Genomic DNA, 144179 nt, shown 5'->3' with positions numbered 1-144179 from the left:
GGTTTCAAACAAGGCTCTGGTGGTTGTTATACTCACTGGTGGTTGCTCATGTTGAGGTCTTGTTGCTGCAAATAGACGTCCACACTAAATGACCCCAAGTGTGAAATGTGATTTCACCACTGCAGAGACCTGGCTCATACCACACCTATAGAAAATATAAAAGAACAGTGTGATTACTACGAACAAAGGAAATTATGAAGCAAATTATGGGCAATCTCCAACCGCTGAGCAAGATTGTGAGATACGATTGGAAGCTTCAGAGCAACTGCTGTTTCCAAGGTCAAGGATGAACATTTAATCTCAGAATCATGAAATATCTATACAGTTATGCAGTACAACACAAATGCATGCAAAATGATCAATGAAGTATCTATGATTATGCTGTTCCTGAAGGCGCCCTGTCCTAACTTCAGCTTTAGCTATGTTCAACTATTTTCCTGGGGAGCACTAAACTGTAAAGGATTTTAAATCTCCTCCAAAATACGCTCAGCTCCGTGAATCAGGGACTGAGGAACATCACACCTCTTGCATAGCAAGTATAGCAGGATGCTAGCTCTTTGTGCCACGGGATAGAGAGCCATTGATGTCAAAGTCCGTTCAGTGAAAGCCCACTCCAACTGCTTTGCAGGGAACAGACATGACACGAGCTGACAGGAAAATCCCAAATGCATAGTTACTGCTCAACACGTAATGTCCATTATTACAAACAAGCCCAGTTCTCAGTGTTGCAATGTAAAAGGAACACTGAAACCAGCTGTCAACAAGAGATGAAGTTATGACTGCAATGCTTATATATTTGCATCATTGTTCACACCTTCGTGACTTACACCATATTTCATGGATTCAGAGAAGCGTGTGACACACAGAGGCACAGTGAAAGCCTTCAGACATGGAGAGGTGAGGAGTCAGCATTCACAGCCGCAGCAGACCACAGCAGAGTAATGTAGTGAAGCACAGCAGATTAAATGCTACTCAGGATAAATCAGCACAGGTCATTCAAGGGCTGAGAGTGACACTGTTTCACTGCAGCACCCAACACATGTGGTCTCTTGCATTATACTCAGGAAAAAATATATTGATCTGGCGATCAGATGAGCTGAAAGTCACACAGCCAAAACACTTAACAAGGTGCTTGCCTTTCTATAAGGAGAAGCTAAAGGCAAGCGGCATCAAAGATTGTTTCTGGATGTAATTTACTGCAGAGCAAAGTATTTCTGGAGACGAGTAAATCACAGTACCAGAGAGATTGAACTTCACAATCATCATCTTGAGCTGCCACTTATTACAGTAAGTGATTCATCAGCGGAGGTGGCTATCCACAAAGACAATTTTTACTATTATATTTCACAGAAACAAGCACGGTGGGCCATTTCTGCAATTCACCTAATCAAAGTGTATTTGCAATAATTTCCCACCAAGTCGTAGCTCCATTAACAGTTATGGTGCTGTAACATTTTCCCACTGTGCTTAAAGGCCACACGGTCTCATTCTTGTTCAAAATCAACACAAATGCATCAACCAGCCTGCGCGCTTTTAAATCAACACCGACTCGAAAAGAAACACAGAAAAGACGCACTAACCTCGCATGTGTTCTACATTGTGTTAAGTGCGGTCGTGACTCCTTCGCCCTCGCAGTGATGTTGGTAATATCTCCCTTCTCGCCGATAATGATGATCGGTGTGAGAGAAGCTCCGATCTTGCTGTGTGTAGGCTGCGATTCCCCTGAAATGTGCGTTGGCCAAGCACCCGTATCGCCTCTCAGAAGACAGCGCACGACGAAAACACCTACTCCGGACTGAAAGCAGCATCCTTCAGCGGAGACGACGACGGCTGTTACTGAATCGGGGAGATAACGACATCTTCGGAGGGAGGCATGATGTGCTTGCGGGGCTTCCCCCACAATCACACCAGGGACTCCATGTGCCCGATAATAAGAAGAAGAGGTTCACTATCGGGAGCTGTCCAGGTGCTGAAAACGGGATTCCAGGGGGCTACAGATGTGTGACGAGCAGCGAACGTCAACGCGAAGGATCTGCACACACAGTAATATCTAATGTATCATATAAGTAGTTAAGATTCCTGTTAAGAGCCTGCAGACATTCCTCTTTCTATGCCACCCTAGAAGCGTCGATGTTGAAAAACACTCTCGCTTCACTTCACCTCTTGAGATTCAGAGTTCCTCGCGATAACAACCCATCCGCACGAAAAGAAGAAAAAAAAGAATCACTAATACTCAGTGACCTCGAGTGTTTCTGTGGTGTGTTTACGACCAAGTCTGTTGTATTGTCATTTATCGGGCTGCAGCGTCACTGCGATATTGACAGTTAGCCTTGCTGAGATATTTTAGTTCTTAAAAAAATGTAGCGCAGGCATTAGGCCCTGGAAACGCATGAAATAAAGGATAAGCGGATAAAAGAATGGCAACAACATATCTGCCTTGTCATTGTTTTCAATGAATGTGCTATCACTTTCAGATAATTTACCCTTTTATGAACCATCATGAAAAGGTAAAGCCTTTTGGATATACAGTATATATATATATATACACACACACAGGAGGAAGGGTTGGTTGTACTGTTGTCCTCAATTCCTCAATTCCCACCGACTCGTATATTCTCCTGCTGTGACAATAGGAGCCTTTTTGTATTCCTGTTTTATTATGTGTTCTTATGGGCAAGCCTGGTTTACACTGTATTATTTACGAGTAAAATTAAATTACTATAAAGATAAGATTTTACATACTAAACATGATCAGTTAAAATATGATCCATTGGTACTGACTAAAGTGGTAGTTAAAAAGTAGTTACAATTAGCTCCATCTTGACCAAAGACAAGATCAAAGTAAGACTTAGATACAGTATTAATATATAAATGATAATGATTAAATAGTAATATAACACAGTGTAGCCACTCTGCATTATGAATCTTTTAATTTTTCCTTTAAGTAGATTCAGTTGCCAATACTTCTATACTTTTACTTGTAATTGAGTATTCTCATATGTGGTATTACTTTTACTTAAGTTAATAACTTGAATAGTTCATCCACCACTGGAAGGCAGTGAACAATTAAAAATGACAGTTGATGAGTCACCTAACGGTTCCGGACAGTAATTATCTGTCTGACGGAAGTGTTCATAGACTACTAAAACGTTGCATGATTCCATTCATGCCTTCTTTGCATACCAGTCATTCAGTTGTTTCTTACCAAACCCAAACACGCTGAGCTCACATGCACAACAGGTGATTTGCTCAGTCATCCTCGCATGATGCAACTAAAAGAACAAAAACAAAATATAATGTAGTCAGTCTTAATCTGATGTCAGCTCTATTGCTCTCACGACATTAAATGACACCACTTATCACACACACACACACACACACACACACACACACACACACACACACTAACAAATGACCTAATCAAGTAGTATCCTGACATTTAGCTTGCCATTCACAATGTGGACAAACTGCAATCCCAACATTTTTTTGGGGCGAAGGGAGGAACACGCCCACATGACAGCATCTTCAGGTAAAACAAGAAGCAGTTCGGTGGTATCATGAAGCGTCACTATGACTCACCTCTGCAACCTGCTCTAACTACCAAAAGCCGGGATTTCACGAGCTGGTAAGGACAGACTTTTGATCGATTTCAGTCATGGTGATGATATATTCCTCTCACAACGCAACATTAGTTCATGACACCTTTCAGACTTAAGAAACTGTTCGTATATGCAACAGCTTTGCTTTCACTATTGGCATCTGAAACTTCTGGTTTCCTCAGTGGTGAGAAATTACTTCCTTTTCTCAAACACAAATGTTTCTTGTGTTTGCAGGAAACAGCTCGAAAACAACATTCCAAATGATGGCAGGTAAAAACAAAATCATTTTAAGAAGCGATTATTCAGCCACGTTAAAACTATCATTCCTGAAATATTGTTATTATGTCTGTAGATCATGGAGAACTTTGTAATGGGCAGGAAGCCACCTATTGCATGAACGGAGGGACATGCTATAAAATAATTTCTATGAATACACTGTCCTGTGTGTAAGTAAAAAAAAATTCAATTGTCCTTAACTTTTACGTTGGAATATCTGTTGATGTCACCAGATGGCGGTATTGCTGACAAATGTCCTTGTATCTTAAACCAGGTGCAATGCAAATTACAAAGGCAGCCGATGTGAGCAGTTCCAGCTCTTCAGCTCTAACCCCGATGTAACAGCAGCAGGGTTAATTGCAGCTGTGGTCATTGTTGCTCTCCTAGTCTTAGTGGTGCTGGCAGTTGTTATCTACTACATACGCAGGTAAGTACATTATGGATTAAGGATTACCAAACGTTCTCAAGGCGTCTAAAAATAACATCAGGATGTGGAAGTGTTTTATGTGCGATACAGTCTTGGTATTATTGTACATCAGGCGGAATGTATTCTTTCAAAGCCAATAACCATTACTTTCGTCCACACGTAGGGTGTTGAAAGCCAAGCAACAGAGCCAACAGAACAATCAGCCACAGTATTGGAGAGTAAAACCCAGAGTATGATCTTTCTTCTGATGTACATTTGTTTCTCTGTGAGTGTTGGGCGGGATGATGAAAGAATTCTCAGAGATGAGTGTCACTTGCCTGTTGGACTTGGTACCGTTTTGAGTGTGACTAAAGACCAATAGGCCAGAGGAAAACTGTTGCATTTGACTGGAAAGGGTAAGCTCAGTATCTTTCAACTTATTCTCCCCATGTTTTGTGTCTAAGTGACTAATGGGGACAACAGTTTAAAAAGGGTCCAGTCTTGAGGACCCTACAGAGAAAAAAAACAAGCTTTTTCTTTATCCTTCGCTAAATCCTCTCTCTTTGTTATTGTGTGTCTTGCTCCAGAGAGTCTCGTTCTGTAATTTTGCGTGGTATTATCATAGTCAAAATCAGCATTAACATTCAGCTATGAGATCAAAAATCTTTGAGATAACACTAAGCTACGCTTTATATACTCCAACTGACTCCAACACAACAGTGTCTGCAGCGTTATCCCTCAATACTGGACCAGGTCTAAACAATGTTGTCCCCATTAGTCACTGAGACACAAAAACATGGGAAAATAGAGTCAAGGTTGAAAAACACCGAAGTTGTCCTTTAACTTAAGTCAAGAGCTGACAAACACATCGTGAGATTTCTTGAGTCCATGCTGTTTGCTACAGAAAGGTGTAATTCATTTACACACAAACAACAACTGAGAGTGGGTGGGAATTGAATCACGCCTTGCACAGCAGCCTTTTTAACAAAGCTATTAAGTTGGCGCTGGTGTTACTCATTTTAAATCACATTTCAATCTATGTGCTTTGCCTGAAATGTCCAAAGCATAGTTGGGCTTTGTAATATTATGTGAACTATTATTCTAAATATTGAACTTGAAATATTGAATTATGAAATACCCCTCTGTATCAATCAATATGTTCAATATGCTATTAAATAAATATTAGTTTGTGTTAATATATGCAATGAACCCTCATACTGAAAGATTTGACTGTGTGATTTCTGGTGGGATACTGCGCGCGCACACACACACACACACACACACGATGGACTAGTCATTTTCCATCCTCTAACCATCAGCACTTCATTCCTAACCTCAAACGTTAGCCTATTCTTAACCTAATCCTACATTTGATCTTAACCCCAAACCATAATTGCCCCTTGAAGCAGCCAGGACTGGTCAAGATGACCTCACTTTTCAAAATTGTCTTTACTCTGCAGTTTTAACACTCAAACTGGCTCTCACAAAGCTGGACATGCACGACTACACACAGGCAGCAAACGTAGCGACACACTGTGTGCGTGGGAGTCTGTATAATTAGCGTATCCCAAGCCATTCATCAGTCCTATAAATCTAAAAACAGGGGCAGAGGAGATCCCAGGAGTCTTATAATGAAAATGGTGGCATCAAATCCGCGAGGTTAAGAGACAATTCAAACTTGTTGGACTGGATAGACAAAAGTCTGTTCGTCTTTCCATTTTGATGGACTTCCAAGTATTGTCAAACAGCTGCCAACAACAAACTGTAGGAGAAAAAAAGCTACATTTGGACTGCCAACAGCTTAGTTGTTCTCTGAATTACCATCAACAATCTATCTCTGCATCAAACTCATTCAGGCATCAACATCTGGAATGGTTCTTGTTCCTTTAAATACAAAGACAGGATTGTACTTGTGGTTGAAGTACATTTTAAGACTCAAAAGTTGGCTCAGCAGTGAATACACAAAAAAATGTGACCCTATTGATTATTGATAGAAGTGCAGTATTAGGTCAACACACAGCAGAGTTTTCCCCAAAGCACGTCATGTTGCTATGAGAAGATATACGTGTTCAGGGTGGGCCCTAAAAGTCACTACATGGGATGTAGAGACTTTGAAGGGGTACCATGCGTCTTTAAAAAGCAACCAACCTCTTTCCATTGTATATAAAATGTTTTTATTTCTCTCAAATGCAGAATTACAGTTATTACAACACTGTTGTATTAGCTTTTTAAAAAGGTGGAGATGCATGAACCTCTGTATTAACCCGACAAACCGATGCCATAAGTCAGTGGCTTCTTTTTGTGTGTCGAGTTGCTGTAAATTGCTTCCACCGAGTGGCAGTATGCAAGGGTTGTAATGGAAAGTAAGTGGAGTTAAATTCGCAAATAGATGTATCAAAATGTCACGGTTTTCAAGGTTGATCTGAAATACTTCTCAGTAAAATGTGAAACTCGCACTTCTGTAAACAACCGACTCTTACAGGCGTCTGGCTTTATCAAACTCGTGTGCAATTTTCAGTGCTGTGCTGTTGAGTCCAACCGACTGCATGTTAGTGATGATGGTGACCACCACTCCCTGAGGGAGGAGAGGGGTCCGTCCTTGGTTCTCATCTATCTCCTCACTGGGTAACACCAGGAGCACGCTGCTCGCCCCCACAGCGCTTCCTGTGTGTGACACATAGTGTCTTCGCTTCCTGCACTGCCCGTATTTCTGTAGTTTCTCCACTACCAGCCAGCCTTGGGCATACAGTCCGTCCTTGTCCCAGCTTGCCTCCGTCCTGTCAACTGGTGACCAAAGATCGATGGCAGTTTGGGGTTTGAGAAAGCCAGGGAGAAAGCCCTCGGTGTCCTTCAGGTGGGCCACCTGGTAGCTGTAGAGCAGCGCGTTACCGAACAGCAGCAGGTCACCCACCGTGGAGAGGAAGCCGCCTCCTGCCCACTTGTAGGAGTTGTCTACATATGGGCAGTTCATGACACGTCCTCTCTTGTTGAGGTGATAGAATCTGTGGAGGAGCATCAACAGTTGATATGTTGTGCAACCATGTCACTCGCTACCCAATCAGGACTGGCCATGTTAAACTCCCAACAGAGAAGAAAGAGAAGCGAGGCGTCTCGCTCGTCAGCTCCAGAAAAAAAAAACGATCACCGTGTCTGAAATCGATGATGACGTCGTAGCTCATGAGTGAACCAACGTCGCTTCTTTCTTGTCACTGTTGAGAATTGCACATGCGCAGTACAAATCGGGCAGGGGTTAGCAAAATGTTAGCATTATGTCTATATTTTACACTGTAAGATCTGTCAAACTAGATAATAAGAGAAAGGCATTCATAGTTACTGGAACCAGTATCGGAAAAGGAAAATAAATGGTACCTGAACATCTTTACACATCTCCCCTGTACTCATTTGTGACATTCTGCCACAGCGATTGGGCCACAGCTTGACATCAGTGTCCTCACACATTACCTGGAGCGGTGGTAAATAATAGGGTCGTTCTCATCGGGCACAGTATTCAGCATTCCCAGCTCGTGGAACATGTTCGTCATGACATCCAGGAAGCGCTGTCCAGCAGCTCGCTCCACAGCAGCACTTAGCAGGGTAAAGGCGTGGGTGGAGTACAGAAAAGTGGTGCCTGCACAAACAGAATCGTACTCATCAAGACATTGACATTGTATTATACATGAACGGTTTAGCGAGCAGATATGTGCTTTACCCGGTTTGAAAATGAGTAGGTCGTCCTTGAAGAGGTCCAAGGCCTCAGTGACACTTTCAAAGTTGTCCTTCAAGTAGTATTCCTCGTGCTCAAACTCTTTTTTCTTCTCCTGAGTGGCTTCTTTGTCTTTGGTGTTTGGTTCTGTTGCAGGTTTATCTTTGTTTTCAGGTGAGCTCTTTTCATCTTCCTTCTTCGCTGGCTTTAAGAGACGCTTAGGTTTCTCCTTGTGCTCCTTCACTTTCTTTGCATCCTTCTCGTAATGCCGTATACCACTCAGGTGGGACAGAATCATACGAGGGGTTATTGTGACCTGCAATGAGTGACGTGCATGTGAGCAGAACAGCGCGATACTACTCCTGATAACAAGAACACTCTGCCATTTCGTTCCAAGTGACTTACATCCTCTCCGCTAAATTGTTTCTGGGGAAATTCTGGGACGTATTTCTGGACAGGCACGTCAAGTTGTAGTTTCCCCTCCTCACACAGTCGTGCGGCAGCTGCAGATGTGAGGGGCTTACTGATGCTGGCGATCCGCATCACCGTTTCCGGGCTGCACGGCACGCGATTCTCCAAATCAGCATAACCGATCCCTGAATCACGTGTTAAATGCATCACATATACACATCAAAGTGTTTTGAGAGGAAGATTCCATGTATTGCAAATTTAAAACTATTTATTGTGAAATAAACAATAGCAAGTTATTTGTGTCTTGTGTTTTCACTTGTTCCTAGGTTTCTCCTAGGTAGTAAGCCAATGATGGGCGCATTTAAAGCCGACTCTGTAGGCACACACCTTCACTCCAGACTTCAGCACCATCCACGGAGACCCCAACCACCAGACCAGGAGCCCCGACCTCAGTCTGAGTGACAACAGACGAGACACAAACACTGAAGTGAAACAGGTGAAACCGAGGTCAGGCAGGGAATATAAGGAGAACCCCAGCAGTGCATAGGCCTACCTCAAGGCTTACCTTTACCCTCTCCACAAGCTCCCAGCTAACTTTTATGGCATCGCTGTATCGACCAGTCCTCTGTGCTTCTTCTGCTTCATCCTCACAGGAAGTGTTGGCTGTGTCATCGCGGTATTTCAGTCCGACAGCTAGAGCGACCCCCACAGCGACCCCGCATATCCAAATCCTGGACTTTGACCGGTATTTAAAAAACGCTGTGTTTGACCCTCCGACATACCGTATTTGCTGTTGAACAAATACACTCGGCTTACGCTTGACTCGCGCTCCGGCTCGCGATGTCAGCAAAGGAGGCCCGCGCGCTGTTAGTAGGGTACATTTGACACAAAAACCATTTGGTAAAAGCAGTCGTGACATTGTTGGATATGCTGCTTCTCTTCTCTTATTTTGGAGATAACTGACCGTTGTTGTTGTTCTTCTTCTTCTTCTTCTTCTGGTTTTACGGTGGTTGGCGTCCAGCTTATCGGTGCATTAGCGCCACTTTCCGTGGAGTGTGGATCAGACAAGATACTTACAATCTTTCCATCAAAACAAAACAAATCACACACACAAAATAAAATACCATACATACCACGTTAACCTATATATTTATCCTCCATGTTTTACACTCTAGACCTATAAAATCCTAGCATCTGACAAGCACCTTCAACTGACCCCTGTTCTCCACATCCCTCACACCAGTCTGTCTGGCATTTTCAGTGTTTTGGTTCGCGCACACTGGATCAATTGTCAACACTGTTTCCTCTCTCCTGTTCAAACTACTTTGGTAACTTGGACACGATATACATGTATCCTTTTATCTTCTCTGACCTTTTTTGCCACATTTGGTGGATTTTTCCCCAAATAATACACTTGACTGCTTTACTGATACTAATTTGCATATACTTCCTTTCTTTAAAGCCCTCTTTGCCAACTCATCTGCCCTTTCATTCCCACTCACCCCTGCATGCACTGGAACCCACGGGAACTTAACCTGACATCTCAATTAAACATCAACTTGTTTGCATGGTTGAGCCAGACTGAATTTGGCCCTATTGACACACCACCTCCCACCTCATGTACAATATGTATGCAACCAATCACCTCTAAGTTTCCATATAGTACACAACACACAATACATGACAGCTTCTTTACTTGCTCTGAGACCAACCATTACTCCTTGCACAAATAATACTGACACCAGGTTCTCAGGGACAACCAAAATAAAAACATATTATATGATAGGACTTTTCAACAAGACGGAGCCATGAGATCAATTTTACAGGACGCACCTGGCGATACCTTAGTGCTGATGTGGGCCTTTTGGGTACCCTGGGTGGCTGATGTTCCATTTTTTTATTTTTTTTTTGTTATATTAGGTATTTATGGTTTCATGTTTGTGTCATGTTCAGGGACATCTCACTGAGTAGTTGTCAGGATACAGGATCATTTAGCCCTTAATACATAAGCAGTGGCGTTTCAGGCGGACAGAATGGTGAGGAAACTACTATTTCTGATGGGTTCAGAACCAGAAAATTACACAATTTAACATAATGCACAATTTTGCCTTTACCACACAGTTTAACACCTGTTTCCCTCAATTTGCCGTTATACTGCTTAATACCCCGTTTGTATGCAAATCATTAAAGGAAGAAGATGTTCATGCCCAGTCACAGTTAGTCAAACGTAGAATAAAAAGAACAAAGACAAGAAATGAGATTGATTTAACAGCTGAAAGGTTACATGACACGCTAGCTCGCAACGATGGCTTTTCACAACTTAGTGATGTGGCTTTTCAAGTAACTGCTACATCTGAAAGCTCTCCCACACATTTTGCAAGTATAAGACTTCTCACCTGTGTGAATCCTCATGTGTCTTTTAAATACTGAAATGTCACTGAATCTTTTGCCTCAGGTCTTGCAAAGGTACGGCTTCTAATCCATGTGGGTTCTCATGTGGCCTCTCAAGTGATCACTAAGTCTAAAGGCCCTCCCACATGTTTCACAGATATATGGCTTCTCACCTGTGTGGATTAATTTATGCGTGTTCAATGTTGAAACTGCACTGAACCTTTTCCCGCAGGTCTTGCAAAGGTACGGCCTCTCACCTGTGTGCGTCCTCATGTGGACTATCAAGTGACTGCTAGATCGAAAATATGTCCCACATATTTCGCATGAATACGGCTTCTCATCTGTGTGTATCATCCTGTGTCTCTGCATATATGACCTATATCTAAAACCCTTCCCACATACTTCACATGAATACGGCCTGTCATCCGAGTGTATTAACCTGTGTCTCTGCATATATGCCTTATATTTAAAAGATTTCCTACATATGTCACATGGGAAAACCTTTCTACCTTTGTGAGTATTACAGTGAATAGTTGACGTACTCGGATTAAATACATTGTTACTGTCAATTTGGCCTTTGTGATGTTGAATCTGTTGTTTTGGCTCTGCACTGGTTGATCCAGAGTCTCCATGCTCGTCTCTTATCAGATCTTGGCTCTCAGCTTCATGAGCGCTGTTAGAGTTCAGAGTGTGATCATCGTCACTGTGGTCACTTTCCTCATTAATGGGGATCATAAAGTCATCAGTCTCCTGCTTCAGTACAAGCCGCTCTCCCTCCTCACTGGTGCAGAGTTGCTCCTGTTCCACTTTAATCTGCGGAGGTTCTGGGTCCTCTTGGTCCAGACTGGAGTTCCTCACCAGAACACAGAGCTGCTGCTGGTCAAAGAGAACCTCGTCCTCCTGAAAGACGTGTTGCTGTGGGGGCTCTGGAGGGTCGAAGGACAAAAGGAATAAGAAACATACGGACATCTGAGCAGAACAATATAACCCGTATGTCTTTAATGCATTAGGATCCTATATGAGTCATATTCATCCGTTAGCTTTTTAAACACAATGAGGTTTTACGCACCTATCCTGTGTAACTTCATTTCAGGTTTCCAAACGATATCCAACAGTCTGCGCTGACGTTGGATCTCTTCCTCGTACTCCACGATTGCGTTTTTAAACACTTCGAATATTTCATCAGCTGCAACAGTTAGTCGCTCGTTGACAAACTCTCTCAAATCCGGAAATACTGACATAGTTTAGTTGCAAACGAAATAAGTATCTATAAGTAGCTAATTCAACACCCTCATGCAAATGTTTCTTTTTTTCTTCTTCTTCTTCTTTTTTTCCGGTTGCGGTTGGCATCCACCTTGTTGGTGCATTACCGCCACCGTCTGCTCCGGAGTGTGGATCAAACAATAGACTTAAAAATGTATCCCTCCCAAAAAACACACACATTTACCACGTTAACCTATGTTGTATCCTGCTATAAGACCTACCTAGACCTGCTATAAAATCCTAGCCCCTGACAACCACCGTTGCACCCCATCCCTGCTTATCCATAATATCCCATAAAAACATACCCTGTGTCCCTTAAGGTTGGGGCATTGTGCACGAAACAAAACACTGAAACTAAAGTGGAAATACGTGGACGAGCTTGTATGAGGGATGTCAGGAAGAGGAGTCACTTGAGCATTTAGTTTTGAGTTGTGAGTATGGGAGGCAGAACGAGATGAATAAAAAATAGAGTACTACGCACGGGTGAGAGAGCACAGATTAGGTAATGTTGGCTCTCTTAACCATGTCCACACACAGTTTCCTTTCTCCTGTGCCCACTACCCACCCTACCAACGTTGACACTCTTTAGACTATGATGTAGACGTCTCCCTTTCCCTCATCTGTCCTACCTTTCTACTAATTTGCATAGATCTATATTACCTTTCTTTACAGGCCGCTTAACTAACTCATCCGCCCTCTCATTCTCTACATACGCTGGAACGCACAGGAATTTAACCTGACCTCCCTGATTAGTTATTCTTGTGGCTGACTGAAGGACTTCATACAGTATGTCTTGAAGCCTGTTTGAATGAAAATACTTTAAACTTACTGGGCTGTGGATAAGTCGGAGCATATCAACAACTATTCCTGTCTAGTTTTTTTCCTGCCATTGTAGTACAACCAGCACTGCCAGCCTCTCCACTGTGTAAACCCCTAGATTATTGGATGCTCTTCTTCCTATTCCTTTAGCTGGTATTGCCACCCCATATCCTGTCACTCCTGTCCCAGGTTTCTTAGCAACATCCATGTAAATCTGTAAATGTATGTAAATATAGTGTAAATCACTATACTCTTTCATTACATAAAACCAAATCAAACCTCTAACAAATACCAGTCTACAGTATATCACGCCACGCAAGCTCCATGGAGCCACCACCGGGTAAACTACTTTGCAATGTCAAACTCCCTTTGTGTCCTGTAAATTAGCCCAATAGTTTGCCATCAGTTGCATCCTCCTTTAATCCAGCAGCATACCTCGCATTTCTACCTGCAGGACAGGTGCTGGCGATGTTTTAAATGCTCCACTATACTCTGAATGCCTGAGCCTGAATCACATCAACTTTCCCAATAAGAGATTTGGCTGTATGGAGCCAATACGCTATACTGATTACATAGATCTTGTCAAACACACATTGTTTTCAACAATGAACAACTGGCTTCCCATTCCCTACCAGTCATCACATTTATTACTTTTTTCCTCAATTTTCCTGATATTGTCTGCTTAAGTTAACCGTGAGTCAAAAAGAACTCCCAGAAATGTTCCAACCCTTTCTAAGTCTTACCCATACATCCTTAGCTTCACCCCTTCTGTCCTTAATTCTTTTCCTGATGAAAAGTAGTTTTCTTTTCCTTGGCACTGCATCAGGTTTGATTCATTCACTCAAAAATCTATTACGGCCATTCATTTAGGTCACCTCTAGATGGACAAAAGGTGATGTATACATGACAAACAAAGTTAGAACATTTTCAAAACGTGCTTTTTATTTTTTATAATTTGTAAATTTCAGATATGATAAACACTTGAGACATCTACATTAATACAATGCTAAAACAATGCACAACCAGATGACTGAAATCTATACTTTATAAACATGATGAAACAATGTTGAACCATGGTTTTAAAGGATAAGACTACACTGTAATGCATTAGCATGTCCGGGCATTGCTTAACATTACATTAGCACCAGTATACATGATGACAGGCATAGCCAATTTATACTTACACTTGTTATGAAAGTTTCTGGGAGGAGGGCATGTATATCTTTTTAAACATAATTTGTCTTACAGAATTCATGTTAAACTAAGTGCAAAATGTCTCCACTTTGTCCTTCTGTATGTGCATAATCTAGGTGGAATGGAACGAACCAGGTCAGCTTCAATGCAGTAGAAACCAATCTTACAAATGTCACTTCACCAAATGACTTGTCAAAAAAAAAAAAAAAACTATCTCAAGGATTGCAAAAGGCAGACATCATTACAAGATTAAAAACTGGCTTGCGAACAAACAATATTGTTTCTCAGTTTAGGCTTCATCAAAGGGAATGCTTAAGCTTTACTTCCCCGTATCTTTGCTCCTTGGTCAACTTCCGCTGAAGGCAGGACGGTGTAATAGGAAATGTATTTGGCCATTTCATCTCCACCATGGGCAAGGTATGAGAAGAGGGGTTTATGGTAAGCAAGGTGCATGTACAAAAAGCCAAAACCACAGTGCGTGTGGGGTCAGACCGTGCTTTCACAAATTATTCAGTTCCATTAGAGTCTGGTCCAGCATCTGGTGCATATCGAGGTTCTCTTCCTTAGCTTGTGACAGTTTCTCTGTTAGAACATCAAATGAAGAAGTTATAATCTCACACAAGCAAGCAAAGTCGAGTGGTTAGCTTGCATTATTAATCAAGCTGGCTACATCGCTAAGGTCAGTCATGTAAATGATTTAAACCTACACTTAATGGACAGAAAACAAGAGCAACACATTGAGTCAACAAGCTCATATTATGATGTGCAAGCCACCATGCAAACAGGTTACAACAAAGTTCTCATTAATACACATAAACACAACAATCCATAAAAAAATATTATTGTATTATATCGTAATACTAGGCTGCAAGACTATACAATATAGATTTGAGTTAATCCCTGATTTTCACCATACTTCAATTATATTTCAACAAACAGCAACACAGATTTCAAGCAGTGCGGGCATCGTACATGGACAATGCAAACGGAAGAACTTTGGATCTTGCTCTGGATCAGATTGTCACACACACATTAAACACAAAACCGTAACAAACACGTAAAACATTCACGCAATTTAGTCCTCATTCAAGGCCACGCGCAGTTCGTTAGTGAGAAGGCGGTTTGTCTGAAGTTGATGGTGGAAGCGATCTTTGCAGTCAGAAAGCAAGTAGAAAAACAGAGAGAGGACAGGAAATCAGAGGAAAATAGGAAAAGAGAAAATGCCCGTTGACACCTACCTTCTCCAGGCCATCAGTTACTTTTTTTAGTCTTTATAAAACACACCAACAGCTATCTGAATAGCCATTAAATAACACAATCAAACAGTGTTTTGATGTTCTTGTTTTGAGAGGGGCGGTTGTGTGTAGAGTGAAAACAGAGAATGAGCAAATTTAAACTAAAAAGGTTAAAAGGTTAAATGGCAGCTTAAATATAAAACCTTTAAACCTGGATAGGGTGGGAACAAAATAGAAAATAAAATACTAAACTACATGTATATCTGACATTTTGGTCATACCATTCTCCATCAAGTGCATCTTATCATCCGCTTAAATATGGCGGATCAATATCCAAACTGAGAATCAACCAGTTTGTTGTGGTCTGACAATGTCAGAATGTGGCTCACCTATTATTCTGCCGTCCTATTTGAATTATGACATCTCAATACACACACCACCAGAACATTGCTTACTTCCGCTTATTGCTCTGGAGATATGGGGACAACTTTAATAAAAAACACTCAGAATATATGATTGTTTGTTTATTCAAATATATGACAGGATACTGTGTATCATACAAAGCCCAGGGTTTCATAATCACTGATCGCAGTTTACTCCAATTTTTCCAGCAACCAGATGAGGCTCAACAAATCTTACATACTGTTCTGTACTCCATCATGACACCCTTTACTCTTCTACTTCACCACAATCTTCCCGATAACAATCCAACACTAATTCCCTACAATTCTCAAATCTTTTCCAGTCAGCTGCTCCTGTCACAGTACTAAATGTTGAAAAGTGCTCGCATGCATCAGGCTCAAACGCTAAGAGAGAAGACAACTTGGCTCAGCTTTCAGTCCAGTACCTGCAGTTGTTTTACGTGATCATGGCACTACTGTGATATTCCTTATAGCTCAGCTTTACAGAAAAATATTTGAATAAAATAAAAATAACAAGAAGAAAGAAAAGCTGGGTGAAGCTCAACTAATGGGATGCAGGGAAAGAAAATGAAGATCATAACTTAAAATCAAGGCTACTTGGCTTTATTAGAGCCACTTGAAAATAAATAAATTAAAAAGAAGAAGAAAAAAAAAAAGGACAGAGTAAAGAGATACAGCTTACATAGAAGGAAGGACGTTTATTTTTTACACAATGCAGAAAGATTTTAGGTGTCTGTACAAGTGATGGGATGCAATTAACTTTGACATGAGGATGAAAACACGAGGAGGAGAGGAAAGCAAAGACAGAGAGGGATGGGAAAATTGAGAGATGGCTGGAGAGAGCAGACAGATGCCGCTTAGCCGACAGGAGGCATCTTTGATGAGGTGTGAAATATTTATCTGTGTGGGAGAGAAGAAGTACAGTGAACCAGGGGGGTCGGCGTGGGACCTACGGGAATTTGAGATGCACACCACAATACACCAGAACCACAGGACTCACGGCACGACACGACACAACCAGAATTCACAATGGCAGTGCATTGTGAGGTGGCACACACTGGCAAACACAACCAACTCCTTCCTCTGATTACATTGAGACCTTTCTGCTAATGCACGAGGAGCACCGTTTTACCAGATTGATGCTGTGCACTTTGTTAATCTCCCACAGAATGGCCAAATGTTGAGGGACAACACTAATTTAGCAAAACTGGAGACTCAACGACAGTGATGCTAAACTGTGACAGTTGTGGTGACCAACTGGTACAACGACAGAACAAAGGGGGATCTTGCAACACTCAGGGGGGCCTTTCTTCTGGACAGAAGTAGACCATGTTAGTAGAAGAGGAAACATTCATAACCTGGAGTTAGAATCGGATTCATTGAAATGCCCTCGTGATAAAGTTAACAGCAATTCAATAGACGATTTCCATGCATTGCAAGAATGTCAAACTATCATGTGAAAATATAGTGTTTAGAAATGACTATGAATCTGTAAAGAATGCATGGACTGACATAACCAGCAATGCATAACATTACTCAAGTCCAGTTTACAGTATTCTTCAAACATCAATGATACTGATACAAAGAGCATTCAGTATCATAACCACACAACAAAAAAAAAAAAAAAAGAAGTGTGATGAGTTGTAATTATTGCCTGTGGACTTCAATTACACAGACACGGAAGACCGCAATGTCTGTTTTAAGATGTCAAACTTTAAGACTATATAAAAACATAGCTGCATAACTACTTTTAAGTGTAGGAACAGATACAAGGGTTGGATGTACTAGTTATGATGGGTATGAAGGAAATATAAGGGAGGAGATGAAGGCGAGGTAGCTGGTGTACAGGTAAACAGAGGTGCAGGGAAGGGGGGGGGGGGGGGGGGGAACAAGCAGGCGCAGCAAGTTGAAAATTACATGGAGGTCATGTCGTTGAGGGCGTGGTCCAGCTCCTCGCTGATGGCCTTGTACTTCAGTTTCTGGGCATACAACTCATCTATTGGTGGGCCAGGGGTGCAGGGGGGAGGGAGGGGGTGAAGGTGAAGGAGCACATGGCAAGGAGGTGAAGGGTGAAGCATCCAGAAATATTGACGAGAGAGAGAGAAAAAGATAGGAAGAAAAAAATTGAAAACAGGGGAAAAAGAGGAAAAACAAGTTACACCAGAAAATGACAGAATGGAAGTGCAACAAAAGTCAGGGGAAATTCCTCAGCGCCATGAAGAAATGGAGCATATCTCTCACTCTCAGCCCTCAATCACGACTCCTTGAACACTAAGTCAACATTTAGGCCTGATAGCTCTGATAAACACCAAAGCCATTCTTTCCTACCTTGAAACTCAAAAAACAAATCAACTAAACATAATAGAAAAAAGGTAAGAGTCACCACAACAAAAGTATGTTGCTGTCTGGAAAAGAGCCGTGACGGCATTAAAAGGTAAGCAGAAGTAGAGTTCAAGAGCGAAGCAAATAATAGGCTGAAATACATTTTTTTTTTTTTTTAGCCCTGATACCTTCAATGACACAATAACCATTTCATAATAACCAGAATAGCATTCCGGGGTGAGGGGCAAAAAAAAGACATACCTTCCAAGTCATCAATGGTCTTCTCAAGCTTGGCTACTGATCTCTCAGCGAACTCAGCACGAGTCTCAGCCTGTGTAACAGAGACAGATGTATAAGTGAGTCCAACACTCAAAGTGACTTGTACAAATCATCCTGGAGTCAGCCTGCAACCCCAGATAAGGCCTTGTGAAACTTTACCTCCTTCAGCTTGTCAGTGAGGACCTTGATCTCCTCCTCGTATTTGTCCTCCTTCTGAGAGTACTGTGGGACAAAAACAACGACAGGTGTCAAACACATGGGCATGGAGTCAAACTCGGAATGTCCTAAGTGCGTAAAAACACATGTCTATAATTTTTTACAGCTGTGGATGGATTATCCCCAAGGCTCCTCTGCTCCCCATCCCCCCCAGTCTAACCGGGAGCTGAGGGGGTTTGACAGCATGCACTCGGTCAGAAGGCTGCACTTACCTTCTCAGCCTGGGCCTCCAGTGACTTCAGGTTGTTGGTCACAGTTTTCAACTCTTCCTCAAGCTCAGAGCATTTGCTGGTGTTTTAGATGAGGGGATGAAGTTGCGAAGGATAAGATGAGGGGGGGGGGGGGTAGTGGAAAGGGCAGGAAACGAGGATGGACAGAACCAGAGGTGGACACAAACCAGGAAGAAGGAAAGTAATAAAAGGGGAGAGAGGAAACAAGATAAATAAGAACTACAGGGATTAAACGACGAGGGAACCCCAAGTGCCTTAACAGAGCCGGATTGTGAGAATAGAAATGTGAATCTTGTGATCACACAAAGAGTAGTGGGTTGCAATGTAATCGTTAATTTGGTTAAAGCTATTTCCGCATCTAAATATCATGCTTTCTCTTAGATGTGAGGTGTTATTCTTGCACAGTCTCTGCCATGTTAGAGACGCGAAAGAGTCGAACTACCCCGAATATAAGAGCATAACAGAGGAAACAAGCGCAGCAAGCAAAGCAGAGGGGACACTTAACAGCATGAATGACAGTGAGAGGAGCCAGTCATCAAAGATATGTGTTAGTTTTTGTTTGTAGTACCTTTGTGACTGAGGAGTTTAGTGATTTCATGCTTTGCTCCAAAACCCTTAGCTCATCGTCCATTCTCCGAGCCCGTCTGTTTATGGGTGCGGCGTACATGTGCAAGCCAAAACCATTCAAACCATTGACAGCATGCAAATAATGAATACACACGTTATGAACACAGGGCACACTGTTCAAATGGATACGAGTCTTGTACTTTGTGTATTAGTGCTGAAAGCTCAACTGTTGAAATTGCCAGCGCACGTGCAAATGTGAGTGCAGCTTTGGTGCATGTAAAGGTGAACCATCTTACCCCTCGTTCAGCTCAGCGCGCTCCTCTGTACGCTCCAGTTCACCCTCAATGATGACCAGTTTACGGGCCACCTTTAGGTGCAGCACAACAGAGTGTTACAACGCAACACCTGACTAACACAACTAGGATGTGGGTTACGTTTTTTTTCCTTAAAGTGTGGCCAAATATCTAATATTTTAAAACTACACTTGGTAACACTTCACTTTAACCCCCATTAATAGGAATTTATAAGCATGACATAAACATTTAACGAATGGTTTATAACACACTATAATGTAGTTATAAGTATATTTAAGAATGTTTTTGTGTTTATTCAGTATTTTTAACAACTATTACTTCTTCTCGGAAGACACATTTGATATTATTACAACTACTTGTGTTAGAGTACCTTTTACTTGAAAGTGAAAGTACTAATACGTCTGTAAAATAGTGTATTGTAATTAGGAAAAATATACTTAAAAGTATCAAAAGAAAAGGTACTTAATAGTCTCTCAATAGTCTCGTTTAACCAACTACTTGTTTCAGCTCTAATAGTATATGTATGTCGTGAAGTAGAAAGTAATGTGAAATGAATATACTCAAGTAAAGTACAAGTACCTCAAATGTGTACTTAGGTACCGTACTTGAGTAAATGTAGTTAGTTAAACTCCCCCACTGATTACGATTGTGTTTTACTTTGTTATCATACACCAGAAAAATACAGGAACCATGTGAATGGTGATTTTGGATTAAAACTTCGAAAGGTTTGTCATAATTGTGTAAAAATGCTTCCTTATCGGATCGTAAAACATAAAAAAAGTTACATTCTATCAACAGATTAAGATATTATTAAACCAATATCTTGGAACTCAATACGGGTAACACGTCTGTCACACAGTTACTGGTTGCAGTAAATGAGCAACTGTGTGTTCGATGTTGCAGAGGTTTTTTGAGGTGGCTGCCAGTGGCTGAAAAACTCGCCTCCTCATATTTGCGGTCAGCCTCCTCAGCGATGTGCTTGGCCTCCTTCAGCTGGATCTCCTGCAGCTCCATCTTCTCCTCGTCCTTCATGGCCCTGTTCTCAATGACCTTCATGCCTCTGTGTGACGGAAGAAACAGATCATGATGTTAGGAATCAGGAGCTGAGACCTGACCAGCCTACAGTCTCCCCGAGGACACACAGGTCTAGTGCACAGTAGTGTCGGCTGGTAAATCTTTAATATGTCCTTCCAAAGTGAATAGCTAACTGTTTTCTGACATGAAAAATAGATAAAACACTGAATGTATGGATGTTAAGAAATGACTGCACTATTGGACACAGCTAGTGTGACAGTGAGCTGTGTGATATCCAGCTCTGCAGCACAGAGGCTCCGCTTGTACCCCATACGAAGAGACAGGAACACAGCCCCGCCACCTGGTCTCTGCAGCGAGAGAGCCAGATCAGAGGTCTGAGTCATAAGAAACCCACCTCTCGCTCTCATCAGCTGCCTTCTCAGCCTCCTCCAGCTTGGTCAGGGCAGTGGCCAGACGCTCCTGAGCACGATCCAACTCCTCCTCAACCAGCTGGATACGTCTGTTAAGGGAAGCGACATCGCTCTCAGCCTAGGGAGAGAAGAGGAGCAAGTGAGGAGAAAAATTAAGAGGTCGACGTCTTTAACAAAACAGCCTGGAAATTACGCCAGTGCATCCGTACAAGTCAGCCCAAAGAATGAACGAGAGGTGGTGGATTGTAATTTTTTGTTTTATGCCAGGTGGGTGACTGTAATCGCTGTTGTGCAAAAGTGTTTACGTATGCAACCTGTTGGGAAAAGCCCTCCTTGTACCAGTGCTCCTAATTGACTATTTATAATAACAATGTCCCAAGCTGACAGCAGGTTGAATACCCTGCCTCATTACTAGACCCCTGAGGAAACATTAACACGGCTCAAGTCAAAGCGAGACAATAAACTGTATATGACTGCTCTCATGGCGAAGAGGAGACTCCCTGGATAGTTCACAACTGTAGGAGACATTTAAGTGTAATTCAACTCGTCACATGTTGATCCAAATAGGGGAAATTATCTGGTATCTTGAGAGAAAAGTTACTCCGCTTTGATAGGGACTTGAAAAAGGGCAGACCTTTCCTGTGATTATTCAAACCTGTGGAGTGACTTCTGCTTCATGACGGCTGTTCAGCCGGTTTGAGGCTCTGAAAACAGGCTACAACCAGTGGTTTGACGGTTTCCCCTGCAGTTCACGCGTGAGTGAGCAGTGGCGGACCAAAGTGCATCGGCGGTTGTGAAGCAACAAGGAAGTACTAATAACCTATAAACTGAAGCAATATGCTTTCAACCCCATTTCAAACCCCTCACGGGTGATTAACATAAAGCCTGAGATAGGCCCAGACTGCTATAAGCCCCCTGCAGAAAGATTTATTTCCCGTCTAGATAACCGCCGCTATGTTCACACGAGGGTGAAATCACTCTTTGGTAGCTGTGCAAACCTATTGTCCTTATAAGGGCAACTCAAAGAGCATGCACACTCACAGAGCAGACTGGCACCCTAAATGTTACCACGGATTATTTGTAACTTCCTGGTTGCTGAAAATGATCTATTCGCATGTTTAACCTTCCGTTGGCGTGCGTGCACAACCGAATAAACAGGTTGAATAAGGACCGGTAACGGCATCAAAGTGCATCAAAGGAGACGCAAGTGAAACACAGTAGCGATATGACGCGACGCACTGATGCAGTGTTCCGCGTTCTTTCCACGTAATATGACTTGTGCACCGGTGGCCTAACGTTACCAATTATAAACGCTTAGCCGAGAGCAGCAGGCTATCAAACCCTCGGCGGAGCAGGCTACTTTGTGGTGGCTGGCACTGCATGGAGCCGTGTAAAGCTCAGCTTGCAGCACTGCGGTTGCGTCAAGAGAAATCCCGCTATATCACAGGGTCGCCTATAATTCAGCGGAACAAACACGCACACAGGAAAGGCTACAAGAGGAAGATGTGCGATATTGGGTTTAATAAACAGCTCCTCTCCGGCTGCACGCGCGGTAAAATAAAAAAAAAAATGCTTACTTGTTCCCTGGCATTCCTCTCCGCAAGTAACTCCCTCTGTAATTTCTCGGCTCTCTCTTCAGCACCGTCTGCCTGATCTTGTAAAGATTTGATCTTTCGTTTGACTGCCTCGAGCGATGTAGCCCCGGCCATTGTTTACTCTGCAACTATGTTAAAAGAAAAACTAAGAAAATACGCTCTGAGTGCAGCACAATTTCCGAGTAATTGTCAAGGGTCGAGATGACGTTCTTGATTGTGCTGAAAGCTGCGTGAAGACTGGACCGCGCGCAAAGCTTTCTGGAGACGCTCTCTGCGATGCCTGTCATTTGTCCAGGAAGTACTGCTGATTTCAAAAATAGACTTGCAAATTAACTATTCTGAATGATTGCGCACTGAAAGATTTACACTGTGGAATTATTGCGGATTGCCCCAGGAAATAACATCACGTGAAATTGAATTGATGCAAAGCAACAATGCATATTTAATGACAAGAACACACCCAGTCAATACACTGTAATTAGCCCGCTTGTAGCTATCTAACAGAGCCACCGCGCCATCTGCTGGTCAATTGTGAGTAGTGCACATGGCAGTAAAATACCTCTACCGACTACAGGCCATTCAGTAAGTCTGCACCGAATACAGTAATTACAGACTACGCTTTAAACTTTAAACTTAGCAAATATCACAGAAGACCCTTGAAGAATATGAAAGGGGGGAAAAACAAGGCTATAAAACACTAAGTATAGTTCAACTTGTTTGAGCACTACAGCCATACTTAAACCTCCCTACATAGAAATATTAAGAAAAAAAACCACAGCAATACATGGGCCTACAGGGAAAGAAATACAGCACCAAGTATGACAGATGTGGCTAAAACTCACCAGACTATAGTCACACTAATGCCTAACTCCCCGGAGGAATCCAATTAAAGGATTTTTGACACCGGGTTATCCCCGAGGCCACTTCTAAACCACACTACAAATTGATTCCCCTGATTGACTCTTGTGAACAAAGTGTCTGCTGCACCGGACAGTCACACTAACTCGGGCATTTACAGGATTCTTTTTTTTGTCGTGAAAAACTGTTTCCGAGGATTTTCTCCAAAAGCACGACCTTTAACATGCCTAAATTGAAATTATTTACACAGTTTAGTTGTCATGTATTCATCCGAAGGGAATTTATTTTAAAACACTAATTTATTTACAGCGTTTCCCCCTTGTGGTTAGCACAGAGCGCAGCCTGCAGTATGAGCTCCATCTTGACCATATAAAGCAGTGGGGCTATATTTATCCAGGCGCCTTGCTCCATGCGCTCTGAGAACGACTGCGCATCAGGACACTTCTCTGAAAGACACTTATTCAGCCTAAAACCTGTACGACTGAACACACCAAGACCTAAAACACAACAGAAATATAGGGTATCAATGATATGAGTTATCCTACGGATTAATTGGGTTTGAAATAAATAATGAGCTTTGCAGTTAAACAGCCAATCTGACTTTCTTTGGGCAGACTTGTGAGGGATTGTGCATGTGCCCATTTAACACAAAGCGACAGTTCAACAGTAATTGGACATTGACTCTGTAGTCAAGTTTGAATGACTACAGAGAGGGAATTCCCCTTCCCTGTGTTGTTGAACTGTCGCCCGTCGGAGAGTGAAGAGAGTAAAGGTGTGAAGAAGCGTGGTGTAGAAATGGTGCCATTGTGAACCCCTTCCTTACTCACATCGGCTGCTTTCTTCTCAGCCAGCTCAAGTTTCTCCTGGGCATCCTTAAGAGCCTCGGAGTACTTGTCCAACTCATCCTCAGTTCCCTTCAGCTTCTTCTGCAGAGCTAGCAAATCGTCCTCAAGCTGAGGCGAGTTTCAGTTTCAGAGGTGATCAGCGAGGAGTTGCGTGAACGCGCACAGGCGCGAGAGGCGTACAGAGAGACACACAGGAGAGGACAGGACAGGACAGGAGAGGACAGGACAGGAGAGGGGGAAGAGAGAAGAAAAGTTAGGGAAGCTCATGCACGTCAGGATCAGATACCTTGGTGGCGACCTCCTCAGCGGTCAGCAGCTTTTCCTCAGCAGTTTGGAACTCCTCAAACACTTTATCTCTTTCGTCTTCAGAAAGACGCAATTTCTTTTCCAACTCTCTTATATCGTCCTCTAACTATACATGCATATAAGAAAAACATCATACAATTAAACACATTATACAAATTAACATGCAATTATTTAATTAATAATCAAACATATTTCTCTCTAATTTACATTTTCTAAATTATCAACATGGTTTGGCTATATTTACATCATCAAAACGGTTGAGAGGAGGATATATAGAATCCAAGAAGGATGGATTATTCTTAATTTAATCCTTATTTGGGCTTCTCCATGAAAGTAATTAATCCGTATTTAGGAGGTGATCCATTTAAAGGACAGCTGCTTTAAACTTCTACTGATATTCCTGCTTTTAAATCTTTGTGATTTTCCACAGAAGAAAAAAAACACATCAGCCGACCTGTTTGCTTCTGTCCTCTGCTGCTTTCTTGTCTCCCTCAGCCTGCTCAGCTCTGTCCAAGGCATTCTCCTTGTCGAGCTTGAGCATCTGCATCTTCTTCTTGATGGCGTCCATGGCTGCTTATTGCTGTTCGGCTCCAACAAAACGTCCAAATGAAAACCAAGAAGGAAATGGGAGAGAGGCTTGGACGTCTGTGCCTAACTGAAGACTAAACTGGAGTACAGGCGCTGCCTGACTGTGCCCTGTCAAATATGTACTTCGAAGGGGGGGTGACTGGATTCCTTTGGACATCCAATACTTTTTCGGAGGGGGCGTGTGAGGGTGCCCGGGCGTTTTTTAACTTATGGCTCTGCTCCGCGATTCGTTGCTCCCAAACATTTGACTTTTGATACGCCTTTATATGGGATGTGATGGACAAGCACGCAGCTCCCACGGAGAGGCTTCCTAATGGTAGTGTTACAGAAGCCATTTAATGCATGGAGAACATGCAGATGAAGCTTACTGTATGATGACAGCATAAAATATCTGCATGACGGTTTGTTTTACCACTGTGGCAACACATTTAAAGGCAGCATGCGGTATTTGTCTCTCTATTGAGTGTCTCTTGAGTTTTTTTTCTATTTCCAGAAGAGTATTACTGAAATCTGGGATACTGTTTGCTGTTCATGTAAATTATCTTCACAGTATTCTCTTTTTCATTTGTGTTTTTTGTCCTGTTACAGGCCGAGTGGGACTACAGGCAGCTGCTATAACAGTTTTACCAGGTTTTTGTCAACTTGCAGCAGCTGGTGTGTGTGTGTGTGTGTGTGTGTGTGTTTGGGTGGGTGAGCGTGGTAGCTCAAGCCAAATGTACTGTTTGAGTGGAGATGCTTTCGATAAGCCCATCAAGCCCTAGTGGCATTGTTCACAGTCTGGGGAAGTGTTTACCTGATAATGTATCGGATATCCTCCCTGTAAACTGTTGATGTGTCATTTGACTGTGGGCAGAGTTTTATACCTCAATTACAGCAGCTGAGCCGCTAATTGACTTGGCATTTAAGAGATGTTTACTGCTATATAAAGTGCTAAAGAGGACTATTTCAGTTTATATGTAGCACATTTATTAGTAGCTTTATTTCTGAAATGGTATGAATGTGTAATATTATATTCTATGCAATTCTATGATATTCTGTTATTACAATGCATACATTATTAGTTTATTATTAGACAATCCAATAATCCCCATTTTTAAAGATATTATGAAAATGCACTGAGCTAATGAAACGTTAAAACACACAGCTGCAGCGACTGAGGGACCCACCAAGTGTCTTCTAGTCTTCACAAGGCTCCTCAGGGATATTTTTAGGACCTCCTTCTCTTTCTTGCACCTGCCTTCGTCTGTAATATGGATTCACGACTGTGCCAAGAGGGCAAAGTCCAGTGCTATAAGATATGTTCCCCAAAATAATTCTTGTCTTGTTCAGACTTTCGTCTGTTTTACAGATTGTTATTGCTGCCGGCTGACTTTCAGTTGTAAAACATGACCAATATTAGGAATAGTGTTTATAATTTTCTCAAGATATTGTCCAGTTAATTTAGGCATCAGCCTGGCCTTAGACTTTGATTGAAAGGCTCAGTAATATAAACAATATTTAGTTAATCCTGGGCCAGCCCATGTTCTAATAGACTGGCATTTGTATAATTGTGACTGGCATTGAAAAGTACTGGTCACAGATCAGGCCTTATTTTTGTCTGCTTTTCTCTTTCACTGGATCAAAATTGGTTCATACATGTGATTTTCTGGAGGTCTTTTTCTTTTTCTCAACTTGCTATGAGTAAAAAAAACAAAACACTAAATGTACAGAACTTGGAGGTTACTGCTGCACAGAAATGGCTCTGAATATGCCAAGATAATGCATTGCTTACCAAATAAAGTCATTTACTTTCTCTAATGTATAAAGAGGGGTGTTCAAACATGTGTTAACATGTGAGATATGCTGACTTGTTTCTATTTAATACTGTGTGCATATAGTATTTTACACTTTTGTCACATTGAATATCTTCAGAATTACTTGTCTTCATCAATGTCTTTACATCGTTGACAGAAAGCGTGATTTGCAATTTGATCTTAATTATCTTAAACAGCCTTTCCACGTAATGGACTCCGGGGAGGTTTGCAATGGTACACTGGATTTACTGTGGCATTCTGGGAATGAAAATGAGCTCCATTATGATGTTTCCTTTACTGCACTGGTAGTACAGTAAAAATAGCCCAGGGCCCAGTACGCTTGCTTTGATTAAAGTAGTCTCAAATCTCTCCCTCTGTCCGGACGTTATTGAAAAAACACTGCATTCTGAGTTACATTGGAAAATGAAAAGCTCTCACACCTTAAGATAGAGCAAAAGGACATAAAGCATAGTGTTCTTGCGTTGACTACCTATAATGAGAACAGCAATAACAAAGTATTTAATATTTAAAGCAATTTTTAGGCTGTGGTGCTGTTCGGAAGACAAGAGTTTCTTTTTCGTGGCTGCTTAAGTAAAAAAAAAAAAAATCTCCAGACATATAATTTTGTGCTCTCTGAAAAAAAATATCTGCCTCTCAAGGCCTCCAAAGCCTTCTGCCAGAGGAGCCAATGAAAGCATCTGAAAAACATTTAAGTCTATGTCCTATCATCTACATTTTATAGCTTTTGTATTGGTACTGAAACATGAAAACCCATTAGATGTCAACTAATATGGAACTTACTCGTAGGAACAACATGAGTTATGAACAAATAAATGTTTGTCATTTTACTCTTGCTATATTTTCTTCTGTCCCAAATATTTGCCAACAGTCACATTAATGAAGAGTTGATTGTCTTCAGAAGGCTGTGTCTGTGTTGAAAACAGTGATTGCATGAGCTCATTGAAAAAGCCAAGAATCTTCTCAATGTTCATCCTCAGAGGTGGCAAACAGCTGACTTTACTGAATGACGAATTAATTCCTCACAACATACTGTATGTAAAAACAGACCTGCCATCAGACAACAATTGCCCATTTTCTGGACAGATCTAAGATCATGTCTACATGAGGCAACAGCTGATTGAAACAGGTGCAGCAATGAGCAATGAATTCATATATTCACATTCACTAAGCTATCATTATATTCATTTTCCCACCATGTGAGTTATGGCAGCCATGGTCATATACAAGGTTGTCAAAATTACGAAATACAGAACGACATTAAAACACGAGACAAGTCTGAGGCCACGATAGTATTTATAGCTTTAAGTCTCAAGGGGACAGAAAAGTCAACTGAGACCTAAGAAACCCTCAACTCTCAGACTTTTAACTCTGTTACTTTGTGGTCTTTAGGTGGTAGTGCAGTTTGTCCTCCTGCCAATTGAAGTGAGACAACAGCTTTCCAAGAGCTTTAATGCTAATACTGTAACCCTGTATTAGTTAATCTGTTAGGCCTACAGTGACAACCCACTATGCATAAGGAATGTCCAGTTCTCCTCGGTCGCTGCTCAGGGAGGAGCTTGGCTGTTGTGCCTGAAATCATGTTTGCGTAAGACTACCCTTGGGAGATACAAGTAAGGCTGTCTCATGGCTAAAATGTTACTGCATTAGAGACAGTATGTCTCTGCCTCTGTTGAGTCTCAGTCACAATACCTGTCCGATAAAAAAAAACGGAAAATCTTAAACTGTTTGCTCTTTACTAAAATCACATAATTTATTGTAAAGCTATAGCATTCTGACATGTGTGTGGTTGTTTTCTAATGACTGCAACGGATACAGAATAGCAAGGGAGCACTCAGGGTAGCTGTCCCTCCATGTTGAGAGCAGCCACCGAGTGAAACTCTGAGAAGCACAGTGCTGGCAGGTTCCTTGTCAAATGCCATCTGAAGATTTCTGCAGACATCGCCCAGATATATATAGAGAGAACTCCTTGGCTCTTTCAGACTGTACTCCTGGAATTAGATAGCTCCATGCAGGGGCATAATCATTTAGCATAGCAAAAGCGAAGAGAGGGGGTGCAACCCAAGCTGTAACCCGAGCCCAGTCCATGGCCTACTGTCGCTTGGTTTATACACAGTAATGTTCCTCAGCCATATACTTCTTGTAAGACTCAAACTAGTATATTAGAGAGCACAGGTGGACATCTAATCACAACCACAGAAACCAGTACAGTATTCTACTTGATAGATAGTTGCATAGAGGCTGTGACACTTTGACTCACGCAGTTCTGTGTGGTGATAAATCTGTCATTAAGGGTGTAAATCAAACAACAAAGTGTCCCTCAGTCAGTTGTAATTCCATTTAAACTTTCTACCTAGTTAACAAAAACTGAGAGTGCAGTGTAAGCCGCTTGAAATTCCAATTCACAGTTTCTTACCACGGACGGGCATGCTTGATAATTTGAGTCAAATTCCAGAGGTATGAAGGTCAAATATTTTAGTTGCAGGTGCTCCATTGAGGATGGGTAGCATTCTTCTTGTGCCAAGTTTTTTCAACAGTACAAGTAGCTGCTGTTAAATGAAAGGATCAGTCATCTCTGAGACTGTAAAGACCTGTAATAAAACTCCTACAGGCCAGGAATGGGGCACAACATTGTTTTGTCTCATATCGTTTCATAGAAATCCTCACTATTGGACACATTTTTTCTACAGATGCATTTTTTTCAAAGTTGAAATTTAGATGTCAAGTTTGCAGAGAAGCCTCTGTGGCACAATGCAAGCAGCTGTGACTTATTGAGAGAAAACAAGCTGAGCTTTGGTGTAAAAAATACCAAAAATGAAAGCTTCCAGCACTGCAAACACAAATGTGGGAAGAAGTCATAATGGAGGAATATTTGTGGCCTTGGACTCCTCCCAGACTGTTTGTTTGTGTTCCCCCTCTACAGATGGAGACACACAGAGAGGCAAGAATGTCAGCCATATCTGATGCTGCTCAGTCAGCTTAGACTAAAAGAGGGGAGGAGAGAAAGCATTCGGGGGGGAACTGTCATGATTCATTTCAGACTCATGCGGGTATGCCATGCTAGAATTATTGTGTAAAATTTAATTCTCCAAAAGGCCAGACATGTCATAGCAGGAATACTGGAACAGAAAAGTCAATCTGTCTGACATTCTGCAATACAAATCTGCCTTCAATTTAGAAAAACGACACTTTTTGCACTTCTGTTGTGTTTATTTGTACACAGTAAAGGGCAAGAGGGAAGAGGGGAGCAAATGATTGTTCACAGGCAGCTTGAACTTCTCCCAGATTAGAGATTCCTTCCACAGCATCAGAGTTGTGTGCTCAGATATTCTTCCTTCAGGGATCAAAGGCTGTTGAAAGATCTATTTGAGATGCTGACTTAAATGCTCACTGTCCTTTGCTTTGTGCTTGTTGATATCCTCTTACAGCATAATGATTGTTGCTTGCTCTTCCACAGCTGCCCAGCATCTCGTTGATGGTCTTCTTTAAATACTTGCCTTCAATCTTTTGCCCCTCATGTCACAGGGCTAGAAGTTTCCGTGTTTGCACACAGAGGGAGAATCTTTCATATACAGTATGTGTCCATATATGGGCTCTCTGGTGTTAGTGAGGTAGAGTAGACAGAGGAGAGGGCTAAGTTGCGGGGGCTTTTTGTGAGGTCCAAAGACGCACTCGATATTTCTTTCCATTCCACAGGGCTACAAAACTTCTTGGTATGCACCTCCAGCTCAGCCACTGTTACAGTCCTGCCTGTCAGAACCCTCGGCTGCAGAGAAATGAAACAATGGCAAAGAGGATGATGATGCTGGACTTCTATGGGAGTATGTTAGTTTCCCTGTCTATATTTTTGCTCTTAATAAAGCCCTTCTTAACAACAAAATCCATCTAAGCTCTCCTTGAGGGAGAACAATCATCATCAAAACCGTTTCAATTTCCATTTTTAGCAAACAAAAAGTCCAGTTTTCTAAATTTGAGTGAGAAAGTGAAGGTTTATATGAGCTTATGGACTTCAAACCGCAAAATGACCATGGCTTAGCTGAAGAAAAGCCATAATGTGGAGCGTGTGTGAGAATCTATGGTGATGAGACATTCCAGTGTGGTTTTGAGTGGCTGTTTGAAAGCTTGCGGCCGACGTTCACTATGACTGGGTCACAGTGGTCTCTCTGCAGCGAGGAATGCCACAGGAACCCAGAACTGTGCGGCACCTGCATTCTTACACCAAAGCCTTTCTGCAGCCCCGCGTTTGACGGTTGTGCAAAGTCAGTGATGAAACAACTGTCTGAGTGCAGGGACATGAGAATAAATAGGCATCCATCGGGTGTGGTCTGGTTGATTCCTGCCCCAACAACCAAGGCCTCTGGGTCAGAGATAACAATATACAGTACGATAAGAGAGTAATTATGCTACGAGTCTGCTTAAAGAACACATCTCTCCCATCAAAAGATTGAGAAAGACCGGAGGAGAAAGACGTTTTCAGATAATTTAGATAGTTAACATACCAAATCATGAACATAAAAAAATAGTCCTGAATTTAAGATCCTATGAGTAAAAGTACAGAAGTAGTATCAGCAAAATTAACTTAAAGTATTAAAAGTAAAAGTATAAACCAACCCTGTAACTGATATATTATCAATAATTCGTACAAAACATTTTACTGAAATAGCTGGTTGTGCTAGTTTCAACATCTTTAGTCAAGAGGTTTTTCAAGCTGGGAGTCAGCCTCCTCTTTAGGGCCACATGAAAAATGTGAGGGGTCCTGATACAATCAATGCAATAAAAGTTCCGCAACACAAAATTGTATTAATTTATTGGACTTTTCTCCAATCCTTGACTTTTAAATAAAACCATCTGAAAACTCTTTGGTGGAACTGTTTGAAATGTGAAAAATAGATTTGTTTTGTAAAGGGTCAAAAACTAAAATGGTTGCGCAATGTATTTTATTAAATAAGCGTATCATTTGTTTTGTATGTCAAATCTTAATCTGAAAAATAACTACAGCTGTAGGTATCTGAAATGAAGCTAGGGGAGTATAAGTAGCATAAAATAAATAAAAAAACTAATATAGAGTACCTCAAAATGATTCTTAACAGTACTTTAGTAAATGTACATACTCTCCACCAGACAGTGAAGAAAGTTTTTCGGTCACTCAGAGGTAATCAGCTGAGTCTCTGGCTGAGTAAATACAGCACAAGATGGGCAGACCGGCAAACTGCCCCTGTAAGACATAATAGTATGGATAAAGTCACACTGATTAATCATCTTGGCAGTCTCTACACCAAATCCTTTCTTAGAAAAACTGGCATCAGCGTTGAGAAAAATCTGCTGAGCACTAAGTGGAGTGACTGTTTATTCAGCTTTAACACAGGGCGGGGAGGCCGCAGGATCGAGAGAAGAAAAGGAGCCAAGGACTTCTTTCTCTGCAGAAATGTAGCCTGTCATCTAACGAGTGTGGAGCAAAGTTTCCTTATTAAGATAGAAGGTTTGGAGGGACGAGTGTTACATTTCACTCTAGACAGCTTAAATCCCAGGAACACCACAGATCAGTTCCAGTCGGCAGCACAGTCTGAGGCCGCGACGGTTCCCCTGTTCCACGGCTCATTCTCACACTGTTTAAGACCAAGACACCAAGAAAAATCACTGTAAATCACTGGGGAAACTCTGACTTTGGAAGAGCGGGTGTTGGAGTCACACATACGTTTAATGGATATTCCTGATGTTACTTGTGGAGTCGTCCAAAATTAGCACCCAGGGTTCGAGTCTCAGTTGTGACCCAATATAGCCCTGCTGACTGAGAAATACTGCCCTCCTTACAAGAAGGCTAAAGGAGCTGCTGTGCCGTCATGGGAGAAATGGACAGCGAATGCTGTCACTCAGCAGTGGATGGACACTCTGAATGTGACTGCAACTAATTCACATACTTCACATGAAAGCGCCACTCACCTGTTATCTCATGGAAATGGGTGAATTCTGTCTGCTTCAGCATTACATGAAGGAATGTGGGACACTTCCTGCAATTTGACACTCAAACTCTCACTTCTTTAACATTTGGCTGAGCAGTAGCAGTATATGTGGACCAACCCTGTTTGTCATGTTACATAGAAAGCATGGTTTCCATCTAATCTAATTTAGCCCAGTTGGTCTCAGGAGACTTCCATAATATTTGTAATATAGGAAATTTGAAACAGCCAAATCAACAATTTAGGGCAATATGACAGTAACCTCTTGGCTTTCAACTCTGTGAAATCACAACACATAATACGAATTGCCATTGTACCAAGTTAAAAAGGCACTGAGGTCATCTCTAAAAACAGTTCACTATTCTCATTAAATCAAAAGGTAAGAAATGGAGCCAATACGTTGGGAGAAACATGCTGATGACCTAAAATAGTCATGTGCTCCAGACCCGAGTAAATGGCTCTCTTACATCCATCAGCTGCTGTCCTCCAGGTTTATGTTAGGAAGCCCTGCTTCTCAGAGCAGCAGAGGGGTGGTGCGTGAATACGAGTAAACCACAGGCATCTTTTTTACACAATGACCTTAAAACCAAGTCACTGCCATATTCCTTTTCTTCAGCCTTTTCAGAGCATTTAATTGCCGACCCAGTGCAAGTATATTTACACAAAGTCCATGTACACATACACAGGCTGCATCCCTGAAACATGAAGTGCCTCAGAGAGTCTTGTTGAAGGAAACATGGAGAAAGACGGACACAACAGTTGGTTCAGTCATAAAAGAGATCATCTTCATTTACATAAACAATAAGAATAAGAGTGCAGAATAAAAAAGATTTGGTACTTTTCCTCTGCTGTTTAAGTGGCGTCTATACTTCTCTCTGGCATAGTATCTTTGGGTCTGGACTATGAGAAACTCCCTGACAAAATGGACCAAAGCCAAACATTAATTACAGCTATTTACCGATGAACAATGCTGGTTTCCACTGTTTTATCAGCTTGGGCAAGCTGTAAGTTTCTTGGCTTGACATGCACACCGCTAGACCCCTTCCTTTACTCCTGCAAACGTTCAGATAAACCTTGAAGAGCAGGCGTGCTTGAAATAGGGATGAGAACATCACATAGACCAAAGTTTACACCTAGACCTCTCTAAACGTGAGAAAATAAGTCACTGTGAGATTGAGATAATGAAAGTTTCAGTAGCATGCTTTGGTCAAATGGCCCAGCCCAAAACCTAAAGCCTTTCCCAATGTGCATTTTTTCAAAACCTCACTTCCTCTTTCATCCTTTTCTCTACAAGTGGAGAAAACTGGCTTAGGGGAGAGACTGTTTCCCTCTCTCTAGGCAGCAAAAGACCATGATACCCTAGAAACCTGTTTTTAAATTTTAGCCCCACCAGAACTGGGTTCCAAACAAAAAAATACAAGAATTTACAATTGTTTAGTCTGGTAATATAACTGTAGAAATAAATCCCAAATTAAGAAACTGATAAACACTAACATTTCAAGGCTTAACTGCCATAACATGGCTACATAGCTTCTCAGTGTGACAATTCTGTTTCACCGAGGCTGTTCTTAGCACAAGTCGTGGCTCCATTCCTGCACAGTATCACTTCCAAACCTACAGTAACTTTCCTTTTATTCACACTGGGAAATATATAAACATATAGATTTAAGAAACCCATATAAAGCCCAGTGCATTTGCTCTGCCACGACTAATTTAACATGCTGTAAATTAGTGCTGAAACGATGAAAGAGGAGAGTTGACCCAGTGTCCTTTGGTTTAGCCATGGGTTAACATGGCTTCATTTCTGAGAACCTGAGCACGGAACAAAGCCTGAAACTAAGTGGCTGCCAGTCTGTGGGGATTAGGAATGACACAAGTCACAGTGCTGCAAAACACAAACACACCTTCCAACACAACAAATATGAGACATAAAGGGGGCCAGAGATGTACACTGTTGTTGCTAAGGATAACCGTTTGTGTGGTAAGACTTTAAGAAACTCAAAAAAAATCGTTCTCAGGCTCCAGTGCTTCATTGAACAATTTTAAAATTTTGAATGTCTGCACCATTATTTCAAACAGAAAATTCAAGATGTCTTGTGCACGATAATTATATCTGCCACGGTGTCCGGCATCAAACCTAGAGCCAACCAAGTGCATCTGGAGTCCACACCTTCTTCCATGCGCATGAAAATGACATGTGACAGGAAGTCTTGTTAATGGCAACCAATAGAAAAACAAAGAGAGAGCTTGGGAAACAGATATAGGGGAATATATTGAGTGCATGAGACACTCTATTCTTTATTTTCATTTCAACCATCATGCTGAGCATGGTGCTTCTTCTGCCAAATGAACAGTTTTCAGGAAAGGGCTATAAATGTAGGATATTTGTTGAAAACGTGATTATAGCTATAACATAGGTATAACAGTTGCTTACTAATCGGTCTGAAATCATGAAGTTCAGGACAATAAGAGGACGAACTCGACCAGCCCGCGTCTCTGCTTTACATCATTCATCTATTGAGGTCTATTGAGGTCAAACTTAACCAGACAAACATCCTCCTGGTCTTTAGGACTGAAGGGAGACAGAGGGTGAGCAGTAGATGGGCACTCCCAGTTAAACACATGGCTTCAGTTTCCCCTCTCCACTGTGTGGCCTGGCCTTGCATGAGACCGAAACACTCAAACCAAATATGGTGTTCATTAGGACAACTCAGTGCGTTAGTGGCCGCCTTTAACCACCCTTTACACACTATGCCATCATTTGCTGCTGACACAGAAAGAGGATCAGCTTCAGAGTGAATTAAGTTAGTATTAGCTGAGGGGAAAAAGGCAACGACTAGGTACAAGTCTGCGTTATTGCCAGTAGCAGACTAACAACATGTCAACATGAGGCTACTTCCAAACAGCCCTAAGGTTCTAGCTGTTTAACTGTGAAAACCAGAGTGTAAAATGGATGTGAACTCTCATTCATGACCAAAACATCTAAATGGGAATCATGCATACTTCCAGGTCTGGTTTGTGAACCAGGAGGGGAAAAAAAAGCACATCCACTATGTCCATATTTGGTCTGGCTATCATTGCCAATCCTTCCACTAGAACATATTTCTCCAAACATCCACTGAGCCCTCTGACTGATCTGGGAAGGATAATGCTGACACCTGCTGGAAAGAATGCAGTAAGACATCTTTTTTTCCTCAAACACATACCTCGATGTGAAAAAGGACAAAATAATCTTAATGACGCTGGTTGTTTGAAACTCTTTATTTTTGGTGAATACAAAAAATACTTTTGTGACCAGATAAATATTATACATACAGCATCAAATGATAAAACTAATGCAGTCTGTTAAAGAAAGCACAACACCTATTCATAACAGAGCTAGTAATGTTTTCTAATTTCCGTTTATACTCGGACAAATCAGTTAGACAATATATTTCAGGGTAATTCTTACATTTACTGATTTTGTTATAATGGTTAGACAATGAAACAAGGAAGTTATTAAGTCCAACATTTAAGAGAGGCTTGGCATAATGATTTCAACAATTTCTTGACTTCAAACACAAATTGCCACATGCTCATGGAATGCAGTCTAGTGTTAAGTCTTCCAACACGCTCTCTAAATCCTAAGGTATCCACGGATGCCCTTTTCTATCAGCATTTTAATATTGTAGGCAAGTAGGCCACCAGCCAAGGCATTGTATTGTATGGCAAAGGACTAAGTGACAGTTTAAGACCCCGATGGGGATTAGACTGGCATAATGGTTCTGATCCAGAGAGGACAAGGCTCAGGCTCCCACTCAGCCTGGTCTTCAGCTGCTCGCAGGGCAGACTCAAGTAAGGCACTAGTACACAATGCAGTCCACACACTGGCATGGACAGACTGAGGAGATGAACTGCTTCAAATTTCCAATATATTATAAATCAATGTAGCAAAGAGAAAGAAGAAGCATTTAATAAGTTTCCTCAATCAGAGCTTGAAGCTATTTTCCTCTAGTTTGTAAGAAGAATGTCCTACTTCTAATATAATGGAAGCTTTAAATCGCCGTCTTCAGTGCGTATGTTTATGAGCACCTTCAGTGCATAATGTATGCTCGCTTCATTCAAGAGCCCGAAGCCAAATATCATTGCACATAAACAATCTTACAACCAATAACAGCGCAGACTCTCATTATTATCACGCCAGGATATTCAGTGTAATGTATTGCTGTAGACAGTCGGTCTAGAGTGAAAATGCCTTTACCATTACAGGGCGGTGACTGGTGGAGAATAACTGTGTGTGTACAGTACAGTGGGTCCCGAACAAAATCTGGCCAGTGTCAATATGAGAGGAATTAAAACATGAAGACAAGAGAGAACAAACATGACAAGTAATGTAAACATATATTCCTTACACAGCTCTGTATATGTGAGGGAAGAACCGATGGGGTTACATGAAGTGACGAGATGTTCAAGCAGCATGACATATTTGGTCGCATATAATCCAGATTCTCTAAATGACACCTGTCTGCTCTTTAAGAAAAAATCTGCCAAGAATAAATATCTTTATAGCTAGTGTTGGCCAGTGGTCTGTAATTGTTTATTTACTCCAATCAGAAACCCTCATTGTTTGGCATCAAGCTGGACAGCATAGCTTAATCAGAATTATTTTATTTCTAAAGATTTGCTACTTTATCAGCACAATTCACATTGTTATCAGCAAAATATAAGTCCCTCTCCAAGATATACTACTCTATTGGTTAGTATCATCATTGAGATGTATAGACATTATGGTGCATGCAAGCCAGTGGTGAAAAGAGGCATCCCCCCCTCCTGCCTTTGAGGTTTTTACATTTACAATAGAAGCTATGGACCCTTGGGTTTCTTCTGCCAGAATCAGGTCATTTATATTTGCTCTAAACCTTCAATAATTATAGGACATTCACTGATTATAGAGGATTTCTGCATTCGCAACATCTTCGATTGGTGATTGTAACAGTCGATAATGCTCATGATGCAGTAACACTCACAAAGCAATGATACGTTTGTCATACAACTTTATCATACTGTCTCCACTTGCTTATAGTGACAACTGTAACAACCTTGTCCATGTTGAACTCTGAATGCCAATGCCGTTCACTAACAAATACATACATACGTCACACACACCACACACACACACACACACACACACACACAAGCACACAAATACACGACAGAGCACAGGCACTTGATTTTCTCACCAAACAGGCCTGTTTCAAGTGCTGTATATTCCTCGGTAATATGAGAGCAAAGCAGCCAATCGTACATCGGCAACGTCTCCCAATGACAAGAGGGTGTCATCAGCGCGGCTCACACCCCGTCTGTCAATCAGCCCTCATCCTCCCTCAGCTCGCTGGGTAGGAACTTGTACTGCTGCTGTCGGATCTGAGCCAGCTTTTTCCGGGCTTCCTCCAGCTCTCGCTCCTTCCTCAGCATCTCCTCCTGAGCCGCAATGATCTGAAGAGGATGGGAACAGCTGACAGGAAAATGTGCCTTCTACTTAACATAATCCCATTCCTGTGGATAGCTTGATATGGAAACAACAGTACAGATGTACAGATGTGAACTCCAAACACAACCCGTTGAATACAGCCTCTTATAGTGACAAAAATAAATAAATAAACAAAACTTCCTGAAAATATCTATACATTCAAGTGGATGAGATTGGTAATGATGCATGTAGAAAGAAGCATTTAAACATTACAGGGGAAAGTAATTTCATTACAACTTTTGGACTGCATTGTACTATATTGTTGAATTTATTATTCAGATTCAAATATTTTTTAAACTGTTTTCAGAATACAAATGAATAACATTTTGAAACCACCTCGGGGCTGTATGTCTCTGCCAACCAGTTAAGTCCAAAATTACATCATTTTATTTTTCATCATCTTATCCTATTAGACATTGATGTGAAATTGGCATGTGGTTATGGCCAAAAATATGTTTTGTGAGGTCACGGTGACCATTGACCATCAAATTCTTATCAGTTCAACTTTGAGTCCAAGTGGATGTTTGTGCCAAATTCCCTCCAGGCATTCCTGAGATATCAACATTATGAGAAAGGGATAGCCAATAATAAAGTTTATAATTCCGTTATCATTTGGGCCATTTAGAAAAAAAAAAAGGAAAACTAACAGTAATTGGTCAGACTCAGTCTAAAGCGGTTAAAGACCAAAGCAGAAATCAATGAGAGTGAGCCTTACTGATGCCCAGCTGGGCTGCACCACCAACTGAAACAGGAATTCAATCAATCGAGATGAAAAGTATAGCTTCCTGTGGCACCATGGAGTTACTTTCAATTTTTTTTGCAGAGATGAAACAGAAGCCAGTTTTCAAGAGATATGATGTTTTGCAGCTGTGGGTGTCTGGTAAACAGCTTTGAAATGAAGCTGATGGTTTCACGATTACAGAAAAAAGGCACATCAGTGAGAGGTTCAAACACACAGTGAAAAGGGCAAACCACACAACAGGAATGATTTCTCTTCCAGGTCTCACATACTGCAACATTTTTACAGACTTTTGTCTTACCTGAGCTATGCCTCCAACGAATTTGGTCTTTACCACCACGCTGTCAACTTCAGTCTTATCAAATGCTGCTTTCTGAGCCGCCTTCACCAGGTTGTCTGAAGCCCGCTTCACTGCGTTGCCGGCAGCCTTCAAACAGATAATCTCAAAGTTAGCACATAACATAACAAAACATGCATCTGTATGCAAATTCCACGGACAAGTTAAGGCCGTGTTTCAGTGTTACCTGTAGTCTCTTCATGGCTTCAGAATCCTGGTCAGCCTTGACCTTGCAGGCCACCAGCAGCTGAGCCGTGGAGGCTGCAACCTGTTTGGCTGAAGAGATGAGCTTCTCCTCGCTGGCGTGGCCCTGCACTGAGGCGTTAGCTGACTCACACAGGCTACTGGTGGCTGTGGCTACCATACGCGCCTACAGCAAGCAACACAGGCTTTTTGGTTTAATCAGGGTAACATTAAACAAATGTGTACAGTGATTTGCAAATGTGTTTAGGGGAACTTACAGCTGATATGAGACCCTGTGACCACTGACCATCATCCACTGCATTTGCTAGATTGGATCCCACCTGAGGTTGACATTGGGTAAGAGAGATATTGTGTATCTTGTTTAATATTATTAGTAATGTATAGGATCTTGTTGAGCGTCCGAGTATGTGTGTTGACTGACCTTGCCTTGTGCCACCAGTTCTCTCTGAGCTGCTGATGCAGATTTAACAAGAGCGCTGGTCGCTGCAGCGATGGACTTTGCTGCTTCTAATATCTGCTCCTCAAAATCCAGCGTCTCATCTGCCTGCTGAAAGAAAAACCACATATTAATTTAGACTTACAACTATAGTATGCTACAATAATAATAGATTATTATCACTGTGTCAACTAGAGTCGTGACCAGGATTTTATTAATACTAAAATCATGAGTCATGATCACAAAAAACAATGTTTTTATAGTATGTGGAGTTTGTTATTAACGAACAGTTAATGACAAACTCCACTGTACATTTTACTCCCCAACATGGTCTAATTTCTGTTTCAAAACCTTTTCTACACTGCCAGGAATAAACATCCGGTGGGGGAATATTGATTCACATACTGATTTTTTATTAGCCTAAAAAGAAGTAGAATTTGTATACAATAGCTACTGCCTAAATGTTCCTAATGTTCAACCTAATCGTTCCCAATCAGCACAATCGAACATGATGTCCCATTTCCCAAACCTGAACTGAACACCATTACGACGATCCCAGTGCATCAGTTCAGAGACAGCTAGCACATCTCTGCCTCAGCAGTCATCAGCATGTGATTGACCACAGACCTCCATAAACACATAAGGCACACGTGGCTGGAGACAGGGCGGGACACTGTAGGAATATGTTTGATATATAGTTGGACTGAATAACAACCTAATATATCAAACATATCAGACAGAGCCCTGCAGAGAAGGCTTCCAGGTATACAACGGCTCAGAGAGGGATGGGGAGGCGGGACAAGGGAGCATGCTGGGAGCATCAGAGTCCTCCTTTTCTTAAAGTGTGAGAGGGACAAAGGAGCACAGAGGAGAGTGAGTAAAGAGGAGGAAGAAGGAGAATCCAAGCTGTTTCAGGCAAATTACACCTCAATATAAGGGGCTAGTTTACAGACCTTAGAGGGGCTTGATGCCTCTATGAATTGTGATATTTGTTAGCTCTCTCTCGGAAAAAGAAAAGTAACCAAAGGAAGAACATTATCATAATTTCAAAAAAACATATGTGGTCCTATGAAATGGTTTCAGACTACTTTGTGGACTACTTGAATAAGCAGGAATCCCTCTGAGCAATAATGTGTGCACAGCATATGAAAACAAATATTTTAGCTTCTGACTACAGGCGATAGTAAGGCATGCTCATGTAAAACACTTGAACTGTCCTCACAAGAGGGAATAAATGTAGTAGAACCAGTGGTACTAAATGCTGTATTGTAAAGCTTGTTTCCTGTTCGATCACTAGAGGGAGACACTGACAAACTAAAAAGAGGTAAAGCTTTTAACTCACTAATCCCTTTTCATAAACACAAAGGTCCTCATAAATGCAGTCTGTAGCTGTGGAATTATAGTATGAGACAGAGCATTATATGGGCTTTATTAAAAGTGGGGTAGCCTAAATATGCTTTAATATATATTATATGTGCAGAGGGGTGAACTGATACTCACTCTGTGTATAGGAAGATGTATAGAAAAGGAGGAAAACACTACAGGCACAGGAGGAAGAACAATGGGATCCAACTATCCAGTCTCCAGAGACAAATAAACAAACAACACGATCATGCAATACCACACACCACAAACACGACCCTGTGTTACATACACACCAATATTAAACAAATATCACTTTCCAAGGGCACTATCACTACCATCTCCCAGGGGGACGAATAACAGGCTAAGAAAAAAGCCTCCCTCAGTTTAGTTTAGAAATTAGGAACACTGCAATAAAATAAAGGAAATACGTTCAATAAGACGGAGGCCCTCTCTTTCGGAAAGTTCATCACACATTTGAACTCTCCAACATAAGCTTGAGGACCCATCCGAGGACCCATAATTGCGTCTCCTGGCAACACAACTCAAAATAATGTCCAGAAGTGCCTTTGAAGAAGGTTTTCTGAGTGTGATATGTTAGCTCACCAGACCAGCTGTCTGAGTCAACATGGTAAGTGTCAGGAAGAAACATTTCTTTCTCCTTTAATGACATCGAGATAGCTCCTCAGGCACTGAAAATAATGACTCCACTTCAAAGTCAGTGTCACCTTTTCCTACCTTTGGCCCACATCGACTCCCTGCTGATTAATGGCAAAAAGCTGTGCATGGGTTTTGAGGGTGGAAAGGGTTGAGAGGGGCACTTATACCTTGGGCTTGGCTCTGGGTTTCAGCTGCTCTAGTTTCTTGGCTGCAGCTTCAATGGACGCTGCTGCTCCAAGGAGCTCAGTCTCAGCGATGACAGTGGGGTCCTCGGGGTCCACACACTCTGAGCCTGAAAGGGGTTGACACGTACCAAGACTTTGGTTTTCATATAAATACACACAAGTACAAAGGACCTCATAAAAAAAGATTTTCATATTCTTATCTTCAATGTTTTTTTTGTGCAACGTCATATCCAGAATAGGCTCCTAACGTCACTTCCTGCAACCGGAGCGGGTTAAATAATTTAAGATTTTCATGTTGATATTGTAATGTTATGCAATAGTATCAAAAGCCAATTTAATTTATTGGTGATATTGTTAGGCTACATGAATACATAATAGAATGATATTAGCCGATAAGTCAAGCAGGATAATGTCAACATATTGAATATTTTGATATATATATGAAGTGTCATGTATATATATATAGTAATTTAAAATATTAAGTAATGAAATATACAATCCATTAGTGACAAACTTTGACTTGCCTAACAGCAGGCTGCACATGACTCTTACGACAGGTCTAGACCACTTGTATAATTGTGCTCATATCTAAGACGAATTTTCAAAATACGACAAAATTGGTGAATGCGGCGAGTTCTCCTAAATTACTCATACAAGCCACTTCAGAATAAATCTGTTTGTACAAGTGCTTGTCTTGCATGGGGCCCAATCGTTCTGTTGATTTTATGTAACAAGAGTTCAAAATCATTCTTCAATAATAACTCATTCACACAATGCAGGCCTCACAGAGATGCCAACTCTCCCCCTACTTCAGCTGCAGAAAATGAGCTCTATACACTCCACAGAATTGTTTGCATTGTGACAGTAATGCCTCAAAGTTAAACAAGATAAACTAAAAGTTAGAAGAAATGCACATTTGATGGATCATTGTCTTTTTATTGTTTTTTAAGTGCCCATAAAACGGAGCTGTTTGGGAACAGCATGGTAAAGCAGATGGAACGATGTTTTCATAGATTATGTTGAGCTCTGGGGAAATCTGTTCTGCACCCCCACCCCCAAGCCATCTACTCCGCTACCCCCATCTGACTCTATGAAAGGTGATCTGGAGGAACAAAACACACCACATCCCACTTACCTCCATCTGAGGCAGCGATGGAAGAGAGGGGGCGAGAGAGGGAAAGAGCACATGGGACATTAGAGAGGTAAAGTGGATAGCCCCGCTGGGTCTCAGGCTATACGCTGAAATCTAATTCTCATCCAAACACAATCTATTACTGCTGTCAGAGGCAGCAGTGCAGCTTCTATAGGAAACACTCTGCGTCATAACGATTTGCAGAGCTTCATTTCCACGGCAGTCACTCTACGCTGCGATTTCAATATTCTGGAGTAATTTTCATGACCTATCTTTATTATAGACGCAGACAGGTTTTGTGGTTTAACTCAATAACACCGTGACATTATTCATGCACAAGAGGATTAGGACTCCTTTGACTAATCTCTAACATCGCCACAATCCTGTCATGTTTTTTGTTTCGTTTTGCATTTTATGAAATTGACTTGCTTCCTCATGGAAATCCTCTCGCTTCAAACTGACTGTATTTTCCAATTACAGCTTTTCCTAGTTTTACACTGCGGTGGCTATAATGTCTCAATTTAAAATCAAAATCAGCTGCCAACAATTTTTGGACAGCACACACGCTTCTGTAAAATTCTGACTCCTAATAAAATAACATCATTCTGTTTTATAAGGTACCATAAGCATTTGGAATACTAAATATACAAAGATGTCATGTGTCCAATGGTCCATTTAATCAGTCAGAATGAGGTCACCAGAAAACTAAAGGCTGTCAAGCCTGACTTTTGTTTGCGTGCATTGTGTAAGAGTGTGTGAGGCCTCACCTTTCATGGCCTCAGCTGTCTGGACGAGCTCCGTCACACACGCTGCCACATGCTTTGAGTGGAAGGCCAGCTGCTGCTTCTGCTCGGGTATGGGCTTGTGCAGCACCTGAGAATACAAAAGCCCGCCAACACAGGAACAAGAGGCAAGAGTAACTGTAGTGTAGAAGCGAGCGAGAGTGCAAAGATGATTAACATTCACACGGCTGCCAGGGATAGCCGACAAAAAAGCATTTATATATCTGTTCTGCAACTTTTCGGCAATTTATGTAAAAAACTACGTGGCAACACTAATAATTAACTTGAATATAGCGACAGCCCACTCTTTATATTCAACCACATATTATAACACAAGTTACTTTTAGTGGCTAATGTCCTGCCAGAATCAACACGATGTCCTCCTAACTAATTATATGAGATCATTAATTAAGTTAATTAATACCTTGATTAACATGTTTTACATCTCAACACACTTGTCTTAACATAACGCATGGGGAGTGTTATTATGAAAAAAGGTTTTGCTGATTTTTATGCAGTTTTATGCAACAAGGTGCTCAGAATTAAAATCTGATCCTTTGTAAAGGTATTTCTAAGATGAATGTGGTAACACACATATGTATGAAGTGGGCATTATTCTATAGTCTTCCTCCTGACAATGAGCCTCGGGGACACCAACAATACTTTGGACTCCCCTCTGACTGTGACACTCAACCCCAAACCTATTTTTTCCTACAAAAACATCACCCTTTTAAAAACAGGACAACAATATATACTTTTAGTATTTATAAAGGGCTGAGTATTGCATTTGTTTGGGGCTTTTTCAGTCTTGTCCTTCAGTTTTTACAGCACCAGGACTGTGTACGGAATGTGGGATCGATCCCACGTACGCACACATATCCCTCATGATCTGGGCATTAATAGAGGTCTGTGGCACAGAGGAATAAGCTACATCAGGCTTTGGCTACACAGATAATTCTTGTTTGTGAGATCAACTTATTGTTGGTTTTGGTATTTTTGTGGGATTTGTCAATAAGAAAAACATTAGAATATCACCAGCCTTCTTTCTTCTTTCAGTTGAAGTGATGCTCCAGTAAATGCAAGCATGACTGGCAGGAAGCCAGGAATACATTTTCAAATATTAAAGGATTTAATCCTGCAGATAAGACCTGTGAAACCTCACTTGGTAAAAGTAAATATCAGGATCCACTCATCCACACTGTTGCTACACATGTTTACGCTCACAAATGCAAGTCACTTCCATCCTTTATTCATGAGACACGAGACTGTCTAAGTCTAACCTGCAGGACTTGCTCCAGAAGGTTGACGTATTCGGCTGTGCACTCAGAGCCGTACTGCAGGGCCTTGCTCCTCAATTCCTCGCCTACTTCTTGGTGGCAAGCTGCTTGCTGGAAGGGCGAGAAAAACAATGTTGTGTGGTGAATTCAAAAATTGCATTTCAATGTTCTGATACAAAAGTGAAAACAATCTATGTTAGGTCTGGAATATGCACATTATCTAGCGCCAATCACAAACCACATTCATGGCTCAGAAAAAAAATCATTCACTAATTTGTAATACTTTGATTTTCAAAAGCATAGCCTATATTTCTGTATTTTTTATGTTTTTGTCTTGTAGGTGCTCTGCAGTCACTGACGACATCCTGACTGCAGCGCCGACGACTTTGAAAAATGACCGAGTCACTACCAGCATGAAGTAGACTAGACTCTATTGTCCTTTCTGCTCCCAGCAGGCTGGGCTCACATGTCCGGCGATGTCTGTGTGAGGCCTGTTCTGGCAGAGTGGTTTGGATTAGCACCTTGCAGGAAGTCAGCATATCCGTGATGGCTTTTCGGCTCAGGTTGGCCGTGGCGATCACATCCTCCTGCTGAGCAGAGTTTCCTGCGGCCACTGCCTTGGCCGTTGCTATAGTGATGCCCTTTGTCATGCGGATGAACTCCCCGGGTGTCGTGCACTTGTCCGGGACGTCCTTGGACTGGAACACCTGACATGATGAGAACCCAAAGACACAGGTAGTTGGATACATAGTAGGCATGACAGGGGCTCAGATACTGTATGTTAAAGTTACTACAAAGAACTTTTAACTGGTTATGAAAGAGCCTCAATTTAATACTGGTGCCTCTATATGACCATCACCAAGAATATTGGCTATTTCTATATAGCTATTCTTAATTCTCATCATCAAGTCCGATTCCCCGCAATGGCACATAGGTTTGCCAGAAACTCCTTCAGCTTAGACTCTAGGAAGGCCTCCGGCAGGACCTGCAGTCGGAGCTCCAGAGGGCTCCGCGTCCGACAGCAGTGGCTCCTCCTCCGGCCAGGGGCGGAGCTTTGCCTCGCTGCTCCGCCTGTCCCACGCTGGGAGCCAACACTGACACTATGCTGCAGGAGGCCCAGGCTGTATTGGCCTGCTGGAGCAAAGGGAGGCACGGGAGAACCAGAACCAGCACTGAGAGGTGCAGATTGTTAGGCCCTGCTGCAGTAAAGTGAAAGGTTTTCTATAGGAACTTCGGTGCTCGCAAACACTTTTGTCCACAGGGACCGTCAAAATCAGCACAAAATGAAAGTTATCCATAGTAGCTTTAAAACAGATGGGAATATTCTAAGAGAAGAAATTAGGAAGTGCACACGTGAGGCAGACAGAACGTCTTGTGCTGTATGATTAGGAGTTCGGTAGACTGTGTTGAATACGGCTCTTGGTAAAGCCTCCTCTCGGGCTCGGGGGTCCTCCTATAAGGATTAGCAGCAAATTACAAAAAAAACAAGCTCTTGAAATCTTCTTCCTTTCTCACTTAGCCTGCGCCTGCTACCCAGACCCTGATAAGAGCTGTGAGAAACCTGCAGGGGCTGAGAGGAAAGGAGGAGGAAAGGAGCTGGACAGATAATAAAGGAAAAAGAACAAATAGCTCCCCTGTTATGTTCAGAATAATAGACACAGATATCCCTGACCCTCTTGTGAGACAGTTTTCCAAAGAAGCGGTGTCTCATCCCTCAAAAAGACAATCAAGAAGAGGTTCGGACTGTGAGGAGCTCTTACCGTCAGCTCCTGCTTGATGCACTCAATAGTGGCCTCCAGTGCCCTCGTCCCGCGAGTCGCTTCATCCTCCACTGCCTTCACTGTTTTTAAAAGAGACGTTACGTTGGTCACCATGACCTGTCAAAGAAAGGGAGAAAGGATGAGGCTCACAGTCAGACCAGGAGGTGGAGCTCTTTCCCCTTAGCTGCAAAACATTCAATTTTATTTTATGCCTCCTTCTTTACTGATTCCAATACAGTGAATATTGGTTACATGTGTTGAAGGTGATATTCTCATGAAAATGAAAAACATCAGCTGCTCAACAGAAGAATGAAGGTTGCATTTCAAATCAAAAGAGTATGATTTACTACTTGTAATACAGTTTATTGACTGACACCTAGGATGGGAAAATAAATTATTGAAGTTCTTTTCATGGTGATACATTCTGTTCTGTCAGTGCTGCATTCAGCGAAGAGTGTGTTATTAAGTTAGGAATTCCAGCAACATGATCACCAGGAGTTTGAGAGGGTCCCATTTGGAGGTCACCATATGTTGGTGGAACAGAAACAATCTGTCAACATGACCGGGTCCACGGGTGGCCCTAATTCCATTTAGATGAGACAACATAAGAAACCCCATGCAACAGTTAGAGTTACATGCTGTTCTTGGGATGATAGTTCTGAGAACAATAAATAAATACTACGAGGACGTTTGCAGAAGACGAGCAAATCTTTGATTTAGAGGCATCTGAGGCTCTGTCCCTGCCAAGGTTACATGCAAAAGGTCTGATCTGCAGTTTTCATTTGTCAGCAGATGGCAGGTGTGACAGCGGTCATGACGATCAAGAGTTAAATGGCAACTCTCTCCCTTCTTCTGTATGAATAGTCCAGTTTCTTCCAGCTCTTGGCGGCATTAAATGTACACTTTGCCTGAAACTCTTAAACTTCTTAACATTATCCTGCCTTTGCTTTATAGTACACTTTTTGTGTACTTCATATTATAATTTTACTTTTTCACATTGTAACTTTGTTTCTCCATATTGTAATTCTAGTACTGCTATCTCTGTCTATTTACCGTACATACGTCATCTGTTGCATATCTGTATGTTCTCGAAGAGGAATCCTTCATGTGTTGCTTTTTTGAGGTTTTGCCCATTTGTTTCACCTTTAATGTATTTTGCATGGGGTCTAATAATTGATTAAAACGCTCTGAGACAAATTTGGGTTTTTTAGCTGTACAAATAAAACTGACTTGACGTGACAAAAATAAATTGTTAGCCTGTCTCAACAGTCACAATAGAGGGAGTCCTGTGGTCACAGATATTACTCAGTATAGCATACCAACCCTCTCTCTCATACACAATTGCATGCACACAATGCACGTCTTAGTGATGGGTCTAGTAGTCCCACGAACAAACATATGATAGAAAAAGCGAATACCTTCCAAACCCTGATAAGGACTGTCATGTCATTCTTTTGAAAAAATCCTTATTTGTGCTACTAGATACGTCAATCAAAACATAGAATATATATCTACATGCAGTATCCTCGCTCTGTGAGGAAGCGTAAGCTGAAAGATAAATTGTAGACTTACAGTGCGGAAATCAATACACAGTTAAACCAGATATGATGGCTGAAGAAGTGTATTCCTTTACCTTGGCAGCGCTCTTCAGCTGATACATGGACGGGTCGTCAGCTGGCTTGCCAGCGGCACATTTCGTGGCACCGATGAGTTCGGCCAGAGCCTTTGCCACATCCCGCACCGCGTTTATCAGAACCACCTGAGGAGATAGATAGAGCTGGAATCAATACGGCACAATGGTCAGAGTATAGGTTTATCAGTAGCACCCTGGGGAGAGGATTTAACACTGCAGCTCTTATCACTCCCACCTACTGTAGTCATGATACTTCAGACTTAGTGAAGGGCAGAGATAGAGGCATACACACAGAGGAAAGAGGAGACACAATGTGTATCAGATGAATCTGCAATTACACAGAGAATCTACTGGGTGCTGGGTGTACAGAAAGACAGAAGACATTCATTGTCGATGAATAATATTACAGAAAAGTACAATGATAATGGGTTATAATAGATGGTTAAAGCTCTGTGCAGCTGAATTAAAAAGCAATAACTGAGCTTTGTTATAATAAAAAGGCGTACCACTGTGACTACATATGGCTGAAACATCTGTGGTTGTATTAGACATTCTTTAGTGGAAATGTGTTTTAGATTTTTATCACCTGTGTCTCGGGGTCCTCAGAGCCCATGCTGGTCGCTCCCAGTTTAACCACCTCAGTGAGCTGGGTGATGGTCTTGGCTGAGGACTGGGCAGCCTGGGCCAGTTTCTCCTGGCTGGACGCAGCTCCAGCAACCAGCAGCTTGGTGTCCTCCACCAGCGCCTTGGCCGTCTTCAAGATGCTCTCCCTGAGGGATGGGACACATTGTGTCACAATCTGCTCCAAAGTCACACAATCAAGAAGCAGCAATATGAAGGGATGCTGTTGGTTTTCTAACAGAATGCGTGTTTAGCAAGGAGGATTTTCAATTTACATCCATTATTTGAAATGCATCTGAATATTGAGTATTATTGGCAAACTGCACAGTGTGAGTCATCAAAAGAAAAAGGGAGCTCTGGTGTCACAATGTAAAAATAACTGAAATATTAAGATGTATTTCCTCTGTGCTCATGAAACCTATGAATCATATACACCTTTTTTTTTAATTTTTTTTTTTAAACAAATTCAAACATCTATCTTTTTTGTTTATTAGAGGTTATCATTTAACGCATGTCTTGGTCAAGGTCATTGCACCTGTGGTCTGCAAAAGACTCTTCGTTCTCAGGGCTCAGTGTTCCAGCTGAGGCGAACATGATGGTGGTGTCCAGGTCAGCGATGATGCCAGAAACAGCGCTGGCTGCTGTGATACAGGCCTGGGTGCCTTTGTTCCCCGCCTGCAGTGCAGACAGTACCAAGGACACCTGGAACATGTCAAACATAGCATTAGATATGCAGAGAGGTTCTTCAAACATGCGGTTTTCAGAGGGGTAAAAAAACAGAAAAAAACCCTGGTTTCTGTATGCCGTGCACATTCTTAATGATTAACCAGCAGCTTTCCCTCTTTGTAGAGTGTTGACAGAACATTTATACATCAGGTGAGGTTGTAAATGTTTAGAGGAAAAGATCTGAACATGGTAGGTTAAATGAGGACGCTGGGAGTGAGACAGACAGCAGGGTTAAACGTGTATCAAATCAGAATCTGCTGCACAATCACATTTAAGCCGATGAGCCTGACTCTGCAAATCACGCACCTCCCTTGAAAACTGCCCATCTTTCCTAAATATAAGGAAAGCCCTAAGAGGTACATCTCAACAAAGGCACAGGTTTCACATATCAGCAAACAGGAGACCACAAACTATTCAAGTTTGGTATGAGCCCTGAATCAAATCATAGCCTTTAAAGTGGAAAGAAATTCCAACGTGTGAGCAGCAAGGTTAGCTGCTTCCTGGGTCGCAGCAGGAAGACATTAGTATCATCATTAACTGCACAGTGTGAGGGTGATCAGGAGAGCATGCTCTCATGACCTGCATGACTGGTACAATAATACAGTAAAGCACCAGTTATTACCACCTAAAATAACATACATTAACCCTATATTCCTCTGACTCTATACTACTTCAACATTAAGGCTAAAGCTAAGCCTTGAAGTTAGCACACGCCTATATGTTTTCTATCACTTTATTCAACTGTACTGAGAGATGAATGAAAAAAAAAAAAAAATATATATATATACATATATAAACAAGCTTCCTTATGCATGAGTTATAGATGCTGTACCAGCTTACCTTCTCCGTGACTGCGCGGGCACACTCGATGAGTTCCCTTTTGGAGAAGCTGTCCGTGGGGCTGAGCTGCAGGGCTCCAGCCTTCTGGACCATGTAGATACAGCCGTGGCCCAGTTCTTGCACCCGTGTCTTTATCTGGTAACCAACCTGAAAGCATAACCGGGCATCGACTTACACTGCATCCATCTTCTCATCTGTGCCACTGTACTGCACAATTATGATCATAATCCTAAACTGGCATGTCTCTCACTCCAGCGGGTGGATGAAAAATGATTTCAAGCACCCTCAGAGAGGGAATGCTGGCACTACACCTTTAATTTACAGACTGGTGGGTGGTACTTGATGATGAGCATCACTGTAGGCTTTTAGACTTGTAGAGGCACAATGTCACTATGGTAACCAGCAGGGTTTCTAGCAGCCTGTTATATACAAGATATTGATAAGAGCTATGTGCGTATTAGCGAAATGTTTCCACACAGTTTTGTGCTCTTGACTACACAGAAAAGCTTTGAGAAAATACTATGTGGGTGCTGAGAGCAATGGGGGCAGGATGGGGATATTTCAGTTTTATCTCACAAAGTCGGGAGCAGCCTTGAGGAAGGGGCGTCATTTCAAAGAACAGCACACATCTGCTCTGGTCAGTGTGTGAGGAATACATCTGAAAGCATGTTTTGGTGTAAAATGCAGACCTGCAGTAAGCTGATATTTCAGTCTGACATTTGCTCCAGGTGCTGAATTGCAAAAAGATTTACGGCTTGATGTGTTAAATCTTATGTATGTATTTTTCCCCACGTACTCCGTAGGACAGAGCGTGGCTTCTCACCTCCTCTGGCTCTGCAGTGGCTGCAGCAAGGCGTCCTTGGTGTGCTAGCTGTCCATAGTCCACTGTCACCTGAGAGGCAAGGCCGCCAAGCTCTTCAGGACAGGTTATTGACTTAGTCATCTGGCGACAGACAGGACATACATCATCAGCAGAGGCAGATTAATGTTTCTGTGGCCCTACTGACACATATTGTCATTTTAGATCGGAAACATGATGGAAAACACACACACAGAGTCAGCCATGAATATCTTACCATCTCCTGCGCAGTGATAGCGATGGCTTTGGAGAACTTCACCATGGTGGTCTGGTAGTCCACAAAGGAGCCTTCAGGTTCAGGAGGTGTTCCTTCATCCAGCTGTGAAGAGCAGCCCTTTAGTACTTATCTATCTATAGTACATAGCACATAGCTAGCCTATGTGTTTTTACACTACGCACCCCAATTTACTGTATGTAAGACTTTTGATTTAGTTTGGTACCACTTTACAATAAAGCATACTGTAAAGGGTTGTGAGGTTTTAAGTGATTATTCTGTTAATTGTTCATAATTAGCCTGGTCTTAAAGCTTCTGTAAGAAGCTGTGAATTCCTGTATGATATTATTCTGTATTAGTATTATCTTTTGGTTCCAGGTTATCAGCGTATAATGAAGTGAAGGATCGTATTGGTTGTTCAGCTGCCAATGCAGATTGACTTGTTTTTTTCCTGCAGGTATTACTAATGGATCCGTTGCATTTACTCATTTTTGGAAGATGGCTAAAGCCCAAACTACAGCCCAAACATTAAACCTGAAGGGACAATATATACTGAAATATTAGCTATTGTAAAGATATCTATCTATTGTACGTGTTGGCTCACACGTAGCAAGAAATTGCAGTACAGAAACGATCAAGATATGATTTATTAACCGTGTCTCCATTATGCAGTTTTTCAACCAGAGAGCAATTATATTTTTCACCTAAAAAATGGCTCAGAACATATCTTGGTCATAATTCTTAAATAAATCCTTTTGCATGTGTATGTTTTGTGCTTATGTTAAAAAATAAATACTTGATACATTATAGTTATACAGATTTTTGAACTCTCAAATACCAATATTAGTATCAAAATCCAGTATCGGTCAGGCTATAGACCAAACATATAAAGTTTAGCATATTTATGACGGCAAACTTGATGGATATTAATGAAAGGATTTTCTCATATTAGAATACACTATCATCTGCAGCTGAAAATATGAATACGTTATAAATAAATTGACCATGACACCATGTAGCCTTATTCTAGAAGGTACATTATTGTCAGGGATAGTCCAAACTGAGGGTGATTAGTTTAAAGGTCGCTACAAAGATAAATCAAGCTATGCTGGCAATACCAATATGTGCAACAATTTGGCAACCCACCTTCTATTTATAGGTCGATATGTTAATTGATGTATAATTTCTTAACAATTAAAAAGCCATTAGTGAGAACATAGCAACCTTTTTTACGTTAGCATTCTTGTAAAATGGTTCCACTTTATATATGCTAATGGTGTTTTAATGATGTTTGCTCTGTTATGTTTAAGCTGAGGGTAAAATTAAAATAATAAAAAGAAAGGAATAAAAATAAAAATGAAGGATAAGATCTGAGACAAGTGAGAGTATGAGCAGATCATCGTCAATTATTAACTGTGCTGTCAGCACAGTGACATGTCCCCCAGCAGGATGAGTGACAGCTAACATCACCAGTGGGCTGTGGATTTAAAACTTGTCATCTCCTGGACTAATGAGAGCCACTGACGAGGACACACTCTCGACGCACTCACTGTGGAATTATTCTATCAGGGAAGGCTCATTTTGCCTTCAGACAAATGAGATGGGGAATAAGTGTCAACCTGCAATCCATTTAAAACCACCTGAGCAGACTTCTCATGAGATGTTTTGACACAAACATGCATTTTCTATCAAAACACAATCACTACTCACCCTGCCCATGGCCTCAGCGATGGACTCCACCATGCCCCCGACCATGCCCCCTTCACTGGCTGCCTCGTTCATAGTCACCATGATGTCGTCCACGGCCTCCTTCATCAGCTGGGCTGCCTCGGAGATGGCATCGTGAGTGTGGGACGCCTGGGGACACAGTCAGCTAATTAACGTTTCTGTGACACTCTCTTGGATTAGCCAGAAGGAAATTTATCAGCTTGACAAAACAGCTCCAGAGTGTCCCTACAGCTGGTGAGTACACAGTGTTTCACTAGAGGACACCTTCAACAGGCTGGACTCTTGCTGCTGTAAAGACTTGTACTATTCTATTTTCTAATAATTCAAACTTCGAGTTCAAAATGTAATAAAGTTCACACGCTATACACCGGTAATACTTGAGGCAGAAGTTTTTCATGATTCCCTTAAAAAAAGATAAACCCTGGAAAAAAACATGGCTACATTACTGTCTTGACCTGCTGATATGTAGCTTCATATCTCAGGTCACCCTTGAAATAGTGATCATGGTAGGCTAAACACACTGCAGCTTCATGAACTGCTTCGTACCTTTGGGTTTCCCCCGCCTTCCTTGGCAGCATAGAGCATCTGCAGGGCAGACTCAGACAGGGTCTTGCTCTGGTCTAGGATGGTCATCTGCTGCTGGTGGTCGGGCAGCTTAGAGGCCAGGCCCACCGATGCCACGATGAGTGGATCGAAGTACCTTGCCAGCTGGGTCACCTGTGAGAACGAGTGATGTAGAGTGATGAAGAGAGATGTCTGAGGAAGGGTTGGATCACAAGATAGAAAACAGACAGATTGTGTTTTTCTTTCTAAATCTAGAGGGGATGAAGGGATATACGGTCAGACCAGCACCTTGTGTCCGAGTTGGGCAGCTTCGCCTCGGGCCGTTGTGGAGACGGGATCAATCAGATGCCCAATCTCCTGCACAGAGGACGTTAGCTGCTCCTGAAGTGCCTGGTGAGTTACAACACAGCAGAGAATTACGGTATAAGTCACACCAGAATGACTACAGATCCCATTAGGTTCTTTCTCTCGGACAAGACAGAGCTGATGGGGTACTTGAACTCACTTCCATGGAGATATCATCTCTGCAGGGCAAGGTCTGCCCAACTGCAGCTAGGGAAGCATGCTCAATGTCCCGGATACACTTATTGATGTTATCAATGGAGTAATCGCACTCCCTCTGTCCTGGTGCCTTGTCCCTATCATCAGAAATGTTGAAAAATACATTCATTATTGTGCAATGGATATAGAATACAATTAAAAGGATAGATAATGGAACATTTTTTTAATTAAGAGGAATAGTTAGACATTTTGAGAAATACTTCTTTCCCACTTTTCTGACGAGAGTTAGTTGAGAAAATCGACACCACTTTCATATCTTTACTTAATATGAAGCTGCAGCAGCCGATTAGCTTAGCTCAGCATACAGACTGGAAGCAGAGGGACAGCGTAAAAGGTTAAAAGAAACCTCTACCGCTCACTGAGTAACCTGTTTTATCTTGTTTGTTTAATCAAATGTAAAATAGAAATGTTGTGGTTTTACAGGGATTTTGGCCGGGAGTGTTGTCATTTATGCATCTGATCTGGAGGAGGATGAGGATGAGGATGAGGATGATGAAGATGAAGATGAAGATGAAGATAGAAGTGGGTGAGGAACTACCTTTGCTAAAATGTGTTGCAGATCCACCGTGGCTCATCATCTCACCACTGCTCTATAGTGTTCTCTAATCTATTACAACTCTCAACAGGTATTAACAACCGTGGCAATTTATTGCTTAGCTGGGCAGATATCATAGGATAAGCCCTCTGGCTTCAGAAACATTTCTTTCCCCCTCTAACTGTGAGCTAACCATTACAAACTTTGACTCAGGATGATCCTGCAGGGACAGATGTGGCATTAGGTGGGATTAATACTAACCTGATGGAGGTGATGAGACTCTTGATGGAGTCAGAGACTGTTCTGGAGTGGCCGGCCAGTATGGACCATGTGGGAGGATCTTTAGGGTTGAGGGCCAGCGAGCGGGCCGTTTCTAAAAGGTAAGTGGAGCTATCGAGCATGGAGCGGGCTGAACGCACAATAGGCTCCTGAGCTGCTGAGCCCTGTGGAAATGAAAAGATTAGGGCATGTGAAACAACAGCCCAGGTAGCAGCTCAACAGCAAAGTGCTAGATACAGTGGTATGACAGAGTTGTTAATATTCCTTGACTACCTTGAGGAGATCAAAGGTGCAATCAAAGAGAGGGATGAGATTAGAAAGACAGCTTTACACAGATGCAGGGAGAAACACCTTCAGTCTTTATGATCCGAGCCAAAGCCTCCCTCGACAATTAGATTAACAAGCTGAAGATTAGAGCAGCTGTGCTGAGAAAGAGTGCCGTTAGACACTGCCCTCCAACAGATTACAGCCATAAAGCTTGTAGAGGGCTGTGCGAGAACTGCTCCGCTCAGATTGAAAAAGAAAAATCCATCTTTTCCACTCTTTTTCTTGACGTTAAAAGAAAAAGGTAAAATTGGACCTCAATCCAATTCCCCCGATGTTCGCTGTACAAACGTTTCTGTGTTGGCTCATATAAAAGTGTCTGTTGGAAGGGGATTGAGTGCAGAAGTCACAAACTTATTCAGGAAATCTCTCTAAGAGAAGCTTCAAGAGACTCGGATGTGTAGGAATTGCCATTCATTCATTCATTCCAGCTAAATAATGAGGAACTGTGGAAAGAGTAAGAAAGAACGATCTAAATGAGGCGTTACAAACAAACATGAAAATGGATGAATACCTCATTGCTGATTTGCGCTGGGATGCTCGCAAACTCAGGGTTGTTGGCAAAGGTCGACAGGTTTTCTACAGCCTCAAGGAGCGGGTTCGTAGCAACACGGCATCTGTTTCTGTTGTCTTCTGAAAAATCTCCATCTGAGGCCTGAAACAAGACAACGCCATATGAATATTTGCCCCATTTCTGTCGTATTTTTGTAAGCGGCTGAATTATACACACATTCACAGCTTCTCACGGGACGAAAAATTTACACTCAACGTTTTGATCGGTTGGGGAGTTGACCTTGATGGTTTTGACAAGGTTGGCTGTGGTGTTGGCCACCTCTTTGGCTGACTGGACAAATTGTCTCCTCGCCACAGGGTTGGAGGTTTTAGAAGAAGCCAGGCGGCAGGCGTTACAGAGGGCTGAGGTGTGCTTGGCTACAATTGTTGCTGCAGACAAAATCTGACAAACAAAGAAACGTCAACAAATAGGAAGCAGAGTTGTATGCATTGAGGCTTTCCGGTGAGGTGTGGAGAGTGAATAATGTACGACATTCAGGTGAGCCATTTAATCACAGTCACTAAAGATCTACATAGTGCAGCCCCCATATGGCAGGGAATGGCCTTTTAATGTTTTCAAGCCCCACATGGACCTTCTTACCTGTGAGGGACTACTAGCTGGGTCTACTAAGTTCTGACAAGCCATCTGTATTGCCTGGTGGGCCTTTGCAAACTGGATGGGATCCACCAGCCCCTCGTGGCCTGACTGACTATTGGGATCAGACACGCCTACAAGATAAGAGGCCTACAGGGCAGGAAAGAAAAATAGAGTTATGTTAATGTATCAGTTTGTCACTAGACAGGTTCTTTATTGTCCTCCATGACTTCACTTGTTGTCACAGACAAGCTAACACCCCCCACACACAGTCAACATTGTATGACATACATGCATAAGTAGATGAATATATGAATAGATCCCTACATAGATTTATGTTGTATACATTGTGCATACGCTTTGTTCAGGGGGAACAAAAGATCTGTCAGAGGGTGCCCTTTTCCAGACTCGGCAACTGAATGTTGCACGGAAGTGAGGACGTTATTTTACAGTGTTAGTAGTGAGAGTCTGTAAAACCTCTAATGAAACTGGCTCACTTGGTCACGCCAAGTGTCCTGCTCAGGTCTAAATGCCATTTATGAAGAGATTCCACCCGGTCAAGATGTTTGCATTTCATTTTATGTATTGTTTAGAAGGCTGTATCACCCTATTTTTTAAGGTTCAACAATTTGTTTTCCTAATTGAAATGTAACATGATTCATTTCAAGCATACATTTAAAAAACAACAACAAAGTCAGTAAAAAAAAGAGCTGAGACGAAAGCAGAAGCCTGGTAACTCAGAGTGAGTAGTTAGCGCCAAGCGTTGATCTCACCTGTCCTGCAGCCTCCGTAAGCCCACACAGAGCTTTGGACGCCACACCCACGCTCTCCCCGAATGCCACCACATCACCTGTCTTACAGTGCTGTGAAATACCTGCCATTGACTCTCCGAGGACCTGGGGCATGCAGAAATGGAGAAAACCAGTACAAACTAGATCCTCAACTGATCAACTAAGTAAAATATCTCCGGCAGTTAAAGTATATAGTTCACACGATTATTTTAAAAGCCTGTACCTTTGAATTTTCCATGACGCTCTCGATGCAGTCAAAGTAGGAGAGTTCGTTGACAGGCTCGTTGGGATTATCTAGGAGACCTCTGACAGCCTGTGCACAGACAGAGATGATAAGAACCGAAACTACACTGGACACACCACATCACTGCTATGATATTACACTTATATCAACCACTTAGTTAAGAGAAGGGAAGCACTATAAATGTAAATCAAACTGATGGAAACATACCGCCTTGATAAATGATGATAATCAAGCTTTTAAAATGCACAGCCTTATTGACATTTTCAGGTACTTGAGTATAAGTGAATGTAGGCTTCAGCATGCAAAAATACTCTGGTTCAACCAGTGTCACTAATGCACTTACTACATTTATGATTTTAATGTCAAGGTAATGGCTCTATGAGAGTAATGATAATAGTAAAGGGTGAAAAATGCATGTAGTATTTTTAAAATACTAAAAATGCATTTTTAAAAAAACGGCCTGCGAGAAGGAAAGTCTGTGTGTGGTACAGTGTATGTGAGGACGGCTACCTCCAACTCCCTCAAGGCGTTGTCACACTCCTTTTGTCCTGCTGCTTGCTGGGTACAGAGCGTAATCAGCTGGTTAATGCTCTCTGTCACTGCCCTGAAACACACAGGCAGCCACACAGGCTTTTTAGCTCTCACATGTGTCCTCCACATGCACGCACAGTCTGGCTTCGCTCACACATGATGGCACTGCTGGCCTCTCACTGCGATAGGCTAACACAAGGAGGGCCGAGATTGTCTTGAGTTTGTGTTCAGCTTTGCTGAGCACAGACAGGCGCTAGCCAAGGCTTCCATCTTCCTAATTAGACAGAGAGAAGTCAGTCAGGCCCAAAGCCCTACGGGACCAGCTGTTGGCTTCTCACTACATACTTCCTCTAGCACTGCCTAACAGAGACAGCTTGGGAGTGGCATACAGCAGGTAGAATTTTTTTTTTGTTATAAAATCTGAATTTTTCATAAATTGATGAAAGCTAAAATCTGAACTGGGATTCATATTTTGGACAAAATGGCTCAGTTTACTAGCAAACACTGAGAAAAGAGAATGTGTGATACATATCAGGTGCTATCTGCATCTTATCGCACCTTGCTGCCACAGCTAGAAGATTCTTAGCGTTGGCTGCACCTGGATCCACTGACAGAGACTTGGCAGCCAGCAGCAGCTTACTGGACGCCATGGAGATGTTCTTCAGATTACCAATGACTTGGAACTGGTCGTCCTTGCTCTGCACAAGCAAGGACAAAGAAATATACAGGTGATTTTTAAGATGGATTTTTAGTATTTTCTGTATCGCAACAGCTGTCAAAAGATAAAGAATGTATTTAAGACTCTATACCATCTCTATCCTCTTTACTCACTCAGCAGGCAGCTGAGCCTGATTAAAGCTGGGTGTCATGCTACATCAACTCCAATCCCAGACGATCTCTCCAAATTAATGAGCAAAATAACCAGAACAAGAACATCACAAAATCTCATTACATCTGACTATGAATTAGACTAACAGGTCTCATTAAGAAATGACTTAAACAGCTTAGGATATAAAGTGTAACAAAGCTTGGCCACTTGGCATTTAAGTTTGTTTTGCATTTGTCCATCAGGGTTTGAGCACTCCTCTCCGTGTGTAAAGTACTGCTGACATTGGATCACAATTGAACTGTTTCAATAGAGTGTGGAGGGGGGGGGGGGGTATGATCATGAAACCTACATGCGTGTGTCCTGCCATCTCGATGCCAACATCCAGGAACTCATCAAAGTCTTGGCTGAACTTCCCTGAGGCCGCAGCCAGCTGGCTGCTCGTTCCACGAGAGGAGTGGACGACCTCGCCTGCAGAGTGGTTGAGTTCAGCTGCTGTGTGGTTCAGATCACTCTGGGCCTCCTGGAATGTCTTACTGCAGGGAGGGAGCTTCAAAGACAAGACACACATCAATTAGGGAACACTGCAGAAGTCAAAGTCAGATGGAAAAAACCTGTTCAGTTATGTGGTGGTATGTTATTCACTTTATTTTGTTTGTAGAAAAGTTGAGATGGGACTCACAATGTCCACCAGCAGTTTCTTGCTGGCTTCACCGATGCTTCTGAGGGCCATGTCAACATCCTTCTGGCCTGGCAGGCAATTCACACAATTATTCAGGGAGTGCGACACTGCTTTGGCCACCTGAAACACAGCACAGCGCTCTGTCAATGGACTGCCATTAGTCATTCTAACAATGTGACACACAATACAAAGTCCCAGAGAAAAGCTATAGGGGAAAAAACATCTTAAATGTAAATTGGGCTCACAGCGGCGCACAGTAATCCTTGTCATTAATTTATGCTGCTGCTGTCACAGATATAAGCCAAACAATATGTTTATCCCCCGAAGGGCTGCAGGAGAATGATCAGTCTTACTCTGGCACTCCTGAGAGAGGAATACCAGGCAGGAGAGAAAATAGCAACGCTTAGAGGGGATGATTGCTATGGAAAGAAGACATTTTTATAAATCAGCGGTGGAGAGAGAGAGAGAGAGGAACAATGTGATCGCTACATGAATATCATCCATATTACTGGGAGCTATGCTACCTGTGCCAGTCTCTGCTGACTCTCAGCGTCTCCTGGATGAACCAGGGCCTGATGGGATTCGTGGATCAGCATGGCCGAGCCCTCCATGACACACTGGGCTGAGTCGAGCATCGCAGCTGCTGCCTGAGGCTCCTTGGTGCTGGCTGCCACACCTCTGGCTGCTTGAGCCAATGTCCTTAAAGCCTGTGCAGTTTCTCTGGCAGCCACACCTGCGAACAAACACATTGTGTCATTTTGATCATAAGGAACCAAGATGGATGAAATATCAGGAAGCAAACCAAATCAGTATAATAACAGTATCTATAAATACAAGATAGTGAACATCCAGCCTGACTCCATCATAATATTCATGTAACAAAGGTGTAATATTCAATAGATATGAAGGAAATGAAATGTAGTGAGAGTAAGTAACCATGTTTCTGAACAAATTCAAACTGACGTTTTACTAAACATTAATTTCCATCTCATTAGTTTTACTTTGCAGCAGTGCTGTTTAAGCAATACAAACTGAGAGGTATGTGCATTTCCTGTCTATACTATAATTGTAATTGCATTGCGCAAATCAGCTGGCAGGGGCTAGCTGTAGCACACTGAGAACAAACTGTGACGCTGAAAGGCCCTCATTGTTTAAATAAATCAGTTAATATAATAAATATGGCTCCACATGGGAGGTGCCCTTAACTTATTATAAACAGAGCCGAGAAGAAAAGCAGCAAATTGCATCAAATTGCATTAACCAGCCAAGTGGAGCCATTTGCTGATGGAATGTTAACTCTCGTGAAAATAAGATTAATGAGTAGTGAGCAGCACCGTGGGCCACAGCATGAAGTGCTAGGGGGAGCGTTCATTGTTAGAAATTCTTTTGTCTATCTGTCTTCATCTCTCCTCCCCCGGGATCCTCAATTGGGCCAGAACTGACGGCAAAACAGCCGAGCCATGCTGGATTCAAAGGGCTCAGTTTAAGGCAATAGTGATGGTACAAATAAAGGAGTCATAATTTGCCCTGCTTGCTTCATCCTCACACTCCCACATGGCACAATTTAGAGAAAAAGTTTTATATGTATTATATCTGTCCATTCTGGCAATGTAACTACTCTACACAGCTCCTGAGACCTGCTTTCTGTGTTCGTACAGTGCACTTATTTTACCTGTATAATGTTCATTTCCCTGTGCAGCACATGTCAGCAACTGGGCCATGGAGGAGCCCACAGCCTTAGACGTACTTCCTAAATCCTGAGCACATTTCTCCAGCTGTGAGAGCAAAAGAAAAGACAAATAAACCATTTGATTTATAGTTGCGATCTCCTCATTGTGTCAATTAAACTTTAAAGCAGATGTTTCTACTGTTATGTACCGACCGACTCGCCAGGAAGAGGTTTGAGTTGGCCATCGATGACGGACATCTTCGCGTCCTGAAGCTCACTCTTCAGTGTCTGTACAGTTTTGAGGGCTGAATCGATCTCCAGTGGACCACAGGCTTCATGGGCCTTTAAACGAAACACACACACACACACACACACACACACACACACACACACACACACACTAAATGTTCCTCACAAGCACCCATCCATTATGCAGTGCAGACAGGATGCCAGCCTATATGCTGTGCTTGGTATCTCTAAATGAGATCAAAGAACGGGCTTACCTAAGTGCAGCCTTACAACAAACAATGGATAGCAACACATTTCCTACACCAGTGAGATGACTCCTGCTTTCTCTAACAGTGTGAGATACCTTCAGGGTTGCCGTCCTGAGCTCGGCAAGGCAGGTAGCCAAGTTTTTGGCACATTGTCCCAGTTGCATAGCAGCAGCCTGATCGGCCACCGTGGGAACTGCTGACTTTGCAGACGTCACCATCTTACTGCCAGGCTGAGCCACGGCGACAGAAAAACAACAACAACTCTTCATAAGCACTAAAGAAGCAAGTTTTTGTATGCGTATCTGATGACAGAGAGTTTCAGAGTAGCTGACTGTGTCATGTGAAAGGCCTCACCTGTAAGAAGGTCTGGCTGGCCATGATGAGGGATAGCTGGGCACCAAGCTCCTCAGGCTGAGCCTGGCTGCTCCTCATTCCCTGCACCAACTGGGGAATGCTATCTGCTACTCCCTGCATTAAAACACACAAATAATGTATGCTTCATATCCACATCATCATGATTGAGAGAGCTGCATATAATAAATATTATAAGGCTGTTTTATTCATTGATTTCACTTTTTTTGAAAACATCAGTAACAAGAGTACATGATCATACCTTGCAGCTGTGTACTAGCTGTTGATGCGAGACGGTATTTTTGTTGGAAGCAGCAGCATTTTGGGCAGCGGCAATGGTCTGAGTAGCTGCGGCCGCTGCCTGCTTAGCGGCTATCTGTTCAAATGATACAAATGGAAATCATGAGAGTACCAATTACTTTTGCTCTGTGCAGTATTATTAGAGAGAAATGGGTGGGATTGCAGTGCTCAATCTGTATTTCATGGGACGTTCAGCTCTTCTTTCCCCTTGCAATGCTTCCAACACTAAAGCACTGACAACACATTGCTTAGCTCACATTAATTCATAGACACAAGACTAGCTTTGAAGGGATGACAAGATTGAAAGCAGGGGGAGAAGACATTCCTTGTTGAGTCGATGAGGAGGCAAGGATGATAAAAGAGAGCCAGAAGACGTGATACCATTATACTGACAGAAAAAAAAACAAGACTGAACCGCATGTAGAACTGACATGCTAGGTAGGAGCAGCATTTTCTACCGAAAGCACGTGCACATCTGCACAGCAGCTGGATTACAGTCTGTCAGGAGACAACAGGTAAGTTTAATGGGGTCTTAAGGGGTGACTGTGATAATTGTTACATGCACACTTGCAGATTACTGACACTTTAGTCTTCAATGGCTCACACATTTGCTTGATTGAGGCGACCATTAGCACCATTACTGTGACCATCTGATGCAAGGAGGCAGACCGAGATATATGTCTGATAGCAGCGCTGGGTAATGCATAGTGTCTGTGCCTAGGAAATTGAACATTGGGTGCTCTCGGGGGGGACATCACTAATGGGATTTATAACTCATTGCGACGGGAAAAGAGAAATAACGCAGACAAATGTACTAAATGGGCCACATTTGTACAGGGATTTCATTATCGGTATTGGCACATTTTTACTTTAGCTTAATGTATAAACTCCATTTATTTCTAATATCTTTGTACTGAAGAGATGAACAAAGGGGGGAAAGGGATATTTATATGAAATCTTTGTTGGTATGGAGAAGCAAGGAGCAGTGTTGTGTTTCAATCAAGGTCAAACAACACATAGATGAGAACACGTTGACTCACCTCCAGCCTGTTGACCAGTTTTTTCTTTATCGCGTTCTGAGCTGCAGCATTAGTGGCTACACGAAGCCCTTCAGCTGCCTCTCGAAGCCTCTGCTGCTGGTCCTCGTTCTCTGGGTAAGCAGCAGCCCCCTAAGAGCACATAAACACAATGCCACGTATGATACAGCATAACAATAACAATAATTATTCAGACCTCAGCAATGAAAGATGCAAATAGGCGTTTAGCTCCGTCTGCTTCTGGCAGTTTCCAAGGAAACCGTCAGTGCCTGATTGCCACTTCCTCTTCGATGATGGCAGTGATATAGTTATTAATGTGTCGCAGATCAAAAACATCTAATGTGCCATAGGCAGCGTTTCGATTGTCTGGGTATTTCACACTGATAGCATCCTGCTCAACAGTGCCAGGGGCTTATTAAGAGCCACTGATACCGGACCCTTTTATTTTGAATGTGAAATGATGCTGGTAGCTAAAGTAGTGCATACAGTAATGCCACAATTTGTATTCTATCAAATGAAAGCAAGTTAGCTAAGTTCATCTTATCATGCATTCAGTATATGACATTAGACATGCAAGAACACCATGGCAGCGCTGATTAAAAAAAGAGAAAAACAGAATAAAATGCACAATGTCAACAGTTACTGATCATACTGATGTAACAGGGTTAAACCAACTATCAACTATTCTGTATTACATATAAAGCACTAATCAAACTAAAGAAAAGATAATGTTATAGTGACAGAAAGCAAATATATTTGATTTTTAACTTGAGGTATTTAAGTAAACTACATTACTAGTTAAACACTGTTACCTTAGCTGCCTCCACCATCCGAGCTGTGGCATCAGCCAAAAGTTTGGCTGCAGCCAGCAGCTTCTTGGAGTTGTCAACATCAACTTCTGCCTCTGCATCAGATCTCATGGCATTGACCAAGTCAGAGGTGGCCTGGGCTAACACCCTAGCCTGACGCACCATCTCACCTGTTCACACATACAGTAAGTGAGTACATAAGGGCAGATACACCACACAACTAGGATAGCAGCACAAATACAAGCCCATATTACAGATGAAATTCAGTTTTTGATGTTTTTCAATGAGGCCTGTTTGTTGTGCAGATTGTTTGAGATTTGTATCCATTTCGAGTGCCAGAACTTTTTGAAAATAATGTTTACATTTCAGAGTTTTCATCATTCATTTAGCTAATATATTTTCTGGATATTCAGTCGAGGCTGCAGAGATAAAATGACCAGTGGAAATGTCTATTTTTGACTAATCAGGCGACTTCAATACAGATTTGAAGATACACCAATGCGTGTAATTGATGCAAAAATCCTGTACACTAAGAGTAATACAACCAGATATATTAAAGGGACACCCATTTTAAGAAGAAACGGTACGATGGATTGTCCGACAGTTGACAAATTAATAATATCTTATGCTTTATATTATCATGTCACCCAACCATTGTGCATCACTAAGACATTTCTGTAAATGTCCTAGTCTTGCTCAGTCACAATCACAGCTTCATTAACTTTTATAAGTAGCTGAAGGTGAGTCATCCTCTCTCACAGAAATCAGAGTCTTTACAATATAGGTAACATCTCCCCACACATCTGCTATAAAAAGCTGTGCTTCCTCCAGCTCGAAATAACTCACCCAGAGAAGTCTGTGAGAAAAGACAAGACATCTAGGTTGCTTACAACCTACATCCAATGGCTTTGGAAACCATCAAATACACTATCTGTAGAATAGAATCTCTCACCACTGAATGTTGATCTTTTGCCGCATTGTTTTTTTGTTGTTGATTTATAGAAAGTCAAAAGTTTGTCCCCCCCCCAAAAATGCCCCTCCTCATGTGTTTCTTTTGAAGTTTCAAAGCCTCCCTGATGCTGATTGAGACCAGATTGAGAGCTCTGTAGTGGTTTTGGATGACATGTTTCTTACAACCCCTTGAGAATTGGCTGGGTTTGGAATTTCTTCAGCCTCTTGGTTCGAACCATAACAAATATCCTGAGCTTCGACAACGTTTCACAGGATTTGTAGATCACTTAACATGGACACAAATGCAAACAATATCTGAAGGTCCTCTTCTGCACCCAGAACACATGGCAACATTAAGTGAAAGCAGGTAATCCTACTCATTGAAGATCACCTGAGAAAAACAACTTTAATACAAAGCATTTTGAACTGGACATTACCCATAACATTCTCTAGACTAGAGTACTTCTTTCTGTACTCACCAGCATCACCCATGGAAGTGAAAATGTTTTCTGTCACATTCATGATTGTGTCCGTGGCCTGGTCGTAACGTCCGATGGGCTCTCCACAGCTGGCGTAGTGGCGGACGTGCTGCAGCAGGTCGCTGAGGGCCTGGCTCACCACACCGGCTGCTGCCCCGACTTGCTTCAGCAGCTCGCCGTCGTCGCTGGCCGAGCGGCAAGCCTTGACGCAGGTTTCCACGGAGCGGTCCACCAGCTTTCCGGCCTCGACAAGCTGCTCCTGACACACTGGGGAGCTGATGGTTGGGCTCACCACCTGCACCATAAACAGTCGTTAGCATGACCTGAGGATAATTACAAGAGTTAAGACTAGTATGATATTAGACCGACTGTGTCACAGTAACGCACAAGAATTCAGGCCTTTAGAAAATGAAAAGGTAATGTGTTATTCATTCATTTCTGATAAATAAGTCACTTATTTTGTTTAAGATATGGCACAAAGACCTGTTGAATAATAAACAAGTTATAAACAACGCTGCACATCTTCATAGTAAACTGTAAAAAAGTTGCAATGCCCAGTGTCATACACCCTACTTTGATGATTTCCTGCCTTTTGGTGTGTCCTTTACCTACTGAGATGAACAAGTTTTAAATCCGTACCTTGGTGCAGGCAACCAGCTGTGAGGTGGACAGGGCACACTGAGTGGCAGCTGCGATCACCCGGTTCTGCAATATGGTGTCCTCGGCCACCTGGGCCACGTTCTTGGCCTTCAGGACTAACATAGCAGCTGCATTGGCCACTGCTTTGGCCAGATTCATCAGGGTGTCCTGCAACATAGTAATCAATGTCCTTCACTGAAACACACTACAGCTGCGATACATGCGAGGGAAGGGACCAGGAGAGTGCAAATGTTTTAAACTAATTTTGGTGAAATTGTGTGAATATTGGCCATCTAATGCGAGAAGAATAACAATAGTGTAACAGTGAAAATACCTTAAGCAAGAGGCAGATAGTGAGTATGTATTTTAGGAAGTGAATAATAAATTTAATCTGTTATACAGCAAAGCTATTTGGTCACAAGTGGTATCAAGGCCATGAGAAGGCAAAAGATGTGTATGTGGCAGGTGAATACATTTCAGTGTAAAAGCATAAATGAGGCAGATCGTGAAGGCTACAGATAACCTTGTGTTGGATGTCTGAGATACTGTATTGTCGTTGTACTACTAAAAACTCTCCCTCTGACACTGTTATAAAATTCACATAAAGTAGTCTAATAATAAAGTCTGAGGTGATTACTTGAGTGTGTATTGCCATTTTTAATGGGGGCCTGAGGTTATGTGTGTGTCTTCCTGTTTGGCCAGCAGTGTCATAGGAACAGTGAGTGGGTGGCGTCCAACCTGGAACTCCTCGTCGGTCTCGCCCTCCCCCATGTGATGGAGCAGGTCCCCGCTGGCCTGTCCGATGCTTCCTGCAGCAGTCAGCACCGTCTGTCTGGGCTGTGGGAGAATGACATCACCACATCCATTACTCTGGCTTGGCCCGTTCTCAATAATTCTCCATGAATTATCGAAACCAGACTTCTGGATCAAAAATCATCCCAGAATACCTTCATCTTCACTGGGACACTGATACAAATCATAACATGCAGAGCAACGCTGTTTGTGGCTTTGTGGCTACCAGGATTTAAGCGAAGTCAGTACAATCATCAGCGGGCGTCTCACCTCAGCGGCTGCAGGCTCAACAGAGCTGAGCAGATCCGACACAGCTCCTGCCAGCATCCTGGCAGCGCCCATGAGCTTGTGTCCACTGCCCACCTCATCGTCCATTAGTGCCGCAAGCAGCTTGACACCCTTGGACATTTCCGTGAGGTTGGAGGAGATGGTGGTGATGGCGCAGCCCACCGCTGTGTAGTTGGTTTCTGTGGGCTCACCTGGGAAAGTTGGAGTGTCATCATTACAAACTACACGTCTGCTGTGCATCTCAATTTGTTGTGCTGCTGCCACATTGATTTAGCCAATCCATGGGGCAGCGTGCGTGTCGTATGCTATAACACACACATCAGTGTCAGTGTCATAATTAGTGCCCATTTCAGATGGTTCCACAGTGATGAGCACGTTGATGAAGCAAGGGGCTGTGAAGAGGACAACGATTTGTATTTGCAAGTGGAGGGTGTATAAGTGCAACCAAACAGATGGTGAGGTAAGATTAAAACCCTACAATAGACTGGCAGGAACCTGACGGGCACTGTGCCAAGCGGCACGGGGAGCAGAAACAGACTCTGCCAGTAAGTTGAGCTAGTAAGTTGAGCTTCAGTTCAAGAGTTATTTATTAGTAGAAATCAGGGAAAAAAATTGGAAATGCACTTTTATTTAAAAGATCATCATCATTGAGGGCTTAACAATAAGCCACACAATAATGTAAAGATAAGCTTTATTTTCACAATACTGTCCAGCGCAGACATCATAAAACAGAATTCTAGAGCTGATGATGAATACTGAAGCTGTTTAGTATTGTCCTGGGCACTCACCTGCAGTGAGATTGACCACAGATGCTGTTCCAGCGGTGATGGCATCAACCTGGGAGTGGATTTCATGTTTGGATTCATCCACTTTGTTCTGAACCCAAACCCTGGATGCCTTTCGGTGGAGGAGGAAAAGAAGAGCTATTGGCTTTCATCACAGTGGGCGATTTTCAGTTCAAATAAACTTCATGCAGGATTAAAGGACTAGGGCTGTACAACACCTACGGCTTTGGAAACACTCAAGCATTAAATACAGCCTCTATATTTACAGTCAGTGTGGTATCCCAATTATATTTGAGAAATATGATGGACTTTGATGTGATGCAAATGCTTAATTCTTTCTAATCTGTCTTTGCTTTGAAAACCAGAGGCTGCAACATCAGTAAGCACACATCCAGTGTGAGTTTTAGAAAAGTGGAACTCTAGGGGTTTCTGAAAATGATGACGTAAAGGAGGAGTACTACGGTATATCTCTCCATGCTGCATTTACTGTAAAATAAAACTGTGTAGTAAGTGGGAGGGAGACTTACCAAATCATGGCCCAGTGGAGGCAGACTATCTACATATCCCAGGTCCACCTGAGCCTGCTGCACAGCCTGCATACTGCTGTTTATGGTCCCCATCAGGGCCTGCTGGGCCAGACTCTGGCAACAACAAGCAACACAGACACACAGAGAGTAAATGACAAAAGCAATCTAAATTCACAATGTGTATTGTACTATGTTTCGGAAAATCTGTGAAACTCTCGGTCTCGCAATCTAATGTCTATAAACACAGATGGGCTTTTAATGTGAACAGAGATATGTTTCATTCCCTATCTCGCTCTTAGCCCTCCTCATGTTGTTCATTGTTGTTCATTGTTGACAGCAGGGACCACAAGCAATATTTCAAACTCTGCAGATTTACATGATGTTAGATAATGTACCTCGACACTGTGTTCTGATAAAATTATAGAACTGAGTACAGCAGCGGTGCTACATCATTTTCTCATTCCTTTGATTCAGTTTTTGGGGTTTTAATTTGAATTACGGAGACTGGCCCAAAGTTGGATGCTTCCATTTCATGTCAAAATATGGTGACAACAGGGGAATAGGACATTTGTCCAGGACGCCATGTTTGCTTGCAAGTGCAAGTGCTCTTACTCACCAGCGGGGGCATGTGTCCTCTGTGCATCTGCCCTGTGGTGATTTGCTGCTGGGCCGAGGGCATAGTACCCATATTGAAGGTATCAGGAACGCCAATAGACCCAGACCGGATTATACCTGGAAGTGCTACTGAGCCATGCTCCACACGGCCCACTCGATTGAACTGCTGCTGCAAAATTGTGGACCTTGTACAGGAAGAAAAGAGATAGGACGTGCATGCTGAATTTCATAATTAAACACATTTCAATGATAACACTATTTCAGTGTGCATGTATATTCAACATGCATGCACAGGATGCAGTCCAACCCAAGGACCTGAGGATAAATCATGTGAAAGCATGCGTGTTGTGGAAAGAGTTGCATTGGAGTAACATTATGCTTTGTGTTACTTGCGAGTGTATCTTTAAATGCATATAATTGTCTAATTGTCCCAGATGATAACACAACTGTTTCTAATTTAGATGAGGAAAATTACAAAATTATAATTAAAATAATTATCCCGCTAAAAACTGTTCACAAGGTGAGTAGACATTGTCAGAAAAAAAATATTGTACGGGGAAAAGAAATCTGTTTTCCTGCCCAGTTCAACAGATGCTCCTGACTCCATTGGTTAATTATGGCTTGTTTTGAGAGACAGCAATTATGTTTTTGTGCTGAGAACCACAACATGAGTCAATTGGCCCATAAGCAGCAGGAATATGATGCCCCATTCTGCCAGAGAGTGCTTTCTCTAAGAGCCATGTGGATTTCCAGTGACAACAAATTCCCAAGCTCTGTGTGATAGAGCCCTGGTCCATCAGCATCACATTCATTTCCATCATTTACCAAGCTACACAGGGAAATCATTAGAGATGGCTTCCAACTGGGAGATATAAATTAATGAATAAAACTGCTTCCAACGTGGTGATTTCTTTACCTGCGTGATATCTTAACTTCTGAATGATGCATTTTTTCTTTGTGAAATAAGATGATCATTTTGCGCCTCGAGCCTGAGGCAGGTTTTGTGTTTAGGTCTGCACAAACAAAAAAATCTACAAGGAAGCAATTTAGCAAATTGTATTCTTGAATATCGATAACAGTGTTAGTGTTTTTTTTATTTTATATATAAAGTGCTTTTTTGTGTTTAATTCTAACATTACCTCTCTTGGGGGTACTGCTGGCAGGAATGTAATCACATGCACAAATAAAAACAGTGAGGTTTACCTTCATGAAGAATAACTAGACTTGTACTCACTTCTTAGGGGACACCGATTCCTCCAGCATGGTGGATTCCTCATCTCCCTCAAGGCCAAATCGATCCTTACTCTGCTTCTGTAGAAAGAAGAGCAACAGACATCACATCACAGTCAACAATATCGACCGAATGCATGTCTAATATCTATCTAATAGTTATTACTTGCCTTCTTAAGAATGATGTCAATGTATCCAGCAATAAGTTGGGATATCTGCTCTCCCTCTGTAGTCTGGACAGAGTAGTAACTCTCCTGGTACTCTCCGAAATCCTTTGTAATGAGTTAAAAACAGCAGAGATTCAGGGCAATATTTTAACATCTATCTGGCATTGCTAAAACATTCTATACCTAATAAGCTTCTATGGCCCATCCTATTTCTCCAAAGACCTGATTAGAAATGACATGTCGTGATTCCCCAACTTTTAACTTCAAAGCATTCTACAGAAACGCCAGGGTGAATATTTTCAGTTTAAATCAATGTTGGCAAATATACCGTAGAGTATTTTTTTTTCAAATTTGCATAATCTATTAATCTTTAAATGGAGCGCTCCTTTCCAATAAAGGGAGAAAAACAGACAGTACTGTTGCCAGCAGTTGGAAAAGAAAATTGAAAAAGCTTTCAGATAAATAATACATCTATATTCTGCACATTCTTCCCCAGGCATCTATTGTTAACGCAGATTAAATAGCTGGCTAGCATAGTGAAAACATTCAATATTGAAGTCTAAGGCCTCAACAATTTTTAGGATACCGTTTGTATTGGGAAATTAAAACTGGGGAAAAGATGAAAATGGGATACAGAGCCTTGTAAATCAAGCTGTTCACAGAATAACTGAATATGTGCATAGGATAAGGAGTATACAACATCTGTGAGTAATGCTGAGAACCTCATGCAGATAGTCGCACAGTACCAGGGTGAAGCTCTTGGGGGAGGCAGCCCATCTCTTGACTGTTGTCAGAGGCCAATCCTGGACCACATCCTTGGTCTTCTCATCCACTCGCATCACTGACTCTTTGGTTATCCCCAGCAGCCGCGGGACAAGCTTATTTTTACCCTTCATCTTTTCCTGTCAGATAGGACAACATGAGACAACATTTACATCGGTGCTTCACACCTACACAGATGATTCATTCAAGGCGCGAACGCAAAAAAAACAAAAACGGTTGTGCCATTCTGTTTGTGCTGTCGTAATACACGCCGTGTCCGTGTCTTACAGCCCCGATTGGAGGAGGAGAAGGGCAGCTGTGAACTGACCCAGCAGAGTTCGGCCTTGTTTAACTGCTGCTTTATTGAGCAGGGTCTCCTCGGAGTTTAGTCACTGTCAGCACAACAGCATGGCGCTTCCACAAGCTCTCTGCCTCAGAAGCTACGGTGTCCTCCACTCTCTGCCCACTGAAAATCTATTACAGCTCACTTCAGAGACTGAGCCTACACTTGGCTCCCCTCCAGGGGTGCAGAGGACTACACATAAATTATCGGTTTGTAGAGACGGGGGAGTTCAAAATACGTACAATTTATGTCCACAGGCTATTGTTTTTCATTGTTTTCTTTTTTTATCACTGAGATCTCTGAGAACTTCACAAAGGCCAATAATAGAGCGGCTTCTAGGTTCAGGGCTCTTAAACACAAGGACAGATAACATTATCCCAGTATTCATGATATCTTCGAACGTAGATTTATTAAAAACTTCCATTGTTTTAGGTTATGTTACTTGAACGTCACAATTATCAAGGCTGATTTCAAGCAGGAAGTTACATTTTCTAATCTGAAGTGGGCAGCTAAGGTATTATATCCTTTTAAATAGATTGACCTTGATTATTGTTGGGGAAAATCTGCAAGAAAACACAATCGAAGTGGGAGGCTTTATATTGTACAGGCCTACAAACACACACATATACACAGGCTCAATTACTTCAATGCACAGTTTTTCCATATGTGTGAAGATTACAGCTACAGAGGGCTTGCCTACCTAGAACCTGCAGTGATTAAAGACTGACAGATGAGAAATAGAAGGTTACAATAAATTCTCAGATGTGCTTCAGCAAAGCCAGTTCTGTGCTTTTGCCTCTGCTAGCATCAAGAGCAGAGTGCAGCTGGAGTGAATTATTTAACAGTCTTGAAATCTCCATCACTACATCTCCTCATCGAACGCTGACAGCGCTCGTCCATGTTGATGCACACGCACTCTTCCATACGCACAAAGACATTCTGAACCCTGCAGTCTGCTTTAACTTCAGGGCCAAACATTCCATTTATCGTCCATTAAGACCCGAGCAGACAACTGCCCGCTTCCTCTTTTCCCCCCCTTTCCTGCAAGTTCGTAACCAAATGGGCTGCTGTCAGAGAGCTTTTAAAATATCTGCCGGTGCGACTTCATCCCATTCGCATGCTGCACTTCCATTCCACTTTTGTGTTCGCCAAACCAGAACGGAACAGAATTGCTATTGTCACTAGTATTTCACAGCACAGAGTGTTGCTGCTGAACTGCAAACGGCACAAGCTTCCACTCTGGGGCTTGCGATTGGTTGTGATAATGGGGTTGTGTGTTGTTTTCAACAAGCTTTCATACCTGTTTGACAGCACAGAGCATATCAGAGCAGCTTTCAAATCACAGATGCCTCTTATTAGTGCAGCAGCATTATGCGCCTGTTTTCTATAACCAGATGTATCTTTAAATTTGTATTGCTCAGTAATTACTAAAGGGAAACCCTGGTTTTATTTTCAAGTTAACTGCTGAGACCTGCAAATGTGGCTCTTTACTGACAACAAAGTTAAACGAAGCAGGAAACACAAGCGGCCAGACTATCACACTCACCCTTTATCTACCACTTTTTTATGGAGGTAAAACAAGCATGGTAGGTCAAAGCTGAAGCCTGTCTGTAAACTTTGATGGACTTTTACAACAACCATTGGATGTTTGGTTTTACCATTCCCCTTTGTTTTCTCTTCCAACTCGTTTGGCCTACCTGGGTCTACCTCGACTAACTTCTTTTGAGCAATACTGCTGCACTTCTAGATCTCATACAATAAACCTGTCACCATATCTAATGATGATGATCGGAGAATAAGATGCAAGATGTAATTATTCTTTAATGGGATTTCTTTTGTGGGGAATGTGAGCACACTGTCTGCTGTGCTTATAAATCCAATGACCTCTTTACTGGGGTAAAGAAGCATGGTTTTAGCTCTTACCTTTACCAGGAAGAAGGACACTCCATATGTCAGCAGGGACCTGGCGAGCTTCACATACTTCACTTTTGCCTCAATCTCCGTCATCTCTCCACAGTTGTTATGATCCTGGACAAACAATACAAGTCACATCTCCACCTCCTTCATTGACTGATCATTTCATATGTTATGTGTTACGTTATCTACATGTTTTGTATTTTGTATTTTAGTGTAATTCCCAGGGGCCGCACACAGTTTCAAACACTTTTAAATGCAACATTCCAGCAATGTAATGTACATACTTGGAATATTTTCTTCTCGGACCCTCTCGGCTTGATGTACTCTTTAGGTAGGAACTCCTTCAGGCTACAGAGATAAATGCCATTTTTAAATAGTTACTCTTTTGAGCTACAGACATTTCCCTTTCTGTTAACATAGCTTCACATATGAGGTCATTCTTGCCCTACTGCCTACATATCAGACAACATTTGTAACAGCTGACATCATCCCTGAGCTTTCCACTGGAGGAAATCCCTGAAGCAACGGCCTGTACTGAAGCAGGAGATAACCACTGTGTATGCACAGCTGTGAAATGAACATCTAAAAGGTACAACATGCTGTACAGAGTTACTGTGAATGTTGGTGTCAATGCATCTTTTTGATAAGGAAAAGCTTACTCCAGGAATCCGGGCTTGTGTTTGTGCTCCACGTGGGGTCCAAACTGGATCTGAGCCTGGATGCCTGCGAACTCACAGGCTTTATCAAAGGAGACAGGGTGGGATCCATTCAATATATCATCCCTAGCCTGAAGGAGACATGATGAGAGAGGGAGGGGGGGAGTAAGTGAGAGGCAAAAACACACATCCAGGAAAAGGATACTACAAAGGCCTGAGAATTATCCAAAACTCCATAATGAGCACATCATTGTGTGCTTTGAATGCACTGTGGCTTCAGCGAGGACGTCTTCTAAGTGAATGACTAAGTGTATTTCTAGAGCAGGGACATCATCACTGAGACTCATCCACACAGGGGAGCCACATAAGATGTGTTTGTGACAATAAGAGCCACTCTGTTGGCTTTCAAATGTAACAGCTCTGACAATTTGTCATCACAGCCCATTAAATGTTATTAATAAAGAAAACGCATCACAGGAATTTACCAGTTTTTCACAATATCCCGTCTGCATTACAGAAGGGCCCTCAATATGATGTAAAGAGATCTAATGACTGGATTTCTTTTCCACCGCAGCAAAACAGAAAAGAAAGAAGAACGCTTGTGCCTTGTTTGGTGCTCTAGGTACATCACTTATGTTTCAATGCTTTTCAGCCAGGCGGTCGACATTATCTTCCCCATTTAGGTAAATGGAAAGGGAGAAACCTTTCTCGACATCAGTCAAATGGTTGCCAGTGTGTGCTGTGTTCTCCAGGGGGCAGTCAGCTTTTCTCTCACTCCCTCTTTCTAGTTCTCTCCTGCAAAATTAATGGCTGCAAAAGCTCGATGCCAGTGAGAGAGACTCCATCAGTGATTTTTAGCATTAGCATATCGGTGCACAGCGTGGACTCGGCTCATTCTTACGTCCTATTAGATCAATGAAAAACTAAGCGGCAGCTTACTGCTGTAATGAGGACAACAATCTCCTCCACTCACAATCAAGTCCTTTCCCCAGTGCAATTCACAGCGGAGTACATACAGTAAGCTCTTACTGAACACAAGAAGACACTCTAAAATTAGCCCTCACACATGCCATTCACTCTGCTACTGTTCACCAGACGGTATTACTGTAAAGTAAGATGCTAAGAAGTCAATGTAAAATTTGACATTTCCAATTAGGTTTTGCTGCTTGTCTGCAATAGCCTCAGTGAGGGTTTGTATTAACTTTACAATCTGTCCAACAGCACAGCTGCCGTAGATACTAATATGCACACTAGTATGTTATTATCATGTTTTTGGAGTATCGTAGTTATGCATTTGCATATGTAAATATGGTTTCAGAAACCAGGTCACGCCTTTCCTGGTTTTGAGAAATTCAGATGGGCTTGCTGGAGCACTGATTATAAGGATACTGTTGGATGCAAATACTTTAACCAAGTTTCACTGATACGTCTTCAGCTCCAGTTTCCATCTGCCAATAAAACAAATAATATTTGATGATCTACACCATAAACTGAAAGGAAAGTTTAACACCGGTAATGCAAAGGATACATTTTATCGGTTGTTGCTCTCACTTTCCATTACTGGCGAAAAGATGAGGAAGCCAATATCCTGCAGAGTGGTAAATGCAACAGTGGCCAAAGTGGGCTCATCCTAAATTGCTGCGTAATTCAGGTCCGGAAAAGACGGTTTGACAGACAGATGACCGTTAGCCTGGATTCTGGCCTGTTTAGAAGTATGAACAAGGAGGTAAACAACCAGTCTGTCTATGTTCCATATGAATGTCATATTCCACCTACATGAATAAAATGGTGATAGGAAGAACACTATAGTGGTGTAGGAGTGTATCAGCCCTGGACGCCTGCTGAATATGAATGGAAGTTGCCAGTCAGGCGATAACCACACAGCTGTGAATGAGCTGGCGACAGTGAAGTCTGAATGAAACGGCTGAGGCCAATCAGCTAATGCAAACAGGACACATGTGGAGCAAAGCGTTTTCCATATGATCAAAACCTGGATAAGATTAAGAAAATGGGATACTGTTGGCATGTCAATACACTTTGCTTACGATGCAGTATATATTATATCATCCAGTTTGGCATTGCCACATACAGTAAAGTTTAAGATCAACATTGAATTTATTTATTGGCTGGGTCATTTTGAATGAATAACTAAACATCAGATGAAGCAGACAACTTACAGGTGCACGTCTCTCTATTTGGTCAAATGACTGGGCAGATTATTCCGCCATGATTATCAAGTGACCACCGACCGTGACTTTTCTCAGAGCGGATATGGCAAGCGATACAGGCGCTGGTTTTACGGACATTTTAGAGCTGCACGAGTGGAAGTGAAGCACAAGACATCGGAGGCTGTGACACATACAGCCCGAGGCTACAACACTGAGGTCAACTTGTCCACCATGGCTCAGCACACAGAGTACAATGCAGCCTTCAAAATAAATGCTGACATAGGGATACACTAAAGTGACTAAATGCACACAATACTCAATCAGGATGGTATAAATCAGTGAGTAAAGGAATATTTAACAGCTTGATGAGCTAAACAACACAGTTGTATTCTGGAGACAAATCCTAAATAAAAGATGGTTCGGGGGCATCCTGGGGACTTATTACGCTACAGTTCTGTACCTGGACTGGCCTGGTTCAAATCAGACCTTTGGTTCCTTTATTTTCTCACATGTCCAATAAAGCAAAGATGCTTCACAAGCTCTTACAGAACTATCGATGGAAGACAACATGATGAAATGTCAGGAGGCAACAGGATACATATTATTTTGAAGACAAGTTCTTCATCTGTCCCTGCTTTGGACTATGCTGTCTCACGGTACAAATAGTATGCTTTCAGAATCAACTAAAGTGATGCAGAGCAAAAGCAAAAGAGCAGGATACACAGGGGGATGCTATTGCTACAGAGGTTTATCCTGGTCTTAGCACAAATACATGACAGAAAGGGAGTGGCCAAGTAGTAAAGGAGATTAGTCTGTTACTGGCAGAGCTTCCATTATGTGTATGTGTGTGTGTGTGTGTGTGTGGGTTTGAAATCACGAAAGCTAAATCAAATCATTAATAAACATTTGACATCATCGCTTTGTCAAAGAAAAGCCAGCAGTAATGTCATCATCCACACAATCTGAATTCAATTACTCAATCCTGCTGAGTTTCTGAGAATTACAGGAATTCTGAATGAGGAAGTAAAAAGCTGTGTAAGAAAAGAAGACAAGAAGTGGAAGACAAGCCTGGGGTATGTTCCACTCTGCTGAAGATCCCTCTTCTGGCTCTGTTTGGCCTTTTTAACACAGTGACAAATTAGAGCCAGTGCCATGTGAAGAGTCTCTGTGATCTGCCTGTGTAACAATCCCAGTGTGTGTCAGGGAGAGATCGAGAGGGAAAGATAGATGGGTAAGGGTAACGGAGAGGCAAAAAGGAGGCGGGGGCAAGGGGCGGGGTTGTTATTGTGAAAGGAAATATGAGTCTGTGTTGAGCGGAGAGCATGATACGCACCGCGCTGTGATGTGTGCTAGGGTAACAGGGTGGGGATGTGTGTGACTATGTCAGAATGAGTGGGAGATGGAGAGGGAGTGGAGACAGGCGAACTGGAAGGGAAGGAAACAGAGGGTAAGAAAAATAGAGGCAAAAACAGAAACAGACAGATAGAAGGGAGGAAAGCTGCAGGAGCAAGCTGCTCTCCTCCCTCCTCCTGGGTGACTGGATGCCTTTTATGAACATATTCAGGAACGCAGTAGGGATCGAAAAGATGAAGGGAGTCAAATTCGTACGACTACACACATTTCAGACCTGGTATATATATATATATAGTTTTTGCAGAGATTTTGTGTGGGAGAGCGAGCAAGGATACTGTTTCCAGGAGGGGTTAATGTGCGTGCAGTGATGTGTGCAGTGAGCAAACCCTGACTAGTGCAATACCGGACTCAGCAGACCCCCACCAAGGATCCCCTCCGGTGCCAGCAGGGCTTTAAAAAACTGGTTAAACCAACACACTCACAGATAGAGACAGAGAGAGCGAGAAAGCCACTTATCTATTAAACACACACCGCATCAACCACACGTAACTCCAAATGCCAAATATCTCTCTCTCTCCAGCTAGATACATGCTGCATGTTGGACAAATCTGCAAACAGGAAGTGTTTAGATACTGATATGACTCACTGCCTCTGAAAACCCCTGAACCTTATGAACAACTATTATACTACAATAGATATAACCTCCTCAACCCCATCTTGTTGAGCTTGCCAAAACATAAAGAACGATAGAATGATGTTAAAGATAATCCAGCAACATTAAAACATCTGGCCATCTCAAGGTTTGAGCCCAACGATGGGCAATACAAACAGCACTGGTGTTACTTTCAATGGAGAGTGTAAATGTAAAAAGACTAATGTTATGGGAAACCCAGAGGAACAAGGATTAGCTGCACTAATCAATATTTATATATTTACAATGGATCAAATGAGCACAAGTGTAATTAGTAAGTAATGTGAAAGGGGTCTCCTGTAGTGACAAATATACAGATTGTTCACATATTAGCATCTTTATAAAATGAGAATATGTCAATGTTGTGTTTACACAGCTGGTTCTGCTGCACTCAAACAAAGTACAGCTTTTCTATCTGGAACTCCCCACAAAAAAAACCCCCAAACAAAACATTGCAGTGTAATTCATATGCTAGCCTGCTTGAGTCTCATTTTTCAGGTTGAGCTGTTACAGCAAAAACATGTGGACGTACAGTAGCTAATCCCCTCTCTTCTGTTATTATTATTCTTTTTTTTGCTACACCAGCATAGAAGTGTTTGTAATTGTTTTACCTGAACATAGAGCAGGTTTAGCTGCACAGGGTCCCGCGAGTCCACATTCTGGTCCGAATAGAAGAACTTGCGCCTGAGCAGCAAAGTCTCACTTTCCTCCACTCCCTGCTCTCTGAACGTCCTGCTGTGGTCCAGCCAGTTCACTGCCCAATCAATACACACACTCTGTTACCACACGCGCTGAAATGAATAGACATTAAATTTACAAAGATTTTGCTAGAGGAGAATACGGATGGTAAAACTAACTCGGCAGTTTGGAAACGTGAAACCAATCAGCTTCGACAGACAATCAACCAAATGTATCACAGGGAAATGAAAATCTTTCAAAGCTAGTTTGCAGTCAAAGTTAAAATGTGATTTGTACAGTTGCATGCTTCAAAATATAATTGGTGTCCTCTGGGCTAAAGATAACAGTTGTAATTCCATTAAACTTTGATATGTCCATGCAATAAATTAAAAAGCACATGTCCAGATGACGGTGTCGAGTCAGATTCACGCATGCAAAAATAAGAAACGGCCGTGAATGCATTCGAGATATCGACGACACGCTGAGGCTTTTGCCGAGCTCACACTCACAGTCATCATCCGTGTGGAGTTTGGCTTTGAGCTTTTCCATCTTCCTCTCATCTCGAAGCTGCAGGGTTCTGTCTTTCTTCAGCGTCCCCATTCCGTCCTCCTTTTTGTCCTCCGTCACCTCTTGAATGAGGGAGTACTCCTCATAGTTGGTGATTCCTGAAAAGGGGCACAAGTTAGCCAGGGAATTCTCAGAGGAGGGGATGCTTCAAACTGGCATGATAACCAGTGCCGCGATAGAGAAAGTGCCTCTGCAATTCTTTTGCACTCTCTCTGTTTTTTTTTTTTTTTTTATCTCTTTCTCTATGCTTTGAAACAGAAGTGAAGGAAAGCTGGCACAGAGCCAGCAAACTAAAATGGGAGCCGAGGAGGAGGAGAAGCCAAGCAGAAAGACCTACTCCAAACAAACATTTTCAAATAAAGCTATCTGCCAGGCACACATCCCTCTCCTCCTCACCCAATTGAGCTTGATGGCAGCCCATTATAATTGAAATAAACAGCTTAGGGAACACCTCTGTGACAGGAAAGGATGGCACGTTCTGGGCCTTAGGAAGAACACTTCAGCATTTATTAGAAACAAGCTTGTTGTAGCTTGATAAATCATGCCCATCGTGCTCTGAACAAAAAGTGATTAGGACTTTATCAAGCATACATGAATGCTACAAAGTACTTAACAAATGCTTCTGCTTAAATATGAATTCAATAGCATGTAATAACACAGGAACATAATGCAGCTCAGTATGACGCTAAGTGGTATGACTCGGACTAAAAATAAAATACAGATGAATAATTTAAGCGTTGGATGACGGCTTGACAAGATTCATATATTAGCAGTACTTGGAGAATATCACTTACCTATTCTACTGCATATGGTGACGAGCAGCTCCCCGACAGTTTTTGAGTCATCCACCATGATGGTTTTAACTGCGCCGTCCAGCATTTTGATCTTTTGCGGCCTTTGTTTCTTCTTATACTCCAAAACATCCTGAGAAGAGAGGAAGCACAATGACTTCCAAAACCCCGCTGACTGTTCTCGGATAGTAAACTGCATTCGCTCCCAGCGAGCAGCGAGGCATAAATATCTCAGTTAACGATAAAATATGTAAATCACTTTAGGATATGATAAGTCACACTGACGGTTCTCCACCCCAAACTATAGGACGTAATCTTACTCCATTTCGCATCATGTAATAATCCAGGGTTCTTCCAGACTCGAGCCAGATTCCTTTCCTGGGGTCATCGTCAGACAGGAAGAGGCCATAATCTGACGCTGGAACACAAAGTCAAACACAGCATGCAAATGTAAATGCATATAGATTTTGCTTACGTAAATGACATTTTATGAGTCATCCACCAACCTTGTCCTGTCTGGGCTTCTGGGACTCTCTCTCTGATGATCCTGCAGGCGTCATAAACAGGCGTGGATGGTTCGAACTGCATCGTCTTCACCACATTGCACTGGCGTACACAGATCTTTAGTGACAAAGCCACCATCTTGGTAGGTAGTTTAATGGCCTCACCGACCCACACACCTGGAAAATACACAAGTAGAAACATAATGTAAGTGTCGGAGTGTGTAAAGTCATAGTGCTGGCTAAAATCCCAAATACACGGCCTGTTATGTTATCAACAAAGCATTATTAAAATGTCCTCTCATAAAACAAAGTGGAAAGAGGAACTCCCAGACTCAGAATACAACATCAGAAAGCACAGAAGAAATCATCACAATTATCCTCTTGGGGACATTCTGACCTGTGAAATTGAACGTGTGCGTCAGTCCGTACCCCTGCGTCAGCAGCTACTCATTCTTCCCTGCTGATCTGCTGATATTAAAGGGTTAAGTGCATGGGGAGCCTCTGCCTGATTGCGGTGTGTGCGTACAGAGTTTTCTGAACCAAGGCAAGCGACATAACCTTTCAGCAGAAGAAGGTAAATTTGTGCAAATCTCTCTAATCGTCAGCAATAACGGGAGCCGAGTCAAAACACAGAAAATGACATTCCACCGCCGCATCATTATTCGCTCTTCTCCTGGCTCGCACTCTCCAGCAGAAGCAGACTTCACTGTGAGACAAATCAGCGAGTGTTTTAGTCACATACTGCAATTAGGGTGAATCAATTCAGATATTCTGAGACTCATAAAAAGGAAAAAAGGAAAGAGACTGATACTGCAGAGCGTTTCTCCTCTTTTCTGACCTTGGCTTCAACAGGAGGAGGGATGCACATGATGAATAGGGCCATCTATACTCAGAGGGCTCTCTGCCTCATTCTTAACCACGTTATAGACCTACAATCTAGTTATTACATTATTTTGTGAACAAAAATGAGTCTGTGACACATTCAAAGCTTACCAAGCTATCTCTGAGAAGATGGGTGTATCAGTATAGATTCAACTTCTCAAGTACTGAACTATACTGTATCACAGTACTATATTACAGCTCTGCAACTAATGATTATTTTCATTGTCATTTATTATTCAATTAGTAGAGACAGATTCTCTACTAATTCAATAATCATCCATACTTATCAGAATATGCTAAAAGAAATGCCCTTCACAATTTTCCCAAACCCAAATTGCTTATGTTTTATAATATATTTATATGAATATCATAGAAGACTTGGAAAACCAGCATATAGTCAAATTTGAGAAACTGGAAGGAATTAATTTTTGTGTTTTTCACTTCAAAAAAATTACAAATTAATTGATTATCAAAATAGCTGCATCAATTAATCAATTACTCTACTAATCGTTTCAGCTTTTCTGTATTCCAAATTCTACTTCAACCCTAAAATAATTTGAGTATTTCTCTCCATGGCAAAAGTCCAAGTATTCCCAGTGACACGATTCAGATCTCAGGAATCAAAGAGTTTTTTTGTGCTCGGGATTCACAGCTCATCCACAGGCTTCTTTTGAGTCAGAGCAGAGAAAATCAGAAAGGTACATTTTCTATAATGTTGTCGTTGTGAATGAGCCCACCTGTGACTGTGGCTCTATCATGGCCACGGGTTCCTTTCCAATACCCCCTATCCCTCCCTGTTCTTCTCCTCATACAAAGTGGGAAAGACGAGCACAAAGAAGAAGGGGTAATGGCGCCGCATGAGCTGTCCCCTCTACAGGCCTGCAGAGAAGCCCCACAGAGTTTTTGTCATCCAGCTCTTCCGCAGATACTTTCTTTCAGACAAGCAGCTTTAGACCCAAGACTGACAACATGACAGGCCACATATGCGCTCACAATATAGACTCACAAATAACACCCACACCTAAAATATAGATAAATGTATTTTTGTTGAAGTTTTGCAATATTTTCAGATGGGTACGCCTGTGCCAAAAAGCCGATATTACCCCTGACAACGGATATTTGCTTAAGATTATCGTCGGACTCCTGCTAAAGCAACAGTCACTTTGGGATCTGTTGTGAGTAGCATCAGTCACTTCAGAGAGTAAGCACTGCAGAAAGCACATGATGAAACCCAAGAGGATAATTATAATCCCTGAGCTTACAGTCGTGTGAGAGCACATTTTTCACTACGATCCTCGTGCAAACACTCCAATGCAGCCAGCTCCTCATTGGCTCTGCTTTACAGCATGGATGGATGTCTGAGAGAGGAGCAATGAGAAACAAGTCCCTTAAACGATATCTGTTGAGTCTTATCTCTTTTATTACCCTTTCTAGATCACTAGGTAGACCACAAAATGTAATTTCCAAACATTATCTCCTATGACAATCCCTAGTCCATCAGAAAAGAGTCCTGCTTTGAATTAGTTGCCACTACTGTAAATATTAAGACATGAAAATGGGCAAAGAGCAGCCAAACAGGGACAATTCAATAGAGACCAGGGGAGGCAGGAGCCATCTGGAGAGGATACAGCTCTACTGATTGACTGTAATATCAGCAGCGGTGAAGAGCCCGAGAGTATAACAACTGCTGCAATCACTGCACCGGTCTGTCACACAACAACCAAGGAGGTTACTTAAAGAGTGGAGGCCCAGGCCTGAGCAGGACCAGTCTCTCCCAAAAGCTTCTAATAGAACAACGCACGTAAAGCAGAATGACCGTCCAGAACATCACGGGGTGTGAATGAGAGTGAATAACATTCTTTCAAGGACACCAGGCAAACAATGCTGTACAGGGGTGCTTCAACTGTGTGGCGTTTATTTGATCAATAGCAGAGTAACTGCTTGTGTGTTTCACATGCAGTGTGAACGACAAGATGTAAGACATGCAGAGCACAACAAAAGCCAATTGTTCTTCTGAAAGAGATACGCCTGGGCTACTTGGAGCCACAGCCATGATTTCAAACTGTGAAACATGCGAGCTCATATTCATGGCAAAAACATATTGCAATTACTGAACAGTATGTGTCATCCATACTATGCAAGACTGTATGCTGCAAATCAGATGTCAAGGTACTATTGTCTCTTTAATCAATTCATGTGTTCTCTAAACAACCCAAGATCCATGAAGACAATGCAAACACTTGTGCTTGCAACTATTCATAGTGCATATACTGTAATTCATTATTCTCAAAATGCCTAATCTAAACCATCCCCCCACATTGTTACAGGATTGTCAAGGTCAGCCCATTAAACTGAGTCCACAGGAGGAACAGTAATGATTCCCTGGTAAACAAGGCTTTGTACACTCTTTCTGCTTCAGCAGCATTTGGGAGTAGAAACAGAAATAGAGATGCTGATGCAGACATCTCGTCTTACTTACACAAACAGCCACTCTGGGGTAAAAAGGTAGATTAGTACGGCAACTCTAAAGCAGGCATAGTTATTGTTAAGGATGACAATTAGACTTTAACAAGCTGTGATGAAATTGGAAAATAACCCCCAAAGCTCATTGGGATAGCCAGTGAAGAAGCAGGAAAATACAGTGGCGGCTGCCTTCACTGAATTGGCATTTACTACGCTATATTATCTGCAGCCTGGTGGATTATTATTATTGTTTAAATTAAGCATGTAGTATGTCGATAGCATCAAGTGGAGGGCTAAGAGTAATTCCGACCTCAGCAGTTCTCAGGACTGTTGACAACAGCAGGATTATATCATGTGTGCGTTGAGAAAATGCGAATTGACTGAACTGCTCCACACCACATCTCCTCCTACTTTACATCCTGCACCGACACTCGGAGCACAACATCAGCCATTTATACTATCCCCGTCCGACTGAAAGCAAGGTCGGTGATGCAGGATAGTAGTACGTTTCCGGAGACCATTACGTTTTCTTGGAACACAGACAACGAAGGGTCACATGACAGCAAACAAGGGTTGTTGTTTTGATCATCTGCGTATTTAAATCTAATATTACTGCAACCCAGGAACTATATTTCTGTAGAACTCCACAACAGAGAGATGTGTCAAGGTCAGGTGTGTCATTTCCTCCAGATGTGAAAGCTGTTTCTAAATCGAATAATCTAATTATAATTTTGACCGCTTCGCATCCAAATTTGAATTGGATTGAATCAGAGCACTAACAGCGCACAAGAGGTAGGCATTAATCAATCATAAATCATCATAAATACATCTTTATTGTGATTGTGAGGCATACATGATTTACAACTACCATATAGCAAATTATTATACATATATTTAATAGCCAAGGGCTGTCATATAAGTAGCAACACGGGGCCACAGAGACATCATTCTGTCAGATTGCCTGCACCACATTAATAACATGAGGATGATATGATTAGAGTAAGATGCAAAAAATACTCGTAAGCCGCCAAAAGAATGATCGATGAAGCAGGATCATTCATTCACGAGGTGAGGAAGGTGTAAAAATACAACTATTAAAGTGCTGCTTTATTATCACATTTTATTGTCAGATAGTAGATATAAAATGAACCATTCCCTCTGGTGCATTTCCAAATGTCCACTTTCTTTTGCCTTGCAGAGACTATATTCTTTTCATTATCAAGATGCTCATTTCCTTGCAAAGAACACCCACTGAATCTGGAGTCTAACTGAATGCAATTCAAATAATTAATAAGTCAAAGGCTTTCGACCCTTATCACTTCCTCCAATACGTGTCAAAAAATGTATTAATCATTGCTTCAGCTCAATGCAACGATCACAGGAACGACCCTTGCCATTTAAAGTTCACCAGTATTACTATAAAAAAAGCTGTCATATTATAAGTGGCTTGCATGGTATTATTTCACTTAATACAGTGTGAGTCAAGCAGTGGTTATTAATCCAGATACAAAAAGACATTAAACCCATGCTCTAAATGTAGAGCCACTTTTCAGCCACATTTAAAATGGAACCTTGCCGCTGTGACCCAGTCTCCGGACTTCAGGCTTTGCTCCTGGGCGACACACTCTGCTGCTGTAATGCAATTTGAGGGTATGGATGAAGACAGAAATAATGAATCTTGCCCTTGTCACGGGGAGGGAGAGAGCGGCTCCTATTACGCTAAAAATATCCAGGGGAGTGGAGCGTCCTCCAGCAGCAACGTTTCAAAAGGATCCTGAGCAGAAGCAGTGCAATAAATGTAACGGTTTCTTCCTGCTCTTTAAAGACAGTGGTATTCACTAAAGCTACAATAGCAGCAGATTAGAGAAATTATATTAATTCTTAAATTGTAATTCTTGAAGATTAGATGGCAAATCCTTCAGTAAATTGAGAAATTCAAAGAGTGGGCATCACATGTACTTGGCTCAGTTACACCAGAGATATTATTGGTTCAGATGGCCAAACAGTCTCACAAAGTCTGACAACACACAGAGTTATTTAATATGCACCATCCCTCATCCCTCATTTAGAGATGTGAAGAACGAGCTTCCTAACAGATGGAGACAGAAACAGCTACGAGAGGAGGAGAGCTCCACCCAGCTGCTGCAGTGACTCAACCGATGAACTAGTCTTTCAGTCAGTCAGTCCATCCACTCAGTCAGGGGGGGGGGGGGTACTCATGTTTACTGGTGGCTCAGACAGATGTCGCCCAAACATTTTTCTTTCCTTACCTACAGTGATGGATGCAGATCAGCCTGAAACAACAAAGGACTCAGCCCACAATGATTCAATTATCATTATCAACCGCATTTTTAACCATAAATCTCTGAAGGAGCATTAACAGCATGCGGTCTACTAGCCTGCATCTGGTTTTCACTGATAACTACGCCAGACGAAGTGATGTAATGATATGAGACAGGTAACATGTTTGGAGTCAACAGTTAAAAATGATTCGAGTCTAAAGAATAGTTTGCTTAAAAAAAATGAAGGTTACAAAATGTTTTATCTAATATAGAATATTAGTTAAACAATGTATTATAAAACCTCCCATCATATACTCTCAGTATTAGTGAAGTGTTCTTTCTCATCAATGAGGGTGGATCACACAAATTAAACCCACTATGGGTTCATTTCTCTTTTATTAACATTGTGAGTTTTTCTCTGTGTCACACCGGAGTATATGTGGGTATGTAATTGCTGTATTTATGATTACAATGAGAATAAAATGCTGAAGTGGTGCTTGGCACGTAGCATTAACATCCAGAATATAATTTCATACCAGCAAAAATGCAACAAATTTCCATTTTTTGTTGAATAGTGTATAATATATCCCACATATAATACACAATATGTCGAGTATAAAACGCAATGTCACCTTGGTCAAATATAATATATATGCGCTCACAAGGTGACATTAATCTGAACCAAAATACAGTAGATAACTTGGTATTACTAGTGTTACTGCAATGTGTTTGTTCAGCTCAACCAACACACATTTGCAGTTTGAGTTTTTGCTCACAGAAACAAACAAACGGACAGCTTCAACTGAACCTTTGTTCATAGGAAACCCTGAGGTGATTGAGTGTTTTGGCACAGTGAACATGAATGTTTCAGCCTTCTCTCCCTCCTCTTAGATGCATTTTGTACCTTATGTGTGTTTTTTGTCAAACGACAAACTGACCTGGAAGCACACGTTTGTCTGTCATCTACGACGCAACTCGTGTGCAGTGCAGTCAGTGAAGTGTAATCAGCTCCACGGATCACACCAATCACAGAATATCACTCTTAACTGAGGTGATGACATGCGAGAGGAAGACATTTACATTTATATGGCTTGTACTTTTACATAAATTATCCTTCCATTCTTTTTAAGTGATTGTGCTTCGTTTTCATTTCTTAATAATTCTAACCAAACCATGAATAATGAGTATTTTATCAGTAACACATAGACAACCACAACATCTTTTCAGTTACCATATAACAGCTGTAGAGAACCCCCCAAAAAAAAGATCCAATTTCAGTAGATTGTAAATTCAAACCAAATCAAAGTGTCCTCCTATGGATTCCTTCAGTCATGTCCCTCAAACCAAAAAGGAGACTTACAGTGATAAGCCTGCTGTTTCTCCTCTCTGCTACACTTCCTGATAGTAGGACTACTGTATGTGCCAGCAATACAGTATGACATAATTGAAATGCCATTTCATTAAATGCAGACTGACAGAAGCAGGGAGATAAAAGAGAATCAAGGAAAGACTCAGCAGATTTGACAGTAATTAGAGAAAGAATATGTAAGTACAAGGCAGACAAAGAGAAGGCTCATGAAATCATTGCATCACAATTACAAAAGGTCAGAGTTAAGATGCCAAACCCGCTGTCAGCATTGATCTGCCTCCATTGCAACAAAATCAAACTGATGCAGCCTCTCCTCATGAAAAGCAGCAGCTTGCGAAATTCTTTCTTATTTAACGAAGTCTGTGAGTTAATGCCTGAGATTGTAGTACAAGTAAATACAGTATAATAGGTAGAAGGTGAGGGGAATGTGGGAGTTTGCGTGCATAAAATAAATCCACACATATGAACATACCAAACTGGCTTTATTGACCTTAATATTCAAAATGCATGAGTAATATAGACAACACACCTCTGGCTCCAACAATCAGTATATTCTGCCTGAAGTGTCGTGTCCTGTAAATCAGGCGACAATCCAATCTAAGGTCTGCGCTGCCTCCCAAACACTGAGCCTCTCTCTCATACTTCAGCAGCCGACTGCCTACTACCACTTGCATGCTGATTACAGTATCAAGAGCAGTGGAACGGAACATACACTGGCTTCTCTCCAAAGCGTGATAAACAGAGGGACTCCATCAGCATTTTACATCTTCTGGCATGCTGTAAAGGAAGAAACCTGACACACAAAGCGAAACCAAACATTTAGCTAAGAACGCCACAAGCAGACATATTAGTTTAATCGTGACATGCAGTTCCTTTTACTTTCTTCCGCACAATCTCTTATTATCTGTTCTCTTAGTGAGCTTAGCGGAGTATTCGATTTACCACTTACCAACATAAAGTATAACCACATCAAAGAGGTCTCTGTAACAATAAAATCTCCTGCTGATGCTGAGGGAGACCATGTTGTTGCATGAGGTGAGGTTCAGGGAGAGGCCATGTTGTTGGCCCATTGTTTCCAGATCAGCAGCTCCTGCCCACAGTTGCCATGGCTGCTGCTGTGCCCACCTTTTCCTGGACATATAAGGCCGGACAGCAGCAGCAGCAGCCACATCCACTCTGCCCTCGGGGCCGCGGCTGCAACTGCTTCCAGGGTCACCTGGATGTAGGGTGGACTCTGCAGTGATTTCAGGACTTTCAACTAAAGTCAGCTTTTAAATGTCGAGCCGACAAGGTCAAAGAGGGAGCTTTGGCCATGTTAAAGGCTGCTGTGTCTGTATACAGGACTTGACTATACTGTAGAATCCTGGGTTTCATCCGGAAGGCCTCTCGGCTATCCTGTCATAAGTACATTGGAAATGTTGAGCAGAAAGAGAGATTGAGGGAGTTGACTTTGATTCACCGAGATGGAGCGTGTCTGAAAAATGAAAATACCTTTATGTGAAAGTGTCACTTCAGTTGAACTGCTATGTTGAAGGTTCTGCAGAGAAACATAATGTAACATGCTGCACAGTGAGAATGAGAAACTGGCTGTGATATCGTCTACCTGGCGCATTGATCCCCCCGGTGTAGTGAAGAAGACGTAAGTGTCTTATGTGTACAGAGAAAGGCAGACAGAATGTACAGAGAAACCACTTAAGCAAGAACCTTTTTCTTTCACGCAATGAACCAAACAGCTTTCTATAGAGGGCACTCTCAAAAGGATAAAAATGATTGGTCAACATCGAGAACGAACAATAAAAGTTGAAACCAAACTTTGTAAGGCCAAAGCAAACGAAAAAAGCTCATTATTCAGTTAACTTGGGAGTACATTCCAAGCGCAGTATCATTGTGAGACTCCGTGCAGCTTTGTTTTCCTCTCAGCGAGGACTAAAAGCACTGGAGAGTCAAATGTTTAAATTGGCTGGAGGCCGCATGTACAACAACTTTCCCTCTGACAAATACTGTACACTTCAGAAAGTTCTTCAAGCTGAGGCTGTGCGCAGGAGGCTGGCCAACAAATTGGAAGACTTTTCTGAAGAATGTTTCAAAGACATACGTGTTTTTAAGAAGATAGTTTTTCTGATCAATTCTACTGCAACAAAGTGAGGAGAGGTGGATGAGATAAATGCATTTCACTCATTTGTGCCTTGCTATAGGAATATCCATTTGAGGATAGAACAAATTTCAATTTTCAAATTAAGTGAAAACATTCATATTAGGACAACCACTTGATTGTGATGCTCTCCGAAACAGTGAGCATCTTTTCTCAAATATTGAAACAAGGAGAAAAAGTTCAATGAAACATAAATATATCTTTCAGAAGAGTATAAGTGTAAACCAGCCTGTTATTCTTACATTAACAAAAGAAGTTGATGTTTTCTGGTAATTCAGTAAAAACATATGAAACAACCATGTGGTTTTGTTTACTCTTGTGTAAACAAATTACTTAACAAATGAAAAGAACTGAGTATTATCTCAGTCAATGAAATACAAAAATGTTATATCACGATATCTGATGGCTTCATCATGATATGATTCCATCGAAAGATGTTAAATTATCACATTGAATTATCCCGCAGCTCTAATTCGTGGTTTCAGAAAAATGCAATCACAGAAACAGCAGTGGTTACTTTGCACCCCTGGTATCTAGTTAGGACATGTGAAACATGTAATACAGCACCAAGTGAGACAAGCAATACTGCAAAGCCAGGGACAGAAAAACCCTCCCTCTTTCCCCCCCTAAACCATGTCCAAGTGTTCCCGATTACTAGAAACAAACATCTCTGGCTTAAATCCGCAACATAAACATCTGGTCAACTAACCACCCACAGTCAATATCCTCAGCATATTGTGCAACAGGGTCAAGTGATGAGAAGCATCACGCCGACTACTTTAAATTCTTTTTGCGACCGCCTCCAGCTCGGAGCCGAGGCGACAGATGGGAAACACAGCGACACACCTCTGGACACGTCTCGCAGCTGGACCCATGCTGAGATAGAGGAGCCACACGATACAGAGTGGAGCATGTAAGGGCTGCTGCCATGCCTAGTTAAGGACTCACAGGCTCACCATTTCATGCTCCACATCTGCTGGTTACCATAGCAACCCCGGTTTTGGGCAATTCCCAAGTCAGACGACTCCTGTCAGCACCGAAGGAAAAATGGGGCTTTTACTAAGCAGAGCAGTTTGCACAGAAAAAAACAACAACCCATGAATGATAAGAAGCCCCGACTTCCATTAGTGGTTCCTAAGATGGTTACTGAAGTTGCTTCAATGGTTACACACACACACACTCAGTGTTTAAAGAGACAAACTGTCACTACTGCAGATCAGCTGAAGTGTGGCTGAATCACTTTTTCTGAACTCACTCTGCAGTTTCTCAAGAGGCTAGATACAAAAGACTCAGCAGGAGATTTTCAATGATCTCAGAAAATGTTCTGCAACTGAAAGTACTAATTAAAACCAGAGCACAAACGGGAGGGGCGAAATGCAAAAGAGACGCTATCATTACTGCTGAATCACAGCGTTTGACTCCGCAAAATACAAGCTCCAAAACCAAAAGCAAACAAAGACCTCTCCCATGTACAGTCATGCAACATTTGTAAATCCAGTCACTATTTAAGCAGTTTCACTTTGCTGCTGCTGCAGTTTTGGGAAGATAAACTAAAGGAAAGTCTCATCTGTGTTTCATCATTTAGGCTTCATCTGTGCAAAAACACAGTCAATTGCAAAGAGCAGGATTTGCTATTTACTAAATGAGTGTGAACCACAATACATGGATCAGAAACTTCCAAAAGAATGGCTGTATATCAGAAGGGCTTTACAATTACAAGCTGGTCATTATGACAGCATGGGTTCAGTTGAATGCCCCAGTGTGGGTTTCATACAAACAGAAGCAGCGGGAGCCGATCATTAGGAGTAGGCGTCTGCAGGGCCGGGTCCCAGTAGCTCAGCCGGAGCCTGTGTGAGAGGTTCTCCGTCTCACTGGGGAAGTCCAGAGGAAACATGTCACAGGCCAAGCACTCCCCAGTTCCCCTCTCTTTAACCTGATTACTGTAATGAGCTTAGGGACTGTTGGATGCACAACATCTTATGTGGATGCAGACAAACACACTGCACTCACTCACTCTCTGCACTCTCCCTGGCAGCTGAATGCAAGGCCCATCGTCAGACTCCCAGCATAGCTAGATGGCTCATTGACCACAGAAATCGTAGCGTAATGGATGAGAACCGGATACTGCAATCTGGTCAAAGGCGAAGCCGGTTCAGAGAAACGTTGTCCAAATGCTAAGGAAATGATGCAAGCCAGTGAACGTCTGCAGAGGAGAAAGTTATTACCATACATGGAGGATGTCAACAGATGGTATAAAGACACAGAGTTTATGATCGGTCCTGCATCTAACTAGTATTTTGTCATGGATGGGGCTTCGGGAAACAGAGGTTTGATTAATTCCCAAATCCTGCCAGGCTGTTGCTCATGCAGCTCGTTCAAGAGTATCAAGCAGGTGCATGTTTGCTGGAGTAACACGGGAGTTACTCTGCAAGACACCATGTTTGAAGTTGTTGTTGTAATATATCTGCTTCCAGGTGCAACTCTGAATAATGATTAATAGACTCAATGTAGTATATCCACAGTTGTGTATGTTGACTAAACACCAGTGTACAAATATACAGTGATGAACAGATCTCAGCTTTTACAAATGCCACAATAGCCAGGTTATCAGGGAGCCCACAACAGCTTTAAAGGAACAAGGAAATAAAACTCCATTAACAACATAGTATGCAAAGTTTAGATGCGTTTAAAGACGCAACTGGACAAGTGGCTCGTTCATGAGTTTGCTGAAAAACAACTGGTACTGAGAAAACCATCTTATGCTCGAAAATTTGTATATTTTGAGTTTATTATTGCATTTGTATAATTAATGTCCGAGGAGCCTGTAGCCCATTTAATAATCATGCAGTCGTTCAGAGAAAACTTAATTAAAAGTGTACATATTTAACTGCATTGCTTCGGAAAAAAAAAAAACATGGACATACCCGACCAAGACAGGAGGAAGAGTGCGAGCTTGAGGCACTACTAGTCATTTTCAAAGTTACTGTGCATAACAACTTTGCAAAAGTGAGGGTAGATTTAAACAGCAGTGTGGGAGGTCCTCTGCAATCACTGTGTTTATACATAACTTTCATAATATTCTTACTCACGTTTTATGGCATAAAGATTGTTAAATTAGCAAACCCTTTTACCCAATTAGTTTTAAAGATTAACACATATAGAGCATCAAAAACCCTTTGGAAACCTGGGCAAGGTGTTTAGATGGTTCAGTGACCAAAATATACTTCACAAGGGCAGTTATTTTCCTCCCTGCAGTCCGAGTGTAATTAAGTCTGTTCCCCCGCCCGTCAAAGAGCATTTGGTGAAGGACAACGTGAATGCAAGAACACTTCTCAAAGAGACTTAAGAGACTGTGAGATTATATTTTCTTTGAAGAAAGTCTGTTCATGGCTTACACTCTGCTGATTAAAAATTCATGCAACTGCAACAATTCAGACATCCTTTGGTATGGCTGTATAAAGATACACATACTCTCTGAGGGTGCTATCAGATGAAGATGAGGTTTGATTGATGCCAACATAGTTTGTTATTGACTGCCTATGTATGCTGCATCCCTTAAATGACACCACTCACTATCTCACAGTTCTGCAGTTTTTTTCTCCTTCAACCTCCAAAAGAGAAACAGGATTTCCCAAAGTGGCACGAAAACACTATCCATTTAGGGTGTGTGTGTTGGTGCACTGTAAGTATATACTGTAAAAAGAAATTGAGCCCAAAGCCAAGATGTGTCTCTGCATCTCGATGTTAGTGAAACTCAAGCCCATTAGAAAAAAAGAGGAAGTTTTTCTCTGTGTTGATTTACCTGAAATCCACTCAGTGATGGCTAAAGGACACATATCCTGAGGAATGAAAGGGATCCCTGGTGCACTAGGCAGACTCCACAAGCAGTGATGCACAAAAAGACATTCTAGCTCTGACATCTCGACCACAGAAGGTAACAAAGAACCATGACTTGCAGTCAAATTACCCTTTGCGTCACAATATCCACTGTTTCCTAAATGATCAAACGTGCATCTGTAATGACAGCAGCTCTAACATCTGTAGTTATCATCCTCTCTGTTGGAGATATATCTTACTGTGATAGCACAAATGTAACACATCTACTTGCCACAATTGTCATGCAAATCTCAGTTTCCTTTATCAAGTCCTGTCCACAGGAGAACAGGTGCATTTGTAAGACACTGCAGCTTTGCAAAATGACTTGAAGCCTTGTTTCGTTCTGTTCATGTCAGTTATAGCTTTTTCTGAGACAAAGAAATTGCAGGAGCGATGGTCTTATCACTTCTGTCTAGGGACTAATTTTCAACCAATGTGACTGAGGCTCTGTACACGAAAATACAAAAAATGTAGTAGACAAAGAAAATACTGTATCATAGAATTTGACAGATGACATTTATAATACAGAGAGTTTGAAAGAATATATTCGAGTCTATTTTTAGACATGCTCGCAGTACGACGCTGGGGACGGCATTGCAGGTCGGTCGGTCGGTCCACCACTTCCAGACTGAAATATCTCCACAAATATTAGACTGTTATTCATGGTCCCCAGATGATGAGTACTAATAACCCCTGACTTTGCATCTAATGTAGCACCACCATTGGGTCAAAATCTAAATTTCTCCAATAGTTTGGTTTATGACCAAATACCTGCAAAACTAGGAATTCCCATCAGCCTCAGCTGTACTTGTGTGTTTTAGTGCCAATAAGCAATGTTAGCCTGCTAACAAGTCAAACTAAAACGATCAACATTATACCTAATGCACATCAGCAGGTTAGCATTGTCACTGTGAGCATGTTGACATGTGTTGACATTAACATTTAGCTAAAGGGTTACATCGTCACATAGTCCCTAGCACGGCTTTAGTTACATCATTTGGGACAATGGACTATTTAAGAAAATGCTTTGGACCTTGTCCGGAATATTTTGAAGAGCTCCTTTCAACTACTTCAGATAACTGTATGTGACTTTGATGTAGAGGTCTACAAAAGTCTCTTTCATAGCACATACTCATCATCTGCGCCTGATCTCCTGATTTCTGGCTATGGCGAGCTAATTGCTCACTCAGCTGAACAGACTTTCCCACTCCACACGCAGCAAAACCGACTTTACACTTCATAATATCATTTCATACAGCACGACCACACGACATCTCAGGATAGCGGTAAATTACACGTTAATGTGGCTGATTGGCACAGTCTGCACATCAGAGGTCATTCCCGGGGCAGCGTATTGCTGATTGTGACCCAGCTACTGTGTAGCTCAGCAGTTTGCCGTGGAGTGTCATGCTTTCTGTGATTCACTAATTGCCTCGACGAATTCTGCAACCATAGCACACAACTCATTAATGCTGACACAGACTTCTAATTAGTTAAGTGGGGGCATTCAGCCAGCCAATAATTTGAATTCTTATTATTTCTGCTTTTTGAGCAACTGCAATAACATTTCATGATCTGCTGTAAACACAACACCTACGTCAAGAGCCTATTAGGAATAAATGTTATTTTCATTGACAGCTTTTGGCAATTTGTTGTTAATTGAGAAATGCAGCGATAGCACAGATGAGAACATGGCAATCATCTGCGACAGAGACAGTGTGCATTTGAATTTCAATGAAGACGAGGTGAAAGCAAAGAATCAGGACATCAAACGCAACAACAAAAAACCTTTATACCCAGGACATCAAAGATGTGATTATTATAAGTTGGACATCAGCTTATCCTGTACTATTTATCCTCATATCAGTAATAGTGTCCTCATTAAAAAGCCCAACGAGTGCTTGTCTCTTGATCTATTCTGCAGAACATCTGGGCATCATCAGTTTATCATTTCATGTATCCATTTTTCTTTTATCCCTTGGGGATCAATAAAGTTAGCAATTGATAGAATGAACTCGGGTCCAGCAAGGATTCAATTCCCTCCGTTGTCCGAAACATTATTAACAAACGTTTATGTTCACAGAAAGGCAGAACATGTGCTCAGGAGAGGCAGGAACAAAAAGAGGAACAGTGGGCAATAGGGCCGACAACATGGGAACACATTTAATATCTGATCCATTATGATACTGTATGTCTGAATTCAAAAATTGTAGTTGCATAAATGCAACAGGCCAATTCCTTCTATTGCAGCTGGGGCCAGTTCATAAAGTCCGATTGCTCAGATCACTTTGATCTATTGCATGCAGTAAATTAGGATTTTGCAGTTCTCTTCACTGGCACAAAATGGAGGACATTAGCACGTTGTGTCAAACGGACCAAATAAGAGGCAATCATTTTGGATTCTTCACCATTATACATCACAATAACAGTAAGGCTGTTATCTGAATTTGTAAAATGCAATTACCTTACAGTAGACAAATATGAAGAGTCATAAGCTTGTAAGCTTGTAACCCTAGTGAGGCAGCGGAGGCACAGCGAATGAATGGAACAGCATCAGCTCTGAAGCGTCGTTTAGGATTATACATTTGAACAAATTGTGTCTCAGTTCCTTCCTTCTGACTAGTTTTATTTGAATGGTGACAGCCCTGGTGGATATCATGAGGAAGTTCCTGCTGTATAGTAAGTCAGGAGGCGGACTCTAAAGCAGTTTATTGGGTTAGAAGTTGAAACTACACAAGTGAAAACACCACAATTCCCAAATTGAGCAGCACATGATTTCAAGAAAGAATGGGATCGCTCACAAAAAAACCTAACAGCATTTGCATGGCTTTAACCCAGTAATGTGCTAGAAGCATTGGAGCGCAGACTTTTCAAATGCCCAAATTGTTTTCAGTGCCCTAACAAGGAAATACACTTAAGGCATTTCAGTGCATCTGCTCCAAACTTGATTGGATGAATTAGTCAGAACTTGTGCTTCTAATGTCCCGCCCGCAGTGTGCCACAGAAGCATTTCAAATTATGTGCATCAAAAATGATATCCGGGCGGCATTTAGTTCTCAACACTTTGACATTACAGCAGCTTGAGGGGAAACACTAAGTGAAGAAGCTATTTTAACTGATAAAGCCACGCAAAAAATATGCTGCATATTTGTGAGATTGTGCACGGCAATATTTCATGTGTAGCACACAATGCTGTGTATTGATAGTCAGAATGTGCTCTGCGGCTCTATGGTGCACATGCCTGCATGAAGCATCGTAGAATACCAGAGAGATTGCACAGGGACTGTTAACACAATATTGCTGTTTGATAGTAAAAGGGCTGCAACAGGCAATATATCAATATTATATCGCTATCGCGATATGAGACTATATGTCGTCTTAGATTTTGGATTTTGTAATTTGGCTTAAGTGTTTTTTCTTTTCCTGGTTTAAAGGTTGCATTACAGTGAAGTGATGTCATTTTTTGAACTCACACTCTTCTAGCTGTTCTATTGTTTACTCCCTTAGTCATTATTTTCACATGACTGATCATTATCAAAAATATCATTGTGTAAATATTTTTTTAAAGCACCAATAATTAACCTTACAATATCGTCACAATATCAATATCGAGATATTTGATCATAAATATTGTGATTTCTCCATATCGACAAGCATAGCTGCAACTAAAGATAATCTATTTTCAATCATTAACATCTTGATTATTTTTTAATTAATCGTTTAGTCTATCAAATGTCTCAAAAGGTGTAAATTACCACAATGCTTTTGGGACATTTTGGGAAGCTGGATGCTTCAGCATTATTTCTTCTCAAATTATTGAATTAGCGACTGTGGCTAACCGTCCTTCAGTCAGAGTATCGGCGGTTCGATCCCCGGCTCCGGCTCTGCTTGTCGCATGTCGATGTGTCCTTGAGCAAGATACTTAACCCCAAAATAGCTCCCATAGCTGTGGTGTATGAATGTGATAGAATCTGAATTGTAAGCTAAATGACTGTAATGTAATGTAATTTAAACGAGTAATCGATTATCATCATGTTCTGTGATCGAGTTCCCGTTGATTGGTTCAGCACTGGATTGCAACACACTGCACTCAATAAAAAACACGCGGTCCCCGTGTCATGTAACTGACCTTTTCTTTTCTTTAAAACTAAACTGAACTGCAGTTTACGCATGTAACAATGCAGTAAACATCAAGACATTTCAACCCTTACAAGATAAGCAACAACCAAGTGCTTATTGAACTGTTTATAATAGGGTTAATTAAATTAGTTTGAAATAGCACCAATGATCAATAACAACCAGCCATTGATTCTACCACTAACAGGAAAGACAGGCAGGCAGACCGCAGGCACTGGTTGAACACAAGGGTATGAAGGCAGGCGAGCATGCAGGCAGGCAACGAATTGTGCCCTCCTCTGTTCTATAATAACTGGACAACCCATCCATTTCATTGTTGCCTCTCCGCAGATCCCTGACAGGGAGAGGCATCATCCGATTCATTGGCAGAGATGTGTGGGAGAGAAAAAAGAACCTGCCAACCTCCACATCCAGCTCGGGATAACAAGACAAAAAGTTACGCTCCAAAGATCTGTAGGAAAAGAGAGGAGGCCCACGGTACTACGGGGCGCCATCTCTGCTTCTCTCTCTTCAACTTCTGCACCTAATTGTGAGGCTGAGCACACAGCTGTGACACTCCAGTTGGATACAGATTCTTTAATCCCTTCTTTTTTTATGACATCGCCATGTAATCTCTATCTAGCTACCCAGGGAGCAGCCAGAGAGGCAGGAAATGAAATCAATGCTGTGTCTCTGCACTGGGTGTTACTTCATTAGCATGGGCACTACAGATGTAGCAGTAAATCTGATTTATGAAAGGGCGACAACGAAAGCGCCACAGACAAACGCAGGGATTCATAACAGCGAAGATGGGGGACACCCAATGTTTCACCACAGCTTTACCAATGTTTGACAGGGCAAGCGTTCAGCACACTTTCCTTGCTGCCACAGTTTAGCATTTAGATGCAGTCATGTTGTATGAATTAGAGTCTGGTTATAAAAGCTTGTAACTGATTTTCATTAGGTGAATGGTGTGACTAAAAGGGGAGCATTTAGAAAATCTATTTACTGTTCACAGAAAAGGCAGGTAAGTATGACCTTCAGTGAGAATCGTGAAACACAAAAATCTATTATAATTTCAGTGCTTTACTTTCCCCGGCATGTATCATTTTCTATACATGATACATCTGTTTCATTACACTCCCTATAAATTGCAATATGGATGTTGGTAACAATGCTTTACATCAGGCAGCACAGTTAAGTGAAGTGGGTTTAATTGGGTTAAGTGTTAATCTTTACGACATCCTTCGTCACAATGTCAACATTTTTCAATGTTGGGCTTCCAACACACACCTCTCTTTCACACCCAAGGGCAGGGAAAGCTCTATACAAACTGTATTAAGGAAATGTGTGAAGTGAGGTCACATATATTGTTGTACTTCATCAAATTTAACTATTTCTAGTTCTTTCATTAGTGAGCAATGCAACTTTGTGGGGTACATCTGGGCACCAGCTGTTGCGGGACCACATGCATTAGGAGGTCAAAAGGTCTGGAACTTGGAGTGACGACATCTAATCCTATGGTAGCTATGGAGACGTAAACACAAGTGGCTATACACTTGGCTGCTCATAGGAGAACCATCGATAAAGCCGCCCATCCCCATTTCAGAAAAACAGAGATTCCAAATGGTTAGTTGTGCACTCCCACGGGACCGAGAAGCTACGGAGGGGGATGTGTAATTCAATTAGTCCCCCGGTTCTGCACCGAAGGGAGGCAGACAGATCCATCTCATTGAGATATCCAGGATGTGCAGGCCTGGTGTATGCACACAAGATATTGGCAGCACATCATTAGTGCTGCTGGTTTGAATTAACACAAGTTTCACTCACTAAAAGACTAGTGGGAATAAATAAACCCAGAAATCTCTGCACCAGCAACACCAAGCAGTTCCTCCTAAAATACCCTTCGCAATCCTTATCTACACAAAGAGCGGCTGGATGAGGAGGGCGTGCAGGCTGAAGCTAACAAGAGTGCAGAGCGAGTCGCCCTACATGAGAGGCCAGCCGCATTCTAATCAATGCTTCGGAGCTTGTGCCATGTGTCGAGGATGATGTGTCCCGCTGAAGATGCATACATGCTGCCCTTTCAGAGCACCGCCTCCTCCGCCGTCTCTTTGTCCCGCCTCCCAGTGGGGAATTCATAAAGCTTCACAGTGTCTCGCTCCGTGAGATTCCTGTAATTCATGACAGCCTTTTCCCCAGGCAGAGAGAAATGACATCAAACTGTAAATATGGTGCATGTTTCCCAGTATGAGCTCTTCACATGGACCGTTAATCACAAATAAATGCCAAAGATCTTGACAGTCATTAAATAACAGCATCAATAATCCTACTTGTGGCAGCACTACATTTGTTTTTGGATTATGAAAAGGGCAGAAAGCCTGGATATTGAATAAGACACAGCAAAAATCAGGGCAAATTAAGAATTACCAGAGGCACCAAGCTGCACATCAGCCACTTCATACTGTTTTTAAAAGGGACAATGATCATTAGCACTAGAATGAGCTTTGCCCTGAGGCTGGCACACACACCTGGCCATGTTATATGACTCCATCACAGCCAGACTGGAGTGAGAGGATGTCATCCCGTGGGTATAGCATGTCCACTGCGGGTGGGCAGCTACCCTCTATTGGCTGCAGGTCCATCAATCTCCTGTCTAAGGAAACTGAAGACTCGACAGAGAGAGAAGCAAACAGCTGTCATATAGTGGACCAAACAGATGGTAGTGGTGGCAAGAAATTAACACCGTATCATTTTTAAATTATTCACAGCATCTCCATTTGGGCAAGGAAAAGATACATGTCTGCAACTTCAACACGTTTCTAATATTAGATGCACTTCTAACGCTGTGCTCTGTATTGTTTTCATTATGTAGAAGATTCTTTTAGCCCCTAGCAATTTGTTCACATCTATCAGGAGAACATGTTTTGAAGTTTCCTTGATGAAAATGAATACTGCTTATTGTATGAGAGCCTTTCAGTAATGACAATAGCTCAGACAAGATCATTCTTATTTAGTGACTTAGTGACAGGTTTGTCATGAATATTGCACATTACATTTGTCATGCTTTAATTTATCGCTCATATTGCATTCACAGATTGAACAGAAGACGGAAAGAGAGTTTGTATGTGCACTGTGTGTGGGCAGAAGGAAATGCTCTGATCCATGTGTGCTAGACCTGCAAGCCATCTTCAAATGCAATTAAATTAGGTGCTATGTGACTGCACAGTGTCCTCAGTATATCCAAATCAACAGCATCCGCTTCACCTATGCCAATTGCATTGACAGAAATATGACAAATGCTTCAGTATTTCACGGGGCTGTTAAAGAACTGCAGCTGCAGGCCGACCTGTAAATATTCCCAGAAGAAAACGGTCATAATGGTCTAATTTGAAGAAAAAGAGTGATTTAAAGTGCAATGAGATGCCCACGTTATACTTGTTCTGCTTATACAAGTCTACATTTCATTATTGACTTTTTTAATATGCATAAAATATCCCTTTTCCAGTGTGAAGAGAATATTCCTCAGAGATTTGACATCAACTATATTGGTAGCACACAGGACTTTGTTGTCTGTCCGTACAGCAAAGCACATTGAGGGTTTGAAATCAAAGCTTCTAAGCCATTCATTTGTCCTTGTGTTTTATCCAATTAATACTGCATACAGTTGTTAGCAGCCCAGATATGTTGCTTTCACGAGATACAAAAGGAGCTATTCTTCCAGCTTAGATGATGGGGAAGCCGTTTGTGAGAACATGCAAGCACATGCAAAAGACATGCAAAGAGCATGCATATAATGGTGGCCCTGTTTAGGGCATTGTCAAGATGGCTCATCTTACATAAAACACTGTCCATTCATGTTGTGTTCTATTGAACAGAGCATCATCGGAACAATGACCACTCCCTTTGACGGCTCACTGACTTTAACAACATGATTCAGAGCTCTGGGTTGAATTTAACACTGCTTATGGAAATAACATGATTAGTCCATTATTCTGTGTTATGGTACTGAACATATTCCCAAGCAGGTTGATCCAGTGTAACAACACAATAGCCACAGGGAAGACGTTAAAGAGCATAATAGAAGGGAAACAATAAAGTAGGTAATGTACACATGATATGACAGGCCATCAGCGTCTACAGCCTGGAGTCTTTTTCTTTCCTTTACTGTAAAGGCCACATGATGGAATGACGCCTATGTTATACTTGACATGAAGTGAATGAATGCTAGCTTCTCCTTTTTTTTTGTTCTGTAAATGCTACACTGATTTCTTTTCAATGTAATTACGCACAAAATCACACAACATTCAGGATGCGTTCCTGAGAAACAAAGGTTCAGTCCAGCTTCTCAGCATGTGAAACCAGCCCATGTCAGCATGTCAAACAATATCACTAACAGGCCAAGACGTATGAATATAGTGATGAACCCTCCTGAGAGACGACAGAATATATTCAAATCTGCTTTAGGAGGATGTTTGTATCTCCCTCACTTCAGTGGCTGCTGACACAGTTTCAGGAAATTGAACGTCATATTCAGCTCTTGTTCAGCTCTCAGAACAACAGCGTACCGACCAACAAGGTTACAGTATGAAACATCAGGATTTTGTATAATTAATACCTGCCATGAATTAAAAAGTCCTCCGTTGCTAGTGATTCTGTGCCATCAGGCCAGGTGACCTTATTCCCACAGCCACAATTTATAATTTGTGTCACACTCGACCCAGAGGATCAGCAAAACAACTAAGGTTATAGGTCAACACATTCATGAAGGTGCTGCATCTTAGTAGAGCTGAAGAGACCAAAACCAATCATTTTTGATACCTTACTTAAAGAGCTGTTGTTGGTGGGTGAATTTGAGTTCAATCTTCTCCTTGTTTTTTTTAGCCTTGTTTTGGTCTCCACCAACTATATAGTGTATATAAATATGGCTCATTAGTGGCTAAATGCTCTGTTCTGTTCATAACCATTTCAGAAAATTGGCAAAAGTTCGTCTCTTAGAAGCATTCGATTTTGAAAGTGGATGGACGATAACACTGGAGACAATTTCATTGATTATTCATTTGAATCAAGTTATCAATTTGTCAAATAAATCCCATGACCACTGGTTGACTAGAGATTTCTTAACAGACCTAATGGAGGCCTACAGCTTTGTGCGACACAGTACGGTGTATCTGGGCTTTTCTACTTCCAGGTTCAGTTTTCCCACAGCAAATGTGGTCCAAGCTCAAAATGGTGACTGAGTCAACTTTATCATTCCATCTCCAAAAACGGAGCAAAGAATGTGATCCTAGCTATTGACTTCTACTGAGGGTAACCAGAGAGTCCCTCTGCCCTTAACACAAGGTCACTGCACTGCTGATGAGCTGGATATACAAGGCTAAAGTAACACAATCACTTACACTGTGCAGCATCCAGCTGCTAAATGCACTTCCGCCGGGCCAAAGTGAAATGATTTCGACAAGAGTGTATCAGAGAAGTTCACAGTTCTTCTTTGAGACTCAAGGTGCTGACACTACATAGCCCTGTGATGAGAGAGAGAGGGAGAGAGAGAGAAAGACAGACAGACAAACAGAGAGAGTTCTCGCTCTGTCAGCAACCCTTGCAGCCTGCAGAGGATCAGAAGCAGAGGATAGCAGGAATTTCAGTGCTGCTCTTCAGACAGGAGAGTCCCCCCCCCCGTCACAAAAACAGCCTGACAGCTTCTGAGCACACCCAGGACCTGACAGCCCTCAATTAGCCTTGATGTAGGCTTTCCAATTCTCCCGAAAATAAGATGAACGGTGCCATTCAACAGCAATATCATTTTGTTTACTTTAACTGTGGGTTATTCCCTCTATCCTCTGTCCCAGTGCAGCCAGCCTTTGCTCCCTCCATCTGAACATCGTGTAAGCCTCTCAAACCTCCCAATCTCCCACTGCGGACAATTACAGACTGGGATTAACTTCAAAAGCTGCTCTTTGATTTTTTTTTTTTTTATCAACAAGCGAAACAATTGTGTCATAGGTGTAAAAATAAAAAACTGTCTCATCAACTGATTATTGTCTGAACTGTGCTGTTGTGCACGACCCCTACCATTCAGCTGTATTTGGCTGTGATGCATCATTGATGCAGATCGATGGCAAGTGCCTGGCTCACTAGGATCTCTGCCCCACTGTCATTGACCTCTAGCTCCTGTGGCGTTCCTGGGAGACCCCCTGCCAGTGAAAAACACTCCCAGCATGCTGATGGAGGGGGTGAAACCATCGGAGCCTTTCAGAGTGCGCCTCTAATGTGCTTTCTTTGTGATACTGGCCACAACAAACACTACTAGAAGCAGATCACAAATAATAACACAACAAATATATACCCATAGCCATATATACTGTACAGTGTAGACAAGGTATTACACTTCATCTATGCATCATAACCAGCCAAAAAAAAAATTTGTGATACATAGATTTTAATGTACACTCAACAGAGGATTATACATCACAGCAAAGAGACACTAAAAATAGGATGGGCTGGGTACAATGAGGTGACACAAGCAGCCATATAACTGAACAAAGACTACGAGGTGTTCTATGGATTCTGTGAGCATCAAAGCCCAAAGCAGCATTTTGCACTTCAAGAACAGAAGGCAAAATATTGACTGAAACAGAATAATGTACATCAGCTCCTCAGACTCAAATGCAATACAATGCCAAATGGACGCTTAATTGTATTCACACAAACACAAAAAGCATTAGTTCAGCCATTCTCCCCTTTCCAGAGGAGGCTGTAAATCACATGATCTTTAGCACTGATAATCAGTTTGCGTCAGGTCATCCGAATGTTCCTCTGTAACACCAAAACAGAGACGTAACAAAATGAAGTATAGTGTCAGTTGCACAATTACTCTGACACTTCACAAGAACAACTTAATGCTAATACAGTCATTTACACCAATTGCATAAAAGCAAACTATTTAAAATGTCAACAAAATGACTAAATCTTATGTCAGGCAGCCGAAGGTAAGGAGACAGCTTTTGAATTAAGCGGACAGCTGGTGCTCAGGGAACCCTCACATCACACCTCTTTTCTTTTATACCACTAACCCAGTTTGGGACCATGATGGGGAAGTCAGATCTGTCATCTGCTACTTCAAACTGGCATCTCATTTGACCTGCTTATAAGAAGTGCCAACGGCAGTGCCACTGCCTCCGACCTGAAGCGCACCACGCCAGCATCTACTGACCTACTTCTTGAGTCTGCTGCTTACGTATCTCAAGCCCAGCATGCCGAGTACACACAATGGTAAGTACTGTATCGGCCACCACTGCCAGCTCTGCGAGGTTCCTGTTCAACATGGTACCACTTCACTTGTTTGATTTTCACAGTATGCCGATTTTTAGCAAATGTCGTCATGTCCTGCATACATGATCAGCTCATCTGATCACAAGTGAAAAGAGGAATTAAATCAAGAAACTAAAAAAAATCATATTGCTGTCGATAATTGTAATAATTCTGCCAATAAAACTATTACTAAAACTAAAATAAAGCTATTGCAGGATCAACAATTGAGTGAGCTGACTTATACGCATTGATATAATGGCCAACGATCATTAATCAAGAGTGCAGTCAACTTAATCTGATGTGAGATCAACCCAACTTCAAATCTGGAAGCACACTGGGAATGTGGTCAAGTGTTAATGAACACATATTGACAGTGATCCGTTGGGGAAAAATTACAGGAAATTATTAAATCAGATCGATGTACTAGTGGAGGAGTGAGGATGGCTGCCAGCTTATACGTCTGCCTCTTGTTCTATAGAAACAGATCTGGAGGCGAGCCAGGCCCTAAAGAGGCTGTGATCACAGAGAGACAGCAGAGGAAACACAGAGGAGAGATCTATTTCACCCGTAAACACCGAACACAAAGGCTGGGTCACAGCGACAGCATGGGGTGTGTTTTACTTTCCACCTCCTACACATTAAATATGGTTCAACGATCAAACTCTCCAATGAGTCTTAAACCCCCCCCCACCAGCTGAACATTTCCTGGGGAATTCTGACCAGGAATGTATTCTTGATGACGGAGCAACTGCAACAGCAGAGAGGAAAAACACTTTCTAATGAACGGCACGGAAATACAGCTGAAGCTTTGTCTTTCACAATTGCTTGTTCTCAACACTTTGTGGATCAAAATACTTACTCGGGAATGCATGACCTTGTTATAGTCATTTATGGGGAAGTTTAAGGATTGCATGTTTCTCCCTGGGTTGCACAATTCGAAAGAACGCTGTGAGTAAAAGCACTTCCTGAGAGCATGTTTTGAGACTTGTGATTCCCAGTAAATTAGACGCAGAGTAAATGAGTGAACTAAAGTTGTTGTAGCAGAGATACCGTTAATAGCTTCCCATAATACGGAATCACTGTGGTAATGGCCTCTTCAATAGCTGGCAATGAGTGGGGAAAAGGCACCGTTTAAATAGTGCTTCGTTTTAATTACCAATGCAAAGTAAAATTGCAGTATGCTGACGGTATCTATGAGTTTGCGCTACTTTTTATGTTTAAATTTGAAAACTTTTCTGATTTCTTTTGGCACCAGCTTACAAACACAGCTTTGATTACCTTTGGGTCTTGTGAATAGTATCTAGTGTTGTGTTTGATGGAACAGCGAGCTTTTATCAGTTGCCGCTGGCAGATGCATGCTGCATGTGAACTTGTGACACTGGTGGTGCTGTGATCTAATTATATCGGTGTACTGTGTTGTAGAAAAGTGGGCAGCACTCCTTGCAGATTCTCAGATTGGGAAGGTCTCTGCTTCTGTATCAAACATGGACAAACTAATTCTGTATATTGTGAACCAACAGGTGCAGTGTTCCACTGCTGAGATTTACGTCGCTTCAATATTTCCACAAAATGATATATCTGAACGCACAATGCTATGTACACACACACAAATGAGCAAATCAGTTTTGCCTAGTCTAAACATAAATACATTAATCCTATAGACAATCCAGCTCAATTGGGTTATAAGGGAAAGGTATTTAGGACTCATAAAGCCTTCACAGGACTGTGTAATCTGGAGATTATTCCCTATTGACACATTTCAACAAGCTGCCAATCAACACATTTTTTTTTTTAGACACTACAAAGGATGCACACGCGATCCTAACATGTACTTTCTTTGAAAATACGACATACACTACTGACAAAACTAAAATATAACTTTGAAAAGGTGAAGGGCCGATATCGTCATCTTGATTCTTTATTCAGATTCAGGCAACTTTATTTATCACACAAAGGGACATTCATTTGTAGCTACCCAGTCTACACGCACAGCTTTAAAAACCTCACAGGATAGGTTCATGTCAGAAGCAACAGACCAACATACGTCAGTCAACACCATGGGTGATGGGTAGCAGTAAGTGTAAATCTGAACATTGTAGCATTAAGCTCAATTGCCAATATTTCTAATAATATAATATTTCCTTTTAGTATTTCTACTAAGGTAAAGCAATTTGCTGAGACCTCTATTCTACCAGACATTAAGCAGACTTCAGCGACTAAGCTAAATTGGTTATGTCTGACACCATCAGCTTTCAACATCCCACCCATTCGGTTTTGGACCCTGCATGTTTTCAGAACGTCAAACCAGAATACAGCCCTCGAGCATTAAACTGAGGCTTAACAAACAGAGATGCTATGCTGAAATTATACATGCAACAATGCTGATCTCCACATACCATTCCCTACAATTTTGTTGTTGGGTGATTTCATCCCACACTAACTGGTGCCTTACAGTACCACCAGGGAGGACATTTTTAGTACGGCTACTCCCAGATAGAATCAAGCCCCGAGCACCCTCAGTGGTTCCTAACGGTATCAAATCATCAAGAATCACATGCTGTCTGCTAGAACAGCTTGACTCTTCAAGTTACATCACTCAGACACAACATGCCACTCTTCAATATCGGTTTGAAACCCCCCTCACGGCACAAGTATCCTTGAATTGACCCTTATTGGTACAAGATGCCTCTCACAGAACATGCTCAGCTGCTCTGTACTATAGAGGGGCGGGGTGGGTTGTTTTACTCGAACAGTTATGGTCTTAGCGGCAAAAAAAAGCTTCTTCAGTAATGAGATTGTTGAAAGAGGCTGACGTGTAATGTCTGGCGCAGCGAGTCAGCCCAACACCCATACAATTGTTCCACAAACTAAAGTACTGTATAAACCAACCACGGAAAGATATGCACTGTAGAGGTGTGCAGTGTACAGTCACTTTGTTGGGTTAACATATAACGCCCTTTACCTGTGTGACAACATGTCACTGCTCATAAAATATCTCTACACCAGTGCAGCGCACACACACACACACACACACACACACACACACACACACACACACGCACACGCACATCTGTATGAGGCAGCAGGGCGGCCTAGCGGTTAAGGAGTCGTGCAATCCGATCAGGGGATGCACATCCTGCCTGCTGGGGTCTTGGAGCGAGTATAGCCAGATGAGCATGCACTCTGACCTCAGCAGGCAGGAAGGTGTCAGGTAAAAAGTAGGAATTTTCCCACAGGGATCCATGAAGTAGCAGATTCTTATCAATGGGGCAAATAATTAATGGGCTGGCAGGCTTTATCAGTCTAAGCAAACCGGACCAAGCTGACCATTACAGAGCGACCCCTGCCTGCTCTGCCCACAGTGCTGTCCGCCCACTGTAAATCATCAGTGGTTGCATCCGTGCATGCACACCACAGTCCCACATAGCTTTGATGTTAAGCCGATCCAGATAACATTCAGGTCAAGTCCAAGTTACTGTACACAGCACATTTCTTTGCAGAGCAGAAAGGATGCTGGAGCTGGGCAGCATTAGTTGCCTATTTAGCCTTCTGCAAGAACTACAAATGTGACGTGCAGCAACAACGCCAAACAAATAGGTCAATGATACATCCGTCATATTACCTCTTTATCTGTCAATGTCAAAAGCAGTCAGTCACACATTAGGCGGAGAAATAGATTTGACAGCCTTATAATAACACGTCAGATGAAGCAAATCGGCTGGTGTTGAATCCGAGGACACGGTGAGGTGGAACACATCCCACTAATCATGTGAAAAGGTCGTCTGCAGGCTGGTTAGTATGAAATGTTTCCAGCGCTTCTGCTGAGCCAACATCGAGCGGTCCGCCTCCCTGTAGTAAGCCCGCTTTGGGAGGAACAGCACCATGAACAACAGCGCCCAGGTTTAAAAAAACACACACAAGACAATAACAAATACATTTTAAAAAATGACAGCGAAATCCTACCTGATGTCTGTCACTCGTTAATGCATGCGACCTGGTTTGGATGTGGGGCTGGGCGACACACACACCGCAAGCGGGTCAAGCTCAGCCTGCCTGCCTCCTCCACGGCATCAAGCCCCTCCTCGTTTATCGTACAGTGGAGAGAGATGGCGAGGGGGGGGGGAGAAAAAAAGGAAAACGACCGCATATCTATGCGCCGAAAAAAAGGAAGCGGCGTCACAATCACCCATGGTTTCCTCCTCATATACAGTCTGTGATGGTCGCTGACAAACATCGATAGAGTCAGATCAAGAGAGGTTTGAAGGCTCAAGAGTAGGCTGGTTGATACAGATGAGCAGCCCTGTTAATAGACCTGGTAATCATGCAAATGCATACACGCTTTACGATGATTTCAATGGCTGAGTTGTCTCTTATTTTGAAAATGCTTTGAATTTGTGCTACACCTGCCGACAGCTCTGCAGCAGACCAAACATTAGGGTCGGACAGTCCATATCCCACTTTGACAATATATCGATGGCAAATGGACGTTAATGCTGAAAGTGGAGTTATATCTGCAGCAAATAAATAATACAGTATATGTCAAAATAATTGCATCCAGGAAATAACAATTAACTGGTTAGGATTATTTTTAAAGAATGGATCTTCTAGAGAGCAAGCTGTTTGATGAATACATAAACCATGCAGCCTACTCTAATTCATTTTTTGATGAGCAAATTTTGGTAGGGTTTTCAGTTTTCTGCTAATCTTTGTGATGATTAGAGTATCTAATCTATCAATCGGAAAAACATCTCCCTCTCGGTACTGTTACTCTTTTATCTGGGCATATACTGCCCCCTAATGGAGATGTTCAAGCATCCATGCAAAAATATACTCAAACTCAGCTTGAGTATATACGTATTATCAGGCTGTCTGTATTAATTAACTACAAATGAATATATATTATTAATATTTCATATAAAAAACATCAAAAGAGGATTGATCATCCGTCTCTCTGGTCTGCATTGATATTTTTTGCTTTTATTCTTCCACTCTTTTAATTGTCAGAAAGAAAATGCAGAACTAATTCCTAAAATCTTGATGGCAAACCAGACAACAAAGAACTTTGACATGTAAACCCTTTTCTCCAGCCAATTAGTGTGCATGCTGATGATATAGATACTAATTATAATCATAATAACAATAGTAGAGTTGATATATATCGCACATTCTTAATTCAACTCAAATTCACAATTGGGAATTGAGAGGTACAAGATGTCAGAGAGGAACGCTTGAATTACTGATGTGACTGAAACATTTTGGATAAACGTTTCTGAGAAGTTCCCCATTTAGGACACTTTCCTAGTATATTGTTAGCAGCACTGACATCACTCTGTCCTTTATTGCCTGGTAACACAAGGTAACCAAGTTACACCACTTGAACCTTGGCCGGGGCAGAGTAGAGCTTTTTTACACGATCCCTCCACTTTCTCTTATCACTTTCCAACGGAGAGTGAAGGAAAGCCAGGGGACAAGAGTAAAAACACTGTCCTTGTTGCGTTAGCATCTTACTGTAAATAGACTGAAACAAGCAGAGCTGGCACAGGTTTATTTGATTCTTTTTTCAGCTGTCCCAGTAGGCCTACTGGGTCCGTCAGGATAAACAGGTTAAGTCTGTGTCAAGTCTAGAGTCTTACTGTAAAAAGACTAAAATAAGCAGAACTGACACAGGTTTAGTTGCACTGTTTAAGTCGGATTGGCTCCAGTCCCCACATGACCCTGAATAGGTTAAGCGGTTACAGATAATGAATGGATGAATGTTTAAGTTTGTGTCAAGAACTTTTTGGGGGATTATGCAGTAACATTGCAGTTTCATGCATTTTGGTGATAATTCATATTACACCTGCTTTGTGACCCACCACAAGAGGGTAGCACTGACATGACAATGTTTCAATAAAGGCTGAAGACTAGGGAGCTGTCTGACTGGGACTCCTGTATGTCAATTATATCTAGAATTTTCCAAGTGAAGTGATGACGTAGCAATACAAATGTGCTCAGCATCTTAATATTTTTTTTGAAAATGAGTGCGATAAAACGTCAATGAAGTACTAGAATAAGCAAATATACAATATACTGATACCAGATGGTTCAACCGATAGCACATACCACATTTATTTAAACATCACAAGGACTTCAGTAAGACATTATGAGAAGATTGACCTGTAGCTCTCCTAAATAAAGTAAAGCTAGTCAGTAGAAGTAAGCTCATCTCACTACACAGTGAGCTCTGTTGTGGTTTGGATATTTCCATGGGAACCAGTGGCTAAGAAGGGAGGGAGGATCCTGTTCATGCACAGGGGGCGGGTGTTGCATCCACTTGTTTCCTGCTTCATTTAAACTGTCTTCATCTCTCAAACAGCCACAGATGTGCTGGTCCTGACCAGAGAGAACCTCTGCTGTCAAGAGAGCCTCACAGATTTCTCACACCAGCCTTTTAGCTATCAGTCATCCCGTTCAGGACAACCTTGTGGATGTTCCGTATCTTCAAAATATAAAGGTAAGAGAACCGTATTTGCAAAGTTTATGACATGATTTTATTTTATATCCTATTTTGTGTGTTTCAGAAGAAAATACAGTAACTTACAAGCACATTTTGTTAATTTGACAGAGTTGCCTAATCTCTACCAGAGGACCCATGTGGGTGGTGGAGAAGATCCGAGTGTCAGTGGAGAGATCTAACCTGCCTATCCCATCAGCAGAACTCAGCTTTAAAATCAGTGACATCATGTTTGGAGAAAAAGGCGAAAAACCCAAAAGGATTTCCCTCTGTCCTAATGTCATCACCCCCGACAACATCCCAGAGTTCTGCATCCCCCCAACATTCCCATCCCTGCAGGAGATGAAGAACACGGAGCAGAGCCGAGCGGCTCGCGTTATCAAGGCATCTCCCTGTGAGAGGGCTAGCCCTGAGATAGAGGTGACGCATTATGAGCCCATGAACACACACATTATCCAGGTGGAGAGTGTGGATGAGAGCCCCTATGATGGCTGCAGTGATGAGGAGACCACCAATGCGGATCCCCAGAGCCAGGCTGCCTTGTCCCTTCCACACATGGCCAAAGCTCAGACCTGCTATGGCTTTTGCACCTTACTGGAGAGCCCCCACACCAGAAGAAAGGAGTCGCTCTTCCACTCTGATCCTGGCTCCTCTCCCCTGCTGCTGCCAAGGAGTCGGTCCAGCGTGTGCTCCAGAGTCTCCCCCTCCACCTCTCCTTCCTTATTCAGCCTTAACAGCCTGACCTCCAGGCTTTCCCCAAGGGGATACACCCTGAACTGGCAGGCCACTCTGGACAGCGATACGACTTCCTCTACTGAATCCTCTCCTTTCAGCTCGCCACTGCTGACCAGGTGCCCTGCCAAGTCTTCCCTCTTCAAAGCACTGAGCCATGAACTGCTGTTGTCAAGAAACATGACGAAGGCAATGGTGTCCAGGAACAATTCCCTGTCCACAGATGAAGGCAGCTCCACAGACAATAGCCCCAATGTCATGAGGAGGGCATCAGACGGGTTAGCTGAAGGCCCGCCGAGCAGCTACAGCCTTGCGCCACCCAACATCTTCCCCATGGACTTGACTCTGCACAGAGAGAGAGCAATGAAGGAAAGAATGGCACCCATAGGAAAAGATGGCAGCCTGAGACTCTCAGCAGAGTACTGCCCGGATAACCAAAGACTACGGGTTCGACTGATCAGTGCAGAAGGCCTCTATCCACTCTCTGTAGACCCCAAGATTATCAACTGCAGCGTCAGCCTCTCTCTAGTGCCTGGAAAGGTCCAGAAGCAGCGCAGCACAGTCATCAGAAAGAGCCGTAATCCGATCTTCAATGAGGATTTCTTCTTTGATAGTATCTCAGAGGAAGACATCAGCCAGCGGTCCCTTCGCTTTAAAGTGGTGAACAAAATGTCCACCCTGAAAAGAGACTTTCTCCTGGGTGACTGTGATTTAGCTCTCTCTAGCATTGTGACATCATAAACCGAAGTACTTCCTTAATTTTTAATTTATGTGTTGAATTATTTATTTTCCTTTTTGTATTGTAAAACAGGATTTTTATAATGATTAAATCATGGAAAACACTGACATTGTTTGTCTTTAATGCATTTCAAAATTGGACTATGGTAACAAGTTTTATTGTAACATCATTTTATTTCATTAATTCACCCAGTTTTCTCCGTATCCATTGTCAGAATTCAATGATCAGGATCAACTTTATTTTGGAAAAACAAATGCACCACCAACGAAAAATTAATAACTGCTTACAAACAAACACAAAAGTGATAATACAATAATTTACAGCCCTATGGTGTGTTAATGTGGCTTCAGCATCAGCCGGCCTGAGACAACTACCATCTCGTATTTCTCCTACGTCTGTTGTTTTCTCGTGACCTTTCCGATGATTAAAAATATCACTAGAAACCAGAAACCTTAGAGGGGAGATTTCACCGTTGAGTATGCATAATTTTAATCAGTGCACAAAATAAGCTCTATCTGCCTTCCTCCCCCTATGACGCAGAAGTTACTGTTATATTTCATGAGGACGGAATAACAACTGCAGCCGTTAGAGAAGCTCACATTCTACAAGTATTAATAGCATGTCGTTTTTTAAATCAGATCCTCAAACAAGGCCAGGTTGTTGTTACTTGTTGTAAATATTAATCAGTAAAACCTTTTTCCTTTTTTTATTTCCTTTTTGACAGTCATACATTTAGGTGACAAGACTTTTTTTCAAAATGGTACTTTTACTATTGTTTTTACAAAACACTTAAATCAGGCATTACAAGAAACTACCCTCAACTCTCAATGAAAATATCAATTAGGCCTAGAATTAGAAAACAATATAGGCAGCAAAACGGCTTAATGAAACATGAAGAACTGCACTGTGTATGAACTCAAACAGCCATTTCTGATTCAGACAACTACAGGAAAAAAAAAATAGACTATTTATGTTGAAGACAAAAAAACAGTAACTCTCTGCGCACTATACATACATGTTTACCCAACTGAACAGAGCAGGAGCCCTTAATGTAGACTCCAAGCGCGTATATCCTGTTGTTTTCAGCAATAAAGATCAGGCTTAAAAGCACCGGCTGCCACTATAGCTCCTAGTTAAAAATTAATAGGTTCCTCAGGGCACAGAAAAGTCAGTCCCTTATCAGACTGGTTATACAGTATATGACAAAACAACATACAGTGATGTGAGGATATACGTATATATAAATATCTATTTCTGCCAAAGCTATTATAACCTGCAGGGAGATTGGTTTCTGAAAGCTTGATGTCTCTGATGATGCATGCTTTTTAATGCAAACATTTGACAAAATTTTACAATTTGGATTGTGCCACTGAAAAAAAAATCCTTTTGAACTACAGATTCAGCGTAGCCACAAAGACCTGCAATCCCTTTTCAATTGTTTTGATGGAAATAAGGGTTTTGTGTTTCTACAATACGAGGCCTAACACACACGCTTTTGTGTTCGTGTAATACATAGGAGCATCTCATTCCTGACAAAGAAACACATAAACATCCCCATAAAAATACCTCTCTGAAAAGGATGCGTTTCCAGATCCTGTGAGGAGGCTGATACTGTTGGACACATTTGTATTGAGTGTTGACTCAGCTGTGAAATATCTTGCAATAAATAAGAATTACCCGTGAGTCCCCTTGCTGGTCAACCACTGATAGGATTTGGGAGGGATTTCCACTGATCTATCTTCATTCAAACGAGCAGAAGCGTTGGTTTTATATAGCACATTGGGTACAGCCGCATTAGGGCCTTGATCCAAGCTGGTGCCGCCCATACAAATAACTGACAAGCAGTTTCCTCCTTGAAAAATGCTACTTCCTAAAAAAAACATGCAGTGCATCTTCAGTGTTGACATCATGCTGTAACGCCAATAAAAGCATTCCACCTTCCCTTTCTAAAATGCTCACAGATCTGCTTCAGCAGGAAATATATTGCAATGAGTCATTTATATTGCTAGCTGGATTAGAACACACTGTAATATATTTTAAAATACATTTCTATATTGAAACATACGGCACCACTGAGAAATGGAAATATAGGATTGTGGATGTGAAAAGTGTTTTGTACTTACTGATTAGTACAATTTATTTCATATTATCTGCAGCAAACATCTGTCTCCCTCAGAGCTGTGCATCATAAATGCAAACGCACAACAGAGGAAGTGCACTGGCTTAATCTCAAGTGTCTGAAAACAGTTGCCTGGTTACCTTCATTCACCAGGATGCCTTTTACAATTTCAAAGCAATGAGCTGGAATTGACAACAACCATATTTAGCAATGCTGTGGCATACTTGGATACGTTACACTGTATGTCCTACTTCTATTCAGCTTTGTCTTATCAGCGTGTTCTCTACTTTTGTTTTTAATTGGAAAGAAAATGTTCTCACACCAAGAGATGCAAGCTTTCCCCTTCCCCTACCATATCTCTCACTTGCCCGTTTCCAGCTTCCAGAGAAAATGGGTCTGTTCAAACCAGTTTCCTTATCTCATTTTCTGTTTTACCAGGCTCCTATATTGTGCCAAAACATATAACATGCACGGTGAAATGTTACTGTAAACATGTGTAGTCACCAGTAGGACCTTTACCACACCTTACTGTTCTCAGGGTAACAACTGCTTTTAAAACTGGAGTGACGTAGGCTGGTCTTTTTTATCATTTGTTATCCACCTCAATCACATGTCCTGTGAAAATGACCTTCAGATGTTGTGATGCATAGGCATGATGTTGTCAGGACAAAGTATTCTGATGTCCAACATTGGTAGAACAGTAAGAAAGTTAATAAGGAAATGGGTTGTGCTCATCGACTGCGTACATGCAGATGATTATTAAAAGAGACTTTGTCTTCTCATGGTTAAGACTACTGCACTTACATCCTTTCAAAAGCCAGATTTGATCTTTGGTTGCAATATTAAACAACTTTAATCAAATTACCTGATTAAAAGAGGTACAAATATTCCATAATGTCAGTAGTGAGGCGGTGAGTGATTTGTTTCAGGGTCATGACGTCGCTGTTTATGCCCCCACTCTTCAAATTGGTAAACACCGCTTTAATTCTTCAGCTTTGCACCAGATTAGGGAAGTCATGAGCAGGCTATGTGTTATATTTTAGCTGCGTCATTAGGCCGTGTTGAGGACACGTCACGTGTCCAGCATGAAACCAGACCTGACTGAAACAGACACACACACACACACACACACACACACACACACACTGCCAATACTGGATGATGCTCCAAACTCACTGGAGTCTGCAGTATTTAATTAAGGGAAGTTAAAAGTTACTTTTAACAATGTTCTTCGCCTACAATTAATGAATGCAACAGAACTTGTGTGCTGAGACGATTGGTAGACCCAACAAAAGGGACTTTATGGTTTCATTACTCAGACTATTTGATTTGACAAAAAATATCCCAACTTATTGACATTTCCAGGGACCATTCAGGTCAGTCAATCTGCCTCTGTCTTGTCAGTTACAATGTCTATTTAACAATAGCACAAAATCCACCTGATGTAACCGCCTAACATGTCGTTATCTGTATAGAAATTCCCAGTTACAATAAAGCCGAGAGCAAACCATGCCGTATCTGCACGTAGCAGACTCATCACTTAGCCTGTGCACCTGCCCTGTGTTACACCACCCACTCAATCGCCTCAGGCACTGAGCCGAGTCCAAGCGTGACCTGTTCAGTACATAACAACCAAACATACTGTAGGTTGGACTTCCTCACATCTGATCAGACTTATAAACACAACCGAGGTGTTTGAGCTTCCTCAACCCTGCTCTGTTTCACAAGGTAGGTGCTTAGACTCCACATGAATCACTCACGAGCAATCACTCACGAGTCACAAGCACGGCCGTGTGATCATTGACTATCTTGACAGTACGTCGGTAAAAGGCGGAGGCTAATAATAACTCATCATGTGGCCTTGTGTAACACACCAGTTGTGTGTTCATTTATCAGTTGCCCCCAGTGATTTGTCTGATCACACTTGTGAAAAGGCACATGCTGATGGGATGGTTAAATGCATTAGGGCGATCAAGATGAGGCTTGCACAATATTGTCTGAATAACCATTAAACAGTTAAGCAAACAGTCTGCCATGGCACAGGTTAATGTGACAGGTGGGGTGGACTTAGGAATAGCTGGATTTGTTTGATTAATGCTAACTTTAGACCATATTAAGACATGTTGACACAATTATGGTGATTAAATGCACAAAAATGTTTTTTTTACAATCATGTTTAAAGCTCAATTGTGATAATATCACAGCAGCGAGCATATTTAAACTCATGGCAAAGTAAACTGCGCATGATCTGGCGCTGTGCATGGAAAGACGACGCTGTCTTCCTGCCTGCCTTTCTGTGTTAATACCTCTTGCAATAGCGCCTTCCACTCCCATGGCAACGAGGCCCATCTCCAAGGGAAACCGTGGAGATCCTGCCTTTCATGTGTGAGATGCTTTTATTTCGAACATAAGTTGATAGAGGCTGTCCCTGTCTGTTTGATTCAGATGCATCTCAGCTTCAGTCGTGCTGCTGCTTGCATCCAAAGCCAGCTGTCAATAGATCCTCCCTGTGCATCGGAAATGATGTGGGAGGAAACGTCGAGATCATTCTTTGTGAATACTCTGTGCCTCTCTGAGACAAACATGCACATACATATAATTATAACTATCCTAAGGTGGATGGAGCATGTTTACAATTGAGTTAATGATTTGATACATAAGGAGCTCTACACCAAAATCCAATAATCAATTGTCAAGGTCTGTTATTATTTAATTAACTAGGGACTTAATTCATTTGTTGTCCTTGAATCAGATACTTTTTTAATGATACAATCTCCCCTAAGATCAAAGCTCTTTGCATTGTATGATGGTTATTAGTCAGTGTATTTTGTCTGCCCGGTCCACCCACAGTCTGGTGCTTGATCAGTTTCCTTGAGAGGGAGAGGCGCTGAGACACATCTAGGTCTGTCTGTGTCATTTTAACTGTCCTACTTTCTATGATCCACTTACACAACTAACATCCTGAACATAAAGGGGCCTCACGGCCCCGATTACCTCGACTTTGTTTGTCCTTGTCTTTGAGATACTATAAAAGTTGTGGACTGTAGAGAAAATAGTTTATTTGCGGAGAGTCGATTTATGATCTTATCCTTTATCATTTGTCAACGTAATTATCATGTTTTAGGGGAGAAATCCAATGTCACGGTAGTTTCACAAACACCAAATTCATTGAATTGTTCATTATAATGAACCAGGGAGAGATAAAAGTCTCAGTTAGATGACGCACTGGCTCTTCTCCTTGCATTTTGAAGAACCAAAAAGTCCATTAAAGCTTAATTATGATTTTAAAGCACCATAGTGCCTTAAAAACTACTCCATAAAAATGTAAACCCTCTTCCCAATTCACAGATTTGAAGAGCAGAAATTTTTTGTTTATATTTTCCAGCACTATGACTGGTTTCTTAATATGTATATATGTTACTTAAGTAATGAGAAAGGGGAGAAACATGTATCTTACTTTAGTGTACATTTAATGAAAAGGCCTGAACTGGTAGGCTATATGGTCAAATGCTCATCTGCATCTTCTGCGTTGTGTAATTTGAAGCCCTCCGATTTGGAAAATCAATTCACACCGGTAGATGGACAAACTGTACCATCATATGACCCATAAAACGTGTGTAAATATTACAATGCATCAGGGAGGACAGATAACAAATGGTCAACAGCTTCTAGTCACGTTATTTAACCGAGGGTAAACATGGAAGCCAGGTGATGGGTCTTTGTTTGCCAATTTGGTTTACTGGGCAACCGACTGATACAGACAAGGGTGCATTGCAGTGTCTGTACATGTTTCACAACCCGTGACTCTGAGGAAAGAGTTTGTCTCAAAGACTGCTGAGTTAAACCATGAAACATTCATGCTTCAAGCTCTGAGACTGCTCTTTCAAGTTAGCATATGCCTCATTTTCCATGGTAGTCAATGTCAGAGAATATAACAGCTACAATAAATCTGATGCGGGAAGAATTGGCTGCTTTTGAAGCACTGACACTGCTTTAATAAATGTCTCAACTTTGGTTGTAAGCGCAAGGTGTTGCTTCAGTTGTTGATGTTAAGACTGCACAGACTGAGGTGTCTTGGGGCGGGTTATGAAAATGACAGCTGAGAACTTGGGTGCAGCTTTTCCATCACAATCAAAGTTCTGTTTAAATTAGGTATCTTTGAATATGTATTCTTGTCACAGAGTGTCAGAAGTATGTCTTGCACCAAGGGACTAATACAATTATAACACATTCATTCTCTAGACTGTATTATGAAACTAAAATAATGGTTTCTTTTTCGAAATAGACATGCCATTTGGAAAAGAAACTTTTGCAAGTGCCTACAGTTTATACAGTCTCAATATGTTAATTACATAAAAATGTTTTCTACCATACATTTTCTCTCTCTATAAAACTACTCCAGATCTCTTTGTCAAACAGGTGATGGTAAAGCAAAAAATCCTGTACAGACTATAAAAAAAGAGTTTCACTTTTCATCTCTGGAGGAGTAGACTTGTCGTATCAAACTTAATTTTGGATTGACTTGAAGTGCTGTCAAAAGTGTGCAACCGTCATTATGCTGTGATCTGACCTTCAAAGTCCAGTACACACACAGTGAGCAGTTTGTCTGATAAAGATGGGAGGAAGGTTAAAAGGGTGGGTTTTTAACCATCAGGTCAACCCTGGCATTGACCTCGAATGGTTACGGTTAATATGGTCGTCTGGCAGCAAGTTCTCGCCAGAGTTTTTGCAAGTTTTCGCGAATTGTGAGTTACCCTTTGCTAGCTGTGACTTAGCTTTTCTGCTAGCTCAACGGTAAAGTTAATTTCACAACTGCGCAAATAATTTTTTGCTGCTGCTGCTAAATCGAGCAGCATTTCACTTGCAAGCTTCCCTGTTAACAACTCAAACTTGTAGACCTGCTTTTTGGAAGAATAGTGTGCTTTGGCCCGACATTTCCGGACTTGTTCAAATTCACGCTTCGAGATCAAGGAGGAGTAACCTTAACTTATCTTTTGAGAGCTTTTTGCATATGTTATGTTGCTGTCTAGTAACATGTGCTATTTTATATTGATGTTTAATTGTTATATATTCATACCCATTATTTCGCAACAGTGATTCGGCATGGAAAGTTAACCAAAGGAGACTGAAGCAGCTGTGACTGTAGACCGATAGGACAACAAAGCCTCCGTGCCAAATCACTTCCCACACCACTGTATATCTGTGACGTGTTGGATAATTATTTTCCTCATTTGATGCCCTGCCCTATTGTCTCAATGGAAAAAAAGCGTTATGATTAGCAATGCAGGCGTGCTGAAAGCTAAATGAATCACTAATTTGCCTCTCTGATCAAAACCATAATTGATTAAATTGGTGAATTATTGCTCCTGGTTTGTCTCAGAGAGCTATAATGCTGCATGTCTTCCACAGCTTGGCATCCTTTGCTTCATGCAGCGAGTTGAAAGTGAGAGTTTCAAAGGCCACAAAGCTTAGATCTCAGCAGGGCACATGTTTCTCACCATGTGAGGCTGCATGTGTCTGTACACATGTCAGAGCTATAGTTCAGGGAGAGGGTAAGTGTGTGTGTGTGTGTGTGTGTGTGCGATCCATATTTATGCATGCAGAACATTGTCACACCAGGGTGTGGTGAAAGCTTTAGTTGCGTGAACACACATTTTGGAGTTAAAATCGCTGATAAAAGGCAGTTAGTAGTGAGATTACTTTAACATAGAGATGAGCTGATCAGGACATGTTGTAATAGATCGGCTAAAATACAGATTAACTTAACTTAACTCTGAAGCTAATACATCTGTTATCTCTCCTTTCACTTCCTTATGAATTCCTTACAAAACATAATTTTAAGCCGGCACTCACCATTACTTTCATTGGATGAAATGACAATTGTCGTTGGCAGCAGGTCATCATATAGATTATTGCTAATTAGTGTTCATTTTGTAAGTACAAATAGGGAGATTGTCTGTTGTCTGTTGTTAAAGTGTTCCTTGCTTTAGGTGAAAAGGGTCCTTAACTTGAAAGAGTTCAATACTGAATACATCCTTCTCATGTCCGATTGATCATTTTCAGCCAATACAAACCCACACAGCCACCTCTTCATTCTCCCAGGCTCACATACACACTGTCACAGTTTCCATGTCCGGTTTTAGTGAAGTCAGAGTATAGCCTCAGGCACCTTTTACGTCTTCAAAAAGGAAATGACAGGCATCTTTGCCCCATTAGTATGGACCGGCATACACTTGAACACACTTCCTGTTAGTCCAAGAAAATCTGTATGTAAAGTATTTGGCTCAGAATAGCAAATTACCACCAAGAATGTTTCCTTTACACATTGTCAGCGGTAATTGCCTTTGTTGTTAGTTACATCTGAGTAGATTTGAGTGCTCAAGAACCAAGCTGATAGTAGAATATGATTATTATTATTATTAGGGGTGTCACGATTCTCCAAATTCCCAAATTTAATATGACTTTAGATTTTAAGGTCAGGATTCTATTTGATTTTCTATCTAAACATTTTTTTAGTTTTTTTCAGTAATTTTTGTCATTTATATATCGCTGAAAAAGTCAAATGGGTGCATTGAAATGTCCTGGTTTATTTAGTATTTGTCACTTTACATGAGGAATTATATCACTACTGTGAAAACCAGTATGATGTTGTTAGCAGGTAGTTTGCGCGTCAACAGCAGCTTGATGTGTGCCGCCATCTGCTGGTGATACTACCTCAACTCAGTCTGAACCAAAACCAATTTGTCTTTGTGGAAAGCTAGTACACCAGGCACATGTAATGGGTTTTTAAATGTACTCTCACTGCCCACCAAATATTTTTTTAAAAGCTTGACTATTACCAATTTACCTCAGTTAGACTTGCTTATTTCACCCCAACACAAAACCGACCCCACGTACAGCCACGTCTGCTCCAGGATTCACACATATAATACACGCACACTCATACACACAGACAGTAATGGACATGTACCAGCATAACCCTTTCACACAAATACACCAACCACTAGAGATCTCTTTATTGAGGTGTGCAAACAAATAAAAGAAAATGGGAAATGTTGATTTACGGCATCCACCACGAATATCTCTTTATTCAGGCCGACAGCAATTATTTACAAGTGTTTACTCGACAACATGAAGTATGGTCTCGGCAAAGAGACACTTGTTTACACCCAATCACAGGGACTGGGCTCATGAATGTTAGGATACACAGTGTGAGACCCTTTCTCTCGCCATGCTATTTTTAGTAGACACCAATGCCTTCCGGCAAAAATCACATGAATATGGATAGTGTGCTCTGCTGTACAGAGTAGTTTGCAGGAAGAGAGCAATGATTCAGACAGACAGCCTGCATGTACTCTCTGTGTGTTCAATACATACTGGACCAGTGCTTGAGTATCATTAGGCTTTTTAGGAATAAAAAAATATAGATTATTACAATAGAATACAATAGATTATTTGACACTAAACATGTCTTTTTAAAGTGCTGTTTCATGAAAATGTTAGTGTGAAACTCAGGATTTATTTCACACTCTTACAGCATGTTATTGAAATAATGTTGTGTGATATTGCTTCATTTTTTTATTATTGCTTTAAAAATAATAATTGTTTTACTGCTGGTTTAAGTTACTAGTTTTCATGTGTCAACGATTATAAACTCACTTAATTCTTATATTCTTAAAGATATGAAAATCACATTTAGTATCACAAAAGACAATAAAAGGTTCCTCAGTTAGCACCATATAAAGCTTTTTCAGCTTTCTGCAATATTTTTACCCTCTTAAGCACATAAGTCTTGTGTTCATTAGAGCTTGCAAAAATAGCATCACCACAAATATATAAGTAAAAGATGAATGATGCAGAAATCTACTGTTAAAAAAGAAAAGAATGTAACTAATTCTCTTTTAAATATGAAATTTAATTAATTGATTAATTGATTGAATTTTACTACAAAATACTACCACATAGTTTTGTGGGTTTTTTTGTGAGCTCATTTTCTTCTTGCCAGAAACCCAATCATTCATTATTTGTAAAAATAGCGGAGTGCTTGACTTTTTACTTTGCACCGGTCCTAAATGTGTCTGGTTTACTTTCCATCATTCTTGTGCCAACTAATGTGGTGTAGCTTGCTGTCCTTGACCTCAGCATAGTTTGCAAGTCAATATTATTCAAAGGCTGTCTATGGTTATGCCTTTAAATAGGCCAATTTGGGCTTGGAGCACATGCATCTTGGAAGACAGGTTTATTTTGGTGTAACTCAATTTTTCTCTTGTCTCCTTGGTCATCGGGATATATCCTTGAGAAAGAGGCCATCTGTACTTTTCTAAACATCTAAACTGAGGTTTGCAAAAAAGCCCACAGAGTCTACCTTTAGTAGATCACAGGTGCTGCAAGCTTTGCAATGTCCAGCAGAGAGTGCCCTGACTCTGTTTAACACTGGATTGTTTAGCACCGCCCACCGGCTGAAACTAGCAAGGCACATCCTACATTTCACTAGTTAGAGGATCAAATATCTTAGTGTTATTTCTATTATGAGCATATATGTTGATATGCTGCAAGTATTTGTTGTGTGGCTAATTATTTCATTTCATACCTAGAGCACATGTATGCTCAGGTGAATTCAGTATTCACTTAGCTAATCTAAATGATTCATTTGTCATGCGGTTTAAAGCCCAAGGCTATGGTAATTCATTTTGCCAAAACATTTTAAAGAAATCAGTATCATGGCGCTGCTCGTTAATAGCATTGACTTCACCCAGGACTTCTCACTCTCCTCTCTCCTCTCCAGCATTCCTACTTCTTATCTCTTTTATTCTTATCTGCCTTGTTCTCATCAACTGTCCTCTCCCCACGGAGTGGTCTTGTTCTCCTCACTTGCAGATGATTGTTCGGAGGGCTGGAGCTGATGCAAAGTGACGTGTCTCCCCATCACAGGAGTGGAGCTGAGGCTGGGCCTCACTTCCCCCGCACTGGGCTGTTTTTGTTCGCCGCAGCTCATGCGGATAATTTGCCGGGATGCAGTGGAGGGCTGTCACAAGGACTTGGCTCAAGGGGTGTGGGAAAATAGCAGAAGCGTCTTCCATGCTCAAACCCTGCCTTAATGATGAGCATTAAATATGAACATCTTCTTTGTGTAAGCGATGCATTAGGCGCCCTACATGTCCCTCTCCTTGCTTTCTCTTTTCCTCCCTTTTGGTCCCTTATTTCCCTCCCTGATTCTTTGCAGCCTTGTCTAGAGTCTTGTTTGAGAATCACTTGAATAATCCGACCGACAAGCAGCCTTTAGGTCATAGCATCTCCGTTCAAAAAATATTCTCAATTCTTTGTGAAAGCACAGCGCAAACACGGCTCTCTGCAACAGCGCTAATGTTCCTCTATAAATTCAACTGAAAGACCACGGTGACAGCAGTGGCTTTGTCCTGGTATCCTTTACCATTCTCTTTATCTATTATTTTATTTTGATTGCCCAATGTATTGTATTACACGCCAACTCTGTAGTGTTTCGCCACCACATCGAACCATTTTGCCGAGGAAATGTTAAATTAACAGGCAGAAAGCTCCTTCATACCTTACTGATCAGAGACAGCGGTCCCAGTTCCGCTGAACAAGTCTATGTAGAATTGTTACAGTGACAGTTACAGATAAAGTGATCTCAGGGAACTAAGGAAGAAAACACACCACCCTCCCTTAAAATAGACCTCCCTGGGTACTGAAGCAAAGGACAGAGTGACATTGTGAATGCTAACATCTGTGCAGAACCTTGCAGTACCAAATGCCCCAACCCCAAGTTTGAGCAGACTCTACCGTCATCCTCCAAGGAGCAGCCATTTTGGAAGGCTCTCCCAGCACAGATGTTGCATATTAAAATGTAGGGCTGTTTTAGCAGAGGAAATGCTGTGGAGAGGAGGGGCTGCTCCTCTGTGGGCCTCACCTGTGCCTTCATCCGAGAAGCCAATCCAAGTGAGGGTACTGTCTAACCAACCAAAAACAAAGTGACATTCAAGATAAAGTCACCCTGCCGCCTCTTTGACCCTGGGAGGCTGAGAATGTGGACAAATTATTTCACACATGCACATACCTTGTTTACAACAGACACAATTGGCTCACATGCTAATTTCAAGAAAAGAATTGCTGTTTACCATACAGATGCACCTCCACCCTTTGTGTTGCTGCAGCCTACAGAAGGAGTGATGCCTGTATTACTCAACAACAAAAAGAGAATCAGTGCGCTGACCCTGTCTGACCGGCACTCAAACAGACAATGAATATTTGCTCCACAGCATCTCTCATAATACAACTAATATTGTCCACAAGATGGAGATATTCACCAGTTTAATGCTGAGCTCCGACCTGGCTCCACATGAAACAGACAGAGAGAGAGAGAGAGAGAGCCTGAGTGAGGGAGAGAGACGCAGAGGGGGAGAGAGAGAGATGCACTACATGGCTGTGTGTGACAGATTGTGTTTGCACGAGGCAGTATGTGATGCCTGTATAATGTTTGAGTGTGTCTCTTTATTTATGTGTACAGTGTACTGAGTGTGTGTGTGGGTGTTTTTGAATAGTGCAGCGCTCTCCGGCTGAGGTGCTGAGGGGGCACAGTGTGCTAACAGAGAGGTTGTGAGTGGTCCCTGAGCTTATTGGCCGGGGTCCCAGGGGCCCAGAGCAGAGGAGAGGTCACAGCAGGTCGGCTGTCCTGTGTGCTGCGGGGCCCCGCGGCCCACTGTGTGCAGGGGAGGGTTCAGGTGTGTGTCGACCTCTTGCTCCAGCGGGCTGTAAGTAAAGAGACTGGGGTCGGCTGCCCCTATCCAGGAGGCAAGCTGCAGTTGCAGGAGGCCTGACCCGGATGTAGAAAGGCCCTTTCCCAGCTTTACCTCCACCTTTAGAGCCTGTGGAGGGATCACAAAATCCACAGTCACCACCAAACCTCAGCATCAGAAAACAAACCACTAAATGAATGGCAGTGCTTGTAAAACTCTAACACTAGTACTAAAGGTAACCAGATATGGGTGATATAAGGTGAATATATTTACAATGTTTGGAATACGTCGCAATTTTGGTTAAAACTATTTATCAAGCAAAAATATGCAAACATAATCTCTTTTCTTCTGTTTATTAGTTTTTTAAAGATTAATCAATGTATCAAATAATTTACACATTATTCCCTTCCAAACAAACCAATAGACTTCTTTCATATGCTGGCTGGCTGTATGGATTCATTTAAACTGGATAACAACAGAAACAATTGGTCTGTTGTTGCAGCATGAAGTGCAGAACATTTCGATGCTTTATACTACCTTATACTCCATGCTAGTCGTACTATGTTGAAAATAGAGGACCCATCTCAAAATTAAAGGAAGACTGAATGTCAAAAATAGCAATCAAATTTATTCTTTTCAGTGAACACTAAGCTCCAAAACATCATTAAAGAGGCTGGCTTAATCGCCAACAATATCTCTGCAAAAAAGGCCGTTTCTCTCATGCTGCATAATGATGAAAAGCCATCATAATGATGCTACAACTATGGTACTGCATGTTCTTTTATACGGGGTGCAGTCATATTTCTCCTCTCTGTCATTGCGTCTTTATATGAGTCATTCAAGGATGCCAACTAGCTAATCCAGAGAACAGTCATAATGGCTTCTATGGACAGTCGAGTGCACACACCTTGTCCATGGGTGTATTAATTAAGACGGTTGCTTGAAACCACTAGCAATTAATGTACTGTATCAACAGGCGCTGTGCACCACAATAGTGAATGGTAGCCAAATGGTATTACTGCAATGGCACCTGGTCCACAATAGGCATTGTTTGGCTACATTTTGTGCCCATGTAGTGTGACATATTGCCCTCAAGCATTGACCATCTGACCAGGGAGAGGGCTTAAACGCTAGGCTAATAATAGGAGAGCATAGCCAGGCAAAGGATTCTAGTAATTATGCCCCACTGTGTGACATGATGGGTAAAGAAGAGGAGAGGATCGGGCTGCGAGAGAGAAGACAATAGTGAGGAAAGAATCAGCGATAGCCAGAGCAAGTTAAGTTTGTATTACACACACCACAACTCAAGAAACTACCGCTTTTTCTGATGCAAGGGGATGACAGTCGGAACAATTAGTGGAGGGTTAGACTTAGAGGTTAAGATGGCAAGGACAGTCCAAGTACCTGATCTGGATCAACACACCTCAGCTTCATGTGGGAGAGTTGGGGCACCTGGTCAGTGCGGCGGACACGTTCAAATCAGGCATAAAACGCACTAGGCCATTTCCAGGATCTGAAGCCAAGGTCTTGGCAAGAGTCTGTCTCCTTGGGTTACGCAGCCCTGCCCTTGAACTCCGTTCCCAGGGAATAGACTCATTCTCTCTTGAAAAGTGGAAAAAGGAAGCTATTATCTGACACAGCCTGTGGAGGAGACGCTGGGCGATGATAGAGAACTCAGCCAGGAAAATGAGGCCGAAGCAGACCACCAGACCAAAGTTTGTTTGCACAGTGACTTTCGTACTGTTTGTGTTTGTGTGCGTGTGCGTGTGTGCTCCGCTGTGCATGCGAACCTGTGTGTGCGTGCTTGATTTGCAGTACCACAGTGTATGTGAGCCCCTCACTGTGAGCAAAGGAAGGATGCAATTTACATTTTTTGTGCACATGTACAGGAGCAGCAACAAATAAAAACCGTGCCTAAAAATAAAATGACTTGAGAATTAATTAAAGTCGGAGAGTGTGCAGCAACAAACAGATGTGTCCTATTTAGGGCTAATATCAACTTTAGGTAACTAGTGTAGGGAACTTGTGATTGATGGCGTCTGTCACTACAGCTCCAACGTGCCTTAATCCCATCCAGCGGTTGCACAGCACCCAGATACACAATGCCTGATCTTTTATTCCTTTATTCAAATCCCATCGATTGAATAGAGTGATCAGAGGCGTTGCCCTCTCTGGAAGAGCTTAATCTCTCCCTGACACATGGAAGACTTGCTGGACTTTGATGATGCAGCCGCATATCCTTTTGGGCTTTCAAACAACTCTGCGTGCGCCGCTACCTCCGTCAGCTGTCTGGAGAACAATCATTCAGTACAAAGCACTGTCAAGGCTTCAGCAAGCAGAAGCTTCACCCTGCCAGCCTCTAATTCACCCCCCTGCTCCTCGCCCAGCTGCAATGCACTGTGGGATTGGATAACCAAATCCCAGATGCAATTAGTGGTGCTTTCAGAGGCCATGGTTTAAGCAATATGCTGGGGTACTCCATTGTGCCCCTGTGCACTGGTTACTGGTAAATTGGAGTATCATCAGATCTACTGTGCTAAAGACGTTTACAAAAAGCTAAAATCATGGTGGACAATTCTCTTTGTTGCACTCATGGCTCTAAACAAGAGCAGTCCTGAGGATTTTTAATTGATGGGTCTATTGTTTTCTGTGTACTCACTAAGGATAACATAATTACCCTGTTCATTATCCCTCTGCGGTTATGTTAAAGAGCCTGTTATCAGAGCCTATGCAAATGTTTCTACAGCTTGCTACTCTTGTTCACTCAATGTTTTTTTTATGATATGCGGCCTATTGCATCTATGTGCCTTACAGCATCTTAAGGCATCCGTCTTGAAAGAGTTAGTCTGGGCCCAATGACATTCGGTCGATCCCGAACGAACAGACGATGATATATTTATCCCTCAAATAATCCTCAGGTCTGACTACTCCTCCATTAAAATGATAGATTTGACTTGAATAACACCCACACAGCAACGGATGTCAGAGCAGAAAAATGAGCCCGTGTTGTCACAGCAGGGAAAGAATGTCATCTGTGTATCAAATGTGATCATCTTCATGGGCTTGTGGTGTGTGTGTGTGGAGCATCACAGTACTGTATGTGCTGTCTGGTAATGTCTTGTGACAGCCACACAGAACCCATCCCTCACAGTTTGCCCAGATCTACCTGGGAAATGACCATCCCCATCAGACCGAGCCTGTCATCTGCATGTCAATGTAAGGCAGCCTGATATGGTTAGATAGGCTGTGTGTGTAAACAAAGACATAGATAATACACATGAAGTTCACACTTATAAACAAATGCACACAAAAAAATCAAAACAATCCAAACATAGTGTTGCACAGGTATTTCTTAATTTTATAAATGTACATATTTAATATTTCTATAAATATTCATTGCTCATATAATAACGGACTGAATATAAAAATGGTTAAATGCTATGTAATATAATTGAAGTTGTACATTACCGTGTGAATGTGCAACCCGGTGGAACAGTTGCACTTAACTTGGAAAAGCCCTTTCCACAGCTTTTACTGGTAGCTGTTAAATAAATAGATTTTAATAAATAATGAGTCAAATGCCTTACAAAATCAAAATGCTGTTACCTACTGCAAACTCCCACGCAGTTAGCTATAACAGTGTTTCTTTTTTGTTTTATATGATCATTAATAACATTTTACAGTGGCTGTGCTCATTTGCATTTGTACAAGCAATTATTTTTCACATTTTCACTTGTCCTTTTAAATTGATAAATTGTTAATTTGCAGTCAAATTTAAATAGTATCAAGTAATCTTAGAGGCCTGCTGGTACATTTGACTGATATAAATATTGTGTCTACTAATCAGATATCTATTCTTATTATGTTTCAATAAGAATATCAATTCTTAAAAGACAAAAACATGTACAATGTCTCATCTGTTATCAAGGTATAATAACTAAATACAAGAGCAGTTTATCATATTTGATAATTCTGTGACTCCTTGAGTGTTAGTTGATTGCTCGTTTATATGTCAATTACCAGGCAGCCACATGGCCCAGGGCAATCATTTGTCATGATTGTATCTGAACATTAAACTATTCCCTGGTCGAGCAACCATCTGACACAAAATATGGAATAAAAATAATGCATATATTATTGGCATTTGAATCAGTCTCAAACAGCTGATGAATGTTAAAATAATTTTCAGCTGAAAACTAGAAATACAATTTTCCGTAATGCACAAGGAGTTGTTCCGATGGAAGTCATAATTGTAGGTTTTGTGTCCAGCTTTTGTCATTTTATTTTCTGGCATCTTTAAAATGTCTTCAGTTGTTCCGCAACAAAAGAAGGTTTTTCAGCTATTAAAAGAGGAAAAAAGGCCACTTTTCTATTTCCCGACTGACAAATGACAAAAACTTGCAACTGCAAAAATACATATTTATCTTGCTGTTTGCATTTTGCAATGCTGATCATATTCAAATAGGGCTTTGAACAATCTGCACTTTTTATTCTGTCAAATAACTTTTGAGCATTGTGTTGGATCATGCGAAATTAAAACCCCATCCTATGATTGTGTGCTGTCTACTTGGGTTGAGAGGCTTTACAAAATAAACTAGCTCCTTTTGGCTGCATTAGAAGACAGAAACTGTGCTGACTCGCACACTTTCGAGAAGAGAATTCTACATTTGTAAGGCTGAATCGATACAATTAAAATTGCCTTTTGCGTTAAGCAGTTCGCCTTCCATCTCAAAGTGGGGACCTCAGCAAAGTTGTTGTTTTCTCAGTCTACACCATTTACCTCAATTCTATCATCACTGACAACCTGCTCGCAAACTTCAAGGCCAAGTGTGCATAAAACAAATCATTTCTGGGTGTCAGCAGATAATGTGGGGTACTGATGCAAATCTGTTTACCACTTTTCTTGCAATACATTAAAGGTGCTTTTGTGTTGCGTGCTTTGACGACGTGTCATAGAGCAAAGCATGTGTGTGTGTGTGATGTGTGCGTGCTTGTGTGAGAGAGCCAGAAAGGAAGAGAGAGAGTGATTAAGTGGGAGCTTGTTTATATGCGTTTGCTTTAAGTGTGAGCAGGTGGATTTGAGGAAGCATCTGCTGTCTTTCAGTGGTTTTGAAGTTTATCTGCATCCCATTTCAGACAGTTATGTGAATATGGGGACTAATTATGATTGGTCTTAATATTGTGTGTATAGCACTACAGGAGAACACGATATATCAATTCCCTTTGATTCCATGTCGTCACCCATTATACAAGTTCCATCAATGGAGGGTTTGTTGTTGTTGCAGCCTGAACTCGCTCTCTGCTTCAGAACTGTGTTTTCAGTGTTTCCAAGGTGGGTGATTGTAGCATGGATCTTTTTTTTAATTTAGTCTCTGATGTAAATTCAAGACAACACAGGAAAGTTGTTGCATTTTGGTGCAGCGTCTCTTGCTGACACTGTTATATCTTTCAGAGCCTTAGTTCACCCTCATGTTCAGCAGCCCGCTCTTTAATTATGATTAGGCTGTTCACAGTTCTCACCCTCCTCATCGCTCAATTACAGCACAATATTGATTTGTTCCTGGAGAAACCATCAAGGATGCACAGCCAGGAAACCACTGATATGCTCTCTAATATGATAAATGTGTTTTAATCCAACGGTACATTAAAATGCCATTTTACACTGCTATTAGTCACTAAATTAATGATCAGAATAAACTAGTTTGGCAGTTGGTACGAGACTGGCCCTTGATCCCCTGTTGTTGGTCATTTTGCTCTCAAAGTTTTGTCCTCATATCTAATGTACCCGTTTCTTTAAATGGAACGTATGATAAAACAACAATTCATCATCCTCATCATCACCACCCATCACACAGGTTTGTTTGGGATCCTTTGTTCCTTTGAGTTTAAACATCCTCCCTGAGGTGCCCATACAGTATAAATAGGATCCTAGTACAGTACATTTAACAGCAGTCAGGTGGTTATAGATAGTATCTGCAGTGGCACCTTAACTTGAGTGTATCATATAGACACAGAGTACACAGGCTAGCTCGGCCACAGAAAGAGAGCATGTGGCAGTGTCAGCAGCCTAGTGCGGCGTGGCCAGGTTTCCTGGGGCGAGGGCTGTGCTGCGCTCCATACGGAGGGCCTGTGCTGGGAGCCCGGGGGCCATGCAGTCCCAGGTCAGCAGATGGGCCTGTGATTATTATTTCCAGGCCTGTCTTACCTGACCACTTCCTCACTCCGTGAACAGCTGTTTCACTCGCTTCACTGAGACGCTACATGAACAGCCATTTTTCTTCTGTTCTTTACTTTGTACATAGTATAAATCTTTACTGTGACCCTGCTCTGGGCTCCATCCACCTGTGTCTTACCTCGGGCAAAAGCTCCCCTGGAGGATTGTTTTTCTTTTTTTTTTTTACTAACGCAGGAAAAAAGACTATTAGGATTGTTTTCTAGACAATGGAACGCTTAAAGTTTGTGGCTTTGGCACAAGAAACATGTCATTTTAGTGACATCCCATCATCCATAGTACTTGTTCTACTATTTTGGTTTTGATACTGTACATTTGAGATGACAGTGAGGCTTGTTGAGATGAACATATTATTTTGTTTGCTCTTGACACTGTGAAAACAGAGCTGTGTCATTATAATCTTTCAGAAAATGGTTGATGTATTGCAAGTTGTTAGAACATGCCATTTCTCTTAGACTGTGTCAGGTTTAGCAATCACATATTGCAGACTATGGTGCTTTTGGATGAATACCCTCTTTAGTCAACCAATTCATCACACTGCAGGGAATATTGTTCTACAGCACCTGGTGTTCAGACTATTTCTGTGTTCTAAACACTGTTGGTACAAACCATTTGTTCTCCATCCAACAGAGCTTGCAAAGCCTCATTACTGCTCCATTATTCTAGGAGGATTTTGTACCCATCTTAAATATTACTGTTATAGAACACATTACTAGTGATTTTCAATTTGCTTTACATTACATGTATGGAAGTCTAAAAAGGGTAATTTACTTTCACCATTATTTAACATTATTTCTGACTGAATAAAAATGTAATAATCCATGAACAAAGAGTGAGCGACAGCGACAGTTCTGAAAGGTCTTGAAAATGGCCTTTTTTGAAAACATCTTGTGAACTTTTTGAGCAGAATATTATATTGGACATCATAGGATAATGGTTCAATACACCAACAGACACAAACAGCCTTTGGTCTGAAAGAACAACATCAAAAGTAATATCATCATTGCTCTGCAATCTAAAAGAGAATTATTATTCCAGAGAACAAATAGTTTTAGTAAGTAGTTTAACAGCAACAAAAACCAACTGGAGGAAAATATTTAACCAGGAACACAAAGAGAACTGCTGAAGCAGTTTTAAGCCCCTCAAATCATTCAACATCGAGTGAAGCGCTGAATGAACGAGCAGAATCTGGCTTATTTATTGATGAAAATGAAATGGCTGAGAATGGGGGATTCTTTTGAAATGTGCAACATAAAATAATAGATTTTCTCAACTGTATAAACTCTAAATCCAAAGAGAACGAGGGAGGAGACAGAGCACATTCTGGCTATACTTACTCTGCCTGCACTCTGGTGAAAAAGAAACCCCTGCCTGTTAGAAAGATAGCGAGTACACCTGTAAAGTCAGGTGGCTGACTTTCACCATAAGGCCCCAGCCACTGAGCTGTTGATCAGACACCTCTTTTCACACAGCTGGTACATTTAGATTCCCAGCCCCTCCCTCAAATCCCACAGTGTGCTCTCAAGGAAATGTGTGGAAATGAATTATGGAAATTTCTGATGGGAAACTTGGTGCATTAGTGTTTCATTTAGCTTGCTCGTACCCTGAAGCGCTGCTCCAACCTATGAGGGACAGAGCTGGAAATATAACTCTCAGCGGCAGGGAAGCCCACAGGGGTGCGTCTCCCAGTCAGGGCACGGGGCAGTCAATTTATCTGCCAGTGGCCTGGGCCTGTCTGATACAAGCTCTCTCACAGGTGGATTTATCACCGATGCCTGGTGCTGCAGGCCTACAAACTCAATACAGGCCTTCATTTTTTATACTGGCTAAGCACAGCAACCTCTGCTAACTCTCCCCAACCTCTGAAACTCAGGGAGCACTTCTCAAGACATGTTTTATTGGTGTCAGTGTTTCATTTTGAAGTTCTTCAGACACTTAAAAAGGAGGAAATCTTCGTTTATTGGGCTTCTATATATGTTATTGTATTACTGCGTGTTTGAGTTGTTAATATATTTGACAGATTTTTGCCTTTTAAGAAATATTACATTCTGGCTGGTCAGTGTCATCCCCTGGTAATACTACATATTACGAAACTACATATTCTGAAAATGAAATAAAGTACTTTATATGTTTTTTTCTTTGTACCCTTTTTGGGCATTTTATGCATTTATTTGATAGCTTACAGTTAAACGATGCTAACAGTGAAAGACAAGTGCTGATAGAGCTAACAGTGTTTACAACAGGGGCAACCGGAGGGTTCATGCTACGCTGTTGGTCGGGATGGCGTTACCGGCTATAACTGCTGTATGAGAGCAGTGCAGAGAGGCGGCCATGCCCACATGCACTAACATACACTAACATGCACCAAAAGTACGCACAGCCGGCACGGAGGCTTAAAAATTGCTATAAAGGCCTGTTTCACCAAAACTGCTCATTATCCGCAGGCTGTCACGAGACAAGCATTCATTTGTTGGTGTCCAGTACCTGCACAGCAGCACCAAGACTGTCAGTATCCCCAGCAAGCATTTATTTAGCCTGAGCTAATTTCTACATGATCATTTACATGTAGGCTAGATAACAACATGTTCCTTCCATGACCTTATTTTTGTGAGTAACCGTCTTGCTTTATGTGGTAACTTGAAACAATAGCAACGCTGTCGACTGATGGTCTGAATTTGCAACTGCAGCCTGTTGCACTTGCCCTGGCGTTAGAATAGGCTTATGCTGTCTGATGCTTGCAGATCTTGGTGGATCAAGAAAGACGTGCAACATGAGTAACGGTGTATTTATCATTTTGCTCATAAATGTATCACCTCCTGTGCAGCACTACAATTTTGTAGGAAAAACATATGTAGATTATATGTTTTTTATATTTATAATATCACACACTATTATACCTGATTTTACTACTGTAAGTAAAATACAAATAAATGCATTTCCAAATGTGTAGCTTAAAAATATGAGTTTTAGTTTTTAGCTCCTTTCCTTAGTTACTGAAGAAAGTCTGTAAGTTTGAGGTGAAGACAGCTCACTACTTTTTCAAATAGAATTACCATATACAACACTGAGGGCCCTGTTGTGCGCCTCAGTGTAAGTGTAACAGAGGACAGGGGGAGAATGAATTTGCCACAGGTGTGAGTTTTCCCAGAGAGGTTTGGAAATTTAAGACTACATATACGGTGTGTGTGTGTGTGTGTGTGTGTGTGTGTGTGTGTGTGTGTGCAAGAAAGGCCGGTGTGCACAGACCACTTTGAGGCATCACTAATGCAGGTTTTTCAACAAGAGTAACACCAGACAACAAGGAATTGACATAAAGGCGCTTTTGTTACGAAGAAAAATGTCTTAGTGTCCCTTTCATTTGTCATTTCACCATTATGTGTGGTGTTGTGGTCGAACAGGTATACATGTCTGAATAGTAAACTGAAAACATTGTGAACATTGGTACAGGAATATGATTATAGTCGGGCATTTACTGGCAATCTCACAGTCACACTGGGTGCAGCACGCAACACCTTCAGCATTGTAGCATTTGCAACACATTCTCCATTTAAATTTTTAATTAGCTTATGTCATCAAACTATTTTGGCTCATTAGCTGATCAGCTGGTTGTCTGGTTAAATCAGCAGGTACAATTAAAAAATCACTGTAGAGAAGGTTTGTTGAAAATATCCTTAAAAAGAGAACATTTTAGGAAGGTTTTACTGTGGTGAATGGGTATCACCACTTCCTATTCTGTGGCGTGTTCTGTAGGATCTTTAATCACTCAAGAGATTCACTTCATTGTTATACTATAACCCAGTTAGGGCAGGACCTCTCTGTCAGTCGGCTGCATTAATAGACTGTATAACTAGTATAAAAGTTCGTAAAAATAAACGTATTTGCTTACTCCTGCTAATGCTGCATAAGTAGAAAATAATCCAAATATTGTTTTTTTTAGGAGTTTTAGTTTCCTGAAACCTTAGAACCTGCTCACTATATTCCCGACTGTTTATATAAATGCACCGTCAGCTTGATTCTCATAACAAATATCTCTTTTAAGAAACACATTGTAGCAGCCAACTGGTCCCCATGTAGGAGGCAAACCCTTCGGCCAGCGGCAAGCTGGTCCCAGCCTGCTGGCAGAAGCAACAACGTGCCCACTTCATCCTTGAGCCACACCTCCACTCACAGTCCGTCACGCCAGCCTGCAGTGCATACCTGGCAAACGCCGCAGCGGCTTGCCAAGGAAGATTTATACCCGGTGTTTGACCTACTTGAGTTTGCATCTATATTAGTGAAGGAAAGAGCTTGGTTGTAGGGGAGAGAAAGGTCACAGAGATCCCAGGTCTTCCTCTGATGCATCAGGATGATGGAACTGGCTAATTTAATGAGCAACAGTTGTCCCCTCGGCCGCTACAGATGGTGCACTGCAGCTCAACTCAAAGCCGTCTGGAAACACAGTCTTCACAGCACACTTATCACCCCTTAACATATAGGCTCTCATCCTGTACAGGTGCAGAGAAACTTTACTTCAAAGTTATTGTATCGATATTTAGAGAATTATTTTTGTGCAAACCAACAACAAAAAAAAGCACCGCATAACATTCTGATTGGATTTTTGATGTTATCAATAATACCCTCAACTTCGCCGGTAAGTCATCCTACAGCTATGCAGAATGAAACGAGTCTGTTAATATTGCAGAGTATATTCTGTATCTGGGTTCAAACACATGTGAAACTGTGCACACTTTGTGATGCTAATGTAGAGTGGACCCTTTGACATCAAAAATAAATATATATGACTTGTGCATCATTTCATATACGTTTTTCCTTTAACTCAGTGTGACACACCAAGTGACTTTTTGATCTTGACCGGAATTGAAAATTAAGTTTATTGGTTTCAAAATGTCTTTTACACATAACAGCTTATAGTTTGATTTTATAATGATGCTCACCAAAAGGAGGAAGGAGGAAAGAGAAGAAATTCCATCAACTGATGAAAGTTCCTCACTGAATTGAGCAGCTGCAGCGCATCACGGTCCCAAGTCACAAACATGGCCCCAAACATTCTGTTCTTGACTTTAGTCTTCAGTCTTTCCCATTGTAATTACACCTTAGAAATTTACTACATTGCATTATGTGAGAAATAATTGCTTTCCCATATGCTCCTCTTGGATATGTGTATTTTCATACAGAAATAGATTACATATGGGATGCTCACTAGTCATACCAGGATATGCATGCGTGCAGCTGCGGGTTCATACTCCTGTGAGCGTTTTTTTTGCAATTCAAGTTCGGTCAAAGGGCCGTGAGATTAAATTGTGTTTAAGCGCCATGAACAGTTTTTTTGGGCTCTGCTAAATTGAAAATTCACACAATGATATAAAAAAGCAATTTTTGTATTTTTAACTACTGAAAAATACTGAGTTCTGATGTTATTGTGGTGAAAACTCTTATTGACTTTGTAAGTTGCACAACGTTAGCATGCTGTTACAAAATCTATTTTGACACTGTGCTCAGCTTTAAATGAACTTCCAAATTGCCGATTTTATTCATTCAGCGTTACCTGAAGCCGCCCATAAAGATTGGCTCAGTCCTCATCTCTATGCAGATGCTTACAGTTTTCTATGTTTGTATTGGCTCAGGTTAATTCATGTTGCATATCTGCCAGTTAAATATTTTTTTTTAGATACGAGAATCACCAAACTTTTTCTTGAGTAAAATAAGAATCTTTAAAATATTAGAAATTACAATTCAAAGTTGTGTCTGTGTATTTCAATACAATGTGCTAATAAATACATCGTATATCAACATTTTTCAAACGAAAGTGTTTACTTTCTCTCCTGTACATCACATTAATCCTAACTGAAAAGTTAATGGCGCAGAATGTTTTTTAAATAATTTTACCTGCCACAACAATAGCACTTTCTTCAATGGCAACATTAAAACACCACAGGTAAGTCACCTGACACTAAACCTAAATTAATTGAATGTCTGTGGAATGAGACGCAAGAGAAATGTGCTGGTGTACTGGGTAATGTGCATGACAGAATAACCCTTCCTTGTGTTTGGTAGGAAAAAAAGAGCTAATGTATTCAGTGTATTTGTGGTCATGCTCTTCAGTTTTTATCACCTAGAGACTAGCATTAAATCACCTCACTGGGGGAATGAGTCGCAGGAAAGGAAAAAAAAAAAGGAAGCAGCTTCTGGATCTAATGAATTCCTGGGAGAATAAACACGCCTTTGAATAAAGCCCTAATCACGAATTAAGTGGTTGTTGCCATCATACCTTTGTAGAACATACCCACGGACCTGTGAATGTGTGTGTTCAAATTATTTCCTCAGCTCCGGCAACAATGAAAAAAAGATAAGAGGTAAGCTACCCAGTCCTCAGCCAGTCCGTGTTTAAAGATAGGGCAGGGCTCATTTCCAAACTAATCCCTGGTCTAAATCCCTGCTTCATTTGCTCTGTGCAGACCGCTGCTTCAAGGGTCAAACCGGAATAACAGGGAAGCTGTCCGTGCCGTACGAAGGTCACCTTTGGCTTTCTCTTTTTCCAGTTAAATAAGCATTGTGATGTGGCATTATGATAAATGACCTGATATACAGTCACAGAGGGGCTCACTACAAACCGCCTGTTCATAACCCAAGTTTTTTTTTTCTTTACCGATATTGGCCCACGGACTTGCCTCACTGAACAAGGTAGAGCAACCAGTAGAACAAAGACTGGGGTAAGTTTGTCTCAGTGAATAATCCCACTGAGCCTTCTTTGAAGGAGTTCTTACACCAGGAAGGTGGATAGGGCAGATTTTAATCAATACAGGAAAACAAGGAGCTCAGGGGACGTAAGGAGCCTACCAGTCAGGATGAAGATTAAACACCTCTGTCGAAAACACTCAGCTCATGTCAGAAAGCCCGGGTAACTTCAAATCCATCTATCAAAACGGTATCAAACTGTGTTTTTCTAACAAAGCAATGTTATATGACATGTATTCTCCCCTACAGCTGTAGGTGAACAAGTGGATCATAAATCATAGCAGACAAAGCTCAGCTTGACCTCTAAATGGTTGTATATCAGGCTATTCTGATTCAGTGTGGATGTCTTTTGGCCTCAATAGGTATACTTACTTTATTTGAGCTTTGAACAATGCCGACTTCTCCCAGAGGGCTGATTCTGCATAGCAAACAATCTCTAGTTTTGTCCAACGGCTCTTTCTGAACTTTTCAGATATACCTGAGAAGTGTGAGCGTGCTCCATTTCTCAAGTCCTACAGTGAACATAATAGTTGTTTTTTGTAAATTTGTAAAAACAGATTGTAATAAAAAAAAACAACTAACTAACAATAAACTATGCCTCCATTGCAACATTTGTTGTCCGCATAGAAAGCTCTGAGTTTTGCTCAACATGCTAAAATAGTGGATAAATTCACCAGACTGTGAAAAACAGCATTCTTGGGGAACGTAAGGATGCAATGATGGAGGTCGCCGCTTTGAGGGACTTTGCCCGATCGCAGCATTTTTCTTCTGTGTTAATTAGACACTTCTAGTCATGTTGGCTGCGAGGCTGGTTTTGCTGTGAAATAATGTGTTTGATTAAAAGATCCAGCACTCACGAGAAGGCCTGTGTGATAAAGCCACGCTCAATCGGGGGACCCCCCCAGCTCTCTAAAAGCCCCCCCTCATTTTTCACCTCTTTCCCTAGACTAGAGAACAAGGAAAGGAAAGAACAACGTTGCCTGAAGTGGCCATGCTGCTCATTTCATAAGCAGCCTCACCACTTTGACTCATTTAAAAAGATGAAAGACGGTTACTGTAATATTTGAAGTGGTGGCCACCGCAGCTGAACAACATTGAGAGCGTTTCAGAGAGAAGTTTGAGTGTGTTTTATAAGAAGCGCTGTATAAGAACATGCTGGACTGGAGCATGAAATGCAGCACAATAAGAGAAGCAAACGCTGTCACAGACCCGTCTTAGGCTGAGAAGACTCGGTCCTCTTCTTAGAACTGTAGGTCACAGTCAGAGGGCCCAGCTGAATAATTGATCAATGAATGTGCAGTGAAAACAGAAACACAGCTTAGCACTATATTTCCCCTCTCCCCCTGTAATGTGCATTGAATCCCACAGATCCATCAGCTACATGCAAAGCTCCGCTGAGCTGAAAGACCTCCAAGTTCACTTCAATTATTCAGCATCCCTCCATGATTATGAATTATTGAGCTAAAAGTATGTTCCATACACGGTCATGTGCGGTAGCTTGCTGTAGACGGCACCCACTTCGTAGATGTGTGGGAGATCTGTGTTTGTGTGAAACAGCGGGCAGACAGGAACTATCAAAGCTGTGGACAGTCAAAACTGTAGACGATAGCCTAAACATGTAACGCCATATTTAAGCGGCTGAATTAAGGAATGATGAAATCCAGAAAATTGCTTGCTGTGTCAGCCATTACAGTTTAATGGGGAGGCCAGGCATGAGGAAGCACCCCACCTTCCAATTTTTTTTAATTAGGTAAGCAGTTTCCATAGCAGTAGATTCAAGTAGACTATTAATTGTTTCTTCCACACCTTGGCAAAGTTCTGGGCTCATGAGTCTGTGTTGTCTTTGGGGCTGAGAGTTGTTTAGTTTTAGCTGCCATCTGCTGACAGCTTGCACAGCCAGCATCGGTCCAATCACCCTCTGATGGTATGAATTGTGCCCGGGCCTCTGATGAAGAGTTGGGGTTTGCTTTTCTTGGCTTGAGCGGAGGAGGAAACAGATGATACAATTAATTATCAATAGGTCCCTCAGTAAATCAAAGCCATTTTGGCAGCCTATGACAAAAAAAAAGCCCACTGAACTGCCTGCGAGTCTTTGCCATCTCTTCATTGCCCATTCTCAACAACTGCTCTCTGGCCGCCTGCCTCCAGTACAATCCACAAGGTGTTTGAATAGATTGTTCAAATATTTTTACTGTTGATTCTTTCTCTCTCATTTTGAATATGAAGACAGTTTTCTCTGTGGAAGAGCGGAGAACCACTTGACTGAGCGCATTCAACTCTGCTGCCCGTCACCAAGGCTCTAATGAGCATTGGCTGTGGCCGAGGCAGGGAGGCTCATTATCTCCATGCCCATGCTGGCCTTCGTATTCCTGTTTGTGGTGAGCCCGTTCTTTTCTTATTGGAGGGTAAACATTTACCCAGCGGAGACAAGCCTTGACCATTAGGCGCTGGGGAGCCGCGGTAATCGAAAGAGGGCCCGCTGGAGTTCTGCACACCACCCTGCGCAACAGAATAACTCACTCACCCTCACTTTGACATTAACCTTTTATTGGAATTTACAACTGTCTGGGGAGTGTTCCTCTGCAGAGGTTGAACTATGGCTTTGGCCTTACAAAGCAAAGGCCATTAAGCAGGGTTTTTACAAGCCTAAGAAAGCTAGGTGGACCTCATGGACAAGTCATGAATTTTAAAACTGCCAAGGAGAATGTGTTCACAGTGTTGTTGAACACAAAGCAGCATCCACTTTTGCCACAGTAGTGGTCATTGGTAATGACATTATGGGGCATTCATTGTAAAAGGGACCTCCTGAATATTTTTCATGAGCAGAGTCCTGGTGAATACTGACACAAAAAACGGAGAGGTGATTTTAAAGAAAGTTTTCTCAGTTGTAGGTGCAAGTGGGCTGATGGGTAGCGTCGTTTCTCCCGGGGTTTAAGACCGTATGAGCGTGCCGCTAACTGGTGAGCAAGTGACAGTTTTATAGACGAAGATTGTGTTTTCATCAGCTCCCCTGCTGTGTGTTGGAAAAGCAACACATGTGATAGTGATGGAGTGTGTGCAGTCCTTCATCCTTATATTAGGGACTCTAGGGGGAGGAGTAGGGTGAGCTCTCTAGGGTAAGAGGGGCTCATTAGGCAGCCACTGCCTCCCCATAACCCAGCTGGGTCTGAGTGCCAGCAGACTGGGCAGCCATCTCTCTCTTCATCTCTCTCCTCTCTCACTCTTTACTCATCCACTTTACTCACACTGAACTGACTTGTTTTTCAGATTCAGATTTTTAATTACATATATGTGTATGATGGATAGTAAAAGTCATCTTTAAATGATCAGTTAGTGTGGAGGAAAAACCATATTCTACTGCACCTATTAATTTATGGCAGTTGCAGCAGCCGTGTCTCCGAACACGAATTCATTATCTCTTTTCATGAGAGATCCAAATACTATTTTTATGAGGGGCGCATACAATGTTATGTTTTGACTTATTTTTCCTCCCCGTCACACGCCCCATTAGGAGGCAGTCACTTCCAGGGCAAGTGAAAGAAATTAATTCTCAAAGAGCTTCTCAAGAAACCACTGGTCACATGCTTGTTAGTGCTCTGATGAGCCACTTTGCCTCCCTTCATGTTCTGGTAATTATACACTCAATTAGCAGCGTCTTTGTGTCTGTTGCCTTAAAGCTAATATTTTATTATTGATGCCCTTACTATTACAGAGTAGGTGCACAATCGTATTGGACTCCTTTGTGCTGAGTGAATTAAAACACTAGTTAGACGGTTGTGATGTGGTAGACTGTCCTTCATCCAGAAGGTCTCAGTTCAG

At 41.7% G+C, this 144179-nt stretch overlaps 6 protein-coding genes and 1 long non-coding RNA gene across 21 annotated transcripts in view; 2 read left to right on the top strand and 5 right to left on the bottom strand.

Moving 5' to 3' along the window:
- The window catches only part of tmem266 (transmembrane protein 266), a 26544-nt gene extending 23915 nt beyond the window's left edge, over positions 1-2629 (bottom strand). Inside the window, exons 1-2 of the mRNA XM_031858229.1 lie at positions 1581-2629; positions 37-145 (exon numbers count right to left, since the gene is read on the bottom strand). Coding sequence (XP_031714089.1) covers positions 37-50 — 14 coding nt within the window. The 5' untranslated portion in view covers positions 51-145; positions 1581-2629. The remainder of the gene's footprint in view (positions 1-36; positions 146-1580) is intronic.
- LOC116389537 (uncharacterized) lies at positions 1426-4214 on the top strand. Its single transcript, XR_004213117.1, has 3 exons — positions 1426-3625; positions 3834-3869; positions 3952-4214. It is a non-coding gene; the product is annotated as an uncharacterized LOC116389537 (long non-coding RNA).
- Positions 4215-5080: 866 nt separating this feature from the next.
- lactb (lactamase, beta) lies at positions 5081-10699 on the bottom strand. The gene is made up of 6 exons (XM_031858242.1): positions 8961-10699; positions 8783-8849; positions 8390-8580; positions 7991-8300; positions 7744-7909; positions 5081-7283 (listed from the first exon to the last, which is right to left on the bottom strand). Exons 1-6 carry the CDS (start codon positions 9312-9314, stop codon positions 6758-6760), a joined length of 1614 nt encoding a protein of 537 aa, XP_031714102.1. The 5' UTR covers positions 9315-10699; the 3' UTR covers positions 5081-6757.
- Positions 10700-10788: 89 nt separating this feature from the next.
- On the bottom strand, positions 10789-12102 carry LOC116389527 (putative zinc finger protein 66). The gene is made up of 2 exons (XM_031858254.1): positions 11856-12102; positions 10789-11712 (listed from the first exon to the last, which is right to left on the bottom strand). Exons 1-2 carry the CDS (start codon positions 12025-12027, stop codon positions 10871-10873), a joined length of 1014 nt encoding a protein of 337 aa, XP_031714114.1. The 5' UTR covers positions 12028-12102; the 3' UTR covers positions 10789-10870.
- A 1685-nt stretch (positions 12103-13787) lies between these two features.
- On the bottom strand, positions 13788-25407 carry tpm1 (tropomyosin 1 (alpha)). Of its 11 annotated transcripts, none has more exons than XM_031862236.1 (10): positions 25151-25407; positions 24677-24802; positions 24373-24498; positions 21077-21210; positions 20590-20707; positions 19630-19700; positions 18749-18824; positions 18480-18542; positions 18303-18372; positions 13788-14644 (listed from the first exon to the last, which is right to left on the bottom strand). In XM_031862236.1, exons 1-10 carry the CDS (start codon positions 25262-25264, stop codon positions 14562-14564), a joined length of 981 nt encoding a protein of 326 aa, XP_031718096.1. In that variant the 5' UTR covers positions 25265-25407; the 3' UTR covers positions 13788-14561. The 11 variants fall into 11 exon arrangements, with proteins under 11 accessions (XP_031718096.1, XP_031718049.1, XP_031718040.1 ...); XM_031862162.1 differs by lacking the exons at positions 13788-14644; positions 24373-24498 and adding exons at positions 15807-16619; positions 17637-17715 and having other exon boundaries at positions 25151-25405; XM_031862154.1 differs by lacking the exons at positions 13788-14644; positions 24677-24802 and adding exons at positions 15807-16619; positions 17637-17715 and having other exon boundaries at positions 25151-25402.
- A 10890-nt stretch (positions 25408-36297) lies between these two features.
- On the bottom strand, positions 36298-110635 carry tln2b (talin 2b). 5 transcript variants are annotated; one of them, XM_031870660.1, is made up of 58 exons: positions 110520-110635; positions 82109-82282; positions 81923-82020; positions 81606-81735; positions 80754-80909; positions 80178-80320; positions 75358-75485; positions 74983-75046; positions 74705-74809; positions 72423-72578; positions 71680-71781; positions 71514-71590; positions 70281-70464; positions 69665-69778; positions 69141-69249; positions 68335-68543; positions 68011-68109; positions 67273-67440; positions 66634-66928; positions 65207-65373; positions 64398-64526; positions 63320-63433; positions 63061-63174; positions 62802-62936; positions 62423-62551; positions 62213-62315; positions 61065-61273; positions 60541-60660; positions 60211-60408; positions 59591-59730; positions 59012-59105; positions 58481-58570; positions 58240-58362; positions 57473-57616; positions 57089-57274; positions 56834-56974; positions 55978-56159; positions 55126-55258; positions 54909-55010; positions 54603-54773; positions 54039-54185; positions 52332-52433; positions 52079-52198; positions 51256-51402; positions 50225-50391; positions 49655-49838; positions 49069-49194; positions 47436-47552; positions 46197-46382; positions 45679-45786; positions 44384-44489; positions 43620-43625; positions 42467-42591; positions 40263-40388; positions 40099-40161; positions 39825-40007; positions 39602-39727; positions 38399-38527 (listed from the first exon to the last, which is right to left on the bottom strand). In XM_031870660.1, the coding sequence occupies exons 2-58, from the start codon at positions 82242-82244 to the stop codon at positions 38399-38401; spliced, it is 7665 nt and encodes a 2554-aa protein (XP_031726520.1). In that variant the 5' UTR covers positions 82245-82282; positions 110520-110635. The 5 variants fall into 5 exon arrangements, with proteins under 5 accessions (XP_031726530.1, XP_031726545.1, XP_031726520.1 ...); XM_031870670.1 differs by lacking the exon at positions 110520-110635 and having other exon boundaries at positions 36298-38527; positions 40263-40385; positions 82109-82244; XM_031870685.1 differs by lacking the exon at positions 110520-110635 and having other exon boundaries at positions 36298-38527; positions 57113-57274; positions 82109-82244.
- Positions 110636-112928: 2293 nt separating this feature from the next.
- On the top strand, positions 112929-114972 carry c2cd4a (C2 calcium dependent domain containing 4A). The gene is made up of 2 exons (XM_031868360.1): positions 112929-113049; positions 113161-114972. The coding sequence occupies exon 2, from the start codon at positions 113188-113190 to the stop codon at positions 114520-114522; it is 1335 nt and encodes a 444-aa protein (XP_031724220.1). The 5' UTR covers positions 112929-113049; positions 113161-113187; the 3' UTR covers positions 114523-114972.
- Positions 114973-144179: the final 29207 nt, after the last annotated feature.

Source organism: Anarrhichthys ocellatus, unplaced genomic scaffold (genome assembly GCF_004355925.1).
Source record: "Anarrhichthys ocellatus isolate YVR2014 unplaced genomic scaffold, GSC_Weel_1.0 scaffold2, whole genome shotgun sequence".
NCBI classification, from domain to species: domain Eukaryota; kingdom Metazoa; phylum Chordata; class Actinopteri; order Perciformes; family Anarhichadidae; genus Anarrhichthys; species Anarrhichthys ocellatus.
The sequence above is the reverse complement of the archived record's forward strand: the minus strand, read 5'-3'. Positions and strand labels throughout refer to the sequence as shown.

Bases quoted from the DNA above. Each gene is read 5' to 3' on its own strand.
- lactb (XM_031858242.1), bottom strand. From the start codon at position 9,314: ATGTCACGACTGCTTTTACCAAATGGTTTTTGTGTCAAATGTACCCTA. The intron at 8,850-8,960 runs GTAAGCCTTGAG...GTTGTCACTCAG, and splicing joins AGCTTGTGGAGAGGGTAAAG to ACTGAGGTCGGGGCTCCTGG. The intron at 8,301-8,389 runs GTAAGTCACTTG...CACTCATTGCAG, and splicing joins AACAATTTAGCGGAGAGGAT to GTCACAATAACCCCTCGTAT.
- LOC116389527 (XM_031858254.1), bottom strand. From the start codon at position 12,027: ATGTCAGTATTTCCGGATTTGAGAGAGTTTGTCAACGAGCGACTAACT. The intron at 11,713-11,855 runs GTGCGTAAAACC...TCGACCCTCCAG, and splicing joins AATGAAGTTACACAGGATAG to AGCCCCCACAGCAACACGTC.
- tpm1 (XM_031862236.1), bottom strand. From the start codon at position 25,264: ATGGACGCCATCAAGAAGAAGATGCAGATGCTCAAGCTCGACAAGGAG. The intron at 19,701-20,589 runs GCGAGTTTTTCA...CTGCACCTAAAG, and splicing joins CTGACCGCAAATATGAGGAG to GTGGCCCGTAAACTGGTCAT. The intron at 18,373-18,479 runs GTAAAGTTTCAC...TCTGTTACACAG, and splicing joins TCACTGACAAGCTGAAGGAG to GCTGAGACTCGTGCTGAGTT.
- tln2b (XM_031870660.1), bottom strand. From the start codon at position 82,244: ATGGTGGCTTTGTCACTAAAGATCTGTGTACGCCAGTGCAATGTGGTG. The intron at 65,374-66,633 runs GTGAGTACAGAA...ATGTGTGAACAG, and splicing joins CACTTCCATGGGTGATGCTG to GTGAGATGGTGCGTCAGGCT. The intron at 56,160-56,833 runs GTATTCATCCAT...TCATTTCCACAG, and splicing joins CAGCGCAAATCAGCAATGAG to GGCTCAGCAGCTCAGGAGCC.
- c2cd4a (XM_031868360.1), top strand. From the start codon at position 113,188: ATGTGGGTGGTGGAGAAGATCCGAGTGTCAGTGGAGAGATCTAACCTG.